The sequence below is a fragment of the Heterodontus francisci genome, chromosome 19 (assembly GCF_036365525.1).
Source record: "Heterodontus francisci isolate sHetFra1 chromosome 19, sHetFra1.hap1, whole genome shotgun sequence".
NCBI lineage: Eukaryota > Metazoa > Chordata > Chondrichthyes > Heterodontiformes > Heterodontidae > Heterodontus > Heterodontus francisci.
In genome coordinates this window covers 56,154,155-56,298,333 of record NC_090389.1, presented here as the reverse complement: position 1 = coordinate 56,298,333, position 144,179 = coordinate 56,154,155, and the positions used below count along the sequence as shown (strand labels likewise).

General features: G+C 42.1%; 2 protein-coding genes across 2 annotated transcripts in view; both read right to left on the bottom strand.

The window, feature by feature from the left end:
- arhgef3 (Rho guanine nucleotide exchange factor (GEF) 3) overlaps nt 1-4,471 on the bottom strand; it is a 371,767-nt gene extending 367,296 nt beyond the window's left edge. The window contains exon 1 of the mRNA XM_068051698.1: nt 4,233-4,471. Coding sequence (XP_067907799.1) covers nt 4,233-4,267 — 35 coding nt within the window. The 5' untranslated portion in view covers nt 4,268-4,471. The remainder of the gene's footprint in view (nt 1-4,232) is intronic.
- A 32,979-nt stretch (nt 4,472-37,450) lies between these two features.
- Nucleotides 37,451-138,650, bottom strand: il17rd (interleukin 17 receptor D). Its single transcript, XM_068052319.1, has 12 exons — nt 138,531-138,650; nt 97,484-97,520; nt 92,828-92,953; nt 82,465-82,589; nt 74,840-74,954; nt 72,561-72,718; nt 62,176-62,241; nt 60,345-60,399; nt 58,260-58,370; nt 51,621-51,781; nt 48,577-49,504; nt 37,451-41,014 (listed from the first exon to the last, which is right to left on the bottom strand). Exons 1-12 carry the CDS (start codon nt 138,648-138,650, stop codon nt 40,917-40,919), a joined length of 2,100 nt encoding a protein of 699 aa, XP_067908420.1. The 3' UTR covers nt 37,451-40,916.
- Nucleotides 138,651-144,179: the final 5,529 nt, after the last annotated feature.

The following is a 144,179-nucleotide window of genomic DNA, read 5'->3' as shown; positions in this document are numbered from 1 at the left end:
TATGTGCTTTCAATGTAATTGCAGAATTATTGGAACATAATCCAAAGCAGCTTTCAGTTATACTCCAGTCTGGTGGCAGACACCAGTAAACTGTACCAAATAAGTCAGTGATTGTACTAGACCTTGAGAGATGGATTTGAAAGTCATTACAAATCCCAAGGAGCTGTATTATTAAAATAATCAGGTACAGCAACAGTAGGTTTTACCAATGAGACAACTGTGGTTCTACTTTGTAAACTTCTGAATAAAATCCAGGAATTTTTCTTTTGACGGTTTGGGGGGGTGGGTGCTGCAGGTAGGGTGGGAAATAGGGCATTATAGCCTGTGAATTAATGTTTAGAATCTTGCACACGGTCATGTCCATGATCTTAACCATTCTTTTGAAATGAGATAAGAAAGGGAAGCCCCATGAGGAAAATGCAAGAGGAATGTATCAAACAGTCTAAACAATTACTTTCTATTCCACATTTTCACCCTCCAAATAATTCTGGTCCCATATATTATTGAGGTAGAAATATTTTACCATAAAATGTTGCATTTTAACTTGTTTTGATATATTGGTGGGTAAGTAATCCAGGAAGGCTGGACTAATAATCCAGGGCGTTCCAATCCCACCATGGCAGTTTGAGAATTTGAATTCAATAAAAAAAAAGGGAAAGAAAAGCTGATATCAGTAAAAGTGGCCAAGCTAAATCCAGACATGCACAAACTCAGCATCCATTCCGACCCAAAGCTAAGCTTTTCCACTTCCAAAAGCTTTATTGCTTATGTATCTACCACTTCCCACTCGGGCTGAGGCCCCAATCAACTTCATCACTCTAGACAGCCTCTCTACCTTCACCCGGCAGCATTACAGCTTTTTGAGAACTCCAAAGCCCCTGTCCTCTCCCATATGAAGTCCTGCATATAAGCCCCAAACCCCCTTTTTGATTTATTCATTCATGGGATGTGGGCATCGCTGGCTAGGGCAGCATTTATTACCCATCCCTAATTGCCCTTGAGAAGGTGGTAGCTGCCTTCTTGGACCGCTGCTGTCCATGTGGAATAGGTACACCCACAGTGCTGTTAGGAAGGGACTTCCAGGATTTTGACCCAGTGACAGTGAAGGAACTGTGATATAGTTCCAAGTCAGGATGGTGTGTGGCTTGGAGGGGAGCTTGCAGGTGGTGGTGTTCCCATGCATCTTGTCCTTCTAGGTAGTAAAGGTCGTGGGTTTGAAAGTGCTGTCTAAGGAGCCTTGGTACATTGCTGCAGTGCATCTTGTAGATGGTACACACTACTGCCACTGTGCATTGATGGTGGAGGGAGTGAATGTTGTGGATGGGGTGCCAATCAACGGGCTGCTTTGTCCTGGATGGTGTCGAGTTTCTTGTGTTGTTGGAGCTGCACCTTGCCAAGCTACACTGATTCTCTGTGCTCAGTGAATTGAGTTCAGAATCCAGGTACTCACTTTCAAATTCCTCCAAGATTTTGCTCTTCACTTTCCTCCAACCATACTTCACTGCCCACACTCTTCATTCCGCTGCCATCATTCCACCATCACATCTTCTTGCAGCCCCCTCCATATCTTTAGAAATCTCCTACAATGCCTTCCCTTTGGCTATGCCTTCCATCTCTCTCTTTTTTCTGCTCAGCATCCAGAATTCATCCTTTTTAGGCATTTTTGTTAACGTAAGAAGCATCTACATAAATGCAAATTGTTGTTGTAGAAGAAAAAAGGGCATTTCTTAAATTAAGCACTGGAGAATTTTTAAACCCAACCCAGGATATTAAATTCCTCACCATTTACCGCAAATAAAATACTTGGTTTCAACACTGACTGTACAGGTATATTCCAATAATTAAAAATGTGCCTGGAAGAATCTTTTAAAAACAATTTCAGAATTACAAAACTGACAGCCCATGGAAGGGCTTCCCTGCCAATCCTAGGAAATGAGAGTTTACGCCCAGCTATTGTTTAATAGCAAGGCCATGGCCAAAAGTTGATTTATTATACTATTGAATTTTGCCAAGAAAAATATATCAGCTATGCCTCCAGCCAGGCATATTAAGTGGTGCTCCAGAGTCACTGACACACTATTTTAAAGAAAACCCGATATTTGATGATTCAAGTAGAAAATACCCAATTCATTTTAATCCATTCATAATTTTGAAAAAGTCTGGACACAATGTTGTTTGACATTAATATTCAGTTTCCTTCTATTTTCTGGGGCTTAATTTTTAATTAAAATACTTTGTTTCCAACTGAAACAGTATCAGTAGCTGGATAAATAAGGGACTAGAATTAAACAACATTGAATATTATATTTATCCACTGAGCAAACTCAATTGAATAATGCACAGGTCTACTCAATAAACAACACTCCCAATGACTTTTGCTGTACATTTTAATTCTTAATTTAATTAAGAAATACGCTTTAATTTTAAATTAAAGAATTCTAACAGAAACTTGCAGGTTAATTCATTCCTTCTGCACAATTCGTTTTGATGATTCATGCTAAGGAATGTAGTTTTGCCCCCTAAGCAGATCCCACATTCCTTATGATTACTGTACCTTACTTCTCAACATCCGGTACTATGATTGTTGTAACCTTCAAGTTACACTATGGAAACACTGTTTTTGAAGTCTGCAGTATCTGCCCCACTACCATGTTGCACACCTCAGGTGCAAGGTCATGCCAGTAGGTGTGTGATTTTTACTACAACAACAATAACAACAACTTGTATTTATATAGCATCTTTAACATAATAAAATATCCCAAGGCGCTTCACAGGAGCATTATCAAACAAAATTTGACACCAAACCATATAAGGAGATATTAAGGCAGATGATCAAAAGCTTTCAAAGAGGTAGGTTTTAAAGAGCGTTGTAAAGGAGGAAAGTGAGGTTGAGAGGCAGAGAGGATTACGGAGGCAATTCCAAAGCCTGAGGCCTAGGCAGCTGAAGGTATGGCCACCCATGGTGGAGACACTAAAACTGGGGATGCTCAAGAGGCCAAAATTAGATGAGCACAGGTAACTAAGGGTTCCGGGGCTGGAGAGATTACAGATAGGGAGGGAAGAGGTCATGGAGGGATTTGAAAACAAGGAAGAGAATTTTAAAATCGATGTATTGCTTAACCGCAAACAACAGAGGTCAGCAAGCACAGGGGTAATAGGTGCCCGGGACTTGGCGGGGGATAGAATACCAGCAGCAAAGTTTTCGATGGCCTCAAGTTGATGGAGGGTAGAATGGGGTGGGAGGGAGGAGAGGCCAGCCAGAAGTGCGTTATGATAATCAAGTCTAGAAGGAACAAAGGCATGAATGAGGGTTGCAGCAGATGAGCGGAGGCAGGGCCTCACAGTAATATTACCCAAAGCAAGTGTGATTAAGATAAATCAACTTTAACTTGCAATAAACAGAATGCTTCCCTGATACAATTTCTGAAAATATTGCAAGCTTCTGTAGGACAACCTTGACATATTTACTTCCGCTGCTCCAGACTATACCCTCGATACACACTACAGTTTGCTTCTCTCAGTTAAAGTGTCACTAGTTCTACCCCTTCTGTGAACTGTTCTGCGTAACTGAGGCGTGAAAACAAACATCTGAGAGTCATCACAGCAAACACTGATGATCAACTCGGTCCCTTTAAAGCACAGGGAAAAAAGAACCCTTGTGTTTCGGGATGACAGACCGAGTACATGCCTCGAAACTAAAAGTTACAATTTAAACAGTTTGGTAAAATTCCACTTTGAGATAAGTACACACTGCTCGAATTACTTCCGTTGCTGGGTTTCCCAGTCAGAACTGATCTAATGCCGGATGGATAGTAACACAGAACATTCCCCCGGTCCAGGTAGAATCAGCAAATGACTGAATTACATTGGGAACGACCCCTAGTATTAACAGGCTCTGTTCAATAACGATTTTAAAATGTTGCTGGCAATGAACCCCCAGCTAATTCCAGGCTGAAGGCAGTCCCTCTTCTCAGCCAGTCATATGATCCAGGCTGGAGTGCAGCTGAGCACTGGTTCGAAGAGCAATGACAGAAAGACATCGCTGTAAGAGCAGCCTGTCCAACATGAGCGAGAATCCAACAAAAGTTGTGTTTAGGCAACATGTCATGATTATCACATTCAGTCCCAACGGATTTGGCAATGTTTGGCCTGAAAGCCAACTAGCAGGAATCAGACAGACTCGCTCAATTGTATTTCAGTAAGTGTCATTGAGACTGAAAGGAGGAAACTACCTGGCAACGTCATGCTTGGAGTTTACTGTTTGCATGTGATGGGTCACAGAGAGGGTCCCTCAGCGGCTTGGAGAAAAGCCAGGAGATTCCAGCAATCCCGGATTCGCTCTTCCTGCACCTTGGCCACTCGCTTCTATCTGGCCCTGCACAAAACTTCTGACAAGAACTTTACTTTCTCCTTCGACTCGAAACGACCGCCGCGCTTTAAGCAGCTTTCCTTCTCCCAAAGCTGGAGCTCGCCTGCGCCTCGGTATTGGTTTGACGCCCTGTCCATTTCCCGGAGCGCAATCCCCAACTCCGCCCATTGCCTCTAGAAGTGGCCCAGAGCAGCGTTAACAGCCTCTTCCCAGCAGAACGTGGAAAGAAACTTCATTCAAATTCGTCAAGTCTGAAAACCGATCCCACAAGGTTGCAACAGCGCAAATAAGATCTCTTGAATTTTGTACAGTCAGCACTTAGTTATTTCCGAATTCATAAAATGATTCAGTGCTGGTTCTTGTGTACAGAGAATGTTTTATTTTTTTACATCAGTACGGGTTACCCCAGATGAACCGAAAATGATGCACTGATAAGCAGCGCAAACTCTCCCAGACATTTCTACGTGATTTACAGCTACAAAAGTCTTTTTAAAAAAACATTTAAAATAGGGTCGAGCTGGGGCACGATGGTCCCCAGCTATTCATTTCCAAACTAGATTTGCTCGGCTGACCAGCCGGTCTCTGGCCAGTTTCACGGCAGCAGTTTTGTTACATCCTGAATTTTCAGTTACATAAGTGCATAGGACCAGGAGTGGGCCATTCAGCCCATCGAGCCTGCCCTGCCATTCAATAGGATCATAGCTGATCATCCACTCCAATGCCTTTTCCCCACACTATCCTCATATCCTCTTATGTCATTGGTATTTAGAAATCTGTCAATCTCTGCTTTAAACATACTCAATGACTGAGTTTCCACAGCCCTCTGGGGTAGAGAATTCCAAAGATTCACAACCCTCGGAATAAAGAAATTTCTCCTCATCTCTGACCTAAGTGGCTTTCCCCCTTATTTTGAAATTGTACCCCCTGGTTCTAGACTTCCCAACCGGAGGAAACATCTTGCCTGCATCTACCCTTTAAGTATTTTGTAAGTTTCAATGAGATCACAAACTCTAGAGAATACAGGCCCAGTTTCCCCAATCTCATCCCGGGAACAAGTCTGGTGAACCTTTGTTTCACTCCCTCTAAGGCAATAATATCCTTCCTAAGGTAAGGGGACCAAAACTGCAAACAGAACTCCAGGTGCTGTCTAACCAAGGTTCTAAACAATTGAAGCAAGACTTCACTACTCCTGTACTCAAATCCTCTTGCGATAAAGGCTAACATACCATTAGCCTTCTTAATTGCTTGCTGCACCTGCATGTTAGCTTTCAGTAACTTACTGATGAGGACACTCAGGTCCCTTTGTACATCTACACTTTCTAATCTCTTACCATTTAAGAAATACTCTGCATATCTATTCCTCCTACCAAACTGGATAACCTCACATTATTCCACATTATATTCCACCTGCCATGTTCTTGCCCACTCACTGTCTTTCCAAATCTCCTTGAAGCCGCTTTGCATCTTCATCACAACACACATTCCCACCTAATTTTATGTCATCTGCAAACTTGGAAATACTATATTTGGTCCCCACATCCAAATCATTGATTATATATTGTGAACAACTGGGGCCCAAGCACTGATCCCTGTGGTACCCCATTAGTCACAGCCTGCCAACGCAAGAATGACCCGTTGATTCCTGCTCTCTGCTTTCTGCCTGTTGAACAATCCTTAATCCATGTCAGTGTATCACCTCCTATCCCATGAGCTTTAATTTTGCTAACCAACCTCCTGTGGGGGACTTTATCAAAATCCTTCTGAAAATCCAAGTTTACCACATCCACTGACTCCCCTTTAACAATTCTATTAGCAAGTTCCTCAAAAAACTCTAACCGGTTCGTCAAACATGATTTCCCATTCATAAATCCATGTTGACTATGCCCAATCAGATCATTATTATCCAAGTGTCCACATCACATCCTTTAGATGCGGCACAGTGGCGCAGTCGGGTGGCACAGTGGCGTAGTGGTTAGCACCGCAGCCTCACAGCTCCAGTGACCCGGGTTCAATTCCGGGTACTGCCTGTGTGGAGTTTGCAAGTTCTCCCTGTGTCTGCGTGGGTTTCCTCCGGGTGCTCCAGTTTCCTCCCACATGCCAAAAAAAGACTTGCAGGTTGATAGGTTAATTGGCCATTATAAATTGCCACTAGTATAGATAGAATGTAGGGATAGGTGGGGATGTGGTAGGGATATGGAAATAGTGTAGGATTAGTATAAATGGGTGGTTGATGGTCGGCACAGACTCGGTGGGCCGAAGGGCCTGTTTCAGTGCTGTATCTCTAAAAAACTAAATAGATTCTAGGATTTTCCAACGATTGATGTAAGGCTAACAGGTCTGTAGTTCCCTGTATTCTCTCTCCCTCCCTTCTTAAATAGTGGGGTGGCATTTGCTACCTTCCAATCTGCAGGAACCACTCCAGAATCTATAGAATTTTGGAAGATGATTACCAATCCATCCACTATCTCCATAGCTACCTCTTTCAACACTCTGGGATGTAGAATATCAGGTCCTGGGGACTTATCAACCTTCAGACCCATTAATTTCTCCAATACAACCTCACTACTACTAATTTCCTTCAATTCCTCATTCTCCCTAATCCCTTGGATCTCTAATTCTGGGAGATTCCTTCTATCTTCCTCAGTGAAAACAGATACAAAGTAATGACACAAAGATTTTCTGCCATTTCTCTATTCCCCGTTATAAATTCTCCTGACTCTGCCTGTAATGGACCCAATATGTCTTAGCCAAACGTTTCCTTTTTATTTACCTATAGAAGCTTTTACAGTTCATTTTTATATTTTTTTGCTAGCTTACATTCATATTCTATGCTCCCTTTCTTTATCAGTTTCTTCGTCCTCCTCTGCTGTATTCTAAAATCCTCCCAATTTTCAGGTTTACTACAATTTCTGCCAACTTTATAGGCCTTTGCTTTTAATCTTATACAATCCTTAACTTCCTTTGTTATCCACAATTGACTGCCTTTACTTTTGGGGGTTTTGTGAATAAAGATGGAATCGGCGGCAGAACCGCATCCCTGTGTGCATACACATCGCTCATTGTTTTGGACTGGATTCCTCAGATTTACGAACTTATAATTATATACACCTTTAATACATTAAAGATACCAGCGGTGAAACAGAGTGAGCAATGGAAGGAGTGTTAGAGGAAACGAGAGAAAAGTAGCAAGGAGGAGGCGTTTACATAGGAAGTTTCAGAGACTGGTGAAGTGGCTGACTGCTGTGCTGAAAGGTAAAGATGGGACGAGGCCATGGAGGGATTTGGAAAGAAAAATAACAATTTGAATACATAGAATTGTGGACCAGGGAGCAAAGAGAGGTTGGCAAGGACAGGGCTGGTAGCTAAGTGGAACTTAATCTGGAGTTTTGGACAAATTGGAGGGCAACTCAAAAAGCCAGCAGAGGGCTTTAGAGAAGTAGAATCCCGAGGCAATAAAATCATGGTTAAGTGTTTCAATGACACTGAAGGTAAGGCAAGGGTGATGTTACAGAAATGGGCATAAGAATTCTTGGTAATGAGTTTACAACTCAGCCAAGGACCAAAAAAGACCATCTGGTTCAGCCAGAGTGAACAGTATTGCCAGGACCTAAATAAGATGGCTTCAGTCTTTTGATGTTCAACTGGAAGTATTTATAGCTCATTTGTGACTTGATTCTTGACTTGGTTTTGAGTGGCCTGACAATACAGAGTAGGTGATGATCAAACATGGTGGGGAGATGGAGCTAAGTGTGATCTGCAGATATCATAAAGGCTGAGGCAGGAGGAGTGCACTGTCTTTTCTAGTTCCACTTCTCCACAGGTCACAACATATAATTAAATGTTTACCCGGTTACTGATACAGCCAATCATATACTCTATTTTTTATCCCAGAATAAAATACATCAACCAGGTTTCTTCAATAAACAATAAAATTATCAGTTTGCTATAAAACAAGACATAACCAGTAACAAAGCAAAGCATTAACACACTGTTCGAAATATGAAAGTTCCCTTTTTAAATTTCCCAATTGCACTCACACACACTGGAAAGAAATACAGAAATTCTCCTCTGCAGAAGTCTGTTACAAAAAAAAAGACTATTTTGGCCAAATACTTGCTAATTGTTGATGAAAAAAAGAGAAGATATGGGAGAATGTCAGTTGTCTCTTTTTTTGGTCTGGCATCTGAATATACGCAGATAGGTCACTGGGATCTTTTCAATAGCAGTCCATTCTGGAGATGTTAAGAATTATTGTAGTAGACTTTCGAGGAAAATTGTGGCATCAGGGTTTTCTACTAGCACACACTTGAATCGCAGGATTTTTTTCAGCTTCTCAGCAGATATGCAGCACCAGCAATTTTAGCTCTCCCATACTGGATCTTTGCAGGTTTTCTTCAAAGAGGTAGAGAAGGAGGTGAGCTGGATGGTTTCTTTTTTTTTCCTGGCAGAAAAACACCAACTGTCTTCAAGCAGTTCACACCCAACTCACAACTGAAAACAATGTCCAACCCTCAATCTGAGAATCGACCCCTGACCTCCATAAACCTTGACATGTGGCTTCTCTGTAACCATTTTTCCCCAGGTCACCAAAAATTCTGTTGTTTACTGAGCCCAATGCACATGACTTCCAGCACAAGTGTTTTTCAAACAGCATCTCAAGTGTCCTTTTGGCGAAGTTGGTGGGAAAAAACACATCCATGGAATCTTTTCAGTTTTAACACCAGTCCTCAAAAATTCTTTTTTAAAGTAAGCACTTTCATAACAATATGCAGAAATAGACCCCATGTCTATGGTTATGTCATTGAACAACAATAAGTCAATGAGGAAAAGAAGGCAAAGGGAGGAGTCTGGGATACTCCAGAGTTGACTGCCTGTATGTTGTATTATTACACAATGATGTTATATTTTTAGTTAGAAGTGGAACAATTATACAGGCAGCTGAAATTGAACAAAATTGTCTTTAATTTAATTAAACTTGTTTTTTCCAAATAGAAACTCATTATCACAGAAAAATAGGGCCAATCCTATCTAAAATATTTCTACCTTGGGGGTGAGAGTCATGTCACAGCCATATAGCAATTTGATGAATAGGAATTCCATAGAGGAAAGGGGACAAAACAAGGGACACCCAATCAGTGGAACTGTCTGGGAGAGTCTTTGCTGTGTTATCAGATGTATCCGACCTAAGCTGTCAGCTTTGTTCTCCATGTTCAACATGAAGATGACTTCCATTCCAGATTATAAACAACATCTAGTGATCAAGGTTCACAATGGTAGCATTTGATATGATGACTGGAAGCATCTGAAGTAGATAAAGTAGCTTGGATAAAATATTTATTTCCATAAAATAAATATTGGGAAATGAACTCAATAATCCATATTCTTATGGACTGCCTTAAATTGGCAGTCTGTTTCCACTGTAGCAAAACATGGCGAAGCAGTCCCATCCAGACTTGGGCTGATAAGTGACAAGTAAGATTTGTACCACATAAGCGCCAGGCAATGACGATCTCCAACAAGACAGTTTAACCACCTCCTCTTGACATTTACTAGCACGACCAATGTTGAATTCACCACCATCAACATCCTGGGAATCACCATTGACCAGAAACTCAACTGGACCAACCACATAAATATTGTGGCTACAAGAGCAGGTCAAAGGGTGGGTATTCTGCAGGAAATGACTCACCTCCTAACTCCCCAAAGCCTTTCCACCACCTACAATGCATAAGTCAGGAGTGTGATAGAGTACTCTCCACTTGCCTGGATGAGTGCAGCTCCAAGCACACTCAAGAAATTCAACACCATCCAGGACAATGCAACCTGCTTGATTGGCACCTCGTCCATCAGCTTAATTATTCACTCATTCCACCACCAGTGCGCAGTGGCTGCAGTGTGTACCATCTAAAAGATGCACTGTAGCAACTCACCAAGGTTTCTTCGACAGCATCTCCCAAACCCATGACCTCTACCACCTAGAAGGACAAGGGCAGCAGGTGCATGGGAACACCACCACCTCCAAGATCACTTCCAAGTCACATAGCATGCTGATGCTATTCCTTCATTGTCACTGCGTCAAAATTCTGGAACTTCTTTGCTAACAGCCCTGCAGGAGTACCTTCACCACATGGACTGCAGCTATTCAAGAAGGTGTCTCACCACCACCTTCATATGTGCAAATGGGAACAGGTAGTAAATGCCAGTGATGGCCACATTCCAAGAATGAATAAACATTTTTTAATACACCTAACTGGTCCAACTAAAAGAAAAGGAATCACGAATTCCAAGAAGTAAAGGTTATTGCTAAGCCGTAGCCTCTAATTTGATATAGTTGATATTCTCGCCCATTGATGGCCGTGAATAGTGGTGGACAATTAAACAACTAACTGAAGGAGGTGGCTCCACTAATATCCCCATCCTCAATGATGGGGGAGCCCAGCACATCAGTGCGAAAGATAAGGCAGAAGCATTTGCAACAATCTTCAGCCAGAAGTGCTGAGTTGATGATCCATCTCGGTCCCCTCCTAGAGTCCCCAGCATTACAGATGCCAGACTTCAGCCAATTCGATTCACTGCACGTGATATCAAGAAATGACTCAAGGCACTGGATACTGCAAAGGCTATGGGTCCTGACAATATTCCGGCAATAGTGCTGAAGACCTGTGCTCCAGAACTTGCCGCACCCCTAGACAAGCTGTTCCAGTACAGCTACAACACTGGCATCTACCCGACAATGTGGAAAATTGCCCAGGTATGTCCTGTACACAAAAAGCAGGACAAGTCCAACCCGGCCAATTACCAGTCTACTCTCAATCATCAGTAAAGTGATGGAAGGTGTCATCAACAGTGCCATCAAGCAGCACTTGCTTAGCAATAACCTGCTCAGTGATGCTCAGTTTGGGTTCCGCCAGGGCAACTCAGCTCCTGACCTCATTACAGCCTTGGTTCAAACATGGACAAAAGAGCTGAACTCAAGAGGTGAGGTGAGAGTGACTGCCCTTGACATCAAGGCAACATTTGACCGAGTACGGCATCAAGGAGCCCTAGCAAAACTGGAGTCAATGGGAATCAGGGGGAAAACTCTCTTCTGGTTGGAGTCATACCTAGCGCAAAGGAAGATGGCTGTGGTTGTTGGAGGTCAATCATCTGAGCTCCAGGACATCACTGTAGGAGTTCCTCAGGGTAGTGTCCCAGGCCCAACCATCTTCAGCTACTTCATCAATGACCTTCCTCCAATCATAGGTCAGAAGTGGGGATGTTCACTGATGATTGCACAATGTTCAGCACCATTCGTGACTCCTCAAATACTGAAGCAGTCCGTGTAGAAATGCAGCAAGACCTGGACAATATCCAGGCTTGGGCTGATAAGCGGCAAGTAACATTTGCGCCACACAAGTGCCAGGCAATGACCATCTCCAACAAGAGAGAATCTAACCATCTCCCCTTGACATTCAATGGCATTACCATTGCTGAATCCCCCACTGTCAACATCCTAGGGGCTACCATTGACCAGAAACTGAACTGGAGTAGCCATATAAATACCGTGGCTACAAGAGCAGGTCAGAGGCTAGGAATCCTGTGGCGAGTAACTCACATCCTGACTCCCCAAAGCCTGTCCACCATCTACAAGGCACAAGTCAGGAGTGTGATGGAATACTCTCCACTTGCCTGGATGGTGCAGCTCCAACAACACTCAAGAAACTCGACACCATCCAGAACAAAGCAGCCGCTTGATTGGCACACCATCCACAAGCATTCACTCCCTCCACCACCGACGCACAGTGGCAGCAGTGTGTACCATCTACAAGATGCACTGCAGCAACACACCAAGGCTCCTTAGACAGCACCTTCCAAACCCACGACCTCTACCAACTCGAAGGACAAGAGCGGCAGATGCATGGGAACACCACCGCCTGCAATTCCCGTCCAAGTCACACACCATCCTGACTTGGATCTATATCGCTGTTTCTTCACTGTCGCTGGGTCAAAATCCTGGAACTCCCTTCCTAACAGCACTGTGGGTGTACCTACCTCACATGGACTGCAGTGGCTCAAGAAGGCAGCTCACCACCACCTTCTCAAGGGCAATTAGAGATGTGCAATAAATGCTGGCATAGCCAGTGATACCCACATCCCAATAAAAAAAAATTGCTGTACATAGTCCAAAACAATGAATGGAAAGCTGTAAGTGAGAGACAAATGACATATTGTTAGCCTATAGCAAGACTTAAGTTCTATGTTCAGCATACAACTATAACATGAACAGTGTTGCTGACAGTGGTCGCATACCATAAAACAGCTCAAAAGCGGCAGAACCTACTCTATTGGTAACGGATATTGACAAGGAATGAGTGTTTTAAGCGAGAAGACCCAACTGGTGAAGGTCTCCCAAATCTCATGACTTCCCATCCATTTGTCAGAAAAGACTACTGAACTCCTTTAATATGCTTCTCAATATCTAGGGAGAATACAAAACGAGATTAAATAAGATAATAGTTGCACAAATTACAGAGAGAAAATGTCACTAATACATGATCACCTTGGCTGATGAAAGTGGAATTTGAAAAAGAAAATATTAGGAGATTGTTTCAGGATAGGCAGATGCTAACAATAGACAATAGAGTGGGAACAGGAAGTTACATGGCTTTGATTTAAATTACAATTTCAAGAAAACCTGATTTAAAAATATCTTTCATCAAAAGTTTTTGACATGGATTAATCAGAAAATGTTCCTTTTGGACTTATTTTCCCAATTATCATGTCAAAAATATGAAACTTACATAAGAATTCATTGAGAAAGTTTTGAGTGGTATGGCACTGTGGGTTCAAGCCCTGCTCCAGAAAATGAGCATATAATCTTTACTGTCACTCCAGTGTAGAACTGAGAGACAACAACTGCTTCCATTTATATAACCCTTTTAACATAGGAAAAATTCGCAAGTCTCTTGACTAAGTGTAATCAGACAAAAATTGTATAACAAATCAAAGTAGGATAATATTAGATGGGTGAAAGAAATAGGTTTGAAGGAGGGTCTAAAAGTAGAATGAGGCGAAAAGTTTTTGGGGAGGGAATTCCAAGCTTCGGGCCCAGATGGCTGAAGACATGGCCACCAATGGTGGGACAAATGGAGTTAGGGATGCTTAAGAAGCCTGAGTTGGAGGAATGCAGAATTCTCAGAGGGTTGTAGGGCTGGAGGAGGAGTTTTAACAGAATGAGAATTTTAAATTTGAGGCGTTGGTGGATAATGAATCCAAATGTAAGTTAGCAGCAGCACATGGATGAGTGGAATTTGGTGTGGACTAGGATAGGAGCAGAGTTTTGATCCCTTACACTTAACCGATTAAGGCCAGTTAACTCGCAGCCCATTTGTAATGTCATTATCTAGTCACAGATTAATAATATTACAACTGAGGCAATTGTCTTTCCATAATGAGGATGTACTATTTAAATGATCATCAAAATCAATATGTATTGATCACGATAGAAAAATTGCAACAATTTAGGCTCAGGTTAATAAATGTTTTGGAAACTGGTGTTTTTTCAATCAATCTTAGTGACTGTTCACTACAAATGGTGATCAGTTTAGTGGGATTCCACCGACAGTCTTCAGAAAACCCAGAGAAAAAAAAAATCACCAAAAAGGCTAAAATAAACTTTTAGATGGTCTCAGTAGCTTGGCTACTCATTGATTCTCTCACTTCACCCCCACAGTCATTGTGTACCTTCTCCCTTTGAAAATAAGTGGAGAATACATCAAATCCACAGCTACTGGCCTATACAATAAATGAACATAGTGAACCACTGTGTGGCACAGTATCGTCATTTCGCAAAATACTAATGGATTAGGAAGCCCATCTTCTTCAGCTATCCAGAACAAGCCTACTCTTCCCCCATTGCTGTATCTAATGTTTCTTAAATGATTCCTCCACTTTACCTCCACTACTCTGCTTGGAAGTCCATTCCAAGTGCTGATCACTCTCTGTGTAAAGAAGAACCTCCTGATATCAGTTCCAAAATTATATTTTAGTAGTTTGGACCTGTATCCCCTTGTCCTACTCCCACTGTTTAATGTATTGCTAAGGGTTAATCTTTTACATACTACTGACTATTTGACACATCTCTATAAGATTACCTCTCAGATGCTTTCTTTCCATGCTGAAAAGCCCAAGTATCTCCAGGTTTTCCTCATAACAATGTCTCCTTTTGTGTCTCACACCAGAACTGGATACAATACTCGAGGGGTGGTTTAACCAGAGAACCGTGCAGTTTGATCACTTGCTCAGATTTGTATTCTATTGTTTTTCCTTTCTGGATCAACATTTTATTGGTTTTGCTGATGGTTAAACATGTTAAGCTTCAAGTCCAGTAAGACTCCTTCAACTTAATTCTTAGCCATTTTAACATAATTCTCCGATGTGCAATACTTGACATTTGCTTGCATTAAGTTTCATCTATCAGTGTAGACAGCCCACTCACATTTTGCTTAGATCATTCTGAAGTTTTTGGGCTACCTCCTTCAATTCCACTGCCCCATCTTTGGCATCATCTGCAAAATTAAACAATTTATACTGAGTTTCAGAATCCAAGCAATTGATGTAAATTAGAAGCTACCTGATCTCAGCACTAGCCCAGGGGTACCCAACATAATACTTACCCCACTCAGTACTTCCTCACTCTGACATTATTCCTCTAACCAGTACGTATTGTTTTCTACACTTCAGCTAGTTTCATATCCACATTCCTGTTTTTTGCAGAGTTCCCATAGCTTTGAAATTAATTAGTTTAGACTATTACTGTACATTATAGGAACTACCATTATAATTTTGCTGTTCCTAGTGCATTGAGCCAAAGATAAATGTTTCCTTTGTCTCAGGTCTTAGTTTGGACTGTGAGTTGCATGGAAAAGGACATTCTCTGAGTATCTCTCAACTGTTTGGGAGCACATTCAGGCTGGTTAGGAACGTCACAGTGATTTATAGCGAGCAGTAAAATAGAGTCATTGAGAACCACATGAGGCCACAATGGATCAGATGCTCAGGAAAGCAGAAAAAAAAACATATTGAAGAATTTCAGCTGGAGACATAAATAGATTTATGTTACTTGTTTTGGTTTTCAATTTGGACATTAGCTGACCATTGGCTAGATGGACAGTGGAAGTTTTCTATCTTACTTTGAATTCAGTATAAACAAATCATGGATATAGTAGCATCAATAAACAAGTAAGTTGCATGTAATTAAACCGAACTAAAAGATTTCTATATTACTACTGTCCTTAAGTCTGGCAATCTGTTCCTTGATGCAGAGCTCGATACACGCATAGGGAAAACAGCTATCACCTTTGGCGGACTTGCAAAACGCGCACTGAGTAACACCAATCTGACGCTTAGGACCAAGCTGATGGTTTATAACATCTGTGTTCTCAGCACCTTGCTGTATGGCAGTGAAATGTGGTGACTTACAGCTACCAGGAAAAGAAGCTCAATAATTTCTATCTTTGCTGTCTGTGGCGCATTATGAATACATCCTGGCAGGACAAAATCACAAATGCGGCAGTCCTCTCAAAGGCAGAACTCCCAAGTGTGTTGGCACTAATCAAACAGGGGTGGTTTCGGTGGATTGGACACATCCTCATGATGGAAGATGGTTGCACACCCAAATACCTTCGGTATGGTGAGGTAGCCAGGGCAAGACGACCAGTGGGGCGCCCAAAGCTCCATTTCAAGGATGCTTGCAAGCGTGACATAAAGGTCCTAAATGTCAACTATCGCACCTGGGAGACACTAGCTGGTGAAAGAGGGAATTGGCATCACATTGAGTGGACTGGAATTCATTACCACGATGACCAGTTGCTACAGCAGCTTGGCAACAGGCGCCAACATCAAAAACAACTCAGCGTCATTTGGCAGCTTCACATGTGGCACTTGTGGCAGAACCTGCCTCTCAAAGATTGGCCTTCCCAGCCATCAGCAAAGGTGCACCAAGAGAAGACAGCCCACCTAATTTTTTTTTATTTGTTCCTGGGATGTGGGCGTCGCTGGCTAGGCCAGCATTTATTGCCCATCCCTAATTGCCCTTGAGAAGGTGGTGGTGTGCTGCTTTCTTGAACTGCTGCAGTCCATGTGGAGTAGGTACACCTACAATGCTGTTAGGAAGTGAGTTCCAGGATTTTGACCCAGCGACAGTGAAGGAATGGCGATATAGTTCCAAATCAGGATGGTGTGTGACTTGGAGGGGAACTTGCAGGTGGTGATGTTCCCATGAATCTGCTGCTCTTGTCCTTCGAGATGGTAGAGGTCGCAGGTTTGGAAGGTGCTGTCTAAGGAGCCTTGGTGCATTGCTGCAGTGCATCTTGTAGATGGTACACACTGCTGCCACTGTGAATGTTTGTGGATGGTGTGCCAATCAAGCGGGCTGCTTTGTCCTGGATGGTGTTGGGCTTCTTGAGTGTTGTTGGAGTTGCACCCATCCAGGCAAGTGGAGAGTATTCCATCACACTCCTGACTTGTGCTTTGTAGATGGTGGACAGACTTTGGGGAATCAGGAGGTGAGTTAATCGCCACAGGATTCCTAGCCTCTGACCTACTCTTGTAGCCATGGTATTTATATGGCTACTGCCGTTCAGTTTCTGGTCAATGGTAGCCCCCAGGATATTGATAGTGGGGGATTCAGTGACCGTAATGCTATTGAATGTCAAGGGGAGATGGTTAGAATCTGTCTTGTTGGAGATGGTCATTGCCTGGCACGCATGTTACTTGCCACTTAACAGCCCAAGCCTGGATAATGTCCAGGTCTTGCTGCATTTCTACATGGATTGCTTCAGTATTGAGGAGTTGCGAATGTTTCTGAACATTGTGCAATCATCAGCGAACATCCCCACTTCTGACCTCTGATTGAAGAAAGGTCATTGATGAAGCAGCTGGAGATGGTTGGATCTAGGACACTACCCTGAGGAACTCCTACAGTGATGTCCTGGAGCTATGATTGACCTCCAACAACCCCAACCATCTTCCTTTGCACTAGGTACATCTCCAAACAGAAGAGAGTTTTCCCCTGATTCCCATTGACTCCAGTTTTGCTAGGGTTCCTTGATGCCATACTCAGTCAAATGCTGCCTTGCTGTCAATCTCACCTCACCTCTTGAGTTCAGCTCTTTTGTCCATGTTTGAACCAAGGCTGTAATGAGGTCAGGAGCTGAGTGGCCCTGGCAGAACCCAAACTGAGCGTCACTGAGCAGGTTATTGCTAAGTAAGTGCCGCTTGATAGCTCTGTCGATTACACCTTCCATCACTTTACTGATGATTGAGAGTAGTCTGATGGGACAGTAATTGGCTGGGTTGGACTTGTCCTGGTTTTTTTTTTACAGGACATACCTGGGCAACTTTCCACATTGCTGGGTAGATGCCAGTGTTGTAACTGTACTGACCTAAATGGATTGTTTGCTGCGTGTCCATCATCTTTCGTAGTTGGAATGATGCCAACCACATAAGCCTGGCATAAGAAATCATGTACAAATAGACAAAATGTTTGCACATTCACTTTAGAGGGACCAATTTACGAATACCATTCAATTTATCTGAGATTCTGGCCTTGGATTTTACTCCTGGGCCGGAACACAGGTAAGAGAGAGGTATGCCCATCAAGGAGTGGCCAAAGAAGGAGCCAGCCCATCTCAATGGCGGGGCATCATTTGCATGCAGCTTGCTGACCAAAATGGCTTGAAGCAGCTGGCCTGCTGTTAAAATCATGTAAACTGGAGTCAGCTGCCAGGGACACAAGGAAATGGTCCCTAGCAGATTGGTAAGTGAATAGGTAGGAAGGATGGGAATCTGGTCAGGGGTGTATTCTAGAGCAGGGGAGGCCGAAGGTTTCCCTGTGGGGTGCAGAGCAGTACTCCTGCTCCTCCCTGGTCCACAAGGAAACTTAAAAAAATAAATAACGCACATTATTGGGCCTCCTCTGGCCCTGGCCTAGGCTCCCAGCAGGTTTGATCTGGCAAGAAACCTGCCACTGCTTCCCTGCTCAGGCCTCAGGTTAAAGTTACAGAATGGACCCCCCTTCCACCGACAAACCCACGATGTCACCTGGCTTGGGATTGCTGTCCTTGCCACCTGTGATTTATAATTGCAGTTGTTTACATCTAGGTGGGAAAGGAGTGAGTAAGTCCTCCACTCTCTGGGTGGGATAGCAGTTATATATATATATATATATAGATGCTTTCCCCAGTTCCTTTCAGAAGTAGAAGATGCATATTGTATGGTTGTTACATTTTGGAATTTCTAAGAATAACCAAAAGATGTGTGCTGGCAACCATTACGAAGCACATGCCTAGTGCTGCATAGGTAAGTATCAAATTTTTGTTGAGCAGAACAGCCTGGTAGGAATTCCAATCTTGACTGACATTTATCTTACTGGGCATGTTTGCCAATTTCAAATATGAGTGGGGGTAGGAAGCAAATTATTGCCCAGGAAGTGACCTCTTTTCACTTACCCAAGCACACTCCCTTGAAGGTCAGAAAAGGAGGTGTAAAGATGTAGAAATCACAGGCTAATTTCTCCCCTTTCAGGCAAAGATAGCATGATTCATGGATAAGGAATGGTTCTATGTTTTTGTTGTTGTTGTATTTGGCTGCTTGGTAGGAAACAAAATGAATGAGCCTCACAGCCACCTGTAGTCAGGAACTTCCTGATGGAAACTAGTCAAGTTCCAGCAGGAAGGAGGAAGCAGTTATGTGGCTGAAAATAAAAATCTTGAAACTTCTGTTAATTATGTGCAAACAATTTCACAAATTTTCACAGTAAACTGACTTTATTTTGGCAATTTCTTTTCTCTGTTTCCTTCTGTGGATTCTCTCCGCACTATATGCATTCTACAATAAGGAGAATGGGCTAGAAAGCTGCTCTGCCAATATCACAGTGTAAGGCTTGTCCACAAGATTTAAAAGACCAACATGGCTTTACTCATTGTCAGATTTTCTCATCCACTCAACTCCTGTCTTCATTGTCCAACTTTATCAAGATTAGAAATATCTGAATCGGTATCCTGGCATGATACCAGGCAAACTTGAAAATATATTATTTAAATACTTTTAGTCTTGCCATCCTCCCATCTTCACTCCATCCTTGTTTAGTTTGCACAGATTGGATTATACATATATGCACAATCTTATTCTCAATTGCTAGGCAGGAAGCATGCACAACAGGCAAGAAAAATGAAGGGATTTGGCATCATAAGCAATTCCATCTAGTAGTCTGGTAAAGAACCAGTTAAACTCACATATTGAATATAATGATATTCATATGCCTGCTAATGTTGGAATCTGAATGGCAGTCAAACATTCCTTTGCCAGAGCTGAAAAGTTCACAAATATCACGTGATTAATCTATTCCTTCAACGTGCACATTTTCCTTTCACTATAATAATGAAATATTCCTATATTAAAAATTTTCAAGTGTCTGAATTCAACAAGTCTGAAACGCATGCTACACAATCGTTTTGGTTCGGTCCTCTCTATGAATCATGAAGACAGTGGCAAAGAGGCTGCATGCAGCTCATCAGACAGCAAAACTGATAGTTCCTCTTCAGTTCCTCTTGCCAACAAAAAAGATATCGACGGGCTTAACACTCATATTGGCTTGATTTCTCTTTGTAAGTCATGACAATTTTAATTTCATCTCTGCAATGTTGATTTGTTGGCATGAGCTGCTTAGATGAGCATTTACTAGCTCTACAGTCACAGTGTGTCCTCAGTACCTTGCTCTATGGCAGCGAGGCCTGGACAACGTATGTCAGCCAAAAGCGACGTCTCAATTCATTCCATCTTCGCTGCCTCCGGAGAATACTTGGCATCAGGTGGCAGGACCGTATCTCCAAGAACTCGAGGCGGCCAACATCCCCAGCTTATACACACTACTGAGTCAGCGGCGCTTGAGATGGCTTGGCCATGTGAGCCGCATGGAAGATGGCAGGATCCCCAAAGACACATTGTACAGCGAGCTCGCCACTGGTATCAGACCCACCGGCCGTCCATGTCTCCGCTTTAAAGACGTCTGCAAACGCGACATGAAGTCCTGTGACATTGATCACAAGTCGTGGGAGTCAGTTGCCAGCGTTCGCCAGAGCTGGCGGGCAGCCATAAAGGCGGGGCTAAAGTATGGCGAGTCAAAGAGACTTAGCAGTTGGCAGGAAAAAAGACAGAGGCACAAGGGGAGAGCCAACTGTGTAACAGCCCCAACAAACAAATTTTTCTGCAGCACCTGTGGAAGAGCCTGTCACTCTAGAATTGGCCTTTATAGCCACTCCAGGCGCTGCTCCACACACCACTGACCACCTCCAGGCGCTTACCCATTGTCTCTCGAGATAAGGAGGCCAAAGAAGAGTCACAGTGGAAAACAGTGACAATGATACCAATTGACTGCAACAGGACATAGATAGGCTAGCAGAATGGGCAGATAAGTGGCAAATGGAATTTAATACAGAGAAGAGAGAGGTGATGCATTTTGATAGAAGGGATAAGGGAGAGCCAATATGGATTTAATGGCATAGTTCTAAAGAATGTGAAGGTATAGAGGGATCTGGGGGTTCATGTGCATAGACCTTTGAAGGTGGCAGGACATTTTGAGAGAGTAGTTAGCAAAGCATCCGGGGTCTTGGGCTTCATAAATAGAGGTATTGTGTACAAAAGCAGTGAAGTTATGCTGAACCTTTATACAGCTCTGGTTATAACTATAGAGTACTGCCTCCAGTTCTGGTCACTACACTTTAGGAAGGATGTGAGAGTCCTTGAGAGAGTGCAGAGATTTACCAGAATGGTTCCAGGCATGAGGGAATTTAGCTACAAGGTTATGTTGGTGAAGCCGGGGTTGTTCTCCTTGGAACAAAGGAGGCTGAGGAGAGATCTGATAGAGGTGTACAAGATTATGACATGTTTAGATAATGTAGACAAAGAAATGCTGTTCCTATTAGCTGAGATATGGGGTTTAAGCAACAATTAGTAATGGCCTATGAGGGTGGTGGAAGCAGAGACGATCAATGATTTCTAAAGGAAATTGAATGGGCACTTGAGGGAAATAAACTTGCAGGGCTATAGGGATAGAACAGGGAATGGGACTGACTTGATTGTTCAGAGAGCTGGCATGGGTTTGATGGGCTGAATGGCCTCCTTCTGTGCCGTAATGACGCTCTAGATTCCCAAACAAGGCTGCTCTCCTTTTCCTCAGCAGCACTGCCACAACTTTCACTGAGGCCACACATGTTTGTGTTGTATGTGTACACCTTTAAGAGGTGTGGCTACAAAATCATGTTAGTCATGTAAGAGCTATGGTTTAACATACCACATGATTGAGTGTTAGGCAGTCTTGAAGATACACCTGAACATCTCAATGGAATTGCTGCTCTCTCAGTAATCAATAAAGAGCCTATAATATTGCGTTACTGATCCTATCTAGAGTGATCAGTAGTCTTTGTGTACTGTCTATACCAGCACAGAGGTTCAAGGAGCACACAATATGGTGGCAGCAGTGGGATTTCTGAAGACCCAAAGATGAAAACTGTGTTAAGCTTCTAAAGAGAGTATATTTCTTTTACTATTGGAAGATCAGACCACGTTGTAATCTGTTTTTTCTTTCAAATCTGCTCAGCAATGATCTGGATCTCCAACACCCCAACCCATCCAGCCTTCTTACCTTCGAATCAGTGCAGTCAGCGGCAACTGGGTAAGCTTCTTTTCACATCAGGCTGTGAGGCTGGGTGGCTGCAGACTCTAGTTGACTCAATTGAAGTGGGGATTCCCAGGTCAGTTTCTCACATCGGGAGCAATTTGAAGTCTGGGCGAGTGAGCGCTGTACGGGGGTTACAGACCCCGTTACTTTTGCAAAGCGCGTCGGATGTTTCAGCGCTTTCATGGCAGTGAGCTACCGGGTTGAGAACAAAATCAGCACATTTTTGGTACAAGGAACGCTCTGATCCGTCTGTGAACAGCAGAACAGCGATAGTCAAGATACAGAAAGGAGGAAAGTCCTCAGTTGTTGTTTCAGCAGGACAATCGCTATTGCTATTTTGAGGAAAAATTGCCATAACCATTTTGGGTCTTCAATTTTTCTTCACACCAAGACCACCCTTTGTGGGCATTGCTAAACCAAAAGTGCATGAATTCAGCAACAGCACCACAACCTCCAAGCCTGTCCATTAGTGGTATTGCAATAAGTCACCACAAGCACGTGACAGTGCCACAATATCCAAACTAGTTCACCAGTGAAACTGCAACTACTTTTTTGTTCCATTGCAGAAGACAGCACCACACCGTTCAAGTTTATTCAGAAGCGGTACTGCAAGTCTTCGTTATTTTCTTCTTTTGGTGCAATGTCACAGAGTTATTACAATCATGGCAACACCTTTCCCTTCCATTAATTGGAAAGCATCTGACTTGCTTTCAGAGTTTCTTCATTCCAAGCAGAGAGTCAAGCTTTGTTTCGATGAATTAGCCATTGCTGATCCACAGAAGTAAGAAATAAAGTTACACATTTGCAATAAAGGTCTATATCGTCTCAGCACATCTGGTCTTAGTGATGAAGAGCAGGAGGATCCCACAAAGGCTTGGTCCACTCTAAAAGACCATTTACGCCTCAAGCTCAATTTTCAAGTGCACCGACGCAAATTCATATCTTTCAGACACCAACCTAGTGAATCCATAGACCAGTTTGTCGTGCCAAAGGCAGAGTATGTGATTTTACTGACACCGAACTGGCAGATTGTATCATCGAGCTTGTGATTGCATCCACACCGATGAAACTCTACCAAAAGGATCTTTTGGACAACCCTAAAGATTACATAGTCGACACCTTAGTGAAGGATGGCCACAAATTTGAGTCCATCATCGCGGATCAGCAAAGCCTTCAATCTCAATGTTTTACAAAGACCATCAGTGCATTGAACAGGGTTTCCAAATCCAAGTCACCATTGTTATGAAAGTGATTCTGCTTTTTGTTAAAAAAATATTTTTTTAAAGGAATTTGTAGTTAAACTGAATAAATGTTGGACCAGTTTTTTAAAAAAAAGAAAGATATCAAGGGGGGCACTGAAGGAACTGGTGGCAACAATGTTACTGGTTGTCACATGACTCGAGTTAAAGATAGAACATAAACCCTGGCAACAGGGGCTGAGCAGTGGCAAGCGTTCCCTTGATTGGACAAGCCCAGTAGTAGCAGAGCACTCCTGGGATGGACAGAAAACTGACAAGCTTTATGGTTGTGGGTCAGTCAGTGTGTGTTTTTACCTACCGCAATGAGATAAAGTCAAGTTTGCTGCAGAAAAAGGAGAGAAGACACAACCCAGCTTAATTTTCCAGCAAAATTCTAAAGACCCTGAACAGTCCACTGTGTCAATTCATCTTGTTTCCTGTATTTGAAGAAAGCCTGCTAAAAATAATTCTCACCGCCGCCTGAAAAGAACTATTCCAAAGATCTCAGTGACCTATGTGTACTCAGAAGTTAGACTGTATGACAGTTTTAGAACAACATATCTCATCTGATATTTTCTTCAAAAGTGAGCAAGTAATCAACCCAAGTGCTTTTTGTCTGTAACCAAGCTCTGATCCAAAAAGAAAATCCCTTCTCAATTTTTTTCGGTTAACCGGCATATATATGGTGTGTGAGATTGTGACGAGGCTAAGGTAAAAAGGGACTTTAAAATTTGGTTAAGGTAAAAAGGGGACTTCTAAAATTTAATGTTGGAACTTTAAAAATTTTCATCTGTGTGTTTATGTTTTACTTCATTGCTAGTTAAGACTGGTTTTATAATAAACTGAGAATTTTGTTGTTCGTTAAAGAAACCTGGTTAGTTTGTTCTATTATGGGAAAAAGAGAGTGTATGATTGACTGTATCGATAAGTGAGAAAATTTAAAAATAATGTATTGTGACCTGTGGAGAAGTGGGACGAGAATAAACAGTGTTCTCCTCCCGCCTCAGTTGTAACATATTTAATTGAGGGCTCTTTTTTGCCGGGATAAATCCAATGCCGATGATGTACAATTGTAAGTGGGGTAATAATGATTGGAAAAAGGAAAAAAAGAATCAGGTTTCTTGTGCATTAGAGTAAAGTTTACACCACCGGAATGTCTTTAACAGTTGCTGTGACTTTTCTGGGGAAGGGGATGATTTGGCTGGAGCAAAAGTAGTAGCTTCGCCAGTAGTCACAGAAAAAACAAGTGAAGTTTAAAGAGACAGAACAGTTACAGGAAAAGGTTTCAGGAATTTTTCCTTCTTCTGTAGTAACCCGAGCAATGGCTAAACCAGTCCAATGTTGGAGACAAAATTGGCACCATAGACAGAGAGCCGAATATCTGAAACTTTCTTTGGGGATTTGGATAATCCACAGGAAATGTTTAATAAGTCTTCTCTGATCAATCTGATCTAGAGTTAAATAAAGTGGCACAATCAGCTCTAACGGAAGCTGAGGCAAAAGGAGTTGCAGAAGGCTATTATATAAAAGATGGGGTTCTGATGAGGAAGTAGAAACCTCCTCACAAACCTGCAGACAAAGACTGGAATGTTGTTTGTCAGATAGTGGTGCCGCCAGGAACTATTAAGGTTAGTGCATGAGATTCCTAAAGTGGAACATATGGGAATCCAGAAGACCAAGTCACGTATAAGTCAAAATTTTTTACTGGCCAGGTCTTTCTAAGTACATGGTGCAGTTTTGTAAAACATGCCATACATGCCAGATTGTGGGAAAACCACAACCAACCATAAAACAGGCACCTCTAATTCACATACCAGTTATTGGGGAACCATTTAGTAGGGTGTTAATAGACTGTGTAGGACCTTTAACCGATAAGAAAAGAGGAACACCAATATATAATCACTATCATGGATATGGCTACTCAGTTCCCAGAGGCCATTCCCTTGAGAACAATTTCTGCTAAAGTAGTGGCATAGAAGTTAACCCAGTTCTTTACTAGATATGGATTACCGATTGAGGTTCAGTCGGATCAAGGTTCCAATTTTATGTCTAAAATTTTTCAGGAAATTATAGGTAACTTAGGTAGAACACAGTTAATGTCTTCAGCATACCATCCACAAACACAAGGAGCTTTAGAACGGTACCGTCAGACCGCCAAACAATGATCGGGGTATATTGTCATGAATATCACCATGATTGGGATAAAGGGCTAAAATTTATTTTGTTTGCCACTAGGAATTCACCTAATGAACCTACAGGTTTTAGTCCTTTTGAATTAGTTTATGAACATGAGATAAGAGGTCCTTCAAAACTAATTAAAGAAAGGTTTTTAGAACAGAGGGATGAATCTTCTGTGCTGGATTATATATCGGTGTTCTGGGAACGGCTCACGAGAGCCGGCAAAGTGGCTCAGGAACACCTTAAAACTTCCCAAACAACAATGAAAAAATGGGCAGACAAGCATGTTAAGACCCGAACATTTTGGTCAGGGGATGAAGTGTTGATATTGATGCCTTTACTGGGTGAACCGTTGAAAGCATGGTTCAGTGGCCCATATCAAGTGGTCTAGAGAATTAATAAAGTAAATTATTTGATTGACGGTCCAGATTGCTGGAGAAAGAATCGGCTCTATCATATCAATATGATAAACAATATTATCGCAGAAGGAGGATAAGCAAGCACACATATGTCAGGTAGTAGGGACAGTGAAGGATGAAAGGGATAGTGAGGATGAGGCAGAAAGAGGCCTAGATAATTCTCAAATTGAACTTCCTACTATCCGGTTAGCTAATACTGAATTGCCAGGGAGATTGGACTATGCTTTCATATTTAGATGCAAACCAACGAGAAGACCTAACAAGGCTACTCCCAGCATTTAAAAGAGTCTGTAGGGATAAGCCAGGACATACAATCTTAGTCACAAATGATGTAGATGTAGGGGAATTTGTTCCTATAAAACAAAATCCTTACCATTTAAGTCGAAAGAAGCAGGCCCAGGTAAAAGCAGAAATCCAATACATGCTGGAGAACCATCTAATAGAACCCTGCCAAAGCAGCTGAAGTTCACCAGTTGTTCGTTAAAGAAACCTGGTTAGTTTGTTTTATTCTGGGAAAAATGATTGACCGTATCGATAGGTGGGAAAATTTAAAAATATGTTGTGACCTGTGGAGAAGTGGGACTAGAATAAACAGTACACTCCTCCCGCCTCAGTCTTAACCCCATGTACAAGATATTTGCATTCGCCTAAAGCCTATCAGCACTTAACTTCATATGCAGAGTATGCAGTGTCAGGGTCCACTGGAAGCAACAATGTCGCAAAGCCAAGACAGACACTATGGGGGAGTCCTGAACACAAATAGTCGAATCGCAGGACAGCTCCGCGCCCTGCTGAGCTTCGCAATTCTCCGCCATGACACAAACTGGTCATCCACAAAGTTTCAGTGTGTAAGCGCAAGTGAAACAGACATTCCATGTTGTCAATGTTCCCAAGCACATTGATTCGATTACTCTGATAGATGCATTTGCATCCATTAATTTTTCCTGTCCAGGAAAAGAGGGCACGCACTTGCTCTGCACAAAAGTGGATATGGGTGCCAGTGCAAGCATTTTACTCCAAGCATTTAAAATGCAAGGATCCAGGTAAATGGCATTCCAAGATAGCTGTGACCAACACTCAGCTAATTGCTTGCAATGGGTCCCCAATCCCCTGTCTCAGATCAAAGTGCTATTGTAATGATTCTGATTGGATACCTCAGCTTTTCTATGTTGTTCAAACAAATAGACCTGCAATTGCTGGGCAGCAAACATGCAGTGACCTAGCCTTGAATATCATCCATGGCATTGGGCAACACCATGCACTATATCCCTGCAGTTCTCAGACAATAACTGGAAGGCGCCTTGCAACAAAGGAGTGAAAAGCAGGCTGTGGTTTCCTTGATGATTTTCCAATTTTCCTGGATAGAGAATTTTCAGGCAGGATAGAAAGGGAGATAAAAATGGAGGCGGTGTAGCATTATTAGTTAAGGAATCAATAACAGCTGTGAGGAGGGATGATATGCTAAATGAATCATCAAATGAGGCCATATGGGTGGAGCTCAGAAATAAAAAAAGGGGCAGCCACACTACTAGGAGTGTACCACAGACCCCCAAATAGTGAAAGGGAGGTAGAAGAACAAATCTGCAGGCAAATTTCTGAGTGCAATAGGGCAATAATAATTGGGGATTTCAACTACCCCAATATCAACTGGGATACAAACCAAGAGAAGGACTTGGTGGATGATGAGCCGAGGGAAGGGAGTGTAGATAGTCTCAGTCATCTCATTATCAAAAAGGAGGAGGTGTTGGGTGTCTTGCAAAGCATTAAGGTAGATAAGTCCCCAGGGCCTGATGGGATCTACCCTAGAATACTAAGGGAGGCAAGGGAAGAAATTGCTGGGGCCTTGACAGAAATCTTTGCATCCTCATTGGCTACAGGTGAGGTCCCAGAGGACTGGAGAATAGCCAATGTTGTTCCTTTGTTTAAGAAGGGTGGCAAGGATAATCCAGGAAATTATAGGCCGGTGAGCCTTATGTATTGGTAGGGAAATTATTAGAGAGGATTCTTCGGGACAGGATTTACTCCCATTTGGAAACATACAAACTTATTAGCGAGAGGCAGCATAGTTTTGTGAAGGGGAGGTCGTATCTCACTAATTTGATGGAGTTTTTTGAGGAAGTGACAAAGGTGATTGATGAAGGAAGGGCAGTGGATGTTATCTATATGGACTTCAGTAAAGCCTTTGACAAGGTCCCTCATGGCAGACTGGTGCAAAAGGTGAAGTCACACGGGATCAGAGGTGAGCTGGCAAGATCGATACAGAACTGGCTTGGTCATAGAAGACAGAGGGTAGCAGTGGAAGGGTGCTTTTCTGAATGGAGGGATGTGACTAGTGGTGTTCTGCAGGGATCAGTGCTGGGAGCTTTGCTGTTTGTAGTATATATAAATGATTTGGAGGAAAATGTAGCTGGTCTGATTAGTAAGTTTGCGGACGACACAAAGGTTGGTGGAGTTGCGGACAGTGATGAGGATTGTCAAGAGGATACAGGTCGGTTGGAGACTTGGGCGGAGAAATGGCAGATGGAGTTTAATCCGGACAAATGTGAGGTAATGCATTTTGGAAGATCTAATGCAGGTGGGAAGTATACAGTCAATGGCAGAACCCTTAGGAGTATTGACAGGCAAAGAGATCTGGGCGTACAGGTTCACAGGTCACTGAAAGTGGCAACGCAGATGGATAAGGTAGTCAAGAAGGCATACAGCATGCTTGCCTTCATCGGTCGGGGCATAGAGTATATAAATTGGCAAATCATGCTGCAGCTGTACAGAACTTTAATCAGGCCACACTTAGAATATTGCGTGCAATTCTGGTCGCCACACTACCAGAAGGACGTGGAGGCTTTGGAGAGGGTACAGAAGAGGTTTACCAGGATGTTGCCTGGTCTGGAGGGCATTAGCTATGAGGAGACGTTGGATAAACTCGGATTGTTTTCACTGGAACGACGGAGGTGGAGGGGGTGACATGATAGAGGTTTACAAAGTTATGAGCAGCATGGACAGAGTGGATAGTCAGAAGCTTTTTCCCAGGGTGGAAGAGTCAGTTACTAGGGGACATGGGTTTAAGGTGAGAGGGGCAAAGTTTAGAGGGGATGTGTGAGGCAAGTTCTTTACACAGAGGGTGGTGAGTGCCTGGAACTTGCTGCCGGGGGAGATGGTGGAAGCAGGTACGATAATGACGTTTAAGAGGCATCTTGACAAATACATGAATAGGATGGGAATAGAGGGATATGGGGCCCGGAAGTGCAGAAGGTTTTAGTTTAGGCAGGCATCAAGATTGGCACAGGCTTGGAGGGCCGAATGGCCTGTTCCTGTGCTGTACTGTTCTTTGTTCAGTGTGAAGGGCACAGAGGGGACAAAAATCTTGAACTATGTTCAAGAGAACATTTTTAGCCAGCATGTAACAAGCCCAACGAGAGGGGGTGCAATTCTAGATTTAATCTTCAGTAATGAAGCTGAGCAAGTAGAGGAACTATTTTAGAGATAGTGACCATAATACAGTAAGTTTTAGCATAATCATGGAAAAAGACAAAGATAAAACAGGATCAAAGATCTAAATTGGGGGAAGGCAAGTTTTAAGAAACTGAGAGGTGACCTGGCAAAGGTGAACCAGATACAGCTTCTTGAAGGAAAATCAGTGGCAAACCAGCAGGAGGCATTCAAAAGCGAGATACTACAGGTACAGTGTAGGCATGTCACCACAAAGACAAAGGGTGGTACTGCCATATCTAGAGCCCCCTGGTTATCCAGAAGATTACAGGGTAAGTTAAAGCAGAAAAAGAAAGCTTATGACGATCACAAAAATCTTAATACTTTAGAAAGCCTAGAGGAGTATAGAAAGTGCAGGGTGAAGTAAAAAAGAAAATTAGAAAAGCAAAAGAGAAAAATTATTGGCAGGTAAAATCAAGGAAAACCCAAAGATGTTTTATCAGTACATGACGAGCAAGAGGATAACTAAGGAAAGGGTAGGGCCTATCAGAGATGTACAAGTGAACTTATGCGTGGATGCAGAAGATGTGGGCAGGATTCTTAATGAGTTTTTGTCTCTGTCTTCACAAAGGAGAGGGTTGATGTAGTCATTGTAGTTAAAGAGGCGTGTGAAATATTAGATATGATCAGCATAATGAGAGAGCATTTACTAGAGAGTCTGACATCCTTGAAAATGGATAAATCACCAGGGCCGCATGGATTGCATCCCAGGTTATTAAAGGAAGCCAGGGAGGAAATAGTGGATGCGTTGAGGATCATCTTCAAATCCTCACTAGATACAGGAGAGGTACCAGACGATTATAGATCTGCGAATGTGGTACCATTGTTTATAAAAGGGTGCGAGGGTAGGCCAAATAATTATAGGCTGGTCAGTCTGACCAAGGTGGTGGGTAAATTGTGAGAATCTATTCTGAGGGATAGGATAAACTGCCACTTAGAAAGGCACGGATTAATCAGGGATAGTCAGCATGGATTTGTTAAGGGAAGGTCATGTCTTATTAACTTAATTGAGTTTTACGAGGAAGTAACAAGAAGGATTGATGAGGGTAGTACAGTGGATGTAGTCTACATGGACTTCTGTAAGGCATTTGACAAGGTCCCACATGGCAGACTGGTCAGTAAAATGAAAGCCCATGGGATACAGGGGAATGTGGCAGGTTGGATCCAGAATTGGCTCAGGGCCAGGAAACAAAGGGTAGTAGTCGACAGATGTTTTTGTGAATGGAAAGCTGTTTCCAGTGGCGTTCCACAGGGCTGAGTGCTGCGTCCAGTGCCGTTTGTGGTATATACTAATGATTTGGTCTTAAATTTGGGAGGCATGATTGGGAAATTTGCTGATGACACAAAAATTGGCCATGTTATTGATAGTAAAGAGGATAGCTGTAGACTCCAAAATGATATCAATGGTAAGGTTGAGTGGGCAGAAAAGTGGCAAATGGAATTCAATCCAGAAAAGTGTGAGGTAATGCATTTGGGGAGGGCTGATAAAGTGAGGGAATACACAATAAACGGGAGGATACTGAGAGGGGTAGAAGAAGTGAGAGAACCTTGGAGTGCATGTCCACAGGTCCCTGAAGGTAGCAGAGCAGGTAGATAGAGTGATGAAGAAGGCATATGGAATGCTTTCCTGTATTTGTTGAGGTATAGAATTCAAAAGCAGGGATGTAATGCTGGAACTGTATAAAACGCTGGTTAGGCTGCAGCCGGAGTATTGCGTACAGTTCTGGTCACCACATTACAGGAAGGACATAATTGCTCTGGAGAGAGAACAGAGATTTACAAGAATGTTGTCAGGGCTCGAAAGTTGCAGCTATGAGGAAAGATTGGATAGGCTGGGGTTGTTTTCCTTAGAACAGAGGAGGCTGAGGGGGTGACTTAATTGAGGTGTACAAAATTATGAGGGCCTAGATAGAGTAGACAGGAAGGATCTGTTTCTCCTCGTGGAGAAGTCAATTATCCAGGGGCACAGATGTAAAGTGATGGGTACAAGGATTAGAGGGGACATGAGGAAAAGCTTTTTCACCCAGAAGGTGGTGGGTGTCTGGAATTCACTGCCAGGAATGGTGGTGGAGGCAGAGACCTGCAATTCTTTTAAAAGGCACCTGGACATGCGCCTGAAGTGCTGTAACCAACAAGGCTATGGACCAGGTGCTGGAAGGTAAGATTAGATTGGGCGGCTAGTTTTTCTTTCAGCTGGCAAGGACACGACAGGCTGAATGGCCTCCCTCTGTGCCCTAATTTTTTCTATAGTTCTGCCCATACTGTGGTCAAAGATAGAAGCTCTTTTCAAGTTCAACTTCTTGGGGTTTCAAGATTCCCAAGGGTGAGAACGAGGATGAGGCACAGCCTGTTACATCCAACACACAGCACCTCCATTCCGAACTGTATCCACTGCATGAAGTTAGAGATGTTCTTCTAGAACAAGGAAGGAAAATGAAAGAAATGCATGAAAATCACGCTGAGTGAACTTCCCAAATTAGCTATTGGTCAGCAAGTTACCATCCAAAATGCTATCACTGGTACATGGAATTCTGCAACAGTATCCAAAGTCTGACCAGAACCATGTTCTTATGAAGTAACTACACCTACTGGTGCTACACCTCGTTGTAACGGAGGTCAAATCAGAGCTGTTCATTACCCTAAGTACATGGAAGACTCCATTGCAAGTCACACAAGATCGAAGACTAGATCTCAGACAGAGTCTATACATTCTTCTTCCATGAAATCCAATTCACAATATCCGAGAACTGTCACCCTACTTCAAAATCTGGCAGTTATCAAACCACCTTTACGTTTTTGTGATTGCTGTTCTTGCATATTTGTATTATCTTTTTTGTATTATCTCCTAATACTTTTCTGTACGTGCATATAGTTAACTTCAACTTGCCTAAAGGAGATATTTACATGTGTAAATATGTTCCTCTTTTCCTTTTGAATAAAGGGGGATATTGTTTGTGTACACCTTTAAGAGGTGTAGCTGCAAAATCAATAGTCACGTAAGAGCTATGATTTAACACAGCATGTAATTCTGAGTGTTAGGAGAGTCTTGAAGATACAGCTGTACAGTAACCATCTCAATGTAATTGCTGCTCCCTCAGTAATTAATAAAGAACCCACAATATTGTGTTACTGATCCCACCTGGAGTGATCAGTCTTTGTCTACTGTCTATACAAACGCAAAGGTTCAAGGAATACGCAACAGTTTGGCCCCAGTGGAAGTTGTGGCAGTGCTGAAGAAAAGGCGAGCAGCCTTGTTGGGGAATCTGGTGACTGTAGAGCTAGTAAATACTCATCTAAGCAGCAGACCTAAATTCCATCTACTTACTTTGATGGAGTGGTATGACATAAGTTTGTAAGCTTTTATTTTAAAAAAAGTGAATTAAATTCTTATGACTATAAACAAATATTTAAAGTAATTTGTCCAGTCTCAAAGTTCACCATGCCAGCTTCTACCTTACCCTATGGATTGGGTATCGGTACAGATAACAACTAGGATTTATGTAGCATTTTTAATGTAGAACATCATCCCAAAAAGTGTGAGGAAAAAATGGACATTGAGCCAAAGGACAGAGTAGAAGTTTGGTCAAGGAGTTGGATTTTAAGAAGGGTGTTATAGGAGAAGAGAGAAGTAGACAGACAAGAGAGATTTAGGGAATGGGGCTTAGGTGGTTAATGTAATGCCAGTCAATTGTGAGAGAAAGGGAAGGGAATGCGCAAGAGGCCGAAGTCTGAGGAATGGTGTCTTAATTGCATCCACCCTTATACAGAAAGTTTTAAGCAGTGAAGATAAATGCTCAGGGAAGAAGTTTTTAACCCCCAATGGGGGCAAGTGCTGAGTTGGGTGGGCCAGCATGCCTGTTTGTTGGCTTCATCCCACTCCCACAGCATTTTCCCAAAGGCAGGATGGGGGCTCAGCAGGGCTACCCAACTGCAATCGGTGGATAGCCAATTGGCATGATTTAGGTGGAGGCACCCTCTCTCTCTCTTACCTGAAAAGGCAGCCTGCTGCTTCTTCAGTGCTGGAGTGACCCTCCAGCTTCAAGAGCCCACCCGCTGTCCTTAGTTGGACGGCAACCCGCCCTCTGGATACTAATTGGCCAATTTGGGGAAAATCAATGCCGGGTGACAGTTTCCCGACACAGTGCAGGGTTGTGATCCCCATTTGACCCCAATGTCTGGGTCCCGAAGCCCATGGGGAAAATCCTGCCCTTGGACTCAAGATTTTTATCCAATGGACTTATTGTCAAACTAATTTAGCATCCTGGTGTAGAAGATGATCCCAGATTGATCCAACTGTTTTCTAGTTTGAACCTGAACTTTCCAAGCACTTTGAGACACTGAACTGCCACCTAAGTGGGAAAGGATTTATTATCTTCCTTTGGTTTTTCTCCATAGCACATTCTTTAACTGGGGGACTGTTGGGGTGCTCAACATCCAGGTGTATATGCAGCATCAATGCTGCTCCAGAGCCAGCTGACAAGTCAAGTAATTTTTCCTAAAGCTGCAATGCTCCAAGTTTGCCTCTATAAGAGTCACTGTGCTTCTAAAGTAATTAATTGTCGAAAGCTTTTTGAGACTTGACATGATAAGACATTATGTATAAATACAAGCAAAGAAACTTTTAAATCTGACAAATGGATCACAAACAAGGAGAGCTCACCTGCTGACTAAAGCTAATTGAAGCAATAGCATATACTGAAAATTCTAACCCAGATTTTATAGTATCACTTTTATTAAGTGCTATTGTTTCCAGTATGGATTTATCCAAGGCCTTCCATAATGGAGAAAGGGTAAAGCCTAAACCTCTAGGTTACAGTTTAGCTATACTTATCTCCAGTAATCAACACCCAGCAGCTGCATCATTATGTTTATTACCTGGGCTTTCTATTTTCCTGCTGTTTAAACAGTCCACATTTTTTAACAGAAGTAACTAACTGCAGGGTTTTCATGTGTCAGATAGATCACCTTTTCCTTTTGAGCCCCACTAGGAATAGTGTCAACAATCTCAATATTAGACATACTTGAAATTTCAGGTTTTATAAAAAGAATTGCTTGTCCAAGAATGTGTCCATAGATGGCAGTCCTCAGCTTCCAGCAGAATTTTCTGTGAATAATATTTCTGGTTTAATACCTTATGTCCTTGGAATGGTCCTGTTTAGCACAATGTGTCCTGGCTAACTATAACTAGGTTCAGATATTCACAACCTTGCACTCAGAATATAAAGTGCCTGTAGTTCAAGGATACAATTATCTGAATCCAAATATAGTTAACTAGCACACATTCCAGCGAAGAGATCATTCCAAAAACATTAGATTGTTAGCTGTGGGATAACTGTTGGCCAGGACATCAGAACTCCTCTGCTCTTCAAAAAGTGTTATGGAACCTTGTATGTCCAACCGAACAGACAGACCATGCCTTATTGAACAAGTCATTTGAAAGGCAGCACCTCTGACAATGCAGTTCTCCCTCAGTACATCTTTGAAGTATTAGGCTAGATTATATGCTTGAGTCCTATTGTGTGGCGTGAATCCACAACCTTTTGACTCAGAGGTAAGAGTGCTACCGCCGAGACAAGAATTGGCAGTGGATGATGCAGTATCAAAGACAGCCATACATATACTAACAGTTAAATTAAAAGCAAAATACTGCGGATGCTGGAAATCTGAAATAAAAACAAGAAATGCTGGAATCACTCAGCAGGTCTGGCAGCATCTGTGGAAAGAGAAGCAGAGTTAACGTTTCGGGTCAGTGACCCTTCTTCGGAACTGACAAATATTAGAAAAGTCACAGATTATAAGCAAGTGAGGTGGGGGTGGGGCAAGAGATAACAAAGGAGAAGGTGTAGATTGGACCAGGCCACATAGCTGACCAAAAGGTCACGGAGCAAAGGCAAACAATATGTTAATGGTGTGTTGAAAGACAAAGCATTAGTACTGATTAGGTGTAAATACACTGAATATTGAACAGCAGCAAGTGCAAACCTGAAAAGAAACAGTGGGTAAACAAACTGAACAAACTAAGATGAAATGAAATAAATGCAAAAAAAAGATTGTAAAAAAAAAAGGAAGAAAAAATAACTAAAAATGAAAGTAAAATGGGGCGCTGTCATGCTCTGAAATTATTGAACTCAATGTTCAGTCCGGCAGGCTGTAGTGCGCCTAATCGGTAGATGAGATGCTGTTCCTCGAGCTTGCGTTGATGTTCACTGGAACACTGCAGCAATCCCAGGACAGAGATGTGAGCATGAGAGCAGGGGGGAGTGTTGAAATGGCAAGCAACCAGAAGCTCAGGGTCCTGCTTGCGGACTGAGCGGAGATGTTCCGCAAAGCGGTCACCCAGTCTGCGCTTGGTCTCCCCAATGTAGAGGAGACCACATATACTAACAGTTGCTATACTGGTAGGTACAGAGAATCTACTTACGTAAAACTCAGATAGAAGCAATATTAACCTTGATTCTATTTTACAAATCTTTACCATAAATCTCAGTATGATATTCAAAAATTATTTGTATGAAAATCCAGTGTATGCAAAAATGTTTAAAACTGTTTTTTTGGTGGTTATTTCCTGGTTTATGCTTCACTCTTTCTACTTATAAAATCAATTGCTAATTGACAGATCCCCCAACCACCCACCATAAATTGATGTTTAATTAAAATCAAATAACTCAGATCAAATATGAGATGTTCAGCAAGATTTTTTCTATAATTTGAATTTTGCATAAATACAGTGAATATATTAGTGACATAGACTTAATATTTAAGACTTGTTTTGGTGGCCACTCAATGGTACACACACCACTGTTTCCAGCATGAAAAGTGGAAAGGTTGCAAACACAGGCTTTAAGAGTTACCATTATTCCTTTTAGCATCAATCCTCCTCCTTCCTTGACCAGAGATGGAGTGTCTCCATTCTACAGGGTGTGCAACTTACCCACATGGCCCAAGACGTAGCTCTTATTCCAAGCCCAAGTTACAGGAGGTTTCATGCAAAACTGATGCTCTTCTGAACAGTGGTCAGATTATCAGCTGCTTGAGCTGCCACACTGTTCCCTATAAAGCGGAGAGATCCTTTCATACCAAATGCAGATCATATTTGTAGCAGATTTGCCCTCCCTTATCCCCTTCCTCCAATTGTCAACTATTCACCTCCATCAGCCTTAAACGTAGAACTATCCAACCTGCAGAGTCATTTTCTACAACTGCTGCCAAGATCATTTCACAATTGGCGACAGCAGCTACTCAGAATCAGGCAGAAATGCTGGGTTTTGTTGCATGTCCATCTCACTTGACTAGTGGCATGGATGCAATGCAACTGGCCTCACCCAGCCTGGTCAGTAAATTTGATTTGTAGAAAGCATGGCACTAGAATACATCTCCAGGAGAAGCAATTGTAAAACCAGAGCCACCATGACTAGGTTACTAGGCGCCCACCCAAGAGGGGAAAGAAAGTTGATAAATTCATCAGTGAGTTTTCCCCCCACAAGAGAACAGAGGGACAGGTGAGTGCAAGGATGATAAAGCAAAATAAAACTGTAGGCACATTATGTGTACAAGAGGGACAATTCTAGGAGCAGCATTGGTTATACGCTGGTAATATCATTGGGCTAATTATAGGCCAACATGGCTACAGTCTAAACCATTCAGACATTTTTATGTTAAATTCAGGTTAGTTATGACAACATGAGGTGCAGAAATCTTGAAAAATTAAAACTTAAGCTTCATAATTGAATATTGAAATTTTGTGAATCTGATCACAATATAAAACTGAGTTGAACTCCCTGCAATAGAATATCAGTTTGCCTTGTTGTTCAGTATTTGGAATCTCCCAGATCACAAGTATGCAACAATGCAAGAATATCAGGAAGCATTTAATAGTTTTGTTGTTTTTGTTTTTATTTAATTTTTAAAACACTGGTACAAAAAGACAAAACAGCAGAAAATGTTCTCAGTCAGCTTAATTTACAGCTTATATAAAACTTTAAAAAAAAGTATCAGGTATTTTGTAAAAATTTATAAAAGCACTCTACAAAATCTCACAATAACCAAACTGGCATTACAAATACAATAATTATTTGCAAAAACTAAATGTGAACACAGATATTAAATAATGCTGAGAGGACTGTAGGAAACTAATGAAAGATACCAGCTGCTTATTAATTTATGGAAATAATGATAGACACAATGTTCATAATCCATACAATATTCAAGATGATTATTTTGACACTACAGAAGTCACCTGAACACAAGTACAGTAGCGAACCCAACCCTCAGAATGTCAAATTAATGAAGGTGATAAAAAAAATTCAATTTCTATCAATTCTACTAGATTTACATGAAACCATTTACTACAAGGCTTTGGTCTTTAAAATTCCATTATCTGAAATCACATCTGAAAAATTCATATAATTTCCTTAGTAAACGTGGCACTACAATATCTCAAGTTTATCTGGCCAGCAAAGTACCAGGTTTGATCTCCAGTTTGTACTAAGTTGCTAATAACCAGGACTGGGGGGTGATGGGGTAAGGAGAAAGAAAATAACCAGCTGCTGCTCCCACTCCTGATCTCAATCTAGTGATCACTGTTGGATCAGCAAATGTGGGCAAGGTCAGGGGCAGGTAGGATGTCCCTATAGTGGAATAGCCCCACAGTTTCATACTATCAGTACAGGAATAGAAACAGGACCACAGGTTTGCACTGCACAAAATTGACACCAATAACTGTTAAAAGAGACACAAAATTCTTTTATGTAAAATAATATGGGTCTCAAACCAAATTGTTATTTTTAAAGACTATAAATTACTTTAAACAGATAACATCACAACAAAATTGCCTCCACATCAATAATTTATAATACCACAACTGTGATGAGTAATGTAGAATAAATCATTATTGTGTGAAATTCATTTGTCAACTGAAGTAACGCGCTGTGGATAAAGGGGAACCAGTGGATGTACTGTACTTAGATTTCTGGAAGGCATTTGATAAGTTGCCACATCAAAGGTTATTAAGGAAAATAAAAGCTCATGGTGTAGGGGGTAACATATTGGCATGGATAGAAGATTGGCTAGCTTACAGAAACAGAGAGTAAGCATTAATGGGTCGTTTTCTAGCTGGCAAGATGTGATGAGTGGTGTGCTGCAGGAATCAGTGCTGGGGCCTCAACTTTTTACAATTTATATAAATGTCTTGGATGAAGGGACTGAAGGCATGGATGCTAAATTTGCTAATTTCACAAAGATAGGTAGGAAAGTAAGTTCTGAAGAGGACATCCCTTTGTGGGGATATAGATAGGTTAAGTGAGTGGGCAAAGATCTGGTAAATGGAGTACAATGTGGGAAAATGTGCAACTGTCCATTTTGACAGGAAGAATAAAAAAGCATATTATCTAAATGGCGAGAGATTGCAGAGCTCTGAGATGCAGAGGGATCTGGGTGTCCAAGTGCATGAATCGCAAAAGGTTAATATGCAGGTTCAGCAAGTAATTCGGAAAGCTAATAGAATGTTATCGTTTATTGCGAGAGGAATTGAATACAAAAGTAGGGAGGTTATGCTTCAGTTATACAAGGAACTGGTGAGACCACATCTGGAGTACTGTGTGCAGTACTGGTCTCCTTATTTAAGGAAAGATGAAAATGCTTTGGAACCAGTTCAGAGAAGATTTACTAGACTAATAACTGGAATGGGTGGGGTTGTCGTATGAGGAAAGGTTGGACAGGTTAGGCTTGTATCCACTGGAGTTTGGGAGAGTAAGAGGTGACTTGATTGAAATATATAAGATCCTGAGGGGTTTTGACAGGGTGGACTGTGGAATGGATGTTTCCCTTTGTGGGAGAAACCAGAACTAGGGGTCTCTATTTAAAAATAAGGGGTTGCCTGTTTTTTTAAGACAGGGATGAAGTGAAATATTTTCTCTGAGGTCGTGAGTCTTTGGAACTCTCTTCCTCAAAAGGCAGTGGAAGCAGAGTCTTTAAATATTTTTAAGGCAGAGGTAGATAAATTCTTGATAAGTAAGGGGGTGAAAGGTTAACAGGAGTAGACAGGAATGTGGAATCGAGGTTACAATCTGATCAGTCATGATCTTATTGAATGGCGGAGCAGGCTCGAGGGGCTGAGTGGCCTACTCCTGCTCCTAATTCTTATGTTTGCATGTAATAGCATGGCAATTACAAAATCTATCCTTACTGAGAAAAGGAACTGTAAAGCAGCACACCAACAGGCTATGTTATGTTACAGAAACAGAATAAATCTGGTACAAAATTACCAACCTTTTGGAGTCTCAGGAACAGCCCTAAAATGAAAATGTGCACTTCCCAGCCCCTGGCATACATAACTCAATATACTGCACCTGATAATGTCACACAAGCTGCCATTGCCACCCACAGGTGCTCAGAAGGATGGAGTTATGTCTCAAGTTGGGGGAGCTGAGTTTATTTTTGCAGCAGCCACAGTGATAGTGATGTGGCTGAATTATAATGGAGATTGGATTCTAAATCAATACAACTGTTTGAGTGGATGAGAGCTGCAGTCTACCCATTTAACTGCATTTTGGGAGTTAATACATTACACATTTTGAAAACTATTCACACCTATTTGACTTTAAATTATACAATAAACACTCACTAAAAACTAAACTTCATTCTTTTAGCTGTATCCGACATTTTGAAAAAGTAGAATTGTTTTCTAGGCCGAAAGGTATTAAGTTTAAATGCTTCAAATCAGAATTCAGATTTGAGTGCAATACAAGATCAATGAATGTTAGTTGCGTTCTTTTCTTGAATTAGTATACAATTACCCCCTCCCCAGTGGGCACAGTAGTGCAATTACCTGCAATATGCATCAGTAAATATGTACAGGTCCAATGTTAATCTAAATCCAATAGTTAACTCTGGCCTCTACCACATGGAAATGGTCAGATAAATGATAAAAATTCTTACAAATAACTTCACCTATAATGTTATTTCCCAAGTTGTCATTTATTTTATCTTGAGAAACAGGTGTAAGTATTGGTAAATGAAATCTATTAAACACATCAGGTTTTCCAGTGATCGCAAAGATCAAGATATTAATTTCTAATCAGTAAGATGCACAAATGGTCCAAATCAATATATAAAATTAAATATCACACATTAAACAGTTAAAAGCATCAAATTAGTGTCATCAATACAATGATATAACTGTTATAATTAAACGCTGATCTCATTCAGATTGACTGGTCCCTGTATTAAAACAATGCCACTTTCTCAATGCCTGCCAACATGGCCTTTCAACCACAATAGTGGATTAAATACACAGAGGACTCAACTTTCTTCATGTATTGAGTGTAGTTAAAACAGTCACTATTGTAGGGGTTGTTAGTGAGTATAAAGCCTTTATAGCCACTCCAGGCGCTGCTTCACAAACCACTGACCACCTCCAGGCGCGTATCCATTGTCTCTCGAGATAAGGAGGCCCAAAAGAATAAAGCTGATAAGGTAAAGTGGCAATGCATACCCTACGATATAGAATATTATAGGGTTACTGCAGCGTGTATGTGTCTGTCTACTTCCACCTTACACCGTCCAGAAACTGATGATTTTGTTGTAAGAACTGGCGGTTCGTCCTCCCCTGTAGAGAAAAAAACATGTAAAAAAAACAATTAAATGATGAACTGAGAAAGTTAAATTATCAAAATTGAACACAAATCAAGCATTTGCCACATTTCGGTCTGGGGCCCAGCAGATAGTAGACCATTCTGATGAATTATTTGGCAAGTAATATACATACCGTTGAGGACATGTGGTGTGGTGGGGTGGTTTAGCAAAGTGAGGGCTCAGTACTGTCACTTGTTCAAATATTTTCACATTGCCTTATTTAAAAGAAACCAGTACAAGTGAGTAGAACGTCAGCCACCCCCCTCCCCACCCCACCCCACCCTTTGGTGGTACTTTTTCTAGGAATGGTGAGTGGAGATGAGGAGGAGTAGTTTTGCATTCAAGAAACTTGTGCAAGTCTGAAATTGTTCAGCAAGACAACCCAATATCTCCGCTGATCAGCAAAGAGATCGCTGAAGTGCAACTCTAACCTCTGTGTTCATATTGTAAACCTTAATTTGATTTCTGCAGACTCATATTCTACAATTTTGTCTAAATATCCCACCATTCAATTAGCTTGTTGTAGAATGCAATAACGTACCTTCCTCACCCCTCCCTAAAAAAGCATACCATAATATTAAGTTTTTGCATTGTTAAAAATATTAGTCGCTAGCATTCTTTGATTCAGCATGTATCAAATGAAATAAGACAATGTGGAAGTACATGAACCAGTATCATATGGAGAAAGAGCAGGGGAATGGGATTAAGTGGATAACTCTTTCAGAGGGCAGAGACAGTTGTGAAGGCTTTATTCAATGTTGTAAAGTCCTATGAAATAGAGAACAATCTTCATGTTTTCTCTCTCACTGCCAAGTTTCAGCTGATTAATAATTCACTAGTGGATTACCCCATGTCAGTTGCCTAGCAACAATACACAATTATGTAACGCTACCATTGAGAAGACATTACCTCATTTTATAACTGTGCAACATATTGAAATTGGTAGTTGTGAGGAAAGAGCAGCAGGAGATTTGCTAATGCGATCCCGCTAATGATTTGACTTTTTAACAACTTATATTTCTAGAACACCTTTCACATAATAAAATGCCCCTAGGTGCTTCACAGGAGAATAAAACAAAATATAACATCAAGCCACAAAAGGAGATATTGGGTCAGATAACCAAAATCTTTGTCAAAGAGGTAGGTTTTAAGGAACGTCTTGAAAGGAGGAAAGCGAGATGGAGAGGCGTAGGTAGGGTATTGCAGAGCTAGGCAACTGAAGCTGCAGTCACCAATGGTGGAGCAATTAAATTAGGGGATGCAAAAGAGGCCAGAATAAGAGGAGCACAGATATTTGAGGGTTGTGGTTCAGAAGAAGATCACAGAGAAAGGGAGGACTGAGGCCATGGACGGATTTGAAAACAATGGTGTGAGTTTTAAAATCAAAGTGTTGCTAGACTGGGAGCCAATGCAGGTCAGTAAACACAAGGGTAATAAATGAATGGGACTTGGTGCGAGTTAAGACATGGCAGCAGAGTTTTGGATGACTTCAAGGATACGGACAGTATAGTGTGGGAGACCAGCCAGGAGTGTACTGGAATAGTCAAGTCCAGAGGTAACAAAGGGTTTTCACAGCAGATGAGCTAAGACAGGGACTAAGTCGAGTGACGTGATAAGGAGGTGGAAATTTGCAGTCTTAGTGATGCCACGAATATGAAGTCGGAAGCTCATCTCAGGGTCAAATGTGACACCAAGATTGAAAACAGGATGGCTTCATCTCAGACTGTTGCCAGGGAGAGAGATGGAGTCAGTAGCTGGGGACCAGAATTTGGAGTGGGAAGCAAAAATGATGGCTTTGGTCTTCCCAATATTTAATTGTAAGAAATGTCTGCTCATCCAGTACTAGATGTAAGATAAGCAATCCGATAATTTAGCAACTGTGGAGGAGTTGTGAGAAGTGGTGATGAGGTAGAGCTGAGTTTTGTCAGCATACATGTGAAAACTAACGCCGTGCTTTTGAATGATGTTGCCAAGGGGCAGCACGTAGACGGGAAATAGGAGGGGACCAAGGACAAAGCCTTGGGGGACTTTAGAGGTAACGGTGCGGGAGCTACAATTAGATAAGAATGGAAGCAGGTGATAGCAGTACCACTCAGTTGGACAACAGTGGAGAGGTGTTGGAAGAGGATGGTAAGATCAACGGTATCAAAGGCTGCAGACAGATTGAGAAGGACGAGGAGGGAACGTTTGCCTTTGTCACCGCTGCATAGGATTTCATTTGTGACATTGATGACAGCTGTTTTGGTACTGTGGCAGGGGCAGAAACCTGATTGGAGTGATTCAAACATGGAGTTCTGGGAACGATGGGAACAGGATTTGGGAAGCGGCAACACGTTAAGGACTTGAGGGAAAAGAAGGTTTGAGATATGATGGTAGTTTGCAAGGAGGGTGGAGTCAAGGGTTGATTTTTGAGTGGGGTGATGACTGCAGATTTAAAGGAGGGACAACACCTGAACTGAGAGAACTGTTAATATCAGTTAACATGGGGACCAGGAGGGGAAGTTGGGTGATCAGCAGTTTAGTGGGAATCGGATCAAGGGAACAGGAGGTGGGTCTCATGGACAAGATGAGCTCAGGGAGGGCATGAGGGAAGATAGGAGAGAAACTAGAGAAAGATGCGAGTTCGGGGCTAGGGCAGGGGGAACATTAGCAGAAGTTTGACTTGGTGAACTAGCGGATGGGAGGGAAGTGGCAGAGGCAGCTGATTGGATGGTTTCAATCTTTGTGACAAAAAAGTCCATGAGCTCCTCACGCTTATCGTTGGAGGTGAGGGTGAAGGGGACAGGGGAAAGGAGTTTAGGACAACAGTCTGCAGTAGAGAAAAGAATCCAGGGGTTATCTTTGTATTTCAGAATGACTCTGGAACAGTGAGCAGTTTTAGCAGACGAGAGCAGGACCCGATAGTGTTTTAAGTGGTCCAGCCAGACCTGCAGTGGTCGGCTAAACCAATTGTCCACCATATCCTTTCAAGTCTGCATCCCATGGACTTAAGGGTGCACAGATGAGGGTCATACCAGGGGAATCGGCAGGGTGAGAGGGAGTAATGGTTTCACTGGGGACATGGGCATCAAACGTGGAGGTGAGGGTCCAGTTGACCAAAGCAGTAGCTGCATAAACTATATTGTAGATATTATATTTTATCCTTTTGTTTTATAAAGAGGGAAGAAAGATCCTTAAATTGTAATGTCTTAAAATAACAATTGATGCTACAATTGTATAGCTACACAGCAATTCGAAAATGGTGATCACGGAACTTTTAAGCTGAACCTGACCCTTGCAGCACCAGCTGCTTAATATGCTTGTATAAAGTAATCACCTGATAGAGAGATGTGTCTTAGTGAACTTTGCTAATTGAAGACATGCCAGTGTATATTAATCCCAAGCCTGAAGAAATATAACTACTGATAAGTATTGCAAGGAGGCTAGTTAGTCCTGCAGAAGATGATCTTTGTTAAACATGATCTTCTTAATTAAAGTTTATTTGTGCGATAAAATAACAAAAGTAAGCATCGTGTTAGCTCAATGGAAAGGAGTTTATTACTGAGCAACTCAGCTTATTAACTATTGATAAGGTATAGGTTCCTTATTAGTTTCTCCTTACATATCTTCTCATATAGACTTTAAAAAAAAAACATTTGGCACAACCATGTAAACGGAGAGACATGGATTGTCACATAGTAACAGCACCAACTTGCATACATACAGCATGTCCCAAGGTGCTCAACAAGAGTGTTCTCAATAAAAACATACGTGACACCAAGCCACAGGAGATATCACGGCAGATGACCAAAAGATTGGACAACAAGGAGGTTTTAGGGAGCACCTTAAAAGGAAAGGTAGTGAGGCAGAGAGGTTTAGGGAGGGAATTCCAGAGCTTAGGAACTCGGCAGCTGAAGGTGCGGTCACCAATAGTGGAGCGGTTAAAAGCGGGGATCTGGAAGAGGCCAGAATTGGAACAGCACAGATATCTCTAAAGCTTGTACGGATAATGGAGGTTACAGAAATAGGGAGGGACAAGGCTATGGAGGGATTTGAAAACAAGGATGAGGATTTTAAAATTGTCGCACCACGCGACAATGTAAGTCAGCGAGCACGGGCAATGGGTGAACGGGACAGGAATTGGTGCCAGTTAAAATACAGGCAGCAGTTTTGCACAAGTTTACGGAAGGTGAAAGATGGGAGACCAGCCAAGATAGCATTGGAATAGTCAAGTCTAGAGGTAACAAAAGGCATGGATAAGTGTTTAAGCAGATGAGCTGAGGCAGGGACTGAATCGGGTGATGTTACAGAGTCAGAAAAGGTATAAAATCAAATAACATTAATTTGGATTTGAAGATTTGATCAACTTGATTACGGAGTTCAAAATTATAATGTCAATCGTCATTGCTCGGAATGGTTGGTAAGTACAATTTAATTGTTTGCTTAACTTCTATTGCAAGTACTATATACATAATAAATCTATGAGGATCTGAACTTAACGTTTCAACAATCTTACTGATTATGAGGGATGGATAGAACACATAAATCATTAAAAAAAATGCCTCCTCTAATAGTCATGTAAAAATGTTGGTGGAAGGCCAAAGAGATAAACAATCAGCTCTGTTTCTCTTTGCACCAACCATATTAAACACTGGCTTTACTTAAAATGATAAGTATAGCAGTGCTTAAGGGGGGAGGCACCAAATGGATGTTAGGGACTTTCCCCACAGGACCAGATGAAAATGAGAGCGCAAACCATACAGGGACATTAAAATGATGAATCGAGGACTTAGGGATTTTTAAAACAATTTGTAATTAAAGCTATTTAAAGCTTGCTACAACTGTACAGGGCATTGGTGAGACCACATCTAGAGAACTGCATACAGCTTTGGTCGTCTTATTTAAGGAGGGATATACTTGTATTAGAGGCAGTTCAAAGACAGTAACTAAGGTGATTGCCTGGAATGAAGGGGTTGTCTTATGAGGAAAGGTTGAGCAGATTGGGCCTATACCCCTTGGAATTTAGAAGAATGAGAGATTATTGAAGCACATAAGATTCTGAGAGGGCTTGACAGGGTAGACGCTGAGAGGATGTTACCCCTCATAGGGGGAATCCAGAACTAGGGCACACAGGTTCAAAATAAGGGGCAAGATTTATCCTGCCCTTAAGAGACAGGAACAGAGGTAGTGGCACAACAAAATGGCAAGGGGTGCCATTCCCAACATTACCTGGACCCCTGCCATTTTGTCCGGGATGGGGAAGCTCCAGCCCAATTGAGGCCCTGAAGTGGCCAATTAATGGCCACTGGGCCGCTTCCCACCTCCACTCCAATTTTACGGAGGACTGAGGGGCCTGTCGCTGCATGGAGATGCCGCCAGGTAAAGTCTGGTGGCTTTCTAACGGGGTCAGGGGTGGGGTCCTGCCATTTGCGGGGCTTTGCAGAGCTATCTGCAGTACCAGCAGTGGCCACCACTCCCAGTGGCACTGGCGGAACTACAGAGCTGCCAGCCTACCAATTGGCCAGCAGTTCTGGAGGCAGTGGCTCGTCCCTTAAAGGAAAGGCATCCCCAACAGCAGGCAGTTAATTGGCTGTCCGCCAGGAGATAGCAACAGGGGCATGACAGAGGGCCCAAGGGGTCTCCTGTTTAAGAATGAGATGAGGAATTTCTTCACTGAGTTGTATTGGAGGCAGTTCAAAGATGGTACAGGTAAGATGATTTCCTGGAATGAAGGGGTTGTCTTATGAGGAAAGGTTGAGCTAATCGTTAGAATTCTCTACCCCATGGAGCAGTGGAGGCTGGGTCATAGAATATATTCAAGGCTGAGCTGCACAGATTTTTCATCTAGAACGGTATCAAAGGTTATGGGGGACAGGCAGGAAAGTACAGTTAAGGCCATAATCAGATCAGCCATGATCTTAGTGAATGATGGAGCAGGCTCAAGGGGCCAAATGGCTACTCCTGCTCCTATTTCATAGGTTATGTTCTTGTATTGAATCCAATGAAAAGCTGCATTTAAAAGAGCTGCATTAATAATTCATGATATCAAATTGATTAGCCTCAAGAATCTTTTTAAAGACAAATTTTGTGATTACTACTTTTAATTTTTATTCATCTATTTACATATTGCATCAACAGGAAAGATAATAGATTGCCTTCAATGCCCAATGCCAACTGACACGATAACTAATACTTGTAAGCAGACGCTTTTTAAAATTAAAGTTCTTTCTACTTGATTCACACCAGGGGTAAAGATTTCTGCTATTGGACACAAAGACAAAATTGTAAGCACATTCTTTATACACCTGGCATTAACGTTTTGATACAACAGCACCCTCATGAGGCTTCAGAGGTGGTTGCACCATTATACTCAAAATAGCTTTACTGACAGAAGAGGTGCTTTTAGCAGCAGGCATCAGACTAAAGGCCTGCTACCCGACGGGACCCAACAACATGTGTTGGGTTCGGTTGCTCTTCCAGGTCCGGGTTTGAGTCGGGTCGGGTCGGGCCGGGCCGGACACACACAGTAAGTATTGCATTTTACTCTGCTGCTAAGTGTCAAAAGTTGAAAAGCTTACCTGAGCCGGGAGTCCAGGAAATGAAGGAGGGAAACTCTGAGTCTGTGCAGTGAGCGTCTCTATGACATCATCAGGTTCATGCTGCAGCTTCCTGCTGATTCGGAGTTGGAAGGTAGGTAATGTGAACATTCCGGTGGTCGGGTCGGGTTGGGCGTGGGAAAAAATGGAGGGACTTGGGCCGGGTTGGGCTCGGGTCCAATGTGGTTCTGTCGGGTTCGGGTTGGGTTTTTTTTCCCCTGACCTGAGCAGGCCTTTACATCAGACTAAGAATCCCCACAAACTAGAGGCTGTATTCAGAGTTTTGCTTAAATTATCTGTGGTACTGAAGGAGAAATGATACACACACCATTTCATCTGAGAACGGGGTAGAGTCCAAGATAGATCAAGTTGCATGATGTTTGCAGAAGTAGTCTTATTAAATAGTATTTTCTCACATTGTACTTTTTGTACACTTTTAAAAGTGCAAACTATTGTATTTATGAATGTTTTAATTTGTTGGTATTATCTGATGATACATCAGAGTCTTCAGTGAGGTTTACATGACGGCAACAAGAAGGTTTATTTCTTGTTTTATTGATATTGTGTATGGGACATGATGACCGATATCAGTCAGTTCCTGGGAAATGGAACAGTTCACTCTGCAAATTAGAATAAAGGTTGCTCTCTACATTGAGTTCACAAATCGGTCTAAGACCTTTGTAAGAAATTTCTATTTCTTAACTGCTTTATTTTTATTATGTCCCTAAATAAGAATATCAGTTAGTTACAATGAGCACCAAATTGAAGATAGCTTTTTACTGTAACTTCCAATACAATAGGAAGTGGACTGGGTATCTAAAGTAATTTCACTCAGGACCACCTTCATCCATGTGAGGTGTATTCTAACACAAAACAGCGAGGTGCATTTGTGTACATTATAATACATACTGTTGTCTACAGCAAACTCATGGATACACTTGGTACCTGCAAGATATCTTACCTAATCCCGAGGATGAGGATGCACTGTCTGCAATGGAGCCAGTTTCTGTCTGGTCCGAAGATAGGCCATCCATTAAAGGCAGTGATAATTCTGATGAAGGAATAGAAGAGTCATATATCCCAGAGTCACGGGGCATTTCTGACAGGTTCACAGCTGCCACCATTCGTGGCAAAGGTCTCAGCAAAGAACTGGCATCTTGATGATCAGAAACATCTGCATCTCCAATAATGCTCAAGTGCTGAATTATGGAATAGGACACTGAATTAAGAGGGGTGACGTCTGCAATGGTTTTCAAGTGAAAATCGTGCTCAGTTATTGGCTGATTAAAAACCACCTCATTCAAGACAGTTCCAGAGTCAACTCTAACTGGTCCTTGATGTGAGAGTAGGGGAAGACCTGGTGTCAGCTGCTTCTCAAACCAGTCAGGCTCTTGCTCGATAAGTTGCTTCATATTAGAAATGGCTACGTACAAAGAACGTCCAGCTTTAGTTCTGAAGTAGTTGCTTTTGCGAATATTCACTTCACGTGGCTCCCGGTCTGGGTGGCTGTGGTCTCGAGCATGTAAATGAGAATACAGCTGAGGGAAATGATCCATCAGTTTGTATTTGCATGCCAAATCTAGGACACCAGGAATGTCTGCTTCACAGGAGTAGTCAAAGTAGACGGCGATGAACTTGGAGGGGTTGCCTGAATTTAGTCGTGCCTGGCGCAGCTTCTCTGCTATCATAGAAACAGCAACAATAAAAAGTTCTCTCTGCCCACCATCTCTAGAGCTACCTTTATGTTTACGATGCTTCTTTTCTACAAAGAACTTCATTCCCTTCGAACAAATAACAATGATATAATGGGACTCCATGATCTGCTGACTGAGCCAGTCCATTTGCCCCTCCTTACAGATTTCCAAATGTTCCCATAAATCCAAAGCAACCTGTTTAAAAACAAAACAAAAAAAACTCCAATATTCATTGCTGCTAGGACAGCCCTCTCATCAACAGTAGTTTTCTCAATCATGAGCAAAACCATGTAAAAATACTGGCTTTGTCCCTGCATAATAACAATGTTACAATGAGTTTAATGCAATTCCATTCTCTCCAAATAAAGCCAAATGAGTCAATTTCCCTTTACTCCTAATTACGGTTTACAGACCAGGATCAATGAGCTGGGAGCCATTGCTAGCTGCTTTAAGAACACAGAATGAAGGCAAATTACTTTGTCTAGCAGTGAGCTTGATTTACATACACAGGATAAAAGATACCCATGTGGGTGAACAGGCACACTACACAAGTGTGCTGTCTTGTAATGCTGATACATGCATAGCAAGAAAGACTGGAGTTTGGAAAACTGGAAATCAAACTAAAGGCTTCGTATTGAGAGATCAACACTTATGAAAATGTGTTAATTTCACTTCTTTATGGATTCATGTGATAGGATTCCCAGTTAGGCAGTTATGCCTTGGTTGTTGGGATACATGTGCAAAAAGACAGAAGTTCCTAACTGAGTGATAAAATAACCACTCAAGGCTAGATATATGGTGAGGCTGACAAGTAGCAGCAAACAAACCAGTATTATATCTATACTATTAACCTTGGAGACACAGAGACGGAGCATGAGATTGGATATAAATCAAAACATTGTGAAGAATAGTTTGTCTAGGGTTAGCTGCTTTCGGTTTTGTTGTGCAAAAGGTTAGATTTGTTCAGGTTTTGTTGAAATTGTAATGTGTTTTGTGCAGGTGAAAACAAGGTATAAGGACAGAAATCTCCAAATTTAAAAGTTAATTTAAAGTTGTTGAACTGCTAATATACTAAAATTAAATACTGCATGATAATCTCCTCTAAGATGGCTCCCCATAAGGCCCCTTATAATGGCAAAACTGAAAATAAATCTCATGCGGTATACATCAACTCAAATTCTGTTATTATGCATGTATTATGTCCCGAAGTAAACCAGGAGTACATTTTAAAAGGAACATTTTAACTGAGCCAGTGATCACCAGAACATCAAGCACTTCAACATTATTAACCTGCCTATGTAAGTTAAAGTGCATTAAAATTTTATTACAAATTTCCAATGGTGGTGCTTATGTTAGAGATGATGTCAGGAACATTATACCATGTAAGGTGCGTGTGCATATTGCTTTAAGGCCACAAGTCTAATTGCTATTCAGTAAACCATGGTTCACGTATTGGGGGAGTTGATGCAGATGTCAAACAGCAGCAACTTGCATTTATATAGTGCTTTTATTGTAGTAAAATGTAACAAGGTGCTTCACAGCAGCATTGTCAAACAAAATTGGACAATGAGCCACATAAGGAGATATCAGGATAGTTGATCAAAAGCTTGATCAAAGAGGTAAGTTTGAAGGAGCATCTTAAAGGAGGAAAGAGAGGTAGCAAGGCAGCGAGAGGAGAAAATTACAGAGCTTACAGCTTTTCCAGCTGAAGGCATGGCCACCAATGGTGCAGCAAAGAAAACAGATGTTGCAAGAGGCCAGAATTGAAGGGGTGCAGATATCTCAGAGGGTTTCAGGGCTGGAGGAAGTCAGAGATAGTGAGAGGTGAGGCCATGGATGGATTTAAAAACAATGAGAATTTTAAAATCGAGGCACTGCCAGACAGAGAGCCACTGCAGGTCACAGAGCACACAAGTGATGGATGAATGGGTCTTGGTGCTGGTTAGGATACAGGCAGCAGAGTTTTGGATGAGCTCAAGTTTACATAGGATGCCAGTTGAGGATAGGAGGTAACAAAAGGCATGGATGAGGATATCAGACAAGTCATCTAAAAATACATTCAAAGATCTCTTGCAAACCACAAATTCCTGTATAGAAAATTGGTACAAATCATTCAATAAAAGCAAAATTCCATAGCATGTTAAAAAATTTTCAACAGTTTCCAAAGATGCCAACTTCATAAAACAGGCACCACCTTTAAAATTGCTAAAACTTCTTCACAGTATAAACTTACAATGATTCTGGCACTTTCACTGACAGGAAATCTTGCCAATGCTTTTTCAAGTAATTTGCACAGAGAAAGCAAATTTACCTCGCAGCCACAGAAGTCCTGCAGGAAGAATGCAAAGCACTGAACGACACTGAGGTGTTTCTGACAGTCTTTACTGGAATAACAGATGAAAACTTTTGGCTTGGACCGAGGAGATGGAGATGATTCAGAATTCTCCTCATCCAGTTCTGAATATACCGGATCTATGAAGAAAAGAACAAAAGAGGAATCTTACTACGTGAGCAGGTCATTGCAAACACAATTCCTAAACCACACACACAAAAGTGTCCTTGTCCTGAACACCAATACAAGATTTGAAACTCAAATATGCAGGCTGATTTAGGGTTGTCAACACACAATAATACTCCAATCTATTAGAACGTGAACTAAATAATTCTGTCAGATGTTTTTGAAATAATCAATTCAAAGACTAAGGTTACAACAGGAGCTTTGCACAGGGAAAATGGCTACATTAATTGGAAAACAGATTGAATTCATGACACAACATAAGGGGTTTGATGAGTTAGAAATAGGTAAGCTTTTTTGCCGTATAGAATCCTAGAACCAAGGCACACAGACAAAATATATCAGTGTTTCACACATAAACTGATGCGTCAAGGACTACATTTCCTTTTTAAAATAACTTAAAAGCTTTGCTCATGCCGGTTTGGTTCTCATATTCCCCCTCATAAAAAAGGCAAGATACCACATCAATTGCACTTTTTATTTTAGAAAATTATATGCAAATGAAATTGAATATAGTCACATAACCCTCATATACTCCAAAGACTGTAGAAATTGTGATCAGTCACATGAAGGAAAGCATTGTTGAGAACCAGACCTGCAATTGTTGATCCACTACATCCATAATGAACCAGTCAGCAACAAAACGCGGACTTAATAAAAAATGTGCTTTGTCAAAAAAACATGCTATATCAAATGAGGATTTTTAATTCATTGTTTGGAAATCTACATTAAACTTTTAAAAAAAGAGCTGGGATCCTACAGTTAACTTTTAAAAAGCTGGCAGCCAAGATTGCCTCCACAATTTGCATTGAAATACCTCACATTCCAGGACATCAAACCAGAGAGACATGTCTAATGAGGCTGCATCCAGGACAATGCCTCATAAATTTGGAAACAGCCAACAGCTTCGCTTCTAATTGCAAAACATTCAAAGCCATCTTGGAACATTAACAGTGCAGTCATACCTCCAGGGGGTAAACATTGAAACAATGAGACGAGAGAGAGATTGAAAAATACCTAGACTCAAATCTAATTAAACAGCAAATGAGGATACCGTACAATCATGTGACTGCCTCCCTATCTGTGGAAAACTAGCAGTTCTTTGCAAAAGGACAAGTTCCTGAGACTTTGAAGCAGACAAGCTTTGAGTGCTAATCAGACAAGACCCCAGTGGGGATGTGTGTGTGTATGTGTGTATGTCTCTCTCTCCAGTTAATATCGCAAGTTTGAAACCTGTCTGTAATTGTGGAACACTCAATTCTACCACTGCTACAGACAGAGACTCCGGGGAGGAAAGCCATCTACAACTGTATCTCCAAGAAAAACCCTGAACCAGGTGGGACAGCCACAAAGTGCACTTCTACCAGCCAAAGACTTAAAGACCACAACTTCAGCCAGAAGACAACGGAATATAGTTTTATTATTTTATTTAGATCGGGGTTTTGATTATGTATAATAAACTCACCTCTTTCTTGTTTAAACTCAAGAAAACCTGTCTGATTGGTTCTTTAATGATCACAACAAAGATAAAAGGTAAAACACTCATTGAAGTGCGGCACAGTGGCGAGCACCGCAGCCTCACAGCTCCAGTGACCCAGGTTCAATTCTGGGTACTGCCTGTGTGGAGTTTGCAAGTTCTCCCTGTGTCTGCGTGGGTTTCCTCCGGGTGCTCCGGTTTCCTCCCACATGCCAAAGACTTGCAGGTTGATAGGTAAACTGGCTGTTATAAATTGCCCCTAGTATAGGTAGGTGGTAGGGAAATATAGGGACAGGTGGGGATGTGGTAGGAATATGGAATTAGTGTAGGATTAGTATAAATGGGTGGTTGATGGTCGGCACAGACTCGGTGGGCCGAAGGGCCTGTTTCAGTGCTGTATCTCTAAAAAAAAAAAAGTGGTTACCACATCCACTGTTAAAAAGAATAAACCCTGTTGCAGTCAAGAAGGAAGCCTCGAGACCCCACCTCACCTGATCGTAACTGCTTTTATTGGGAATTTGTAAATAAAATAATTTTTCTGTGGGTTTTGTCATGTTTTGAAAATTGATTTTTAAATTCAATTTTTCATCTTTTTTTTGTAGGTCATTCCCTACACTCATCATTCATCACTTAATTTCCAGGCCTCTGCCATTGTTACTCTGTAACATCCAGGAAACCATGAGAAATGCCAGGGTCACTTGCTCGCCAATGTTTCTCTCCCGCTGAGCAAAAATCAGGAACTTAACACATATAAAATTGCATGACACTATAGCAAAGCTAAATGACACATTAGATTGCTGTATCTGGCCTTCCATTGGCCAACATTCTTTAAACTTAATTCCATGTATTTTATTTCAGCCCAATTGAAAGTCTGCAGAATACAACTGTTATCTCTAATCAGAAGGAGTAAATTTATGGACTAGCTCCTATCTTATTTTCTGACAAACTTTTACTAGATGAAGACAGTAGGTTTTATTTACTTTTGGCAGATTCTCACTACAAAACCTAGAGAGGTTAGTTCAGTATATTCTGTAAAGCCCGTGATCTCATGTCCATTAAAAACATCTCATCTATTCAAAAGGTGGTGTGCTTGTGAAACACAGATGACTAACGAGAACACTGATGGTCACGAGGCTCGTGGCTTACCTTTCTTAGAAATCGAAGAGGATCTTAAGTAGAAGTTAACAGTTATACAGCCCTTTTTGGGAAATAAAGGGGACAAACTTACTTGCAGAAGAGGTAACACACCCTTATGTAAGAAATTAGTTGTGCAATTTGGAAACAGTATAAATACTGGAACCACACATTGGATTTTATAGATTTGTTGGACAGGCGCCAATGTCTCTCAAGGTAAAGGTACAACTATTGGAGTGCAGCGATGATAGTTCCCCCCTTACCTGGGACCGAAGTATCTCGCTAACTCTTTCGTCTTCTACTCGGGATTTTAAGGTAAATGTTACTTTAATAATTGATGGATATCCTTCTTAAATATTTTACTGTGACAATATTTAGATTTAAAAATTGGATTCTTTACTAGAAGCTGGATTGTACTTTCTTTCTTTTCCTAGAACCAATAGCATTGTGATTGATTGTCTCAACAACTGTGAATTGCATGTTCAGTTCTTTAATAAACTTTTTTATAATTTAGAAATTATACTGTTCCACAGTCGTCTGCATGGCTAGCTTGTGAACCCGTCTCTGAGGATGTACATTACTGAAGAGAGATTCCTGGATCTTTATAATACCCAGGTTATTATAATCTAGCTGAAACTTGTTAAAAAGGCTAACTGGAGGATGGCAATATTCTCTGCTGGTTCCTTTTCTTTAGGGAGAGTTAGATCAGTCCTTCAGACACATTCAAGTCTCTTTAAGATCTGTCTTTCTCAACCTTAAGTGAGGGTGATCACCTGAGAAGTATGCCGGATATGGGATAGCCCCGAAAAGAAGCTAGGATTATAATCCACTACATGCTCAAGTTTCACTCCAGGTCTTGAGCACAATTTATGTGGGCACTTAGTAGTGCAGCATTAAGGGAGTGCCATATTGTTGGAGGTGTCATAATTCAGAAGAGACATTAAGTCAAACCCACATCTGCCTGTTCATATGGATGCAAAAATCCCATTGCACTATTCAAACAGCAGGAAGTTCTCCTGCTGTACCAGCCAATATCCATCCCTCCACCAACGTTATTTAAAATGGATCAATTAGCTATTCATTTCATTTGCTGTTGCTAAGATCTTGCTGTGTGCAACATGACTGCTATGTTTGCCAATAATTTCTGCCCCAATTGTTGTTGGGTAAGGATTGGATTAGAACATGCCCTCCATAATTGAATAGCCTGTCAAATCCATCCAATATAGAATCATAGAAGCTTAGAATGGCCACAGGCCAGAACAAGGCCACTCAGCCTGTCGTATCCATGCTGGCCCTCTGCAACAGCAACTCAGTTAGCCCCACACCTCTGCCCTTTTCTTGTAGCCCCGCAATTTTTTTTCTGCAGGTGCTTACCTAATTCCCTGTTGAAAGCTATGACTGAATCCAACTCCACCACACTGTCAGGCAGTGCATTCCAGATCCTAACCACTCGCTGCCTAAAAAAAGCTTTTCCTCATCTCACCGTTGGCTCTTTTGCCATTCACCATATATTGATGTCCTCTGGTTCTCGACCCTTCAGCCAATGGGACCACAATAACATCAGGGTTCACACCAAAGTTAGATACCTTATCCATTAGACCATGCAGCTACTAAAATCTCAAACTCAGAAGTTATTTTTTATTAATCCATCTAAACAAACCATTTTACAGAGGCATTTGCTAACCAAATGATAGCACTGAATTAAATCAGGCTTCTTGCCAGAGGTGTTAGCATCATCTTCTAAGCCGCCCTGAATATTATGCTAACGGGATCAACTGAAAATTGAATTGTACAAGTAGACAATGTTATAAGACCATACCTAGAACACTGTGCATTGTTTTTGTCTCCATATTACAAAAATATTAAGGCACTGGAAGTGGTGCCAAAAAAAGATTTACAGGAGTCTAGGATTGAGGGGCATAGTCTAAAAATTAGAGCCAGACCTTTCAGGAGTGAAATTAGGAAACGCTTCTACACACAGAGTGGTAGAAGTTTGTAACTCTCTTCCGCAAACAGCAATTGATGCTAGATCAATTGTTAATTTTAAATGTGAGATGATCCAAAGGTACTAAGGGATATGGGGCAAAGGCAGGTAACATGGAGTTAAGTCACAGATCAGCCATGATCTCACTGAATGGTGGAACAGTTTTCAGTGACTAAATGGCCTTCACGTCCGCCTATGATATTAGAATTGAGAGGAGATAACCATTAGGAAAGACTGAACAGGCTGAGTCTCTTTTCTCTATATAAGTGAAGGCTTGGGGCAATCAAATGGAAGTTTTTAAAATTATGAAGGTGTTTTGATAATGTAGACATAGAGAAAATGTTTTCACTTGTGGGCAAGTACAAAACTAGGTGTCATAAATACAAGATGGTAACTAATAAATCTAAAAGAATTTAGAAAAAAATCAGAAGATTGGAGAAATTGTTAAAATAAGAATTGATGTTCATTCAAGGATTTAATTGCCAGCTGTAGATACTTTCTAGAGGGTGATGCTATCAATCATTATATTTTTTTAATGGGAGACAACTCATACTGTGTGTTAAACTCCAGAAAGCTTGTTATGGAAGGATAATGCTGGAGCCTATCTTTACTAAGTTTCACATTTATTGTAGAGAGTAAAAGGATTACAAACATGTAGCTCTGCACTCAAAACCCTCCACTAGTTTCTGTGAGTGTCTGTTAATAAGGGCTCAAGTAAGATCACAATTAACACCCTCCACCTGCATATAACCAAACAATTAATATACAGTTAACTGATTAACACCATGGTGTATGAGCATTACTCCAGGGGAGCAACAATAAAGTCCCATGTGACCATAACGAGATTTTTCATGTCTTTTCAGCTGTATTTCTTCAAATCCCTCCAAAAGCAGTCCAAGTTAGCATTATGTGATGTATGGTTTGTTATGATTCAGTAACTGCTTTATGGCTGTTCTTGCCACCACATGGCAAAGTGAACATGCAGAGTAACAATTATGATCAGATTCACTTAGTTCAATCAATACAACTTATCTTGTGTAAACAGTACAAAATAAAGAGCACCCCATGCTTCCCCACAAAGTTTACTTGACCTAAACAAGGGATGGGATGGGGTGTGGTGGCAGCGTGGGCCCTAATTGTCAATTTTGCCACCTGGGCAGTTATCTGGTAGAGTGATCTACAATCAGATGCCTTTTATAGGAGCCATCCTAATTTTGTTTCATTAATTTCAATGGGATAAAACTGGGCAGATTCAACAACAATCAGGTAATCCACTCCAAGAGACTGCTGCCTAGGCAGCAACGTTGAAAACTACCCCAAAGTCTTCTAGTTATGATCCAACATTATTCCTTTTCTAACCTCACTGTCAGCATGTAGGTTTGCTTCTTTCCTGTCCCCACAGGAAGTTGGAGTTTCAGACTTGGCCCTTCCCCCGTTTGGGAATTGGCCAGAAGGGCAACTATTCAAACCTACTCTCATGCCCCCTCACTCAGGTTCATACAAAGTGCAACAGGATGGGATATTCCAACCCCTAGGGAGTGAATATGTGTTGGGAGCACCCCCAGGATGGGATAATGACTCCCCTATTGTTCCCGACTGTCCTGAAAGACGGCATCAATGTCTGGGTTTGACCCATGTGCTCTTAAAAGCTGAAGCCCGTGGCCTTCCTTTATAAACCAGTGCAAATCCACGTAGTCTTAAAATCCAACATTTCAAAAGTAGCTCCCCCCACCCCCAAATCTTTTTCTGTGGACAAATAGTTTTTAAAAAATCCCGAAACATGACCAACAAAAAAAGTTCGAAATTACATCACGGAACAAAGCTGCAACATGTTTCTTACTTTGCTGTTTCTTACAGCAGACTACTGTGAAGAGAGTGATGATTGCAGACACAATCACCAACGGAACTGTAATGGCAATCGCTCGGATTGGACCAGCCCACGGATAATGCACTGATGGAAGAAAAGGAAAAAGAATGAAACAGGTTAGTTTGCTGAACATAAAACTAGGTACAGAAGCAATGTAGAGACGCCAAAGGATGTAGTACCACGTTTTCAAAAGTTAATAAGCTGATATCTTTGTTCTGTTGCCATCCATAAGATAAATTCAAAGTTACATTTTTCCACACCAAAGTTTAATGCTAATTAGGTAAGTTCTTAATTTTTGGCAAATAGCTTATGTTTCATAAATTAGATTTAGGCTCCTCGATAGTTCAACAGATTTTTTTCATGAGTAGCTCAGCCATATATGGGCGGCACAGTGGTTAGCACAGCAGCCTCACAGCTCCAGCGACCTGGGTTCAATTCTGGGTACTGCCTGTGTCTGTGTGGGTTTCCTCCGGGTAATCCAGTTTCCTCCCACATGCCAAAGACTTGTATAGGTTGATAGGTAAATTGGCCATTAGCAATTGCCCCTCGTATAGGTAGGTGGTAGGGAAATATAGAGACAGGTGGGTATGTGGTAGGAATATGGAATTAGTGTAGGATTAGTATAAATGGGTGGTTGATGGTCGGCACAGACTCGGTGGGCCGAAGGGCCTGTTTCAGTGCTGTATCTCTAAACTCTAAACTAAACTAAACATATAGGTCAGGTAGGTCCCAGGAACGATTCCCATTCTGTGCCAAATTGCTGATACCAGCAAGAACATCAGTAGAGGCGTTATAGTTGACCTTGGGTTAGGGAACAAGTTTTTTCTTAAATGATTCAGTGAATCCCCTCTTGATGACTATCCGGAGGCCCTTGTTGCAAGGAGAGAACGTAGGTCAGTGTTCGGAGAGGCCAAGATCGGCATCAGCTGTTATTCTCCTTGTTGTTAAGTAACCAGCTGGCATTCACTGTTTAGGCTTATATCTAAATAATGGTTGGTTACTTGGACAAAATAAAAGGGGGAGTCTGCATCCCTGAAGCTTTACTTCAAGTTAAGAGTGAGGTGGAGACGGCAAATGTTTCTCAATAAAACAACTATATGATATGTCACAACTGTGGATATCCCTAGTAATTGAAGCACTGTGCCATAAACTATCTACAGAGCTGATATTTGAGGAAGGGGACCTTTTATATATTAATTCTCCATCTTCTGCTTTTTAATCATAAGGCCATCACTTCAAAATTTTCTTCCTTACAAATCCAGAGTGTTGAAATGATTTCGTAGAGTCCACGAAAGACTTAACCACTCAGTTAAATTAACAGTCTTCAGCAAAAACTGCAACCCAGTGAAATAAGTGCAAAAGCTGCCAAGATTAACCCACAACTCACCTGGTGACTCAGTGGGTAAATGCATTACCCAGTATAGGACCGAGTGTCTCTAGCTCCACTACTGATTAGACTGGTTGGGGAGGGAACACAAGAAATAGGTGCAGGAGTAGACCATATGGCCCATCAAGCTTTCTCTGCCATTCAAAACGATCATGGCTGATCTTAGGATCCAATTTCACTTTCCCACCCGCTACCCATACCCCTAGATTCCCTGAGACACCAAAACTCTGTCTATCCCAGCCTTAAATGTATTCAAGATGGAGCATCCACAACCCTCTGGGGTAGAGAATTCCAAAGATTCACAACCCTTTGAGTGAAGTAATTTCTCCTCATCTCAGGTACTGTTTGACAGGATGGGGGAAGCAGATTCAGCAGTAGCTTTCAAAAGAGAATTGGACAAATAGTTGAAGGAGAAAATATTGCAGGGATATAGGAAAAGAGCCAGGCAGTGGAACAAACTGAATTGCTCTTCAAAAGGGCTGAGGCAGACTTGATGGGTCGAATGGCCTCCTCCTGTGTTAAACTCGTCTATGGTTCTTCCCTCAAGCTAGTTTCTTTTAGCCATGCAAACAAGTTATTTGTTAGCAATTTCTGAATGATTTGAGATTAAAGATGTAGGTGCTGTGATGTACCCAGTCTCCCCAAAATCCAGCCTGGAAAATAGACCCTACCTGGCCTCACTGTGAAATTGACCTGTTTCCCAGTGGTATTGCTAGAATCCGTCACCTGCAGAAAAAAGATTTTCAATTACATAATTTACAAAAATGTACAAGGTTACATCGAACAGTTAGAAGACGACGCTTGATATTGAAGTGACTAACTACTAATGAATTATAAAAAAGCTCAAGATGTTCTTTAAGGTCCTCTCTCTCAATATATAAAGGTTAATGTTGCAGTATTATTTGGGACTCCCTTTTGGGCCATATTGAACAAAGAATTCTGGAGAAAATGGAATAGAGACAGGCAAACAGCATTTTCCCAGCCAATCCAAGACCTTTATCAAGCGAGGAATAGAGAAAAAAAAAAGGTACTCCTGCATATCACCTGTATGTTTACTGTTGGTAGCCTGTGGATGGTACCGTTTCTGAAAAACCATTGGCCCAGATATTCCTGCAACGTACACCATAAATCTAATCATCTAGAACTCTGATCTCACTGTCAATAGCTTCCTCCATATTTTCCTGAACTACTAATTAGAATACGTTACAGTAAGCATGGAAGCAATTTGGAAGCAGGCGGCTTTTCTTTTTCAGCAATTCAATAAACACGTTAAGGAGGGTGAGAATGTAAAGACTTAAAACTGGCTTTTGTAGAAAGCCCAGGTATGGCATCCAAAACATGCCACTGCCAGAACACCTTTTAATTTAAGTAGCAGCAATGTGAAAGCTGGCAATGATCCAGCAAAATCGCAATTGCATCATTTTCATTAGGGGATTGAGACTATCAAAATTACCTTCCAACTGTTTTCAGTGAGGGTCAACAGTGTATCAGCACAAAAATTCTGGGAAAATATGGAGGACCATAAATGATAGCGTAAATCACTTACTCTTTAATTTCCTCTGTTTTTGGCATTGTACAAGGGCCTGCCGTGTAGATGTGCCAGTATAATAGTGCACATCCCCAGTAAACGTCTGGGCATTGAATCAGAAGTAGGTGGAACAGAATAACGTCAGCCACTGTGTTATACAACAGACACACAATGTTTTGCAGCACAAACTAATAATTGAGATGTAGTAAGGTAATCTCATGGAGCATATGCCCCAACTCACAGCTGCAACCTGTTTGCAAACAGATGGGAACAAACTGTACTAAAAAGGCTTTACACAGAAATCAAAGTCTCATTTGGAAGAATGAAATTTGAACCAAGTCCTTTCACCAAAAGAACTTTAGACCAAGGATAACAGAAAAAAATTAAAACAAGCAGCCAAAGCACAAAGCCAATAAATGCTCACTCGCATGGTTGGGAACCAATCTGATCCTTCTCCCCATGTGTGGTGCTATTTCAGCTGTCCCCTGCTGAGCTACAGCCAGAATCCTCGCTCTACCTCAGGAAAGCAGATACTCCAACAACCTCATGGAGAAAAGCCTCAGAGTCTCCCAGGTCAAGTTGAGACAACAATAGCTTGCATTTATATAGAGCCTTTAATTTAGTAAAGCATCTCAAGGCACGTCCCAGGAGCATTATCAAACAAAATTTGATACTAAGCCACATAAGGAGATATTTTAGGGCAAATGACCAAAAACTTAGTCAAAGAGGTAGATTTGAAGGAATAACAAAGGAGGAGAGGTGGAGAGATTTAGGGGAGAGAATTCCAGAGCGCAGCACCTAGGTAGCTAAAGGTACGGCAGCCAAGGATGGAGCAGAGAAAATCAGGTTTGCACAAGAGGCCAGAATTGGAGGAGCACAGGTATCGCGGAAGGTTGTAGGACTGGAAGTTTAACCTAATAGTCACTACATTGGAAACAGAACACGAAAAATGCCCTAATATAAAAGAACCATACCTCAACAGTGTAAGTGCCTGGGTAGAGATCATGAAAAACATAACTGACAACGGTCATATTATTGTCCTGTAGGAGGAAATTAAACATTTCTTAGAGAATATTTAAACAGTATAAATTTCATGAAAATTAAGGTTTGAACAATTACTTCCACAGTAGTAGTAATTTTTCTTAACTTATGAAAGTGGGCTTAAAAGATCGTTGACATCAATCCCATACAAATTCAGTCACCAACATGTGTTTGTTCATGCCTCATTTCAATACTTCGAACTTAGTATCCATCATAGATCCTGAAACCTTAAATGTGGGTTGTGTGTAGTCTTATCTAAAAGTTTAGGTAGGGTGACTATGTCATTTCCAACATCCACCCAGCAGCCAGCACAAAGGGCAGCCATCATTCCCTGCTGAGGAAATGCAGTGAAGTCGTTCCCAACAGGTGCTAATTATTAAAAGGTACGTAAAGCCACAAAAATAAAATTTCAAGGAGCTGTCATGGGGCATTATCATTTTTAAATATATTTTCCTTATTTTCTCAAATACAAACAGCAATACTTTTGGACATATATCAAGTAGTACTTCTCTATATTGCTTCCTTAATGGGGATGTTCAAAGCTTTTCATAAATTTCTATAGATAGTGATTTTCTTTAATTGTTAAAATTGGTTCCAACGTTAACCTTAGTAACAAGACCCAGTCAGATGGGAAAATGGTTCAGTGAAATCGAGAAAATGATTTACTGTCTTTAATTTACAGTAAGAGAGACTCCCAAACCATCATACCGGAGGGAAACAAAGCATTTTACAGGAAGAAAAACTTACAAAGCACAATTCAAGTCCAAATATATGCATCTCCTGTTACACAATAACTATAAAGAAGATTAAAGTTAAGGCCAATCACCTAGGTCTGCGGTAGGTGGTGAGGGAACCAACAAGAGGGGAAAACATACTTGACCTCGTCCTCACCAATCTTTTTTTTTCCAAAAATATCTTTTATTCATAAAAATTTGAAAAAAATACATCACAAAAGAGTTCAAATTTCACACTTTGGAAAGTATATTAGAGATCAGATTTTTTCGATACAGAAAACATGAAGTGCCTCACAACTCCTGCCATTCCATTTTAATTGCATTGTACATTGGCATTACATAGCAAAAAACATTTTGGTGCGTGCAGCCCAATGGGTTTTACATGGGTTCCAGCCCCTCAGTATACTATGGTGGGAGGACCTTACTCAGTGGTCTTTCGCCATTGAGCCTCTGCGGTGGCTGCCCCAAGCTTTAGTGCATCCCTCAGCACGTAGTCCTGGACCTTGGAATGTGCCAGTCTGCAAAACTCGGTCATGGACACCTCTTTGCGCTGGAAAACCATTAAGTTTCGGGCAGACCAAAGTGCGCATTTCACCAAGTTGATGGTCCTCCAGCAGCAGTTGATGTTTATCTCGGTGTGCGTCCCTGGGAACAGCCGGTAGAGCACAGTGTCCTGCGTTACCAAGCTGCTCGGTATGAATCTCGACAAAAACCACTGCATCTCTTTCCAGACCTGCTTAGCAAAGGCACATTCCAAAAGGTGGTGGGCAACAGTGTCCTCCCCACCACAGCCACCTCGAGGGCAGCGTGCGGAGACAGTGAGATTCTGGGCATGCAGGAAGGATCTGACAGGGAGGGCCCTTCTCACCATCAGCCAAGCTACATCTTGGTGCTTGTTGAAAGTTCTGGTGGTGAGGCATTCTGCCAAATAACTTTGGCAGTCTGCTCGGGGAACCATCCGACAGGATCCACCATCTCCTTTTCCTGTAGCGTCTTGAGGACATTCTGTGCAGACCACTTCCTGATGGATTGGTGGTCAAAGGTGTTTTTCTGCACAAACCTTTCTATGAAGGATAGGTGGTACGGCACGGTCCAACTGGATGGAGCGTTCCGCTGCAATGTGACCAGACCCATCCTTCGCAACACCAGGGACAGATAGAACCTCAGCAAGAAGTGACACTTGGTGTTTGCGTACTGGGGCTCTACGCACAGCCCGATGCAGCTGCACACAAAAGTGGCCATCAGGATGAGGGCAACGTTGGGTATGAATTTTCCCCCTTTATCTAGAGGTTTTAACATCGTGTCCCTGCGGACATGGTCCATTTTTCACCCCCAGATAAAGCAGAAGATTGCTCAGGTGACCGCCACGATGCAGGATTGGGGTATGGGCCAGACCTGCGCCATGTACAGCAACATGAGTGCCTCGCACCTGATGACCAGGTTCTTATCCACAATGGAGAGAGATCACTGCTCCTTCATGCTGAGTTTATGCTATACCATGGCTACTCGCTCCTTCCAGGTTTTGGCACACGCCCCGGCCCCTCCAAACCATATCCCCAGCACCTTCAGGTGGTCTGATCTGACGGTGAAGGGGACAAAGGATCGGTCGGTCCAGTTCCCAAAGAACATGGCCTCGCTTTTGCCGTGATTTACTTTGGCTCCCGAGGCCAGATGCACATCAGTCTACGAACGGACAGCAGATCTGAGCAGATGACGGTGACGTCGTCCATGTACAGGGAGGCTTTGACCTGAGTGCCTCCACTGCATGAGTTTGTCACCCCACTTATGCCCGCAACCTTCCTAATGGACTCAGCAAAAGGTTCGATACAGCAAACAAACAAGACAGGGGAGAGAGGACAGCCCTGTCTGACTCCAGATTGGATCGGGAAACTTTCTGATTCCCACCCATTGATTGAGACTGCGCTACTGATGTTTGTGTAGAGCAGTTTAATCCAATTGCAGATTCCCTCCCCAAACTCCATTTCGGAGATCACCTCCATCATGAAACTATGCAATATCCCATCAAAAGCCTTCTCCTGGTCCAAGCTGATGAGACAGGTGTCCACCCCCCTGTCCTGCACATAGGCGATGGTATTCCTGAATAGTGCAAGGCTGTCAGAGATCTTCCTGCCGGGTACAGTACAGGTCTGATCGGGGTGTATCACCAACTCCTGAGCAGACTTGACCCGACTGGCGATGACGTTGGACAGAATCTTGTAGCCTACATTAAGCATTGATATGGGCTGTCAATTTCTGATTTCCGCCATCTCCCCCTTCCGCTTGTAGATGAGGATGATGATGCCTTTCCTCATGGATTCTGACATGCTGCCAGCCAGAAATACACTCTCGTACACTTCCAGCAGGTCTCAGCCGATCCAGTCCCACAGAGTGGAATACAACTCAACTGACAAGCCGTCGCTTCCGGGAGTTATACTCATCTCGAAGAACCTGACGGCCTTTGTCAGCTCATCCAGAGTTAGCGGTTTGTCCAAACTCTCCTACGTTCTAAGACCTCCATGATAGATGACAGGAAGCAATGGGAGGCCATACTGTCCGTGGGTTTCACATCGTACAGCCCAGCATAAAAGGATTTGCTGATTCTTAGTATGTCAAGACTGCGATGACATTACCAAGCCATGTTCTTCCTTCAGGCTGCTGATCACTGAACTGTGTGTGTAACTTTTGGAAGTAGAAACGTGAGCACATCTCATCCTGCTCAACGGATCAGACTCTAGACTGGAAGATGATCTTGGAGGCCTCTGTGACAAAAAGCGAGGCCTACTGGCCTCCTTGACCTCAACCCCCACCAACTGCAGCAGGAGCAGATTCTGCATTCTTTTCTGGAGTCGGGATGTTTCCCTCTGTCTCTCTCTCACCCTCAACACCTTTGAGGATGAAGAACCTCTTGGATGTTCACCTTGATTGCTTCCCACCAGTGTGCAGGAGACTCAGAGGTTTTACAGTTCTCCAACCTTTGTAATCCCTTTTGAGTTCTTCAATGTTCTCTGGGATCAGCAGTGTTACATTCAGCTTCCATGTCCCCCTGCCAACCTGCTGGTTGTCCTGTAAGTGACAGTCAGCCAGCAGGAGGCAGTGGTCAGAGAATAACACCGGCTTGACTTCGGTGGATCTGACCGTGAATGCACGGGACACAAACAGGCAGTCAATCCTGGAACGAGCAGACTTGTCCGGTTTTGACCAGATGTATCTACGCTGTGCTCTGTCTGAAGGGTTGCTGAAGACGTTGTGCAGCTTGGCATCTTTCACTGTTTCCATTTGGAATCTGGACGTAGTGTTCAGTCTGTTGTCGTCAGTGCCGGATCGTCCAGCTGCACGTGGGAGCTGCTGGAGGACGGTCAGCCGTACGCTGTATTGGACCGGGGTGTACAAGTTGATTAACCAGAGGATTGTTGTACATTACATCTGTTATGAGGAGGTGGCTGCCCACCACCTCCTTAACTTCAGAGATGGTGAAGTTGCCTCTTCGCAGCAGAATACCCAGGCCAGAGGAACTGAAATCATTTCCCCCTGACCATGGTCTATGGGTCCACCATCTTGACCATTGCCTGCAAGTGTTGAGGTGTGGTATCGCACACTCCTGCAAAAATAGGTCAGCCTTGACATTGGCCAGGTAACTTAAGGTCACAACACATCGCGTAGTGGACTGAACGCTACTCACGTTAATAGAGGCAATTTTTAAACCCATTTTAAAGTGTATACAAGTTTCAGCTCATGGTTGTGCTGCTGCATACCTGGGGCATGTTTAAACTGTTCCACAGTCCTTGGGCTGAGAAAAGAGCCCTGCTCTATAACAGGGTGACCACGGGGGAGTTGTGAACTTGGGAGAGGTTTCCTTCTGCTGAGATGGAGTTTTGGTTTCGTTTTGCTCCTCAAGACTATTACTGCTCCCAGTTTCCCAGAGCTGGGGGGGTGCTAGTTGCATTGCTGCTTCTGACGTCCCGAAGCAGGTGTTCACTTGGCGCTTCACTGCTTCCAGTCTTTTCTGGCCCTGGGCCATTTGTCTCCTCTACCGCCTTGGTGTTTTGCCGTTTCTTTTATTGGTGGCGGCCCTCCTGCCCTTCCTCATCTGAGGAGAAGCAATCACTGGTGTCTGTCAAAGGCATCAACTGCTTCTTGGCACTACTTCGCAGGGCAGCTTTCCCTTTTTCTGTCTTCTTCCTTGCAACAATTTGCCACTCTCCTTCTGGTGCTGCCTCTTCTTCCATTGGATCTGCTTTCTCTGGAGGAGGTAGAGGGGTTTGGCCATCTCCAAAGCGTCGTTCACATTTTGTTTGGCTGTCATGCCCTCTTTCCCTTTTTCTTGTGAACGCTCAAATCCTCTTGCGATAAAGGCAAACTACCATTAGCCATCTTAATTGCTTGCTGTACCCTGCATGTTAGCTTTCAGTGACTCATTGACAAGGACATTCAGGTCTCTGTACATCTACACTTTCTAATCTCTTACCATTTAAGAAATATTCTGCACATCTGTTCCTCCTACCAAAGTGGATAACCTCACATTTTTCCACATTATATTCCATCTGCCACGTTCTTGCCCACTCACTAAGTCTGTCCAAATCCCCTTGAAGTCGCATTGCATCTTCCTCACAACACACATTCCCACCTAGTTTGTGTCATCGCGAACTTGGAAATACTATATTTGGTCCCCACATCCAAATCATAGATATATATTGTGAACAGCTAGGGCCCAAGCACTGGTCCCTGCGGTACCCCACTAGTCACAGCCTGCCAACTCAAGAATGACCTGTTTATTCCTACTCTCTGTTTTCTGCCTGTTAACTAATCCTTAATCCATGCCAGTATATCACCTCCTATCCCATGTGCTTTAATTTTGCTTACCAACCTCCCGTGGGGGACTTTATCAAAGGCCTTCTGAAAATGCAAGTATACCACGTCCACCGACTCCCCTTTATCAATTCTGTTCGTAACGTCCTCAAAAAACTCCAACAGGTTCATCAAACATAAATCCAAGTTGACTATGCCCAATCAGATCATTATCATTTATCACATCCTTTAGAATAGATTCTAGCATTTTCCCAATGACTGATGTAAGGCTATAAGGTCTGTACAAAGAACAAAGAACAGTACAGCACAGGAACAGGCCATTCGGCCCTCCAAGCCTGCACCGATCTTGATGCCTGCCGAAACTAACACATTCTGCACTTCTGGGGCCCATATCCCTCTATTCCCTTCCTATTCATATATTTGTCCAGATGTCTCTTAAACGTCGCTATCGTATCTGCTTCCACCACCTCCCCTGGCAGCAAGTTCCAGGCACTCACCACCCTCTGTGTAAAAAGCTTGCCTCGCACATCCCCTCTAAACTTTGCCCCTCACACCTTAAACCTATGTCCCCTAGTAACTGACTCTTCCACCCTGGGAAAAAGCTTCTGACTATCCACTCTGTCCATGCCGCTCATAACTTTGTAAACCTCTATCATGTCGCCCCTCCACCTCCGTCGTTCCAGTGAAAACAATCCGAGTTTTTCCAACCTCTCCTCATAGGTAATGCCCTCCAGACCAGGCAACATCCTGGTAAACCTCCTCTGTACCCTCTCCAAAGTCTCCACGTCCTTCTGGTAGTGTGGCGACCAGAATTGCACGAAATATTCTAAGTGTGGCCTAACTAAGGTTCTGTACAGCTGCAACATGACTTGCCAATTTTTATACTCTATGCCCCGACCGATGAAGGCAAGCATGCCGAATGCCTTCTTGACTACCTTATCCACCTGCGTAGCCACTTTCAGTGACCTGTGGACCTGTACGCTCAAAACTCTCTGCCTGTCAATACTCCTAAGGGTTCTGCCATTTACTGTATACCTCCCACCTGCATTACCTCACATTTGTCCGGATTAAACTCCATCTGCCATTTCTCCGCCCAAGTCTCCAACCGATCTATATCCTGCTGTATCCTCTGACAATCCTCATCATTATCCGCAACTCCACCAACCTTTGTGTCGCCCGCAAACTTACTAATCAGACCAACTACATTTTCCTCCAAATCATTTATATATACTACAAACAGCAAAGGTCCCAGCACTGATCCCTGCGGAACACCACTAGTCACATCCCTCCATTCAGAAAAACACCCATCCACTGTTACCTTCTGTCTTCTATGACCGAGCCAGTTCTGTATCCATCTTGCCAGCTCACCTCTGATCCTGTGTGACTTCACCTTTTGCACCAGTCTGCCATGCGGGACCCTGTAATTCCCTGTTTTTTCTCTCCCTCCCTTCTTAAATAGTGGGGTGACATTTGCGACCTTCCAATCTGCAGTAACCGCTCCAGAATCCATAGAATTTTGGAAGATGATCACCAATGCATCCACTATCTCCATATCTCTTTCAACACTCTGGGATGTAAAATATCAGCTCCTGGGGTCTTATCAACCTTCAGCCCCATTAATTTCTCCAGTACACCCTTCTTACTATTACTAATTTCCTTAAATTCCTCATTCCCCCAATCCCTTGGATCTCTAATTCTGGGAGATTTCTTGCATCTGCCTCAGTGAAGACAGACACAAAGTAATCATTTAGCTTTTCTGCCATTTCTCTATTCCCCATTATAAATTCTCATTCCTCTGCCTGTAATGGAACCACATTTGTCTTTGCCAAACGTTTCTTTTTTACGTACCTATATAAGCTTTTACAGTCCGTTTTTGGGAGTTTGATGCATCCCACAACATTTTTAAATGTCGCATCGACGTATCCAGTGCTGGGGAAATCCTGCAGACAGAAGGTGTGCGCCACTTCAAACCCACAGCACTCCAACAGGACCCGCTTTACAAAGAAGGTGAGGTCCACGGGGGCTCCTTGGGCCGAGGTCTTCACTGTGACCGACAGCGTTGCCCACCCCTTGACCCACAGCTTGATTACTGGCAGCAGCCATAGCTCATTAGTCGTTGTCGCTGCCACCGCCTTCAATCCGCTAATATCCACACTGGGCACTTACAATCAGCCCAGGAAGAATATCAAGACTTCTCCCCTGCCAGGTAAGTATCATCCTCAACAATTTACCTGTCACAGATGCATCTGCCCATGACAGTATAGGTAGAAGTGAGTACCTCACAGTACTTGTGGAGACAAAGTCCCGTCTTCACACTGAGGGTACCCACCATCGTGTTGTGTGGCACTACCACCGTGCTAAATGGGATAGAATTCAAACAGATCTAGCAACTCAAAACTGGGCATCCATGAGGTGCTGTGGGCCATCAGCAGCAGCAGAACTGTATTCAACCACAACCTGTAACCTCATGACCCGGCATATCCCCCATTGTACCATTGCCATCAAACCGTGGGACCAACCCTGGTTCAATGAAGAGTGCAGGAGGGCATGCCAGGAGCAGCACCAGGCATACCTAAAAATGAGGTGTCAGCCTGGTGAAGCTACAACACAGGACTACTTGCATGCTAAATAGAGGAAGCAGCATGCAACAGACAGGGCTAAGCGATCCCATAACCAACGGATCAAATCTAAGCTCTGCAGTCCTGCCACATCCAGTTGTGAATGGAGGAGGCTTCACAAACATCCCCATCCTCAATGACGGGGGAGCCCAGCATATCAGTACAAAAGACAAGGCTGAAGCATTTGCATCCATCTTCAGCCAGAAGTGCCGAGTGGATGATCCATCTTGGCCTCCTCCTGAGGTCCTAGCATCACAGATGCCAGTCTCCAGCCAACTGGATTCACTCCACATGATATCAAGAAATGGCTGAAGGCACTGGATACTGCAAAGGCACTGGACCCTGACAACATTCTGGCATTAGTACTGAAGACTTGTGCTCCAGAACTTGCCGCACCCGTAGCCAAGCTATTCAAGTACAGCTACAACATTGGCATTAACCCGGCAATGTGGAAAACTGCCCAGGTATGTCCTGTACACAAAAAGCAGGACAAATCCAACCCGACCAATTACTGCCCTATCAGTCTACTACTGATCATCAGCAAAGTGATCGAAGGGGTTGTAAACAGAGCTATCAAGTGACACTTGCTCAGCAATAACTTGCTCACAGATGCTTAGTTTGGGTACCGCCAGGGCCACACAGCTCCTGACCTTATTACAGCCTTGGTCCAAATACGAATGAACGAGCTGAATTCCAGAGGTGAGGTGAGAGTGACTGTCCTTGACACCAAGGCGGCATTTGATTGAGTACGGCATCAAGGAGCCCTAGAACAACTGGAGTCAATAGGAATCAGGGGAAAAACTCTCCGCTGGCTGGAGTCATACCTAGCACAAAGGAAGATGGCTGTGGTTGTGGGGTTCTTCTCAAGAGCAATTATTGATGGGCAATAAATGCTATCCTAGCCAGCGATGCCCACATGCCCTGAATGAATAAAAAAATCATCTGAGCTCCAGGACATTACTGCAGGAGTTCTTCAGGGTAGTGTCCGACACCCAACCATCTTCAGCTGCTTCATCAATGACCTTCCTTCAATCATAAGGTCAGAAGTGGGGATGTTCGCTGATGATTGCACAAAGTTCAGCACCATTCGCGACTCCTCAGATACTGAAGCAGCCCATATCCAGATGCAGCAAGACCTGGTCAACGTCCAGGCTTGGGCTGATAAGTGGGAAGTAACATTCGCACCACACAAGTGCCAGGCAATGACCATCTCAAACAGAAGAGAATCTAACCATCTCCCTTTGACATTAAATGGCATTATCATTGCTGAATCCCCCACTATCAACATCCTGTGGGTTACCATTGACCAGAAACTGAATTGGACCAGCCACACAAATGCTGTGGCTACACAGAGCAGGTCTGAGGCTGGGAATTCTATGGTGAGTAACTCACCTCCTGACTCCCCAGTGCCTGTCCACCATCTATAAGGTACAATCAGGAGTGTGATGGAATACTCCACTTGCCTGCATGGGTGCAGCTCCAACAACACTCAAGAAGCTTAACAACATCCAGGACAAAACAACTTGCTTGATTGGTATCCCATCCACCACGTTCAACATTCACTCCCATCACCACCAATGTACAGTGGCAGCAGTGTGTACCATCTACAAGATGCACTGCAACAACTCACCAAGGGTCCTTCGACAGCACCTTCCAAACCTGCGACCTCTACCAACTAGAAGGACAAGGGCAGCAGATGCATGGGAACACCATCATCTGCAAGTTACTCTCTAAGCCACACACCATCCTGACTTGGAACTATATCGCCGTTCCTCCACTGTTGCTGAATCAATATCTTGGAACTCCCTTCCTAACAGCACTGTGGGTGCATCTACACCCCAAGGACTGCAGTGGTTGAAGAAGGCAACTCACCACCACCTTCTCAAGGGCAATTAGGGATGGGCAATAAATGCTGGCTTAGTCAGCAACGCCCAGATCCCCCAAACAAATTTTTAAAAATACATTCCAGCTGAAGGAGGATAAGTGGCTTCAGGAATTGGGAAAGCTCTGCATATAGTAAATATCAAAAGGATCTGAATAAAACTGCCATTTTGGGACAGCTGGCATCAAAGGCCTGGGAATAGGTTGCCCATACTTCAACTTACCCAGCTTTATAATTATGGCACAGTACATCGTTACAAAGCTATCCAATTTGCTTACCACAAATATGTTTTTGTCCTTGTGGAAACCAGTGTTCACCATTTTACACCGTATGTGATAGGCCTTAAATCCAAAAATGGAAGGAGCCAAGTCAAAGGTCACATTTAAACTTGTAGACTGATATGGTTGGTTGATATCAAGATTCTTTGGAGACCAGTCTGTTGGCAAAAACACAAAGAATGAAAATTAGTAACTTATATAAAATACTCCATTGGAACAATATATTGCAATTCCATGAAATAGTCAAGCTCAAAATCCTTTTTTGCAAGTTATATTTGGTTTGGATTTTGTAGTCAGTGCAAATGAACAGCACCAGCCTTCTATCACATTAATACTTGCCCACCGACTTTCTATGGGCTTTTGCATTAGAATTTGCTTTGATTAGAGAGCTAAAAATGTGTGGCGCCCCCTATATGGGATCTGGTACCTGTGTGCATGGGGCAAGCAACTGTGTATCTTCTTAACCAATCAGATCGAATAATCCTTACTGAGGCAGGGTTGAAGCAAGGGAGTATAAGTTGAAATATTTAATTCAGTGCCAAAACATGTACAGAAAGCAAATAAAGGAATGGAAAGAAAGATGGGATTGAGAGAGAGAGAGAGAGAGAGAGAGAGAGAGAGAGAATGAGAATAGAGACACAATTAAAAAGTTTAAAAAAATCTCCAGCAATAATTAAAATCTGAAGGAATGAGACTCCACACTTGTAAAAGTAAACTTTCATTCCTAGAGAGGTTATTTGGCAGTACTTAAGACAAATGCTCCCTCTAATTTTTTCTTTGTCGTGCAGTCTGTTCATTTCATTGCGCAGTTCCTTTAAATATTTTCGTGCAGCCAATACTCACATTATCTTAAATTGGACAACTTGTGAGCGGCCTGTGCATACCCTTCAGGTTCCTAAGCATCCGCGCACGTGTGCAGCTTAGAAGGAAAGCTGACAAAGATTTATCACGCCATTATAAATTTACTTACACTGGAATGACCAAGCCCTAACCTTTTCTGGTGAGTTTAGTGTGCATCTACCACCCAAGTACAGAAACTTCATACCATTATAGTGAAGCTTCTGGAGGAGAAGAATAACTCAGACAGCAACTTTCGCGTTTAAGTGTGCATGTGCACGGAAGTTGCTATCCAATTTACAGCTTAATAATGGTTAGCACTGACTGTTATTTTTACTGCAAAATCTAGGCCATTATCTTTTTTCAAACAGGTTTTCACAAACTTTGTTGGAAGATAGGGAAATGATTTTTAAATCATGGGAATTATCCTGTCATTACGTACACAGTGTTTCATTCTCGCTCCCAACTAATAACTCTTAATTTAAAGCGAATGCAAAACACATTTAAAACCACAGCAACTGAAAGCTTTAACAGAAAGTAGATGATGTTGGGCCACATCATCCTAAAGTGACAAAAATGAAGAAAACTATAATTGCTATTTGTTTAAACATTCAGCGAGAAATGTTAACAGTTTGAACTAAATGTTAACAGTCTTGCCTCCCTCATCTTTTAACAGTTTCTGTTTAAATAATTATAAGTAATGTGTGCAGTTAACTAGCAGCAAGAACTCATGAAAAGCGCTCTGTTTTCCAGCAAGGTGACCCACAATCTGAGTAAGAATGATGGTATTGATTTTTCCTAGATTGTAAAGATTTTCTTAAAAACAGGAAATATCACAAACCTGTATTCTTGAACAACTGTTATTTTGTAATTGCTGGAGGTCATTCACTTTAAAGTGCTTTTTTAAAATAAATGTGAGACTTAAGATCTTTGTATTCTAATTATTTATGCTGCAATAGTATTTCTCTAATTAATATTAAATGCATTAACGAAGCTGTAAATACCAATTTCAGAATCAGTTATGAAATCTTTAACATCATTCTGACACTCAGTACTTATTGGTTATGCTAGGTGAATTCATTTATTTGTGTCTCCTGTTCATCACTAACCAGGTTAAACAAGGGTTGAGAGCAGCCAACTGGCCTGATGCCAACAATGCAACATCGAGATTTTAAAAAAATATATATATTGACAGCCCAGGGGTGTTCTTCTAGCTAAAAAAAAACAAATTACAATCAGAGTCATTTTTCCTAATACAGTGAGTGCAAGGATCAACTTACAATTTATGTGTTGTCATGTTGGACCATCTCAGGTTGATTAACCTATTACAACAGGCCTGCAATATTACTGCTGAAACGTTGCATCATTAATAAATGGAGATTTAATTCCAGACCCTGACTTGCAACAAGATATCATATCAGCTGCACTAAGTCAGTACTTACGTTCAACCTCAAACTGAAAGGTATTATTTTCTTCCACAAGGTTCGGAAATGGTAAAATCATCACATTGTACTGTGTCTTAAACTTCAAACTTCGAAACGGATGGGATTTCATAACCTGAAGAGAGAACCGAAGTTAGGTGGAATGCACATGGAAACACAAGACCATAGACCCATCTAGTTTACCCTCTCTGTACTAGGAGCTTTGGCTGACAGTTTTTCTTTCAAAGGTTCCTGTTCCATTTAACTTTGGAAGGATCTAAGTTTACTGATCCCTACAATGTTCCTAGTAAGTTTTTTGAAAACAGACAATCCATCACAACAAACAACTTGCATTTGTATAGCATCTTTAACATAGTTAAATGTCCCAAAGCACTCCACACAAGCATCACCAAACTAAATTTCACAATCATCCATCATATAACAAAATTTATAATTGATAAAGCAATGCTTAATCTGCACTTGCTTCAGAGGAAATGATTCCCCCTCCCACCCCATCCAAAAGATACCAACTCATATGAGGCTAAAATGCCATGGTCCTAGGGGTCCCCCGATAGCTCATCGGGTGTTTATTCCTCTGCAAAGTGGGAGCTGAAGCAGTGAGTGGCTGAAGGTTATTTGTCTATAGGAAGTATAATTAGCCAAGACAGATTGAGTTCTCACCCAATATCCATACACATGCACTTTCCAGCAGGAATTACTGAAACAATAACCAGGATCAGGAACCTCTGCTGATATTCTGCCTTTCATTGCACCAAAGATACTGAACCAATTAATCCGGCATCACAGCTGTAACTCAGAACTGACCAGGGATCAAGTAAGAGATCGGAGAGAAACGAGGAATATTTTGTCCTAAAGGCAGGTTATTACCAACAGTATTTGTACATAGGAACATAAACAAGAGCAGTGGGTCATTTGGCTCTTCAAACCTGTTCTGCCATTTAATAAGCTCATGGCTGATCCTCAACCTGAACTCCACTTTCCTGCCTGATCCCCATAGCCATTAGAGTCCATAAATTTATCAATCTCAGCCTTCAGTATATTCAACAACTGAGCATTTACAGCCCTCTGGGGTAGAGTGTACCAAAGATTCACAACCCTCTGAGTGAAGACATTTCCCCTCATCCCAGTCCTAAATGGACAACCCCTTATCCTGAGACTATGCTCCCTAGTTCCAGACTCTCTAGCTAAGGAAAACAACCTCTCCGTGTTTACCCTGTCAAGCCTGCTCAGAACTTCAATATGTTCCAATGAGATCACCTCTCATTCTTCTAAATGCAAGAGAATATAGGCCCCATTCTACTCAATCCCTCCTCATAGGACAACCCTCTTATTACAGGAATCAATCCAATGAATTTTAATTTCACCCCATCGAAGGCAAGTATATCCTCAGTTAAATATAGAGACCAAAACTAAAATTGCACACAGTACTCCAGCTGTGGTTTCACCAACGCCCTGTACAACTGCAGCAAGGCTTCCTTGCAATAAAGGCCAAAAACCATTTGTCTTCCTAATTGCTTGTTGTACCTGCATGTTAACTTTCTGTTTTGTACAAGGACACCGAGTTTCCTCTGAAAACCAACATTTAATAGTTTCCTCACTATTTAAAAAAATATTCATTTTTTTCTACTCTTCCTACCAAAAGTGAGTAACTTCACATTTTCCCACATTATACTCCATCTTCCACATCCTTGCCCATTCACTTCACCCACCTATATCTCTTTGCAGTTTCTGTTTACACTCGGTCCCTTCAGCGAAGTCATTAATCTAGATTGTAAATAGCTGAGGCTCACGACTAAGCCTTACAGCACTCCACTCGTAACAGCCTGCCAACCCTGTTTATTCCTACTCTGTTTTCTGTCCTTGAATCAATTCTCCAACAATACTAATACATTACATTCAAGTCCATGAGCCTTTATCTTGTGCAACAACTGTTTGTGTGGCACCTCCTCGATTGTCTTTTGAAAATCCAATATACTACATCTACTGGTTCCCCTTTATCCATACTGCTCAAAAAGCTCTAATGATTTCCCTTTTATAAAACCATGTTGACTCTGCCTAATCATATCATGATTAAGTGCCCTGTTACCACTTCCTTAACAATGAATTCCAGCATTTTCCCAACAGCTGATGTCAGACTAACGAGCCTGTAATTCTCTGTATTCTCTCCCCCTCCTTTCTTAAATAGCAGTATTTCATTTGCTACATTTTAATCCAATGGGACTGTTCCAAAGTCTAGGGAATTTTGGAAGATCACAGCCAGTGCCTTCATTATCTCTGCACTCACCTCTGAGAACTCTAAGTAGGCCAGGGAATTTATCAGCTTTCGGTCCCATTAATTTCCAGAGTACTTTTTCTTCACTAATTCTAATTATTTTAAGTTTCTCACTCTCATAGACCCTTGGTTCCCCACTATTACTGATATGCTTTTTGTCTCTTCTACTGCAAAGACAAATTATATATTTGTAACACCTCCTTATTCCCCATTATAATTTCTCCAGTCTCAGCCTCTAAGGGATCCACATTTACTCGTAGAAGCTCTTACAATCTGCTTTAATATTTCTGGTTAGTTTACTCTCATATTCTATTTTCAACTTCATCAATGTTTTGGTCATTCTTTGCTGATATCTAAAACTCGCCCAATCCTCAGGCTTACTCTTCCTCTTGGCAATATTACAAGCCTTTAAAATCAATACTCCCCTTAACCTCAAGTTAGCCACAGATAAATCCCTTTTCCCATGGTGTTTTACTTCTCAATGGAATGTAGATTCATTGAGCATTATGAAATATTTCTTTAAATGTTCACCATTGCTCATCTACCATGTTTTAATCTAATTTCCTAATTTGCCTTAGCCAATTCACCCTCACACCTATGTAACTGACTTTATTTAAGTTTAATACCTGAGGTTACAACTTATGTACATCACTCTCAAACTCAATGTGAAGTTCTATCACATGATCTCTCTTTTCCAGAGGATCCCTTACTGTGAGATTACAAATGAACCCTATCTCATTACACAAAACACGATCTAAAATAGCATCTGCCTTGGTTGACTCCATGACATCTTGTCCTGGGAAATATCTCAAATGCATTCCATGAACTTGTCCTCCAAACTACTTTTGCTGATTTGATTTGTCCAGTCTACATGAAGATTAAACTGCCCCACAATTATTGCATTGCTTTTGTTACAAGCACCTCATGTCTTGATTAGTACTTTGTCCAACAGTATTGCTCTTAGGTAGTCTACAAACTGCTCCCACCAGTGTTTTTTGACCATTGTTATTTCTTATCGCTACCTCTACTGATTCCACTTACTGCTCTTCCGAGCCAAGGTCCTTCCTTGCTATGGTTCTTACATCATACTTCATTATCAGGGCTACCCCCTTCCTTTTCCATTTTGCCTGACTTTTTGAAACACCAAATACCCTCGAATATTTAGCTCTAAATCTTGGTCACTATGCAACCATGTCTCTGTAACGACTATTGGATCAAACCCACTTATCTCTATTTGTCAATCTTGTTGAGAATATCCCTGATATGACCTTATTCATTGATGCAATATTACTGTTAAACTTTTTGTCCCTTCCTGTCATGCTTTTCTTCACCCAAAATGCTGCACTGCTTTGTGGCTTTGGCTTTTTTCTTTAGATTTATAAATTTCCCTTCACTTGAACCCTCCCCCACCACCCCACTTTTTTAGTTTAAAACCCAATCTACATTCCTACTTATACGATTCACTAGGACCCTGGCCCCAGCCTGGTTTAAGTGCAGCCTGCCCAATGGAACAGCTCATTCTTTCCCCAGTATCAGTGCCAGTGCCAGTGCCCCAGGAATCAAAACCCAAATCTCCCACAGCACTCATTGAACCATGGATTCAACTCTCTGATCTGCATGACTCTATGCCAGTTTGCATGTGGCTCAGGTGGTAATCTAGAGATTATTAGCTTTGAGGTTCTGCCTTTTAATTTGGACCCTAGCTCATCAAACACTCTCAGCAGAACCTCATTCCTCATACTCCACATGTCATTGGCTCCTACCTGGATCATGACAACTGGCTCGTTCCCCCTTCCTCTCCAGTTCTTCTTCACAAATGTTGTCTTTAACCCTGGCACCAAGGAGGCAACACAACGTATGGAACTCCCAGTCGCGGCTGCAGAGGGCAGCATCTATCCCTCTGACTATACGGTTCTCTACCACATTCTTTTTCATCCCTCCAGTGTGACTCAAAACTAGGCTGGCCAGTATATTTATTAAATGTGCTATCAAGGATATCTATTCCTATTTTTCCTATTTGTTCCTTTGTGGGAACTTAACTCAGAACCAGCAACCAAGTGACTTTAATGTAGTTGTAGTATTTTGCAACACATTTGTGGAGAGAGAAGGGCAGAAGGACTATAAAAATTTCTAGCTGGTAATAACAATGGGCATAAATTTCTGGACAGTAACAACTTTCACACATATGCTAACCACAAAAACAGAACCAAATCTGACCAAGCTAATCAACAGCTTCAAAAAAAGCTGGCACCGGCCCTAAACAGCCAACAATTGAAAATTGGTCCTTATTGTAAGTCTACAGTAAGTGAAAAGAAGTAATTACACAGATTTAGTAACTTTAAACTGTTGGTAAATCCAATTTTCCTCAATGATGGGAAAAAAAACAAGTACATGAAAGCCTGAAGGGGGAAAATATAAATTTTAAAGACAAAAACTGGGTGCTGGATTTTAAGGGGGGTTTTGGGTGAAATGCTCCACTGGAAAGTTTTCATTTTTTACATTGTAGGTGGTGCATTCTAGCTGATGTTAAACACAGATATTTTTAAATTGGTAGATTTTGAAAAGGAAGAACAAAAAGTGACAGGTGGATTTTCAACAGACCATTACTTGCCCACAAATTGCCTCAATAGTCACTCACCAACATCCCAGTCCCCTGTCCCAGTTCACAGAGACACTCTAACCCATTTGGAACTAGTCAGAAATATGCTGTAACCCATGCTACACATTTACAAAGTCACAATGCCTTTCCTCCAACAGTACATATCAGCACTTTTCTATCCCCTCCAATTTAACCTGGCACTCTTTACCCCTGCAGGGATTCCTGTTCTTGTAAGAAATCTCATGCACGTTGTGCAGCAGCCAGGATCACTTGAAATAGCAACAGGACTAGGGTAGGAGCAGCATTAAGGGGAGTGGTGCCTCCTCCACACTGAGTTCTGTCAGCAAATTCTGACACTTGGCATGTACAGCTTCAATGAGGAGGAAGTGGAGAGCAAAACTCACAGCTGGCTGGTAGTTTATCCGAAGCATTTGGAAACAAAAATTTTCCATGCAGAAATGTCTAAGTTTCAAAATGATTTGTTTTGCAATAACTTAGTTTAGGACCTGTAACGACAGCAATGGCTTTCTGCAGGAATTAAGCCCATCAAATTCAGTCATGAGTTGGTCAAGTTGGTTACATCTAAATTTTCATTATAATTTTTCATTAATAGATTTGGCAAAAGAGAGAAATTTAGTGCCATATGAATATATTCTTTGATTTTTTAAAGCAAACTGTAATCTATTAAAAAGCGTTTTCATCTATCACAAGTTTCATGCAATCTTCCCTAATCAAGGTGGCCGGTGAATTGGTTTCATACATAGCAAATTTTCAAAGTAAGATACAGATTGAGCTGTTGTATTTTCCAATAGTTTTTGTTTTCATTTTAGAGTCCCAGCAACTCAGTTTTTCTTCTTATTCTCTAGACATGGTCTCTGATTAAGATACAGCTGATTTCACAATAAACCTGCTGCATAAACTTTACAATTGGTGATCTTGCTGTGTTTGAACAGTGCCTACAAGAGCTTGGAGCACACCAACAACTGACATTGGCTATTGCTGGCATAAAAATAAATGCTAACTGAATTAATTCCCTACATATTAAAGAAATCTCTAGTTCAATTATGTCTTTTTTTTTATTCATTCATGTGGGCGTCACTGACAAGGCCAGCATTTATTGCCGATCCCGAATTGCCCGAGAAGGTGGTAGAGAATTGCCTTTTTAAACTGCTGCAGTCTGTGTGGTGAAGGTACTCCCACTGTAGGGAGTTCCAGGATTTTGACCCAGTAATGTTAAGGAATAGCGATATGTCCAAGTCCGGATGGGGTGACTTGGAGAGAAACTTGGAGGTGGTGGTGATCTCATGCAACTGCTGCCATTGTCCTTCTAGGTGGTAGAGGTTGCGGACTTGGGAAATGTTGTTGAAGTCTTTTGAGTTGCTGCAGTGCATCTTGTAGATGGTATACACCGGAGCCATGGTCTACTGGTAGTGATGCTTAAGGTGGATGAGGTGCCACTCAAACTGGTTGCTTTGTTCTGTATGGTGTCGAGCTACTTTAGTGTTGTTGGAGGTGCACTCATCCTGGAAATTGCCTTGTAGATGGCAGAAAGACCTCGAGTTGGGAGGTGAGTCACTTACCATAGAATACCCACATGATATTTGGATTTTCAACAGACCATCACTTGCCCAAAATTACCTCAACAGTCATTCTCACAGTAATTATATGCCCAAGCATGAAAGTCATGAGTAACTCTTGCTGCTTGTAGGCACGGACTGCTTCTTTATCTGAGGGATTGCGAATAAAATACCTGCCGAACATTGGAACTGCAAGATTTTCAGGCCAAGTGTCTCCCAACTGAATTAGCAATCATCAGTGAACATCCCCAATTCTGGCCATTGATGAAGCAGCTAAAGATGGACAACTTCCTCAGAAACTAAGTCAACGTTGAGTACTCCCTCCTGACTGTATACCACTGTGTTGCCACCCAGGACTAGTGGTGGAAGAGTCTGGGATGTTGGTTGGTATATTTCTGTGAGTATGTCTGTGGGACAGCTCTTTCAAGTTTGGCACAAGACCCCAGATGTTTGTGAGGCTGTCTTTGCAGGGTCAACTCGCTGGATGTACCTTTGTGGTATCCCAATCCAATGACTAGATTGAGACTGGTTGGTCCATTCAGTTTTTGTCCTACTGTGCTTTTCTCTATGATTTTGATAAACGGCTTGCTTGGCCATTTCAGTGAGCAGTCAAGATATTCCTGTGTGTCTAGAGTCACCTATAGGGCAGACCTGGTAAGGACGGCTGGTGTCCTTCCACTGAAGACCATTAGTAAACTAGTTGGGAGTTTTTCATGATAAACAATAGCTTCATGGTCACTGTTACTGTTAGAAGCTTTTTATTCTAAATTTATTTCATTAACTAAATTCAAATTCGCAAACCTCCATGGTGGGATTGGAACTCGCGTTGCCAGATTATTAGTCCAAACTCTGGATTAGAAATCAATTAACAACCACTATGCTACTGCACCCGTAGATTAAACAAATACCAGGGAGTAATTTTAAGGCCTTTCTCTCACCACTCAAAGCTTTACTTAGAAGACGACTTAGCATTTAACTACAAGCTTGCAGTCCAGCAACAAATGGAAAGTGGAAATGTTGAATCAATTTGGGAGATGGACCACAGATGGGAACCATTAAAAACTAATCAGATGTAATCAGAACATTTACTGGAAATTTCTAAAGCCACAGATAAACTTCAGGTTCAAAAGGTCTGAAAACATTTGTTCTAAATTGTAGGAAAGGTCAGTTTACTTACAAGTGTTTTATTGAAATATTTGAGTTGCTTTCGTTCTTCTAAAACCAATGCTTGACATAATTTTTCAGCACCAACTGCTTTAGCTTCTTGAAGAATTATTTTGAAGCCTCTGATGCTTTCAATACCTGAGGAAAATTTGCAACATAAGGAAAAAATATATAAACACAGCGTGTACAATGAAACAGCATTGACAAATAAATCGATGTATGTAGTAATTTATTTGCAGGTACAGGGAGAGAAACCATTTTCATAACTAGATATGTGAGCAAGACACCCAAATCCCACCAGTGGAAAGTGGTGGCAAGAAGGCTGTGTAATTCGTTTATAAAGAAGGAAAACTATCACCAGGAAGTACACACAAGTGACTATCATTGTAAAGTAAAATGCTGCAGATTTTTCACAACTTATACATGCAAATATAATTTCGACTACAAAAAAGCTTCTGCTATTTCATAAATGTGTGTTATACATAACCACCAACACTAGGAATACTTCATCATCTGAATATTTGTTCACTGGTGGATCTGTTTAAAAAGTACTTATCTGAAAACTGGTTGGACAACGGCCATTTCCTAGATGGGCTTGCTGCCACAGGTGCCATGTGCTGTCTGCCTGTGCGCGTCTGCATCTGCCTGCATGTGTCTCACACGCGTGAATGTTAGTGTGTGTCTACACTGCTGTTCTGTATTCTCAACTCCTCACAACTTGCAGTTTCAAGTGAACCCCCTTTTAATTTCTCTTTTATCTACCAAAACTCAGCTTTCCAATACAGATGTCAAAAAAGCAGACAAGGGTGTGAGTTAATCAACATCACTAGTCAAAGTCATATCAGTAACTCCTTGCTGTACTTTCAGAGCTAGAATTTTACTCTAATTTTAAAGCTGTATCTTAGAAATGAGTTTTTTCACTTTGGACACTGCAATCTGAAAAATATTCAGCCATTTGTTTCATCGTCTCACACTCCTCTAGGAGGTCAGCAGGTGTCACAATTCAATGAAGCCATTGTTCTGTAGCAAAGTTTATTGCATCATTCTCATGAATGCTACTAAGGTGGATGATTTCAGTCTGAATTGCATTTTGAGGGCCCAGACAATAGAATAAAAAGAAATCATTGGCCAAGACCAATACAGAAAATAGATCACAACTATCTGAACTATCACAGATAGCTTAGCACTTTCTTTTACATGAGGAAATAGACCTACTTTTAAAAAAAAGAGACAATCAAATGGCTGCCAAGACAATCAAATCTTTGGTAACAACAAACTGCCTGTGTGGAGTTTGCAAGTTCTCCCTGTGTCTGCGTGGGTTTTCTCCGGGTGCTCCGGTTTCCTCCCACAAGCCAAAAGACTTGCAGGTTGATAGGTAAATTGGCCATTATAAATTGTCACTAGTATAGGTAGGTGGTAGGGAAATATAGGGACAGGTGGGGATGTTTGGGGGGATGTTTGGTAGGAATATGGGATTAGTGTAGGATTAGTATAAATGGGTGGTTGATGGTCGGCACAGACTCGGTGGGCCGAAGGGCCTGTTTCAGTGCTGTATCTCTAATCTAATCTAATCTAAAATCTAATCTGCCCAAAAATAAATGGATGTCAAGTTACTTTCATTTCTTTTAACTCAAAATGGATCAACTATACATCACCCTTCTAGGATAAATCTGTACCAAGACGGATCTTCCTGAATTAAAAGAATCAATCACATTGCCCTTAAACATGGGAAAAAAGTTGAAAAGGAGTCACTAATGTGTGGCACCAAAGCCTAGGAGTTTCAGGGATAAAACTGCCACCTGGCAAGGTGCTTGATTGAAAAGGCTGATCACAAAATAAGGGTGTTGCTCTAACCATTGTGCATTTATCAATAGAGGGGAAGGAATGGGGCATTTCTAGTATTTTTTTTTTCATTTGTGGGATGTGGGCGTCACTGGCTAGGCCAGCATTTATTGCCCATCCCTAATTGCCCTTGAGAAGGTGGTGGTGAGCCATCTTCTTGAACCACTGCAGTCCATGTGGGGTAGGTACACCCACAGTGCTGTTAGGAAGGGAGTTCCAGGATTTTGACCAGTGACAGTGAAGGAACAGTGATTTAGTTCCAAGTCAGAATGGTGTGTGGCTTGGAGAGAAACTTGCAGCTGGTGGTGTTCCCATGCATCTGCTGCCCTTGTCCTTCTAGGTGGTAGATGTCGCGGGTTTGGAAGGTGCTGTCAAAGGAGCCTTGGTGTATTGCTGCAGTGTATCTTGTAGATGGTATACATTGCTGCCACTGTGCATTGGTGGTGGAGGGAGTGAATCTTTGTGGATGGGGTGCCAATCAGGCAGGCTGCTTTGTCCTGGATGGTGTTGAGTTTCTTAAGTGTTGTTGGAGCTGCACCCAGCCAGGCAAGTGGAGAGTATTCCATCACATTCCTGACTTACGCTTTGTAGATAGAGGACAGACCTTAGGGAGACAGAAGGTGAGTTACTCACCACAGGATTCCTGGCCTCTGACTTGCTTTTGTAGCCATTGTATTTATATGGCTACTCCAGTCCAGTTTTTGGTCAATGATGTTGATAGTGGGGGATTCAGTGATTGTAATGCCATTAAAGGTCATGGGGAGATGGTTAGGTTCTCTCTTGTTTGAGATAGTCATTGCCTGGCACTTGTGTGGTACGAATGTTACTTGCCACTTATCAACCCAAGCCTGGATATTGGCCTGGTCTTGCTGCATTTCTACATGGACTGCTTCAATATCTGAGGAGTCATGAATGGTGCTGAATATTGTGCAATCATCAGTGAACATCCCCACTTCTGAACTTATGATTGAAAGATGATCATTGATGAAGCAGCTGAAGATGGTTGGGCACTACCCTGAGGAACTCCTGCAGTGATGTCCTGGAGCTGAGATAATTGACCTCTAATAACCACAACCATCTTCCTTTATGCTAAGTATGACTCCAAGCAGTGGAGAGTTTTCCCCGATTCCCATTGACTCCAGTTTTGCTTGGGCTCCTTGATGCCATACTCGGTCAAATGCTACCTTGATGTCAAGTGCCATCTCCTTAGTTTTGTGGTCTGCTATAGTTATTAAGTAACAGCCAAAAAACATCGGTACATTTTATATGCCATGTGATGTTACATACTTTGTGCATTTTTAAAAATCATGCATTATGTTACGCAAGGCTACTCTTTTGTAATTATGTCTCAAAAATAATTAAAAATGTATTAAAATATGCCACAATATACTAAAGCAGCTGAAAGGTGATCAGCAGACACCTCCTCATATAGAGGAAGCAATACCATGCCAGCTTGTATTTAAGGATTTCAAGGGGAAAAAAAACTCTTGCACAAATGTCTAGCGTAAGAAAGAAAGACAGCCACTCAAGAGACCTGAAGTATACTGCAGCATTGTATCACTGCCCTCATATACCCACTGATATTTGAGAAATTAGGAATGAGCTGCAGGGATAGATGATGGCAAGGAGGCAATGTGACTGTTCCGTTCCTCTTCGTCTCTCATGCTGGCTCAAGGTCACTCACAAGATGATTTGGGTCTCAGCATTTTCTGAGAATTATGAATGCAAGTAGCTCTTTGGTTACTTTTGTTTCTAAATCGATACTTACATAGAAACATAAAAAATAGGAGCAGGAGTAGGCCATTCGGCCTTTCGAGCCTGCTCCGCCATTCAAAAAAGATCACGGCTGATCATCTCATTCAGTACCCTGTTCCCGCTTTCTCCCCACGTCCCTTTGGCACTAAGAAACATATCTATCTCCTCTTGAATATATTTAATGACTTGGCCTCCACAGCCTTCTGCGGTAGAAAATTCCACAGGTTCATCGCCCTCTGAGTGAAGAAATTTCTCCTCATCTTGGTTCTAAATGGCATACCCCATATCCTGAGTCTGTGACCCCTGGTTCTGGACTCCCCGGCCATCGGGAACATCCTCACTGCATCTAGTCTGTCTAGTCCTGTTCGAATTTTATAGGTTTTTATGTGATCCCCTCTCATTCTTCTAAACTCTAGTGAATATAGGCCTAGTTGACCCAGTCTCTTCTCATAGGTCAATCCTGCCATCCCAGGAATCAGCCTAGTAAATCTTCTTTGCACTCCCTCCATGGCAAGAACATCCTTCCTCAGATAAGGAGACCAAAACTGCACACAATACTCCAGATGTGGTCTCATCAAGGCCCTGTATAACTGCAGTAATAGATCCTTGCTCCTGTACTCAAATCCTCTTGCAATGAAGGCCAACATACCATTTGCCTTCCTAACTGCTTGCTGCACTTGAATGCTTGCTTTCAGTGACTGGTGTACAATGACACCCAGGTCTGGTTGCACCTCCCCCTTTCCCAATCTATCACCATTCAGATAATAAGTTGCCTTTCTGTTTTTACAACCAAAGTGGATAACCTCACATTTATCCACGTTATACTGTATCTGCCATGCATCTGCCCACTCACCCAACTTGTCCAAATCACATTGGAGCCTCTCTGCATCCTCCTCAGAGCTCACATTCCCCCCAGCTTTGTGTAGTCTGCAAACTTGGAAATGTTACATTTAGTTCCCTCACCCAAGTCATTGATATATATTGTCAATAGCTGGGGCCCAAGCACTAATCCCTGCAGTACCCCACTAGTCACTGCCTGCCACCCGGAAGAAGACCCGTTTATTCCTACTCTGTGTTTCCTGTCTGTCAACCAATTCTCAAACCATGCCAGTATATTACCCCCAATCCCATGTGATTTAATTTTGCACACTAACCTCTTATGTGGGACCTTATCAAAAGCCTTCTGAAAATCCAAATAAACCACATCCTCTGATTCTCCCTCATCTATTCTACTTGTTCCATCCTCAAGAAACTCCAGTAGATTTGTTAAGCATGATTTCCCTTTCGTAAACCCATGCTGACTTTGTCCAATCCCATTTATGCTTTCCAGGTGTTCTGCTATCACATCCTTTATAATAGACTCTAGCATTTTCCCCACTACTGCTGTAAGGCTAACTGATCTGTAATTCCCTGTTTGTTCTTTCCTCCTTTTTTAAATAGTGGGGTCGCATTTGCCACCCTCCAATCTGTAGGAACTGCTCCAGAGTCTATAGAATTTTGGAAGATGACCACCAATGCATCCACTATTTCCAGGGCCATTTCCTTTAGTACTCTGGGATGTAGATTATCAGGCCCTGGGGATTTGTTAGCCTTTAACCCCAGTAATTTCCCGAGCACTTTTTTTTTTACTAATACTGATTTCCTTCAGTTCCTCCCTCTCATTAAACGCCTGGTTCCCTAACATTTCTGGGGAATACTTCTAAGGAATTCATAAATCTGAGTAATTTATTCCAAAAGTACAAGGGACAAAATTAAAATGGATTGTCATTTCTGCCTTTATTTATTAACAGGTAAATTGAGAAACTTAGCATGAAATACTGCAGAACTGTGTTCTAAATAATTTAAAGTTGCTACTTTAAATTTTAAAAAATGTGTTTCATTATGGCTTCTTGTAAACAGAGACCTTTTATTCGCCCTTTGTTTAATGATATTCTACCTGCAGCTTCAAATGAAGACATTCTAATCGGTTCATATTCCAAACAAAGCAGAGGCCTGAAAGACTTTTCATTCAAGTACATGTAACCCCACACGGTCTCTAACAGATCCTATCTCAACAGCATGGGGAAGGTTTCAAGCTGCTGAACTAGTTTTGCACGTTCCACTACACAGAACCTCACTTATAATGGCGTGCGAGCCACAAAGGGAAGAGTTTGGACCTGTTATCACCTGAGCCCTCCAGCTACATTCCAACTTGCTGCAGTCAAAAGGATCGCCCTCTGAGGTGCATGCCTGAATTTGTCTCATTTATTGCTTATGGGTTTGGTGTGCTTCTTTCAGGCATCAGATTACCAAGTCCAATACCCGAGCATCAAATGAACCAAAGTAGATCTGTTCCACATTCTTTATTTAAGACCACAAGACAAATGTATGTTGATTTATATTTTCTTTAAAGGGGAAACAAGATTGAGGTTTGATGAAACAGTTGCATTTCTTTCCAAAACAAAAGCTCAATGCAATGAAATACCTCACCTAGGATAAAAGTCAAGTTACAATATTGATTTTAGAAGATGCACCAATCTTGTTCCAGTTCTAGTCACAACACTTTTGGAAGGATGTGACGGTCTTTGAGAGGGTGCAGAGGAGATTTCCCAGAATGGTTCTGGGGATGAAGGAAATTAGCTACAAGGTTAGGTTGGAGAAGCTAGTGTTCTCCTTGGAGCAAAGGAGTTGAGGGGAGATATGATAGAAGTGTGCAAAATTATGATAGGTTTAGATAAGGCAGATAAAGAAAAGCTATTCCCATTAGTGGATGCTAGAAGGACTAGGGGTCGCAGATTTAAGGTTTTGGATAAGAGATGCAGGGGAGATGTTAGGAAGAATTTTTTTTAATGCGACTGGTAATGACCTAGAACTTGCTGCTTATGATGGTGGTGGAAGTTCAATGATTTCTAAAGGAAACTGGATAGTCACATGAGGGAAATAAGTTTGCAGGGCTACAGGGATAGAGCAGGTGAATTTGACTGGCTGGACTGCTCTACAGAGAGTTGGCACGGACCCGAATGACTACTTTCTGTGCCGCAATGACTATGACTCTAGGACTGATTGAAGCAGATACACCATGACTGGTAATTAAGCTGTGATTACAGTGGATTGAAGATCACAACATTTTATATCAACTATCCTGTATTTATTGCAAAGTTGATAATATTCCTTCTTTCAAATTATAGTTAGCTGTAATTAGAATAAATTGTGTAAACTGGCTTTGAAGTCCGATCTTTTAAATAAGTTTTATAATTGAATCCTAAAAGCTAGATTGCTTCGTTGCTACACTGCTGTGCCTTTGCTCCACTGAACCCTGAATTCACCATGAACAACATTTGTGTTAACACCCTTTCCTAAAGCATTATCTTTTCTAACTGCACATAAGGACTTCAAGGAAAAAAAACTGGTCCAGTGGAAATTCCTTTTGAAGCCTCTCTTTTAACCTACTTTTTTGGCCAAGCTTTTGGTCCAGTGTCAAAATATTTGTTTGACGATGGCCCTATAAGGCACAATGGGATGTTTTATTACATTAAAAGCACTGTATAAATGCAAGTATTTGATGTAGTGTAGGAAAGAAAGGTAATTCAGCAAATCAGGGATCAATCTTGAGACCTTCTGGTCTATATGATACTCACTATCAATGAAGGAGCCATTATATGTTATTTTAATTTGAGTGATTGAAGCCATACACTTCAGAAACTATACAATCTTTTACAAAATCCATATTCTCCAAATTTAAGATGTTGAGAAATACCAAGCAATAATCAAGTAAAAAATTTGTTCCTATCTTTCATTTCTCTTGGATCTCTCCATTACTTGCACCATTCAACGCTGAGGGAGGCGGGGGTGACCTGCTCCCAAGTCTGTTATGCTACTCTGATGCTGGATACTTAAAAATGCTCTACATCACCCTACATCACTCAGGTAGAATGCCTGAGATCAATAGCTGTTGAAGATAGACTCATAGAATAGAATCATAGAATGGTTACAGCACAGGAGACAGCTATTCGGCCCATCGTGTCCATGCCAGCTCTCTGCAAGAGCAACTCTGCTAGTTCCACTCCCCTGCCCTTCCCCTGTAGCCCTGCAGTTTATTTTTTTTTCAGGTGCTTGTCCAATTCCCTTTTGAAAGTCATGATTGAATTTGGCTCCACCACGCTCTCAGTCAGTGCATTCCAGATCCTAATCACTTGCTGCGTATACAAAAAAAAGGTTTCCTCATGTTGCTGTTCACCTTATATCGGTGTCCTCTAGTTCTCAACCCTTCAGCCAATGGGAACAATATAACATCAGGATTCGGACAGATGTCAGATGCCTTATCCATTAGGCCATGCGGCCACTAAAATCTCAAAAATTCAGAGGTTACCTTTATTAATTTATCTATAGAGACCAGTTTACTGAGGCATTTGATACCCAAATAATAGCATTGAATCAAATCAGGCTTCTTACCAGAGGTGTTACATCATCTTGTAAGCCTTCCTGAATATTATGCTAGCGAGATCAACTAAATATTAGATTATACAAGTAGATAACGTAATAAGGTCATACTTAGAACACTGTGCACAATTTCAGTCTCCATATTACAAAAAGAATATAAAGGCACTGGAAGAGGTGCAAAAAAGTTTTACAGGAGTCTAGGACTAGGGGGCATAATCCAAAAATTATAGTCAGACCTTTCAGGAGTAATATTAGGAAACAGTTAAAAATTAGTTTGTAACTGTCTTCCACAAGCAATTCCGGCTAATTGTTCATTTTAAATCAGAGATTGATAGATTTTTATTAACGAAAGGTATCAAGGGATACAGGGTAAAGGCGGGTAATATGGAGTTACGTCACAGATCACCCATGATCTCACTGAAAGGTGGAACAAGTTCAAGGGACTAAATGGCCTACATATGTTCCTATCTTCCTATGGATACCAGAATTGAGAGGTCATATTCATTAGGAAAGAGTGAACAGGCAGAGGCTCTTTTCTCTATAAGAGAGAAGGCTCGGGGTGACCAAATAGAAGTCTTGAAAATTATGAAGGTGTTTTAATAGGGTAGATGTACAGAAGATGTTTCCACTTGTGGGGAAGTACAAAACTAGGAGTCATAAATACAAGACAGTCACTAACAAATCGAATAAAGAATTCAGAAAAACCTCTTTAGCCAAAGAGCAATTAAAATGTGGGAACTAGCTACCACATGGAGTAGTTGAAGCAAACAGCATTGATGTATTTAAAGGGAAGCTAGGTAAGCACATGAGGGAGAAAAGATAGATGAATATACTGATAGGGTTAGATAAAGTATGGTGGGAGGAGACTCATGTGGAGCATAAACACCATCACAGACTAGTAGGGTCAAATGGTCTATTTCTATGCTGTAAGTTCGATGTGATTTTATGCAAGGCAGAACCAGATGGGCCATTGTGCAGACATGCAAAATAGGGCAGAAGAGGGAGAGAAATACGATACAGTGCCAGAAAGCTCCTAACATCCAGTGAACCATCCTTTCACGGCTTGGCAAACTATTCTGTGGCTATACTGTGCTCACAGAAAAAAAGACCTACATGGAAGATAATTGAGAAACTAAAAAGACAAAATTTTCATCATCTTCGATATACAATAGATATCATACATATTACAATGGAATAAATCCCTGGAGTCTTTCCAAACAAGCCACATGATGCATTCATCAAGTATAACCTCCTGTACAGACAAAAAGTTCAAATTTAATGTGCTACTAAACTGGGGCCCAGTTTCCAGCACACTTTGATCTACTACAAAAAAAGTGCTTTGTTACAGCCAACCCTCATCACTAAAAATCCATAGGAACCAGCAATAGCTATTTTTAAAATCAAAATCTATTTGACTGAGGTTTTAGCTCCTATCTAAGCTTCTCCCAGGATAAAGGGGAGTGATTGGGGTGTAGGAGAAAGAGAAAAACTACAAATAGTTTTTGCAATAGAATTTTAATGATAAACCAAGTTTTCATTTTCCAAGCTGCCAGCAGAAAAACTCTGGCTTGTATTTCCTCCCCAAAGACATGCTACGTCAAGGCCAAGTGCTATACCAATGCCCCAGTGGATATCTATTAAACCATACATCGGGAATTGTTGGAACTTTCCTGGGCTGTTTGACTCAACATACCAGGAGAGACGTTTACACAAGGAGCCACAGAGAAGTCCTGGAATCACTCAGCATAGGAATGGTCTTGGATTTGACCATTAGCACTTAAAGGCACTTAGAAAGATAATATAATTCACAGCCTTACATCAACTTGACCAAACACATCTAGTTTACTGATGTTTTTAGAGCAAATACTTTCCATGTCCTTATCTTCAACTGACCTTTGCTTTCAGCATAAGGACATTTAGTTTAATTGCCCAACAAAGAACTGATGAGCACAAAAATTGGTTGTGGTCAACATTTATTAATAGCATCTTTAGAATAGTGACAAATAAGTCACAATGTGAGGCAGATTAGCATCAATAACAGTACTGTATCTAATGCTTTTTCTATATACACATTCAGCTTCAGATTGATGGCTGCTCAGTTCACAGCGCTAAGATCTGCCCATTGGCAACAGTGAGAGTTGCCAGAACAGTGGCGTGGGTCGAGGCTGTTATGTTACGCAAACAGAAAGAAAATATCTTAGGAAATTTCTGGAGCGCAGCGATTGCCAAAAGTTTCACATCTTCAAGTACTAATTTTTTACAACACTTGTCTAAAATGTTCCTGGTACATCACTAACCTAACACAGATTTGACATCACTTCTGAAGCGACTGTTTGGAATCAATTCAGACCTTTACTTACCCAATGGGCTTGGATTCCATTGAAATCTCACTGCAACCAGGTCATCCTGTACAGACTGGCTGAAGCAAAAGTTTCGAACTCTATCAATTGCGTGCTCCCCCTTCAGATTCCCAATCGATGAACAATCTGGAGAAAATGTAACTGAATTTAAGTGTTAGCTCCTCGAAAGCTGCTTAAACTACTCATGTGATGTGCACTGTTCAGTCAAAGGTCCAATAAATCACAGGTCTAGTTAAACTTGGCCTTTACTCTAAAGTGAACTCAGAGCAAGAAAAACACTGAAAATAGAACAATGACTTAAAAAAATACAAAAATAGTAATGAATATATTTTTGGCACTGATAATTGTGAATAACCAACACAATTCACATTTTCATGCTATTCATTATGATTCTCTCCTTTCGAATTCTCAAGCAGGATTTTACCAGAAACATACAGTAATAAGTGATGAGATGTTCATTTTTGAGTGTGTGGGTGGGGGTGGGGTGGAGCGGGGGGAGGAAAAGAACAGCACTTGTGATGCTGCCAAATAACTCATCTGCAAAATCTGCCAACAATGGGCTCCCTTGTATTTTATAGTGTAAATATAATTTAATAAACTCCAACAGTAAAGGGAATATTTTAGTAATTAGGATAAAAGTTTTAATTAATACTCTTTGCCACCGAAATAAAAGGAAATGTGGTTTAAATAAGAAGACCTGTTTGCCTTATGTAGATGTGAAACAGCAGGTCACCTTGGAAGCAGATGCCTTAACTCTAACTTGGAACAGCTGAACACAGCTAAATACAAGTCTCCTCAAACAGATGTAGATTAGCAGTCAGCGTAAAGGAAACCTCGGCTCTTAATTTCTATTTACTATGGACAAATTTCAGCTTTACATCATGTAACTAAATATTCGAATGCTTTTGGGAATTTGTTTACCTGATCTTAGCAACAGTACAAGCCTGTACTCAGCCCACAACATACCAGAGATCTCGGAGAAAAATTGCAAAATGAGAGGGGGAAAAAAAATCACTAAATGGGAGGGGGATTAACTGTTCCTCTGCATGGCGTGGTTTCAGTTAAACCCAGTGTGAATATTCCTGCATCATGGAGAGTGTAATGGGAAACAGGACAAACCCTGTGGGCAAAGCCCATCTTTACATCCTATGCTGGTTTAGTGGGAATTTGTAGTTTTTATTTGCAACTAACTGTGCCACAAACTCCACAGACTTTAAAACTACAGTTTGGCCATGTTTTCATTCTTCCCTAGTTATGGTTAATGCTGTGCTACATACTGACCAACAGGACTTTGGGGATCACTGGTCTCAACAGCTTCTCCTCACTCTTTCTGTGCATACAATTGGCTATTAAACAATCCCACTTAAGAACTTGCTCAATGAAGATGTCTAAGTTTGACTATTGGTTGATGACATTATGATCTACTGTAAGAACTAGTTGAATACCCACCACCTTTTTCTTTAAAAAATGAATGTCATTGTGCATTATTGCTATAGTAGGCCCAATAATGGGGTCCAGAGACAATGTTGAGGGCTCCCAGGGCCACTCTCTGGTACTGGTGGGCCGATTAGGGACCACAAAGATCTGCTGGTGGAGACAGAAGGCATGGTTAAGACAATAAATGAGTACTTTGCAGCAATGTTTACCAAGGAAAAGGACTTTGCCAAAGATATCACAAAAGCATCACAAAAACTAGGAGGCTTTTGAGAACTGGATAAGATCAAAATAGATAAACAGGAGGTATTAGAAAGGCTGGCAGTACTTAAAGTGGAGAAGTCACCCAGTCTGGATGGGATGCATCCTAGGTTGCTGAGGGAAGGGTAGAAATTGCGCAGATGCTGGCCATAATCTTCCAACCTTCCTTAGATACAGGGTAGTGCCAGAGGACTGGAGAATTACAAATGTTACAAAAAAGGAGAGAAGACTAAACCTGGCACCTAATTGTAGGCCAATAAGTTTATCAGTGGGAAGCTTTTACAACAATAATCCGGGTGAAAATTAACAGCCACTTGGACAAATGTGGAGTATTATCAGAGAGCCAGCATGGATTTGTAAAAGGCAAATCACGTTTGAGTATCTTGATTAAATTTTGACGAGGTAGGTGGGTGGGTAGGTGAGTGAGTGAGTGGGTGGGTGGGTGAATGAATCAGTTGATTTTGTGTATTTGGGCTTTCAAAAGGTATTCAATAATATTTCAGGCTCGTTAGTAAAATTGAGACCCATGGGATAAAAGGGACAGTAGCAGCATAAATACAAAATTGGCTATGGATAGAAGAAAAAAGAAAGTGGTGAACAGCTGTTTTTCAGACTCAAGGGTACTCCCCAGGGCTCGGTATTAGCATCATTGCTTTTTTTGTTGTACCCGAGTAATTTGGACAGGGGCACAATGTCGAAGGAGAGAGAGAGACAGACCTGGGTATTTGCGCACAAATCTTTGAAGATGACAGGATAGATTAAAAAAGCATTTAATAAAGCATCTAGGACCCTTATCTACATTATATATAGAAGTATGCAAGAGGCATAGAGTACAAAAGGCTGAAAGTTGTGCTAAACCTACATAAAACACTAGTTCAGCCCAGTTGGAACATTGCGTCCAATTCTGGGCACCACGCTTTAGGAGGGATGTGAAGCCTTTGGAGAGGGTACAGAAGAGATTTACTAGAATGATTACAGTTCCGTGGATAGACAGGAGAAGCTGGGGTTGTTCATCCTAGAGCAAAGGTAGCTAAGATGTGATTTAGTAGAGTTGTTTAAAATCATGAAAGGTTTAAAGAGAGTAAATAAAGAGAAATTGTTTCCAATGGCTGAAGGATCGATAACTGGAGGACACAGATTTAAGGTGATCGGAGAAAGAACCAAAGGTGACATGAAGAAAAAGCTTTTTGCACAATAAGTGATTAAGGACATAGAATCCAATGCCTGACAGGGTGGTGGAAATGACTTCAAAAGTAACTTTCAAAAGGGAATTGTATGAATACTTGAAAGAGAAAAACAATACAGAACTCTGGGGCAAGAGCAGGTGAGTGGGAATAACTGGATTGGTCTTAAAGAGCCAGCGCAGATTCGATGCACTAATTGGCCTCCTTCTGTGCTGTACTATTTTACTTTATGAAATCAGATCTATTCTTATATATACATACAACAGGTAACCTTATTGGATAGGGAGATTAATGACATACTTAAGGAGCTAACTGGGATGCTATTTCTGCAAAACAAAAAAATTATACATCCATAATGAACATTTTTGTAACCTATGCTAATAATATTTCATATGTTACTACTGTGCAAAATATTTCATAGAGCAGAGACTCAGTATCTGGCTCCATATCAGCACTTCTGCAGCCCCAGCTTCTGCATTCACGCTGAAGCATTATTGTTAATAACGTTGAAGCTCAGAAAATATACTGAAGTCATCTGATAAATCTTTGAGATAGCAGACTTTGGAGCCTTGTTAGCCTGTATGACGTTTAAAAATATTTTTCCACCATTCCTTTGTGAACTCTCCTTGTGCAATGCACCTCGTCAACTACTAGGAGAGGGCAGAGACTTATTCCTAGGCCTCTGCCAATACTCTGCTATTGCAAAGAGATGCATGAGAACATCCCAAAGTATTTGTTCTTTTGTCAAAAATGTGATAAACAAACTTGTTTTTAATATTATAACATCCCATCCCATACTTGCAGGGGAATGTAGGGGAAAGAAAGTTATCGTGGGTGAGCACTGCTAAGAGAAAATAAGGGTTGTTAAGCTGGAATTTTTAGGGATTGGACACATTTCAGAGAGTGTTTTTCTAGTTTGAAACCCAGATCTGAAAATACTTGGGAAAACACACCATTTCCCAGCAGTTTTGATATCAATGATACAGAAATGCAACATTTAAAAGTGCACACAATCCTACTCTTAAATATTAGGCCACAATTCAACAGAATTAAGTTAATGTATGTGGAAAAAAACTAAACCATTTGTTCTAATTCAAGCCTAGGCCATACCAGATCACGAAAGTACATAGGTAAAAGCAAAACAAGTTCAATGCAAATTTCCATGGTGAATCGCAGCAATGTCAGCACAGTACATTGATCAGTGTGTTGCACAATAGCATTGCTTGTAAATATCAGACTGGGTGAGAGGTTTTAAACTGCTTCAGAAAATCAGAAACATTTGTGTTTTCTTTGGTCATATCATTACAATTCCAACAATCAACATTTACTTTAAAGCTTTATGCTTTGAATTTTAACAATTTTTATTTCAAAAAGTAGAGCACTGTGCTAAGTCAGCAGTTTTCAACTCGGGCAGCGGTAAGAGTGTCACAATTGGCCACAGTGTCCATGTGTTAGGGAAAGGAGGGAGAGTGGAAAATAGGTGGGGGTTACAGCCCCTGATCTCTATTCTCTGACCCCCTGGTTGAACAACTTGTGAATGGACATTTAGTTAAAGACAGAAATGAGACTTGACTAATTAGCCTGCTGACATATATCATCAGTGTTCACGCATGAAGAATAACCATAGTGTAGGGTACCAGAGGCTGCCCTGTGCACACTGAACAACCGCACAGAAAGGAGCAAACACCAAGGAGAAGAATATCGTCAGGAAAAATTAAATAAAAAGAGCATTTTTAAGAAAAGTAATAAAACAAATTTTAGTTATGAATAGCCTTACCTTCATATTGGAAGCCAGATAGTGTTCTACCATTATCCTGGAAGAGAAGAAATACGTTTACTGTGAGGCCTACCAAAAATGTATATCCTTGAAATCATTTGATAGTTTAATTTGAAGATTGTACTGTGCTCTTAGGCCTGCCAGCATTTTGATTCTGGCAGCAAGTTAGGCTCAATTTAGCTATTGGAATGTCTATCTCATGATTACAACGCCCTTTGAGGTAACAGAAATCCAACTGTCCTATTTGCTCTACCAAAAAATTCTTCAGTTTAGTTCTTCAACCAGTGAAATGCAGTATCCTATAGATCTAGTCATTTGGGTCCATACTAGCTACATGCTGCTATTACATGTACAGCCCAAAACACAATCCCTCAACCAGGTCCAATTTAAATCCTTGCCTCAATGGAAATTCAAATTCCGATATTCTCAGTGGTACTGTTTCATCACCTTTAGATCAGACACTATATGGGATTTGTGTTCAATTCTACCCAGAAATGTACAAATGCAATGTATCCAACACCATCTTCTTACCTGAAGGGGTAACAGCAGTTGTGAGCAACGAATGTAGAAAAGGAAATTGATTTGTTTAAATTTAGATAATATATTGCTCAACTAAAGATGTAATGCCATGCTAACCATTTTAAAATTGTAAAATAACACAGCAAGGCAAAATATAAAGGATGCAGTTCAAGAGTTAGCCACACAATAAATGAATTCCCCCACCCCTAGTAGTTAACATTCCTGCTCCAAGGAAATGAGTTTATGACATTCATAAGAATTGAGGAAAACCTTCAAATCGGGGGTCACTTGCACCGCGTGAGATAAGAAAGTCTGCACTAGACAAACTGGAAGGGAAGCTGTGTCTGCTCAAGAGTACCACATAGCACGCAACCTTCACTCTAATGAAGTCAGTACAATTAAAGGTTTTTTTTTCTCTGTACACCCAGATGCAAGCTGTGAGGATCAACATAACCTTCTCATCTACTATATGCTTTTAATTAGAAGACATCTGTTCCCAATCTGATTTTACACAAGGAAAGTTTTTACATTCATTTACACTCAGACGATGGTAATGCAGTCTATTTCTATTAGCAACTAACTTATATGAAATAATGACGCTTCAAGCTATCACACTATTTTTGGCTTAAATTAAAATTCTGAGAGCAGAAGCCAATGCTCTGTGTAAAAGTTGGGAAGTGGCCAACGACTGCGTTATGCCGACACTCAGTATCCATCATCCCAAAAGTACTACAGTTCCACCAATCTCTTGCAGAAAAACCTCTTGAAGGTGGTGTTGTAGGATTTCCTTTAAGATTGACGTCCCTTTACGATCTCAGTATGCTAATGAGCTAAGTACCAGGATGTAGTCATGTGACTACAAGCCTTAGTCACTCTGCAACTGTAACACCTAGAGTAAGGTTCTGTAAATAGTTTGCTCTGTACTGTACATAATAGTTTAGCTGTAATAAACCTGTTTGAGATCTGCAACCAACTGGACTCCACACATCTTATTTATGTTGCATCAGACAACATAAACAGAAGTACACCTCCCCCAACAAGTCCTCGAACCTAAGCCCCAGGCCTTCAGACGCGGAGGCTGAGGAGATGGGAAGGACACGCAATGTCCTGAGGAGGCAGAGGAGGAGTGAGCTGAAGCATTGTCTGTTGGCTCTTTGAGATGAGGTGCCGGAACTTTCCAAGAATGAAAAGACGTTAAAAGTGGTCATCCTGAGAAAAGCAACAGAGTATCTGAGTAGGCTGAAGGCAGAGCAACAGAAACTGAATACTGAGGGGGAGAAACTTCAGAAAAAACAGCAACAGCTTAGACGCAAATTTTCCGACACACCACTGAAATGATATATGGACTCTTAAGTTTCTATACTTATAAATTTCACAATCCCTATTCTTATACCTATAAATTTCATAATTTATATTTCGTGTAATTAGTTTTGATGTTATCTAATTTTGTGTTTTTGCTTGTAGCATACAAGACTTATGTTTGAAAAGAAAGAGGATGTTGTATGATTGCCTTTAAGAGTGATGTCCCTTTAAGATCTTAGTATGCTAACGAGCTAAGTACCAGGATGTAGTCATGTGACTATAAGCAGTAGTCACTCCAACTGTAACACCCAGAGTAAGGTTCTGTAAATAGTTTGCTCTGGTACTTTACATAATAGTTTAGCTGTAATAAACCTGTTTGAGATCTTCAACCAACTGGACTCCGCACATCTTACTTATGCTGCATCAGACAACATAAAGAACTCATTACAGGTGGCACTTCTAATCACAAGGCAAGAATTATACATTAAGTTTCAAATGCCATTTCTATAGATTTCCCGAATATTAGAAAATCTGTCTTAATTGTCCAGTTAATTTGGCTAAAGTTCTATGAACATACGAATGATTTGTAATTCTAAAAGCTCCAAAATATACAATGAAGGGTTGGAAACCATTTATTCATTGATTTGAATTCTTGCCACTGCATCAACATGTATTTTAAAATATTAATTTCGTTTTTCTTCCACTGGTCTCATGTACCGGGTTATGAATTGTTCAAGTAGATTGGCATAATTAATGTGTCAGCATGTGCTGTGCAGCGAATGGCAAAACAGTTCACTTCCAGGTTTAATAAACTCTTGAAACAATAGGCCCAGGATTTCCTTAAAAATTTCTGTGTAACTGTGCCACAAAAGCAGAGTTGCACCATTTTTCATTCCAAGGAGGCATCATCCGAAAATACATCAGATTCCAGGTGTATGCTGACAACATCCAGCTTTATATGAACACTACTTCTCTCAACAACAACTTGTATTTATATAGCACCTTTAACATAGTAAAACATCCCAAGACACTTCAAGGGAGCATTATCAAACAAAATTTGACACCAAGACACATAAGGAGATATTGGGGCTGATGACCAAAAGCCTGGACAAAGCGATAACTTTTAAGGAATGTCTTAAAGGAAGAAAGAGAGGCAGAGAGGTAAGGGAGGGAATGCCACAGTTTAGGGCCTTGGCAGCTGAAGGCATGGCCACCAATGGTGGAGTGATTGAAATTAGGAATGCTGAGAGGCCAGAATTGAAGGAACGCAGATATCTTATAAGAACATAAGAAATAGGAGCAGGAGTAGGCCACTCAGTCCCTCGAGCCTGCTCCGCCATTCAATAAGGTCATGGCTGATCTGACTGTGGCCATAACTCCACTTTCCTGCCTGCCCCCCATAACCCTCGACTCCATTGTCAATCAAAAATCTGTCTTGAATACATTCAATGACTCAGCCTCCACTGCTCACTGCAGAAGAGAATTCCAAACACTAATGACCCTCAGAGAAGAAATTCCTCCTCATCTCTGTCTTAAATGGGAAACCCCTTGATTTGAAATGGTGCCCCCTTGTTCTAGATTGCCCCATGAGGGTAAACATCCTCTCAGCATCTACCCAGTCAAGCCCCCTCTTAATCTTATCAGTTTCAATAAGATCACCTTAGATCTCATAGAAACCTTTAAAATTCTAACAGGACTCGAGAGGGTAGATACAGGAAGGATGTTCCCGATGGTGGGGGAGCCCAGAACCAGGGGTCATAGTCTAAGGATACAGGGTAAACCTTTCAGGACTGAGATGAGGAGAAATTTCTTCACCCAGAGAGTAGTGAGCCTGTGGAATTTGCTACCACAGAAAGCAGTTGAGGTCAAAACATTGTATGTTTTCAAGAAGGAGTTATATATAGCTCTTGGGTCTAAAGGGATCAAAGGGTATAGGGCAAAAGCGGGAACAGGTTACTGAGTTGGATGATCAGCCAAAATCATAATGAATGGTGGAGCAAGCTCAAAGGGCCGAATGGCCTACTCCTGCTCCTATTTTCTATGTTTCACCTTTCAATCTTCTAAAGTCCAATTAGTATAGGCCCAACCTGCGCAACCTTTCCTCATAAGACAAACCCCTCATCCCAGGAATCAGCCAGTGAACCTTCTCTGAACTGCTTCCAATGCAACTATATCCCTCCTTAAATAAGATGGCCAAAACTGTACACATTACTCTAAGTGCAGTTTCACCAATGTTTTGTACAATTGTAGCAGGTCTTCCCTACTTTATGCTCCATCCCCCTTGCAATAAAGGGCAACATTCCATATGCCTTCCTAATCACTTGCTGTAACTGTAAGCTGACATTTTGCAATTCATGTACAAGGATACCCAGGTCCCTCTGCATCGCAGCATTTTTTTATTTCCAAAATATACTTTATTCATAAAAATCTGTAAAAAATACATTACAAAACAGTTCAAATCAGCACCCAGTCGACAATACAAAGAGTGCAAAGGAGATCAGTTTCCTTCATACAGGAGTGAGTTGCCTCACAACCCTTCCATTTCATTTTACATGCCATGTACATTTTGCAGCAAACACATATTTGCTGGATACAACCAGAGGGGTTTTCCATGGATCCAGCCCCAGTTCACCTTGGTGGGGGGACCTTACACAGTGGCCTTTCTCCATTGAGCCTTTGCCGAGGCTGCCCCAAGTTTTAGTGCGTCTCTCAGCACGTAGTCCTGGACATCGGAATGTGCCAGTCTGCAACACTCGGTCGTGGACAACTCTTTGCGCTGGAAGACCAGCAAGTTTTGGGCAGACCAAAGGGCATCTTTCACCGAACTGATAGTCCTCCAGCCACAGTTGATAGTTATCGCGGTGTGCTTCCCTGCGAACAGCCCGTAGAGCAATGACTCCTGTGTTACAGCTGCTTGGGATGAACCTAGACAAAAATCACTGCACCTCTTTTCACACCTGCTTTGCAAAGACACATTCCAGAAGGAGATGGGCAACTGTCTCTTCCCCACCACAGCCACTTTGAGGGCATTGTGCGGAGGGGGTGAGACTTCGGGCATGCAGGAAGGATCTGACGGGGAGGGCTCTTCTCACCACCAGCCAAGCTACATCTTGGTGCTTGTTTGAAAGTTCTGGTGATGAGGCATTCTGCCAAATGACTTTGGTAGTCTGTTCAGGGAATCATCCGACAGGATCCACCATCTCCTTTTCCCGTAGGGCCTTGAGGACATTCCGTGCAGACCACTGCCTGATGGATTTGTGGTCAAAGGTGTTTTTCTGCAGAAACTTTTCCACGAAGGATAGGTGGTATGGCACGGTCCAACTGGATGGAGCGCTCTGCAGCAATGTGACCAGGCCCATCCTTCACAACACTGGGGACAGGTAGAACCTCAGCACGTAGTGACACTTGGTGTTTGTGTACTGGGGATCTATGCACAGCTTGATGCAACAGCACACGAAGGTGGTCATCAGAATGAGGGCGACGTTGGGTACAACGCAGCATTGTGCAGTCTCCATTTAAATAATATTATGCTTTTTCATTCTTCCTGCCAAAGTGAACAACCTCGCATTTTCCCCACATTATACTCCATCTGCCAAAATTTTTGCCTACTCAACCTATCTAAATCCCTTTGCAGACGCTTTGGATCCTCCTCACAACTTGCTTTCCTACCTATCTTTGTATCATCAGTAAATTCGGCTACAATATAGTCAGTCCCTTCATTCAAGTCATTAATATAGATCGTAAATAGTTGAGGTCCCAGCACTGATCCCTGTGGCTACAGTTTGCCATCTTGAAAATGACCCATTTATCCAGACTGTTTCCTGTTAGCCAGTCCTCTATCTATGCTAATATATTACCCCCAACACCATCAGCTCTCGTGTAGTAACCTTTTATGTGGCACCTTGTCGAATTCCTCTTGGAAGATTGCTGGGCTGGAGAAGATTACCAAGATAGGGAGGGATGAGACCATGGAGGGATTTGAAAACAAGGATTAAGAATTTTATTAAAAATTTATATTAAAAATATAATAAATAAAAAAGATTTTTTTTTTTTTAAATCGAGGAATTGCTTAACTGGGAGCCAAAGTACATTAGAAAGCACAGTGGTGATGGGTGAGCGGGCCTTTTTGCAAGTAAGACACAGGCAGCAAAGCTTTAGATGACCAAATTAACAAAGGGTAGACTGTGGGAGGGGCCAAGAGCATGTTTAGGAGGTAATAAAGGCATGGCTGAGGGTTTCAGCAGCTGATGACTTGAAGCAGGGACAGAGTTGGGTGATGTTATGGAGGTCAAAATAGGCAGTCTTAGTGATGGTGCGGATTTGTGGTTGGAAACTTATCTTGGGTCAAATATGACAATAAGGTTACAAACAGTTTGGTTCAGCCTCAGACAGTTGCAAGGAAGAGGAATCGAGTCAGTGGCTAGGGAACATAGTTTGTAGCAGGTACTTACGACAGTGACTTAGGTTTTACCAACATTTAGTTAGATTAAATTTCTACTCATCCGCTACTGGATGTCGGACAAGCAGTCTGTCAAATTTAGAGACAGCGGAGGAGCTAAGAGAGGTGGTGGTGGTGAGGGTAGAACTGGGCGTCGTCAGCGTATATGTGGATAGTGATATTATGTTTTCGGATTATGTCGCTGAGGGGCAGCATTAGGTGAGAAATAAGAGGGTACCAAGGTTAGATACTTGGGGAAACCAGAGGTAGTGGTGCAGGAACAGGAAGAGATGCCATTGCAGGAGATTCTCTGGCTACGATTGGATAGATAAGGATGCTGTTCGGAGGATTTCAAACATGGAGTTCCGAGCAAGATGGGCACAAATCTGGCAGATGGCAATATGTTCAAGGACTTGAGGGGAAAGGGGAGGTTGGAAATGGGATGATAGTTTGTAAGGACAGTGAGGTCAAGGGTTGATTTTTTGAGGAGAGGCGTGATGGCAGCAGATTGAAAGGAGAGTGAGACAGTATCTGGGGACAGAAAACCCTCCATTGCCTATAATTTGTCAAGCTGCTTGTCTGACAATGCAGTACTGGATGGACAGCAATTTCCTCCAAATAAACACTAGGAAGACTGAAGCCATTGCCATTCCCTAACCACTTATTCCATCCCCCTCCCTAGCCCCTGCCCAAGGCTGATCCAGACAGTTTGCAACCTTCGAGTTCCATTTGACCCTAACCTGAGCTTGAGACCCCATATCCTCTCCATCACCAAGATTACCTACTTCCACCTCCATATCACCTGTCTCTGCCCCTGCCTCAGGCATCTACTTCTGAAACTCTCATCATGCCTTTATTACCTTCAGACTCAACCATTCCAATGCGCAACTAGATAGCCTCCCATCTTCCACCCTCCATAAACTTGAGCTCATCCAAAATTCGAGACAATGACCATCTCCGAAGGGAAAAGCTGCAACCACCACAACTTTCAATTACACCACCATTACCGAGTGCCGCACCACCAATATCCTTGGGAGTCATTACTGACTAGAAGCTAAACTGGACCAGCTATATCAGTAACATGGCTGAAAGAGTATGGCCAAAACTGAATACTCTGTGATGAGTGCTTCATCTCCTGACCCTTGAAACCGTTTCCACCGTCTACAAGGTTCAAGTCAGAACTGGGATAACTGACCACTTGCCTGGATTGATGCAGTTGTAACAAATATACTTGCATAGAGCCTTTAATGGAATAAAATGTCCCAAGGCGCTTCAAAGGAGGATTATAAAACAAATTAGATGAATACAAATATCTCTGAGGGTTGTGGAACTGGAGATTAAAGAGCTAGGGAGGAGCAAGGCCATTTGGGATTTGAAATCAAGGATGAGCATTTTAATCATTAAAATATTGCTTGATGAGGAGCCAATATAGGTCAGTGAGCACAGGGGTGATAGGTGAACAGGACTTGGTGCGAGTTAAGACACAGGCAGCAGAGTTTTGGATGACCTCTAATTTACAGAGGGCAGGATGTGGGAGACTGACCAGGAGTGCATTGGAATAGTCAAGTCTAAAACAAAGGCACGGATGAGGATTTCAGCAGCAGATGAGCTGAGACAGAGGTGAAGTTGGGCGATGTTACAGAGGTGGAAATAGGCAGTCTTAGTCATGGTACTATTATGTGGCTGGAAGCTCATCTCGGGATCAAATATGACCATGGTTGTAAACAGACTGGTTTAATCTCAGACTGTTGCCAGGGAGAGGGATGGAGTCAGTAGCGAGGGAAAGGAGTTTGGAGCAGGGACTGAAAATAATGACTTCAGTCTTCCCAATAGTTAATTGGAGGAAGTTTCTGCTCATCCAATACAACACCCAAGTGGTTTGCAACCTCACAAGTAATTATGAAATAAGATAGAAGTCAGAAAATTAAATAGGCGCTGTGAACTTAGTTTCAGAACCAGCACATCACATTTTGAATTTGTCAATATTTTTATTGGCAAATCTGCAGAACTCCCACCGAAAACAATGAGTCCTTTGAATCTTGATGCAGCACAATCACTGGTTATCAACTGTAGACATGGGAAAAATTCCAGTACATTATATAGCCCTACCTCCATAAATAGGGTTATATTTCATAATCATCACAATAGCTATTATGTTGGATCCTTATGACAGATTTTCTCACACTGTTGTATCACTCTTGATAAACACAAAACAAAACCCTGCCTTCTTCCAGTGACTCCTTGAATAATCCTCACCGGTTGGTAAGACACAGCTGTACGCAGATCTACATCAGCTGGACAATATCACAGAGGATTCAGGTAGCTTTGTGACATACAATTATGCATCACATTTTAATGATTTAATTCAGGAACCATAAAACTCCAGATAGCAGTGGGTAAAATCTGCAATTCCTCCCAGAAAATTGACTTTTTTTTTTTAAAAAGCTCACTTTTAAAGCCAAAGCATGCTGGAAAATCCTCAGGTGTCAAAATCCAGAGTTCAAATGTGTCTGTTGTAAAGTCCTGCACAGCAGCTGCTTCAGTCCCTTCACCAGCCACACAGCTTACAAATTGCTCTTAACTTCTAGTGTTGCAAAAGCGACAAGGTCCTTTCAGTCACTGGCAGCTGAGTTATTGCTTAATGTGGGGCAGATTTCAAAAGGGCATGTAGCCTTCCATTATCTGCCTAACAGTCTCTGCTTCCAGAAGCTTTGTTAGATTTCAGAATCAACACAATAGCATCTTTCTTGCTATTGTGTTGTGGTCTGATGAGTGGTTTTTCTCACACTGCTGTGACACCCATACTATAGAGAAGGGGGAAAAAACACAGATTTCCTTCAGGGAGAATACTCATTATTTGATGACATACTGAAACACATAAGCCACGAGGTCAACTTGAGATCAACCACCTCAGAAAGGGCACAAGGGCAGGGAAGGAATGCTAAAATAGATCTCAAATTATTATCCAAGAACTGGAAATGGGCATGAGTGTACAGGGGGTAAAGGCAGGAGTGAGTTCAGCTGTGACACACTCCAGTTCACTGATCTGGTATCAGTCCCCATCCTGGTTCAAGCAAAAAGAGTCACCATTTAGGAAAGATATTGCAAGTACCTGTGAGGCCATACCCCACATGCTCTTGTCCCCAGCAATCTTTACTATCCCAGTTGTTCCCCATCTTCTACAGACTGGTCACAACTTCAGTACCCTATTCAACAGTGAGCTGAGGCTCCAAACATATAATCATCTCCATCACAATGACTACCTACTCCCACCTTGATCACACCAGCCACTTCCACTGCTACCTCAGCCCATCTGCTGCTGAAACCCTCACCCGTGCCTTTGTCACCTCCAGATTTGGTTATTTCAAAGCTCCACTCTCTGTAAATTTCAGCTCATCTAAAACTCTGCTGCCCGTATCCTATCCCACACTGTCCCACTCATTCATTTCACCTGTCCTACTAACCTAATCCCATGTTTAAATCCTTTCATAGCCTTGCCTCTCCCTATCACTAAATTCCTCCAGCATACAATCCCTGAACTTTTCAATGCTGACATTTTGTGCATTCCCTCCTCCCTATGCCTCACCACTGATGGCCACGCCTTCAGCTAACTATACGCCCCATGCTTGCAATTCCCCCATTAAACCCTTTCTTCGCCTCCTTTAAGGCCCACCTTAAAACGCACCTCTTTGACCAAGCTTTTGGTTGTCCATCATCTCCCAATATCCCCGTTATTGTTTTGATGCCCATTTTCTGATTATGCACTTGTGAAGCATCTTGGGACATTTTCCTACATTAAAAGGTGCTATATAAATGAAAGCTGCTACTGTTGACAATTAGAAGGGGTGGGGAAGAAGAAAAGTGATTTCCACCACCACAGGCATCCTCCAGGCCCTTCTTTAACTGATCATGATTCAACCTAGTGGTAGCAAGCTATTCAATCATGGGGGTGGGTCATCACAGCCAAGACTAATCCTGCCCTCACTTCACATCCAAACACATGCATTTTCAAGAAGGACTACTGAAATGCAATCAGGAGTGTGAACCTTTCAGTTTTTCCTCCTCCTTCCCAATCCAGTGTGACTGAGGTCAACTGAGATGCCCTTCCTGCTGTCCCAATTTAGATCAGTTAGCTCAGTAGAAATAAGGGATTGAATCTATGACCTTCTTAATCTGTACGATCCAGCTACTTACTGAATCAGAGGAACCTGGGACTAAGTTTCTAAATAGAGTACATAAAGAACATTCTAGAAATCATCAAGCAATATTTCAACTTAAGGATTCTCTAGTTAACTCTTGTCCTTCAAAGTCAAATCTTTTTCCATGCTGAAAGGATTAACCAGTATAAAAGGGGCCTCAAGTTTTCTGAAATTATGTATTTCACTAGTTTAGTCATACATAAAATCCTGCCTTGCACTATGGAGAATCCAATTTATATTGCTGATTATTTTCAGGAAGTTGGTGTTCATAACTTGCTTTCTGACTTCCATGAAAGTAGACCCAGAAGGGACAGATTATCTAAAGTACGCAATTGGATTTTCCAGCCTGTGCTGTGGATAATGTATCCCATCTGAGACCATTTTAACTAAGAATACCATCTACAACAAAGGCAGCAGGGAATCAGAAAACATTGTCAAACATTGAGTGTTACAAACTGGATTGCGCACAGCAGAACTGCACACTGGACAGAGGATCTGGCTTAGGAACAACTACTGAAATGTAGTTATTTTAAAACATAGTGAAGCCTTTAAGCAGGTTAATATATTGAGGATAGCTTTGAAATTTTGCATCTCCTTTCATAAAACACCTGCATCAAATTTTCTGCAGGAAATAAAACTGGAAGAATTTGTAAAAATCAAAAGAACATCTTTTCTTCGATTCCCTCATCCTCGGCTAAAGGTGTGAGCCTTTGCTACTTTAAGGTTCTGCAGGCTAGTTTAACATTTGACCAGAGGGCATTCTTCATTTGTAAACACAGTGGTGTTAAAATGGGCTATCTCACTGCCATGTACCTCACAGCTAAATGAGCCCAAACCTGTTTTCACTCAGCATACAATTTCAAGTGTAGTCGAATGGATGGAACTCGGAGCAAGATATCTAGCCTATTTTTCTTTCCTAGTCAAGGGATACCGAGGCCTATTATAGAACTTTTTACTCCTGTTAAACAAAAATCAGTAAGAACATGATGTATATTTAGAGTATTCTCAGAATTGTTATATTACTTTTAAAAATAACTTAAAAGTTCTCCATATCTAAAGACCAAGATGATCTCAAGTTTAATTTCTGGTTTACGCTGAATTGTGTAAACTGGGGTGTCAGAACAGGCACTACAATTGGCTCGAGTGCGATGGACTTGGTAGGTTGGGGCCAAACAACAAAGGCTCCTACTCCTGGTTACTGCTGGAAAATTTACATGAAGATGTCGGATGAGGACAGGAAAAGGCGCAGCTGTCATGTAACAATACTTGAACAACCTGCAGACACCCATACATGAAGAATGAGGTACTGATAGGTAGTCACTACCCATGAACTGTACATGTCACAAGCCAGTATCTTCTAGGAGGAGAGAAAATTGGGCGTTGGGAAAAAGGACTCTGCATTTTGGTGACAATGTTTCTGCAGTCCTCACATTGTACAGAGGTAGAAAGATACAAGGTTCAATCTGTGTTCTTTGCTATGTCAGCTGATTGTAATCAGATATGACAATTGGTCTCAGTGACATTGTTTTAGGGAGCAAAACTGAAAGAGAGAAATAAGATGAATGAAAGTGGTGTGCGTGCAAGTTTCAGTGAATGGGAATACCTGCTCCATCCAAGTTTTCGTCCCTCCTGGTTCTTATTTTTCACAGATACAAGGCTCCTACTGGCACCTCAACTAAAGCCTGGCTACCCGGCCCGAACCCAACTAGACCCGACTACACATGTCCGGTTCGGGTCGGGTCGAAATTCCGAGTCCAGCATTCAGGCTCAGGTCGGGATGGGCTGGACACTGCTTCCGGGAAGTCACGGGATCAGGCTTACCTGTGATTCCCCACAACTCCAGCTGCAGGAATAGCCTGCTGCCGGAATGGATGAAGGAGATTTGTGTCAGGTCGGGTCGAGATGGCTGTGGTCGAGTTGGGCCCAGGTCGGGTTTTAATTTTATACCTGAGCCAGGCTTTAACCTCAACCACTTACTTATCTTGAAAATGAATGTCATCATTCCATTCAATCTAAGACTAACTGCCAAACCGGATTCTATCTTCAGCTAAAGCCCACACATACACATTTCCAGCAGATCAGAACTCAGAACCCAAGTAAATTGTAGTGTGTCAGCTGTGATCCTTTGGTAGTAATCTTACCTACGAGTCAGACAGTGTGGGATCAGACTCTAGTTAGGACTTGAACATATTCTTGAAGCAAATATGCACCCCTAGCCAAGCTGTTCCAGTACAGCTACAACACTGGCAACTACCCAGCAATGTAGAAAATTTCCTAGTTATGTCCTGTACACAAAAAGCGGGACAAATCTGACCTGGCCAGTTACCGCCCTATCTGTCTATTCCCGATCATCAGCAAAGTGATGGAAGAGGTAGTCGACAGTGCTATCAAGCTGCACTTGCTCAGCAAAAACCCACTTGGTGATGCTCAGTTTGGGTTCCGCCGGGGCCACTCAGCTCCTGACCTCATTACAGCCTTAGTTCAAACATGGACAAAAGAGCTGAACTCAAGATTTGAGGAGAGATTGACTGCCCTCGACATCAAGGCAGCATTTGACCAAGTCTGGCATCAAGGAGTCCTAGCAAAACTGGAGTCAATGGGAATCAGAGGGAACATTCTCCGCTGGTTGGAGTCATACCTAGCACAAAGGAAGATGGTTGGGGTTGTTGGAGGTCAATCATCTGAGCTCCAGGACATCACTGCAGGAGTTCCTCAGGGTAGTGTCCTAGGCCCAACCATCTTCAGCTGCTTCATCAATGATCTTCCTTCAATACTGCAGCGAGTAACTCAATACCTGACTCCCCAAAGCCTGTCCACCATCTACAAGGCACAAGTCAGGAGTGTGATGGAATACTTGCCACATTAGTGTTGCTGGAGTTGTGCTCATCCAGGCAAGAAGCTCAACACCATCCAGGACAAAGCAGTCCGCTTGATTGGCACCCCATCCACCACCTCCAACATTCACTCCCTCCACCACCGACACACAGTGGCAGCAGTATACATCATCTAAAGACGCACTGCAGCCTCCTTCGACAGCATTTTCCAAAATCGTGACCTCTACCACCTAGAAAGACAAGGACAGCAGATGCATGGGAACACCACCACCTGCAAGTTCCTTTCCAAGCCACACACCATCCTGACTTGGAACTATATCGCCGTTCCTTCACTGTCACTGGGTCACAATCCTGGAACTCCCTTCCTAACAGCACTGCTGCTGTACCTACACCCCAAGTACTGCAGCGGTTCAAGAAGGCAGCTCACCACCAACTTCTCAAGGGCAATTATACATGGGCAATAAATGCTGGCATAACCAGCAATGCCCACATCCTCCAAACGAATAAAGAAAAACTTGAGTGCAGCATCTTATGAGGGCTGAAATTTCAGATGAAATGTTCAAGTGAAGTCCCTTCCACTTATAGCACTGCTCAAGAGCAATGCACAGATCCCATAGAACAAATTGAAGATACTTCCTTCAAACACAACCAAAAACAGATGTATTGTTTATTTATCTCATTGCTGCTTTTGGGATCTTGAGGTGTACAAAATGATTATCACATTTGCCTCCAAAGCAACTATTGCATTATATAGCACCTTTAAAGTAGTAAGACTTTCTAGGGCACTTCACAGGAGTGTTGTTACGACCAAGGCGGGAGTAATGCACTGTTGATTCAGTCCCACTACTCCAGAGATCATAGCATATCAAAAATGTTTCCTACCTACCGAAGAATAGCCAAATTAAACACTTTATTTTTTCCCCCCCAGCATAAAGCATACCAAAACAGGTTTCTTTAAACAACAACATTAACTATTTATTAGAAAAGAAATAATAGGTCAACTACTGAGATAAATCTATATATGAAAAAAATCCTTATTTCCTTAACCCTCATGCACACACACATACATTCAAAAAAAAGTGGTTAACCAGGGAAAAAGGATTTTTAGTTTACAGCTGTTCCTTAGGAATAATAATAAAAATCATTGAGTTGATCACATTCTGGTAGGATGTTTTCAGTAGTGAGGTGTCCCAGCATCGAATAGTTGGATGTCACTCGAAGTCTCTCCAGGCGAGGTTGATGAACAGTCTTTGATAGGTAGGTGTTCATGGCAATTGATCTGCAGCAGGTGTCACACAGGTCTTTCAGCAGGGGTGCAGCAACCAGTCCGCTTGGGTTTTTAAAAACAGCAGTCTAGCAGTAGAAGCTTTCTTGAGATTTTAGGATCTCCCAAAACACAGGAGCCAACAGGAACCACTCTGGATGTAGGAATTCTTCAGAGACTAGGAAAAAAAGTACTGAGTACTGAGCAAACTATTGGGATTGAAGGCAGACAAATCCCCAGGGCCTGATGGCCTACATCCTAGGGTCTTAAAGGAAGTGGCAGCGGAGATAGTGTATCCATTGGTTATAATATTCCAAAATTCCTTGGATGCGGGATTGGTTCCAGTGGATTGGAAAAAAGCTAATTTAACGCCCTTATTCAAAAAGGGAGGGAGGCAGAAAGTAGGAAACTATAGACCATTTAGTTTAACATCAGTCGTTGGGAATTTGTTAGAATCCATTATTAAGGAAGTAATAACAGGACATTTAGAAAGTCAAAACACAATCCATCAGAGTCAGCATGGTTTTATGAAGGGTAAATCATGTTTGACTAATTTGCTAGAGCTCTTCAAAGATGTAACAAGCAAAATGGATAATGGGGATCCTGTAGATGTAGTATATCTGGACTTCCAGAAGGCATTTGATAAGGTGCCGCACAAAAGGTTAATACACAAGGTAAGATCACATGGGGTTAGGGGCAATTTATTAGCTTGGATAGAGGATTGGCTAACCAACAGAAAACAGAGAGTCAGGATAAATGGGTCCTTTTCTGGTTGGCAAGATATAAAAGGGTTCGGTCCTCGGGCCCCAACTATTTACAATCTATATTAATGACTTGGATGCAGGGATAGAAGGTACTACAGCCAAATTTGCAGATGACACTAAAATAGGTGGGATAGTAAGTTGCAATAAAGAAATTTACAATTAGATAAGGATAGGTTAGGTGAATGGGCCAAAATTTGGCAGGTGGAGTTTAACGTGGATAAGTGTGAGGTCATCCATTTTGGTCAGAAGAATAGAAAGGCAAATTATCTAAATGGAAAGAAACTTCAGAGTGCTTCGGTGCAGAGGGATCTGGGCGTCCTCGTGCATGAATTGCAGAAAACTAGTATGCAGGTAACAAGGAAGGCAAATGGAATGTTGGCATTTATTGCTGAAGGAATAGAGTATAAAAGTAGGGAAATGTTGTTGCAACTGTACAAGGCACTTGGAGTACTGCACACAGTTTTGGTCCCCTTACTTGAGGAGGGATGTAGTTGCATTGGAGGCAGTTCAGAGGACGATCACTAGATTGATTCCAGGGATGAGGGGTTTGTCTTTAGAGTTTAGATGAATGAGAGGAGATCTAATTGAGGTATATAAGTTGATTAAGGGGATTGACAAAGTAGGCGTAGAGAGAATGTTTCCTCTGTTGGACAATCTAGAACAAGAGGTCATAGTTTTAAGATAAGGGGTAGAAGATTTAAAACAGAGGTGAGGAGAAATTACTTCTCTCAAAAGGTCGTGAGTCTGTGGAATTCACTACCCCAGAGTGCGGTGGTTACTGGGACATTGAGTAAATTTGAGGAGATAGACAGATTTTTAATTAGTAATGGGTTGAAGGGTTATGGAGAACGGGCAGGAAAGTGGAGGTGAGGCCAAGATGAGATCAGCCATGATCGTATTGAATGGTGGAGCAGGCTCGAGGAGCTGAATTGCCTACTCCTAGTTCTTATGTTATGTTCTTAATAGGAATCTGCCACTTTTCAAATGCAGGATTCCTTTTCAAGAGATGAAAGTCTCCTTTACAGAGGGAGGTAACACTTTTCTGGGTCTTCATCCCTTGCTCCAGGCAGGTCAAAGCAAGATTTCAAAATCTTGTCCAATTTGTCCCTTTGTCCAATTCACGGCTTTTTAAAGGGTCCAAGATGATAAAAGAACCTTCCTGAGCATGGTCACATGTCCAACACAGTGTCTCCCCGTCACTCCAAAGCTGCTCTTAGGAAAGGTCAAACCCGGTGGTTTCCTTGAAATTGCTGGCTTTCCTGTCCTTGTACAAGTTCAACTTCCTTTCAAAAGCACCCATAAAGTTCATCCGGTGCATTAACAAAGAACTTTTTTTCTTCCTTTCCGGTGTTAAGGAACTTAAGCTCCAGCAGCTGATGAGGACTAATGTCCCTCCAGATCCTTCTTCCCCTTCATTTCACTCTGACCCCATCCCTTCTGATCTGACCCATTGCTGTGTATTCACTATACCCTCTGACCTTCCCCTCTCTGATGCTGAACAATCCGTACTCAGCAAAGGACTCCGTTTTATCCTCTTATGCCCCCACCTGAATGAATTTTGCACTCGGCATTACGTTGAGCTCTTCCTTCGTTGCCTTCGCCTCCGCGCTCACTTCTTTGACCAGGAGTCCTCCTCCCCCCCGACCAGCAGACCCATTCACCCGCCTCTAGTATTCTCCCTCCACCTGGATCCCTCCCTCTGGCCTCTTACCTACTCTTCATCTTTTCATCAAGAACGGTCGGCAAGACATCGGCCGTCTCAATTTCTCTGCTCCCCTCACTCACTCTAACCTGTCTCCCACTGAACTTACTGCACTCTGTTCTCTCAGGTCTAACCTCAACATTGCGATCAAACCTGCAGACAAGGGTGGTGCTGTTGTTATCTGGCATACTGACCTCTATCTTGCAGAGGCTGAGCTCCAACTCTCAGACACTTCTTCCTACCTCCCCCTGGACCATGACTGCACCACCGAACATCAAGCTACTGTCCACAGGACTGTCACTAACCTCACCTCCTCCAGAGATCTTTCCTCTACAGCTTCCAACGTCATAGTAAAGGCCTGCTCGAGTATAAAATTGAAACCCGACCCGTGCCCATATCCTTTAATTTTTTTTCACGCCCAACCTGACCTAAATAGCGCAATAAATTTAATGATATCAAACTTGTTACAATGCTCTACCTTGTCCAAATGGTAATACTTGTGATCCTGTGCATCCGTTCCGGAAGCAGGCTACTCCTGCAGACGGAGTTGTGGAGAATGATATGTGAGCTTGATCCCGTGAGTTCCCGGAGGCACCACGGCACAGCCCGACCCCGAATGCTGGACTCGGAATACTGACCCGATCCCGACACATGTAGTCGGGTCTAGGTCGAGTAGACAGGCTTTACATCATACTCCCGCAACCCCAGACAGCTCACATCTACCTCCTTCCTAAAATCCACAAACAGGACTGTCCTGGCAGACCCATCGTTTCAGCCCGTTCCTGCCCCACTGAACTTATTTCTTCCTATCTTGACTCTACCTTTTCTCCGTTGATCCAGTCTCTTCCCAGCTACATCTGTGACTCTTCTGGCACCCTACGCCATTTTGACAATTTCCAGTTTTGTGGCCCTTACCATCTCCTCTCCACTATGGACGTCCAATCTCTCTACACCTCCATCCCCCACCAGGACGGTTTGAGGGCTTTCCACTTCTTCCTTGAACAAAGGCCCAACCACCACACTCTTCCGCCTGGCTGAACTTGTTCTCACGTTGAACAATTTCTCCTTCAACTCCACTCACTTCCTTCAAGTAAAAGGGGCTGCTATGGGTACCTGCATGGGTCCTAGTTATGCCTGTCTTTTTGTGGGATATGTCAAACATTCCTTGTTCCAGTACTAGTCAGGCCCCCTCCCCCCAACTCTTCTTCCGGTACATTGATAACTGTATCGGTGCCGTTTCCTGCTCCCGCCTCGAACTGGAAAACTTGATCAACTTTGCTTCCAATTTCCACCCTTCTCTCACCTTTACATGGTCCATCTCTGACACTTCCCTTCCCTTCCTCGACTTCTCTGTCTCCATCTCTGGGGATAGATTGTCTACTAATATTCATTATAAGTCCACCGACTCACACAGTTACCTCCAATACACTTCTTCACACCCTGCCTCCTGTAAGGACACCATTCCATTCTCCCAGTTTCTCCGTCTGTGGGACATCTGTTCTGATGATGTAACCTTCCACAACAGCACTTCGGATATGTCTTCCTTTTTCCTTAACCGAGGACTCCCCCTCACTGTGGTTGACAGGGCCTTCAACCCTGTCCAGCCCATTTCCTGCACTTCTACCCTCACCCCTTCCCCTCCTTCCCAGACCGCGACAGGGTTCCCCTTGTCGTCACTTTCCACCCCACCAGCCTCCATATCCAGATGATCATCCTCTGCCATTTCCACCACCTCCAGCGTGATGCCCACCACCAAATGCATCTGCCCCTCTCCTCCCAGCATTCCGAAAGGATCGTTCCTTTGCGACAGCCTGGTCCACTCTTCCATTACGTCCAACACCTCGTCCCCTTCCCACGGCACCTTCCCCTGCAATTGCAGGAGGTGTAATACCTGCCCTTTTACCTCCTCTCTCCTCACTATCCAAGGCTCCAAACACTCCTTTCAGGTGAAGCAGCGATTTACTTGTACTTTCAGTTTAGTATACTGTATTCGCTGCTCACAATATGGTCTCCTCTACATTGGGGAGACAAAACACAGACTGGGTGACTGCTGAGCGGAACACCTCCGCTCAGTCTGAAAGCATGACCCCGAGCTTCCAGTTGCTTGCCATTTCAACACAACCCCCTGCTCTCATGCCAACATTTCTGTCGTTGGCCTGCTCCAGTGTTCCAGTGAACATCAACGCAAACTCGAGGAGCAGCAACTGTTCTTTTGATTAGGCATGTTACAGCCTTGTGGACTAAACACGGAGTCCAATAACTTCAGACTGGCCTTTTTTTAATATATTTTATTTTCAACCATGTGCCTGCTTTTCATGTAGTCAGAGCTGCTCATTATTCTGCTATTAACACACTCTCTGGACTAATGCTTTGTCTTTCACCACAAGCATTAACACATTCTTTGCCTTTGTCCCAGAACAGCTTTGTTATTTAATCTCTCCTGACCTCTGCCCTATCAGACATCTTCCCCTTTGTTCTCTTCCCCCACTCCCCTCTCCTTCACTTGCTTAAAACCTAATTCTTTTCTAATATTTGCCAGTTCTGATGAAAGGTCACAGACCTGAAACATTAACTTTGCTTCTCTCTCCACAGATGCTGCCAGACCTGCTGAGTATTTCCAGCACTTTTGGTTTTTATTTCAGATTTCCAGCATCTACGGTATTTTGCCTTAATTTACATAAACTTCATCTTTTTTTCTGAGCATCCTTTCAAAACATTGCAGGAATTCCAACTATTTGCAGGCTTCCTAGTAGAGCATGGCTACCCGACCTGAACCCGACAGGACCTGATGACCTGTCGGGTTCGGGTCAGGTTGCACTTCCGGGTCTGGCATTCAGACTTGGGTCGACACGTTCCGTCACCACCTCTGGTAAGTGGCTCCAATGTTAATGTACTTTTTGGACAGGAAAGATGGTTTTGTTCGTTATTTTAAGCTTGTGCAAATAAGCAACCAAGTGAAAAACAGAAGGTAGATTAACTGATGGATGGGTCAGGTGCAGGAAAAAATGAAAGGGCTTGTGCCGGGTCGGACGTGGTTCTGTCAGGCTCCGGTTGAGTTTCATTTGTAGATCCGAGCCAGCCTTTACGTCCTAGTCTGCTGAAAATCCTTTTTTTCAGTTTCTTTTAAAACACACAGAAGTCCAAGATTTTAGTACAAAAATAAAACCTTATGTAACAGTGTGAGCAAATAGAATTACAAGAGTCATTGCAATCTAACAGATTGAAAATTCTTAGAACGATCAGGTGCTAAATGCATACAAGTTTTTTTTAAACTGAGCCATCATGGGACTTAATAGATTGAATTTGAACATAAAAATTACCTATGAAACTATTCTCATTTGTAGTATCTGCAGGTTTGGGCTGGAACAGAGAACACAGAACTAAAATTCTCACATGTGCTCATAATTTCTATCAAGCCTCAAAGATTTACTACTGCATAAACTTGAGATCATCCAAAACTCTGCTGCCCATGTCCTAACTCACCTCCAACAATAAGAGTGAGGAGTTCATGGACGTCTTTGTCACAAGGATAGAGACTGTCCGATCAGCTGCCTCTGATGCATCCCTCCCTTCCACTAGCCTAACTGTCCAAAATTCCTCTAATGCTGCCCATACCCTAGCTCTGAACTCCATCTTTCTCTACTTTCTCTCCTAGCTCCACTCATGCCCTCTTTGAGTTCATCTTGTCCATGAGACCCACCTCCCGCTCCCTCGACCCTATTCCCACTAAACTGTTGACCATCCAATGTCCCCTCCTGGTCCCCATATCAGCAATAGTGTGAACAGGACTCTCTTCAGGTATTGTCCCTCTCTGCTTGAAATCTGCCAACATCATCCCTCTCTTCAAAACACCAACCTCTTGACCCCACTGTCCTTGCAAACTACCGTCCCACCTCCAACTTTCCTTTCCTCTCCAAAGTCCTTGAATGTGTTGTTGCCTCCCAAATCCACACCCATCTTGCCCAAAACTCCATGTTTGAATCCCTCCAATCAGGTTATGACCCCTGCCATAGTACCAAAACAGCTCGTATCAAAGTCGCAAATAACATCCTATGTGACTGTGACAAATGTAAACTTTCCCTCCACGTCCTTCTTGACCCGTCTGCAGCCTTTGCTATGGTTGATCTAACCATCCTGCTCCAACACCTCTCCATTGTTGTCCAAGATAGAAACATAGAAAAATAGGAGCAGGAGTAGGCCATTCGGCCCTGCTCTGCCATTCAAAAAAGATCATGGTTGATCGTCTAATTCAGTACCCTGTTCCCGCTTTCACCCCATATCCCTTTGGCATTAAGCTGGGTGGGACTGCTCTCACCTGGTTCCATTCTTATCTATCTAATCACAGCCAGAGGATCACTTGGAATGGCTTCTCTTCCTGCTCCCACACCATTACCTCTGGTGTCCGCCAAGGATCTATCCTTGGCCTCCTCCTATTTCTCTCCTACAGGCTGTCACTCGGCGACATTATCCAAAAGTACAGCGTTAGATTTCACACGTATGCTGATGACACACAGCTCTACCTCACCAACATCTCTCTCGACTCTTCCACCATTGCTGAACTATCAGATTGTCGATCTTACATTCAGTACTGGATGAGCAGAAATTTCCTCCAACTAAATATTGGGAAGATTGAGGCTATTGTTTTCGGTCCCCGCTCCAAACTCGGTTTCCTGGCTACCGACTCCATCTCTCTCCTTGCCAACAGTCTGAGATTAAACCAGTCTGTTCACAACCTTGGTGCCACATTTGACCCCGAGATGAGTTTCTGACCTCATATTCGCACCATCACTACGACCATCTATTGTCACCTCCGTAACATCGCCCGACTGCGTCTTAGTCTCAGCTCATCCGCTGCTGAAACCCTCATTGATACCTTCGTTACCTCTGGACTTTACTATTCCAATGCACTCCTGGCTGATGTCCTGTATTCTCCCCTCCGTAAACTTGAGGTCATCCAAAAATATGCTGCCCATGTCTTAGCTCCACCAAGTCCCATTCGCCTATCACCCCTGTGCTCACTGACCTAAGCTGGCTCCCGGTCAGGCAACGTGTTGATTTTAAAATTCTCAACCTTGTTTTCAAATCCCTCCGTGGCCTCATGCCTCACTATCTCTGTAATCTCCTCCAGCCCAACAACCCACCAAGAAATCTGCACACTCTAATTCTGGCCTCTTGAGCATCCTCCAATTTAATAGCTCTACCATTGGTGGCCGCACCTTCAGTTACCCAAGTCCTAATGTTTGGAATACTCTCCCTACACTTCTCTGCCTCGCTTTCCTCCTTTAAGACACTCCTTAGAACCTACTCTTTGACCAAGCTTTTGGTCATCTGACCCAATATCTCGTTATGTGGCTCAGTGTTCTATTTTGTTTTCTACTGCTCCTGTGTAGCACCTTGGGATGTTTTATTATGTTAAAAGGTGCTATATAAATATAAGTAGTGTTGTAACTCACACCAAATCCCATTCACCAATCAGCACTGTGCTCGCTGACCTACATTGGCTCCCGGTTCCCAATTAAGCAACTCCGCGATTTTAAAATTTTCATCCTTGTTTTCAAACCCTTCCATGGCCTCATCCCTCCCTATCTTAGTAATCTCCTCCAGCCCCACAACCCTTAGCAATATCTGCGCTCCTCTGATTCTGTACTCGAGTGTCCCCTATTTTAATCGCTCCACCACTGGTGGCCACGCCTTCTGCTGCTGAGGCCCCAAGTTCTGGAATACCCTCCCTATACCTCTCTGCCTTCCTTTCCTCCTTCAAGACACACCTTAAAACCTACTCATTCCCCAATATCTTCAAACATTGCTCAGTGTTCTACTTTGTTTTATAATGCCCCTATTAGGAGTCTTGGAACTTTATGTTATAGGCACTATATTCCCGTAAGAAGTTGTCCTGTTTTGCATTCTATGAAATTTAAGAGAAATAAATTTTAAAACTTGAAATCACAGCAAAATCAGACAGCTTCAATATGCACTCAGTCGCTATTCCAGAACCTGTTGAGCTATTGTAATTGCTAACCACAGAAAGATCAACTTCAAATGTTAAAAACTACAAAAAAAGGTCTGATGGCTGGGTTGCCCAAGACAAACCTCTGAAGTTTTAATCATGCGTGAAGGATGTTTGTCTAACCACAAATATCTGATTCATGTAATTACTACCCTGACACTTCAACCAGCAATACTTTGACTACAAATAGTCCAAGTGAAAATCATTTTAATATTTCTTTTTATCTTCAAGGGATGCAAAGCAGGAGTGAATGTTTGATATTTGATCATTCTTTTCAGACAGAAATTCCACTTAGTCTCAGATTTCTTCCATAATTATCTTTTAGATCTTTTAACACAGCTGGAGATGTTCACTACTGAGGATAGGTAACCCCAGCAGGAAGGAGGACTAAGTTTAAGGTTTACAGTGTTTTTTTTTTAATGGGTGTCATCTTAAAAATGAATGACACAATTAATTTCATTACAAATAAGAATCTTTTATTCTTTCCTCCAGTTCTCTGTACTTACCTGTCCTTTCTTGAAGACAACGGTCAGGCTGACATAACCAGATACAAGCAGCCATCTGATACTTTGCCCAAGTGCCAATTCTTTGTGGGTGAATCTGGGCAGTGTTGGCAGGCTATGCAGCCATATCACAGATCAGCCTGTCCTCACACATGTTTAGTCATTATCAGGCGTCACTGCTTAATGCCCAAGCGTAGGAACCTGAACTACTTTTATTTGGTAGGAGGGGGAGCTGTGGTTAAGATGAACCTTTTAAAAGCAATGAAAAAAAGTATTATCCAACAGAAAGTAGCATCCATTCTGCATTGTGAACCAGATGTACAAAACATGGCATCTCGGCAGTAGCATAATCAGAACAGACTGTCACGTGTGCTGCCCATGCATTTACAGCAATTCAATTAACAATTCTTGGACTTTGTTTTTATTGAATCAGGTCCAACCAACCAGCCATGGCAAGCTATGGGAGTAGTGCACAGCAGATGTAACCCAACTAGTGGAATGGACAGTCACCATTTTTTCTAAATCATGCCGAATTCAAAAGTCAAAATCACTTAATGGTCAACAAAATACCAAAATTCCTTAAAGAAATTGGACTGTGCTTGTTTACAACTGAATGTGCTGTCTGTGGTCTGACTCCATGAAGAACAGCAGGGGAGTCATCCCCAGTGTCCAGGCCAATATTTATCCCTCAGTCAACATCACAAAAAAAACTATCTGGTCATTATCACATTGCTGTTTTGGGGGAAGCTTGCACTGTGCAAATTGACTACCACATTTCCGTCATTACAACAGTGACTACACTTCAAAAGTATTTCATTGGCTGAAAAGTGCTTTGAGACATCCTGTGGTCATGAAAGGCACTATATTCTTTCTGAGGAAGGCAAGTCTTTCTTTTGATGCCATTTCAGAATATGAAAACTGGGACACTAAGGTCTAAAGCTCATGTTCTACTGCATTTACTTAACATTAAGCTTGGAAAAGTAAATGAGCTGCTCCAAAAACTCCCGAGGTTTATTTAAAATGTAGTTTACCTTGGTGGTTCCAAGATTATGGTTCCCTGGAATCAATGTAAATAATGGTGCTGGAGGTGATTGTTTTCTGCTTACTAATAGACAGATTGTGGAGCACAGTGTGATCAGGGAATACAGTGCTTCATAAACCAAATGCTAAAGCCAGGAATTTGGAGAGAGAATGCAGTGTGGGGGAAAGAGGTGCTTTTTTTTATTCTTTTGTTTTACCTCCAGTAGCTGGTGAGTGTTCTTTGTTTCATTTCTAAGCTAGGAGACTGTAACGTGCCATAACTTTACTAAATTAATAACTAGTTAACTAAGCAAATAAATAAGGTTAGAAACACATGGCAGGACAGATGGTATACCGTGATTGCAACAGGTAGAAGTTTGTGGAAAGCACTGCAATCCCGGACAACCACATCTGCGATAAGTGTCTGCAGCTTGAGCAACTTCGACTCAGAGTTGTTGAGCTGGAGTCTGAGCTGCAGACGTTGTGGGGCATCAGGGTGCAGGAGGGTTACCTAGACACTTTATTTCAGGAGGTGGTCACACCTCTTAGGTTAAGCATAGGTCTAATGCAATAGCTTTTAATAATGGAGTGCCCAATGAGAGAATATAGCATGAAATCACTTTACACCTGCTTATGTACAAACTTGTTCAAGAACTACGATTTTGAAAAATGTAGATGAGCAGAGACACATGCTGTCCATTGGTTAAAAAAGCATATGGACTACTTGGGTTTATAAATAGAATAGAATATTAAAACAGAGATATCATGCTAAAATTTTATAAATCACTGGTTCGGCCTCAGCTGGAGCATTGTGAACAATTTTGAGCACCACATTTCAGGAAAGACCTTAGAAAGGGTACAGAGGATTTTTACTAGGATGTTTCCAGGGATGTGGGACTTCAGTTATAAGCAGTCTGGAAAAGTTAGGACTATTCTCCTTGGAATAGAAAAAAATTAAGAGGTGACCTGATAGATGAGAGGTTTTGATAGAGTGGTTAGAGAAAATCTATTCCCTCCGGCGAGCGGGTCAATAACCAGAGGTTATAAATTCATAGATTCAAAATCATCGGCAAAAGATCGGGAGAAAAGATGAAGGAGAAATGTTTTTAATCAGAGCTGTCGAGAACTGGAACACTGTAACTGAAAGGGTGATGGAAACCCATTCCATAAATAATTTAAAAGGGAATTGGACAGGCACTTGAGGAACTTGCAGGGTTATGGACAAAAAGTGGGGATGTAGGACTAAGAATGACTTATCTAAGAGCCAGCATAGGGACAATGGGCCAAATGTCCCCCTTATGCGCTGTAAGCTTCTATGAACCAGGTCTCAGGTTTCTAGACCTGTGGTTCTTGCTTCTGTAAAATCATATTGGATTTTTTATATTGGTGCTTGTTTAGTTCAGATGATGGGAGAGCATTTAATAAGCAGGAGCTTCCTTATCCTGGTGCCATATTAAAATTCCTAACTCTTCACAGAGTGCTTCTCCTATCTCTGTGAACTTTGTAAGTGTATGTGCAGCACAGTACACATGCATAGCTGCTACCCTTATCTGTCTGCATCAGCACCATATTTCAATTGTCAGATCACGTATAAAAAGTTTCCAGTGCAATGCGAAAGCTACAGGGAAGGATAGGCTGCACAGCATGCTGATCTGAAATCCAGAATGCATTTACATATTGCACCTGTGAGCATAAAACTTTACATTCAGTTTTTCCACAGTGCTATCATAGGAATGCAGGTATATTGAGCAGCACAACATAACAATAACGGCATTTCAAAAATAATTCAAAGCTCATACATTGAAGTGAAAAGACATTATATATAATTTTTCTTAATTTCAATTTTATTAATTGGTGCTAGTTTCTGGGTTTAGATTACCAATTCAAATTCTGTATGAAATCAGCGTAAACAAAATGTTTTAGTTGGTATTATTCTTGTCTGTGTCAGAAAGTTCAAGTCTTAATGCAGGGCTTGATGCTCAAAATCACTCAGGAGTACTTTAAAGATTACATAACACGATTCCAAGAGGAACATGGAGTTCCTCCCAGTATTAGAGCCCAACATTATTCTATCAACACTATCAGAAATAGACTTAACTGGTTATACAAAAGCAAAATACTGGAAATACTCAGCATGTGTGGAGAGAAAAAAAAGTCAACACCTATCTTGACTCTTAATTTTTCCTCCCTTGTCCAGTTTCTTCCCATCTACATTCATGACTCTTTCGATGCCCTCTGTCACTTCAGCAGTTTCCAGTTTCCTAGCCCTCACCATCTCCTATTCACTATAGATGTGTCCAATCCCTCTACACCTCCAACCCCCACTAGCATGGTCTGAGAGCTCTCTGCTTCTTCCTTGAGCAGAAGCTCAACCAGTCCCCATCCACCACCACCCTCCTCTGCCAGGCTAAACTTGTTCTTACATTGAACAACTTCCCCTTCAACTCCACTCACTTACTCCAAATAAAAGGTGTTGCTATGGATACTTGCTTGGGTCCTAGCTATGCCTGTCCTTTTGTGGGATATGTGGAATATTGCTTGTTCCAGTCCTCCTTAGTCCCCCTCCCTCACCTCTTCTTCCAGTACATTGATAACTGTATCAAATGCGGCCTCCTGCTCTTGCTCTGGACTGGAAAATGTCATCGACTTTGTTTCCCATTTCCACTCTTCTCTCACCTCCACATGGTCCATCTCCCACTCCCCCTTTCTTCCTTGACTTCTGTCTCCATTTCTGGGAATAGACTATCAAGCAATATTCGTATAACCCCACAGACTCCCACAGCTACCTGGACTACATTTCCTCACACCCCACTTCCTAATTGGGCTCCATTCCATTCTCCCAGTTTCCTTCCATATTATCGCCTCCAATATGTATTAATTTTTCCTCATCCAAGGAATCTCCCCCTCTATCCCCCACCATGGTTGACAGGGCCCTTGGCCATGTCCGATCTATTTCACGCATTTCTGGTCTCACCCCTTCCCCTCACTCCCAGAATCATGATCGAGTTCCCCTTGTCCCCACCTTCCATCCTCTGTATTCAACGGATCATCCTCCACCATTTCCGCCACCTCTAACGTGATGCCACCACCAAACCATCTCCCCCTCCCTATTCTGCACTCCGAAGGAACCTCTCCCTCCGCAACACCCTGTTCCACTCCTCAGTCACCCCCAACACCTCGTCCTTTTCCTAAGGCACCTTTCCATGCAAGCACAGGAGATGTAACACCTGCCTTTTTACCTCTTCCCTTCTCGCCCCAAACACTCCTTCAAAGTGAAACAGTGCTTTACGTGTACTTCTTTCAATTTAGTATACTGCATTTGCTGCTCACGATCTGGTCTCCTCTACACTGGGGAGACCAAATGCAGACTGGGTGAGCGCTTTGTGGAACACCTCTGTTTAATCTACAAATGTGACCCGAGCTTCTTGTCGCTTGTCATTCCAATCCTCTTCTTCGCTCACACTCTGACCTTTCTGTCCTTGGCCTTCTACAGTGTTCCAATAAAACTCAACGCAACTCATCTTTCGATTAGGCACTTTACAGCCCTCCGGACTCAGCATTGTGTTCAATAATTTTAGATCATAACCTGTGGCCCCTTTTTTCTCGCTGGTTCTTTTTCTTTCCCCACCCCACCCCGTTTCTTTCCTAATGCCTTTAACTCGTGGTTGGACAGCTGTTTATCCTGCCATTCACACCTCATGCAGACACATCTTTTGTTTCTTTACTTGTCCCATTAGCACTCCCTTTGGTATTATACCATGAAACATTTTGTTATTTAATCTCTCCTGCACTCCCCCCAATCACAGAGCTCCCATTTTTTCCTTCATCCCATCTCCACACAACCCCCCCCCCCCCGCCCACAACAATTTCACTTAGTCAAAACCTATTACATTTCTAACTTTCCCAGTCTGATGAAAGGTCACTGACCTGAAACGTTAACTCTTTTTCTCTCACAGATGCTGCCTGACGTGCTGAGTATTTACAGCATTTTCTGTTTTTGTAACTGGTTATATATTCCAGTCCTCTTACTGCAGACAGAAAGTACAACATTTCAAAGTCATTCATTGCACACAAAGCACTTGGAGATGTTTACCGAGATATAATAAAGCAGCAGAGCTTTTCTCTTCCTTTAAAACACAAAGTAAAACAGTTCTATTTCAGTATTCTTCCCTTTTGGGAAGGTGTCGAGTCATGCTAGGGTAAAGATTTACAATTGGCAGCAATCCTCCAGTACTTTGCCCAATTTAAGAAATAATTTGCATTTATATGGTGCTTATGTCTTCCAGATTTCCTAAAGTACTTTACAATTAATGGATTACTTTTGAAACACGGGCACTGTTGTTATGTAGGCAAATGCACAGCTCAATGAACAGCAAATGAAGCAATGACTGGATAATCTAATTTGTTACTTTGTGAGGCTAGCTAATCCTTTGTCGGCAGGCTATTTAAATATTGGGGCATCAGAGCTGAGCGCCATTGTTTCCTAACCCAACTTCCACTCGATTATTTCAGCAGAGGTCACTGCAGAGTGATCTGGAGCACAAAGCCGGTCTGATTTTCCCTTTCGCTAACCCAAAAGCACTTACAAGCATTGTACAGTTACTACCACCAGGACTGCACCCTACTCCTTTTCCCAATTATGGAATGGTCTGGATTCATTCTTGAGGATTTCTTGGAGTAAGCAAGCAGACGAGCAATTACATTGCCTGCTCGCATCACTCAAATGGGGAAAGTGAATCTCTGGAAGCACATGTTCACAACACGTGCAGACTGCTTTGCTCACCAGTCTCTACCTGATAGTAAAATTTCTTTAGTTGGCAAAACGACCTGTCATATCTGTCTTTTAAGCCAGATTTGAGGAGCCCGGGGTTCCAGCGTTTTTGCTATTTAATCCAGTTCCCATCAGCAAGTAGCAAACTAGACCCAGCTTTTAGCCGAATGTCACATCAGCTTTACTATTCTTAGAAATTTAAAGGTAGTTACTAATACAAGTCACAAGTAGTTTGAATTGAATTTAAGTCAGTGCTGCAGCATGACCTCTTTCAAGTGGTCTCACTGCTGATGTCAAGCTCTCTCTGAAATCAGTAGCGTTTTATTGCCCATGTGGTATTAATGTTGTTCAAAAGATCACGCAGGATCTTTGGGACATTGCATCCTCCATTACAAAGCCTAATATAGAAAGTAAATTGCTATTATGATACTGGTTACTTTGAATGAGTACTTGTTACCAACTTGCCTCTGAGACAAAAAGTTTTGGGCTCAAGCTCCATTCCAGGACTTGAGCACATAACCTGGCTGACAATACAATAACTATTAGATGGGATGTGATGGCTCGTGTTGCATGTTCTGATGGTCATGAAAAATCAAATTGATTATTTGATGCACAGCAGACTGATGTCCTGGCAAAAAAAAACCACCACCACCAAATTACATTCAATGGACAATAATCTCATTGCTGTTTGTGGGTCTTAATATGGACCAAATGGGTGCTGCATTAGTCCACATAAAATCACTGTACAGTATGTTGAAGTCATTCATTACACATGATGCACTTGATGTGTTGAAGTGTGATAAGGCAGTATAATAATCTAGGTCTTTCTTTTCCTTGCCATTTCAGTTCAAATTCAAAGGCAGATCTGCTAAGTACAAAGAAAATAAGAAAATCCTGTAAATACTCAGAAGTTCAGGCAGCATCTGTGGAGACAGAAACAAGATTAACGTTTTAGGTTGATGACCTTTCATCAGAATGGAAGTTGTTAAAGCTGTAACAAATTTTAAACAAGCGCAGAGCCAGGGAAAGTCAGGTGGGTGCACGAACGAAAGGGACGGTCTCCAATAGGGTGGAAGGCAGGAGGGATTAGATGACAAAAAGGGATGATTGTGCAAGGCGAAAGAAGAAAAACAAGTAAAAGTAAAGAAACAAAAGATGGGTCTAGAGGAGGTGTAAATAGGAATAGCAGAGTAATCAACAACAGCTCATCACAAAAAAGAGGGCAGAGGATATGATCAGAAACTGATGAACTCGCTGTTGAGTTTGAAAGATTGTGAAGTGCCCAGTCAAAAAATGAGGTGCTGTTCCTCGAGCTTCATTGGAATAGTATAGGAGGCTGAGTCAGTGTGGGAGTGGAGCAGAGAATTAAAATGACAGGTGACTGGAAACTCAGCGTCACTCTTACGGATTGAATAGAGCTGCTCTGCAAAGTGGTCACTCAATCTGCTTTGGTCTCCCAATATAGAGGGGACCACATCGTGAACAGTGAACTCAATTGAAAATGTAAAAGTTAATTGCAGTTTCACCTGGAAGGAATGTTTGAGGGCCTAGACAGTGGGAAAGGATGAAGTAAAAGAATAGGTGTTACACGTCCTGTGCTTGCATGAGAAGGTGCCGTGGGAATGGGAGGGAGTGTTTGGGGTAATTGAGGAAACTGTCCGTTTGGAATGCTGAATGGAGAGGGGAGTGGAAGGTATGTTTTCTGGTGGCATCACACAGAAAGATGATCCATTGAATGCGGAGGCTGGTAGTCTGGAAGGTGTGGATAAGCAGAACCCGATGATGGTGCTGGGGAGAGCAGAAGTTTGGGAAATGGAACAAACACAGTTGAGGGCATGGTGAACCATGGTGCAGGGGAATCCTCAGTTGAGGAAAAAGGAAGACATATCAGAAGCACTGGCATGAAAGGTAGCATTATCAGATCAGATGCAATGGAGAAACTGGGAGAATGGAACAGAACATAAACATTCGTTCTGCCCCTCAAATATCAGCCCAAGTTATCTCGGATCACTACTTTCACTCTCCGCCCATTCTCACTCTGACTTGTCACTGGCTTCATACATGACACTTAATACAAGCTTCAGGAACAGTATCTCATCTTTCTCCTAGATGTGTTGCAATCCTCTGGTCAGAACTTTGACTTCAATAACTTAAGAATTAGCTTTATTCAAAATAGTGTGAAGCCCAAATTTGACTTCCAGGGTTTCCATCTCTCCCATTTCCCCAGGCTTCCTGGTTCCTTGGTTAGTTACTCACCCTTTGGTCTTTTCATGTCTTAATATTGCCGTCCATTACTTGATTGAGGTTTCATCATTCCAATCATAATCTCTGGGTTTTTTTAAAAATTCCACCCACCTCCCACAACCACCACACCCCCACAACCAAACCCTCTTCTCTGATTGTATTATTACATATGTCCAGCTCTTATTTTTTAGCTTCAAAGTAAAGTCTGTGTCGTAAATGTTAACTTGTCTGTTCTCTTCTGTGACCTGTGGGTTTCCGACATTTTCTGTTTTTGTTTCTGCTGTTGCACAATCTTACTTATGCTGCAACTCCTCTTACATTTGATTTTGACAATGTTCTAAAGAATTATTTCTTCCTGGCTTTGCAGTACAGTACATGCTCTGGAACCACATCTGGGGATCTTTAATTATGTTCAGCCCTCTTTGCGGGTGCGCAAACAGTTACAGCTGTGTACATTTATTACAGCAGGGTTGACCGTCATTAGGGACAGGCTGCAGGTCCCAATAAACTGGTATGTAGTAATGGGTGCGACACAGCAGAAACACAATTTTAAAAATCTGCTTTATGATTTTTAAAAAAAGAATGTATTTTACAAATAGTTGAAGAAACTATTTACTTGATTTAATACCTGGAAATTCTCTAATTCTTTTTGGGAGTTCTTTTGTCTGAATTTGTCATTACTGGATTTCAAAACATTTTTTGCTACACAAGCCCATGTCTGTTAACAGCACGCTGATGTGAAAATTATCAGAGTACAGACAAATAAACTGTACCTGCCCCGAGGACCATTGGAAGAGGCTGAAATCTGCAGCTGCTTAGAAATATTTTAATTGTCAGGAAGATGGGGAGAGATATTGTAATGCACCATGCAAAACAACCGTTACGTTTATATTTACAGATGTGCAGTGCTGCTGCCGTCAATGGCTCTCTGTAATGTAAAGTTGGCAACCTCCAGTCACCCATACTGGCCTCCACTTACTTCCAAATGAACAGAGCCAGATGTTGTTGCCAGGCTCTGCTTCTTTGGATCATAACACATGAAAATGAACTTTGTCATTACTACTTAGATGAGAATTGTGCAGGAGATGCGCCTTGAGCTATACTGGACAGTGTCACCACAACTCATTTCAAATGCTTTGTAAATGTTACTGCATTCATAGATGTGCAGTTGTGAAAAATCAAAGCAAAGAAGGAGCCCCCTGATTAGGATTGGCAGCACTAAAGTAAGAGCAGTGTATGAAGGCCACCGGTCCTCAAAAAAGGTGCCACTATCATCGGACTGCTATTTAAATATAAAACAGGCTCATTGCAGAGTAATGTGATATCAGTGATATCAAGGAACGGCTGAAGGCACTGGATACTGCAAAGACTATGGGCCTTGATAACATTCCAGCAATAGTACTGAAGACTTGTGCTCCAGAACTAGCTGCACCCCTAGCCAAGCTGTTCCAGTACAGCTACAACACTGGCATCTACCCAGTAATGTGGAAAATTGCCCAGGTTTGTCCTGTACACCAAAAGCAGGACAAATCTAACCTGGCCAATTACCGCCCGATCAGTCTAATCCCGATAATCAGTAAAGTGATGTAAGGGATCATCGACAGTGCTATCAAGCAGCATTGCTCAGCAATAACCTGCTCATTGATGCTCAGTTTGGGTTCCGCCAGGACCATTCAGCTCCTGACCTCTTTACAGCCTTGGTCCAAACACGGACAAAAGAGCTGAACCCCCGAGGTGAGGTGAGAGGGACTGCCCTTGGCATCAAGGCAGCATTTGACAGAGTATGGAATCAAGAAGCCCGAGAGAAACTGGAGTCAATGGGAATCAGGGGGAAAACTCTCGGTTGGTTGAAGTCATATCTAGCACAAAGGAAAGTGGTTGTAGTTGTGGAGGTCAATCATCTCAGCCCCAGGACATTACTGCAGGAGTTCCTCAGGGTAGTGTCCTAGGTCCAACCATCTTCAGCTGCTTCATCAATGACCTTTCCTCCATCATAAGGTCAGAAGTGGGGATGTTCGCTGATGATTGCACCGTTCGTGACTCCTCTGATACTGAAGCAGACCATGTCCAAATGCAGCAAGACCTAGATAACATCTAGATGTGGGCTGATAAGTGGCAAGTAACATTCGCACCACACAAGTGCCAGGCAATGACCATCTCAAATGAGATTCTAACCACCTCCCCTTGACATTCAATGGCATTACCATCTCTGAATCCACCATATCAACATCCTGGGGGTTACCATTGACCCGAAACTGAACTGGACCAGCTACATAAATGCTGTGGCTACAAGAGCAGGTCAGAGGCTGGGAATTCTGCGGTGATTAACTCACTTCCTGTCTCCTCAATGCCTGTGCAATATCTACAAGGCACAATTCAGGAACGTGATGGAATACTCTCCACTTGCCTGGATGGGCGTAGGTCCAACAACACTCAAGAAGCTCGACACCATCCAGGACAAAGCAGTCCGCTTGATTGACAACCCACCCACCACCTTCAACATTCACTCCCTTCACCGCCAACACACTGTGGCAGCAGTGTGCACCATCTACAAGATGCACTACAGCAACTCACCAGGGCTCCTTTGACAGCACCTTCCAAACCTGTGACCTCTACCACCTAGAAGGACAAGGGCAGCAGTTGCATGGGACCACCATCGCCTGCAAGTTTCTTTCCAAGCCACAACCATCCTGACTTGGAACTATATCGCCATTCCTTCATTGTCACTGGGTCAAAATCCTGGAACTCCCTTCCTAACAGCACTGTGGGTGTACCTACACCCCAAGGGCAGCAGCGGTTCAAGAAGGCAGTTCATCACCACTTTCTCAAGGGTCAATAAATGCTGGCCTAGCCAGCAATGCCCACATCCCATGAACGAATTTTTTAAAATGCATCAGATGCAAAAATCACTAAAGTACATTAATGCAGCAGCTGGATTTATTTGCCCAATGAATAGAATGGGGTTGACTGGGTTGCTCTACAGGGAGCCAACATGGACTCAATGGGCCTCCTTTTGTGCCATTATGGCTTTATGAATACTTTACCCCTTACCTTCCCTTGAAACACTGATCTTTTGCATGCACGAGACCTTGTGGGTGCCAGCTGTCGTCAATGCCTCAGCCAGGTGGCCACTCTTCAATCATGCTCTTGGGGGACATTAAATCTTGGCCCTGCCAACTCACAGTTCAGCATTCTGGACTTAGGTTGGTGGGTTGTGTCTATGTTTGGAGAGAGTCTGCACATTGGATAAACAGCAATTTCTCAGTAGCTTGATTTGGAGACTCAAAACATGGCGATCAGTTTCCATGCCCTTTTCCCCACCCCATCCCCACCAAAAAAAATTGTTTTAATTAAATATATTAAACAAAAAGCCTGTCCTTGTGTAACTCAGTGTTATTGTGGCAACCTGTCTCAGATAATGACAGTTGTCACTTGGAAATCAGTGCTTCCATGCCAAGATCACTACTTGATGAATTCTGACTGTCTAATTTAACCTGTCATTACCATGGAGATTGTTGGTAAAGGGATACTACTCTTCAAAAAGTGATGAAGTTACATACACACAAACTTTGAGAACTGAGGAAGAAACAGCAGCTGTCAGTAATTTGTGCCAGAAATCAGATGCATGTAGCATTCACCACAAGCTTGAACTGATTTTATATGGAAGTATTTCCTGCTCAGTCTGCACCAGCTTATGCTGCTGGAGTGATATAGCAGATGACATCCAGTACAACAAATTCTATTATTTTCCTCCCCTCCAAAAAAAAATCTAAAAATGCTTTAGGGACTTTGTCTTCAGTTTCCTGTTCCGAGAGGGTAATGACAATTACAGACAGGAGTGAACAAAACCAGCAGTCACAGCTGAAATGCAAGACATTTTATCCTCAGAAGGATTCGAACTACTACTGGAAATCACAATCGCAGTTCTGGAAGAAAAAATGACTTTATACAAACGCGAGGCCAGTAATTCAGAACTTAAATACCCCAGATCACTCCCAATTAACATGATGAGCCACAGAGCTTTCTCTGATTTCTGTCAGATTTTAACAGCTCACCATGCTAAAACAGGTTGCCAGTTTTACACATTGCCCACAAGCGCCATGCTATCATGGATAACTTTTGTTCAGTTCAATTTCAGTTATAGCACAAACAATTGTGACTGCTACAAATATATACAATAAGAAAGGGTTTTATCAAAATCCTGACCCAACCATAAAATGCTATTATGCATTTTGTACTCCAGCTAATACAATCTGAAGTCTTGCTGAAAATTCACGCCCTTCTGCCCCTTGCTTACAATAACAAGCAAATCATTAGAATCAGGATGGGGAAAGTTCAAAGATAGTGAGCACAGAAAACAATTAAACATTTCACTGCAGCCAACACTTCACTAACACCAGAAAGCTACCTTCAAGCAAGGATTTTTCCCCACTTCCTTCAGTGATTTCATCACCACGCTGCAGCTAACCAGGACCAGGTCCCCATTGATTTTAATAGAAAACAGAAACCCTCCACAATTGTGCTGCTGCTTATTTTCAGGGGCTGCTTTTGCTATCTCATCTCCAGAATGTCTACACAACAGAACTCGACTGAAAGGATATAAGCAGTTAATTTCAAACATATTCTAGATCTAATCATTTCTTTTCACATTAAATATAATTAAGGCATAATCTGCATATTGCAGATTAGATTTCAAAATTCTGATAGATCTTTAACCAAAATATTAACCTATTTTCTTATTTTCACATGCTGGGAGATTTAATGCATTCCCACCACATTTTATGTAATCTTAATTTATAATAAAAACACATCAGTGTCTGCATGCAGTCACAAAATATTTCTCAAAGCACCCATTTTCACCAGCCTATGCAACCAGTAGTTTGTATAAAATGGTTAAGGCTGCAATTCTCTAGAAATACTTGGATGCTAATGTAAAGGTTAGAAGCATAATGCTTCAGGGCACCTTACTGATGGATGAAGTTGATAAATGCTTTACATGGTGCAGCTGAGTAAAACAGCCAAGTTATGTTCCTAGGTTCAATTGTTGATTTGTTCCAATTAGCTGACCTCAGTCAGAGCATAGCCGAGGACACCAGAACTCAGTCTCTGCAAGCTGGGGGAAGGGAGGAAAAGGATTCATACTATTGATCGGAGACCCTTCTAGAAAGTGCACATTTGTGAGCATTGGGTGCAAACACCATTGAATTTAGCTGTGATGCTGCTTTCTCTACAGACGAATGGCATAATCCAACCACATTGCCTGGGCTTCTACACAAAGGTCATTTGGACAAGTTATCTCAAGTCAACACAAATACATGCAAGACTGTATCCTTGTGTACGTTACTGCCTCCAGTAAAAGGAGAAATTAGAAAGAAAAACTGGTTCAATCACGAAAATCACATTTACAAGGAAATATTTGGGCAACTTCCAGGGCAGAGCATGAAGTTTTGAAAACTGCACTGCCAAACAAGTTTATTTTGCCCAAGCTCAGGCTGACATGATCAGGATATGGGTGATAAACATGTCTTGATTTTATAAGTATGTGAAGATTTTTTTTAAAAAGTCAAAAACAGTGGAAACATTGACTAAACAAAAAGAATCTAAGTATTCCTTGAAAAAAATTTACAAAAAATAAAACAATGTAAATTTTCCCAAAGTCTAAAATGGAATACACAGATATTTTCTGTTTTTAACTATTCTGGAATCTGCACACTATGATGTGGAGTGAAGGATTTCAAATATATTTTAAAGATATCACCTCTATATGACAGGTAATTTAAAAAAACTAGTGATGTGGGGAGAGCAAGATGATGGTGCATATAGTTAGGCTGCTTTTGCTGACAATGCAACCACTAGGTGGCACTCAACTGGCATATGCAAATGCAGCCTCATCAACTGAAACATTACTGTTTACGACATCTCAGGCAGCTGCCAGTAATAAGGCTGCAATTGCTGACAATGCAACCACTAGGTGGTGCTGTACTGGCACATGCACAAATGCAACCTGTTCCACTTAAACATCACAGTATGCGACGTTAAGGAAGCTGCCAGGACTAAAGATTGCGCTGCTCACATAATCACAGAATGGCAAAGTAAACCTATGGCAGCACGCAATGGAAATTGATAGTACAGCACCTCTGACAGTGCTGCATAATTCTAATTCTTTTCAGTGCCATTCCACTCTGGCCGCTTGCTCCCTGCCTCCTTCCCGCACCGCGCCACCCTAAGAAGCAAAGTGATGTAGGAGCACGTGGCAGAGAGGAGGGAAGCGGCACCGTCTCAAGCTAGCGTCTGGAGGGATGGGGGAAGAGAGCGGGTAGTGGGGTAGGGGATGGAGCGGAGCGGCCAGAGAGAGTGGCGGGGTAGGGGATGGAGCGGAGCGGCCGGAGGGGTAGGGGATGGAGCGGAGCGGCCGGAGGGGTAGGGGATGGAGCGGAGCGGCCGGAGGGGTAGGGGATGGAGCGGAGCGGCCGGAGGGGTAGGGGATGGAGCGGAGCGGCCGGAGGGAGCAGGGTTGGAGAGTGGAGCCATTGCACAAAGATGTACATGTTACGTGGTGACATTGTCAGCGCGTGCACTAACCAGTCCTGGCAAGTCGGAACACCGTGCAAACACAGAGAGCAGGAGCCCGTCTGCGCATGTGCGCATGTTGGCGCAGCCTGATGACATCAGTGTGGTCAGGAATCACTTTGCCAGTAATAAAGATGGCACTGCTCAATTTGAGACAAAAAAACGAATTGAACACAAACCCCCCTCAATGGCCATGACCACCGCCTCCACAGCCCCTGCCAACAGTACCCTGCTCCCTCCTGCAATCGCCACCTCAATTGCCACATTCAGTTTCCCGCTCACCCTCCCGCGCCTGCCTGCTTGCCGTTCCCTCCCGCCTCTCGCTTCCCACCCAGAGAACCAGAGGGGAAGGGAGTGGAGGAGCAAGTGGGGTGCAAGCGGCAAGCAGTCGGAAGCAGCGATCGCGGGAGGGAGCAGGGTAATGTTGGAGGGCATGGAGGCAGCGATCGCAGCCATTGAGGGGTGAGGCAACACTCGGACGTCATTATGTGGTGGTGTCGCCCCGCACATGCACAGATTCATACTGCAAACTGGCAAATATTCAGACGCACAGATGATTTTGGCAATCACTCTGCATTGTCAGGAGACACTCCACAAATTTAATATTCAGTGTACAGCAAAATGATAACTATCAGTTCTAAACTCTTTCAGAATTCTGGTACATTGTACTATCTGCTTTATGCATTCTTTAAATGTGTGCTCTTTTTTAAAAATGTTATTAAATAATTCCAATGTCTACCTTGAAACACTGACAATCATTGAATATATTACACTTCTTTAATTAAAGTTTACATTTTCTACATTCACTTGAACTGTTCATTACTAGCCTTTCAACGAAATGTCCCACATTTTGTTACAAATGCAGTGCTCATGTTATTAGCTTGTAATCAACAGCACAACAAAGGAGTACGTTTGCAAATACAACATCTGATGTGGAACTGAGCCATGCACAAACAGGAACGCAGCAGGCTTAATTTTTGGCGCTCACCAAGTTAACTGAACTCATACAAGGCAGCTGTAAGTCCACAGCTAGACTTTGGCTATGAAGAGCAAGAAAATCAGCCAGAGTTCCCTTTACCATGCTAGAAATATAAATTATTGCATACTTGGCTGTGATGCCCTACACAGCCAAATAACCACAGCCACTTGGCATAGTACAAAGAACTGTCAACAACGTTAGACTTACATTCCAACACCCTTCAAGGGAAATGGGGAAAAGCATCACACAGCTCCTTACTGAACTAAATCAAATACATTTCTTAACAATTCAGCTTCCTTGAGGCTTATTGTGCGGGAAGCTCCCTAACTTCCATCCACTAGCAGCTCACTGGTGGTTCCTATATGAAGTGATGATAGAGAAACTTTATCAGAATTTCTGATGAAATATCATCGATCTGAAGCGTTAACTCTGCTTCTCTCGCCACAGATGCTGCTTGACCTGCTGAGTATTTCCAGCACTTTCTGTTTTTATTTCAGATTTCCAGCATCTGCAGTATTTTGCTTTTAAGTTTCTTTTAAGGTCTGGTCCCCTTTCTTGAGGTACTGCCAAAATCAGGCAACCACATCACAAACATCCCCAACTTAGAAAAAAAAACTGCCATCAGAAAGCACAAAGCAACCGACCAACCTAACAAGTTACAAGAACATAGAAGGGTAACATGGCTCATTTAAAACAAACTTGGGGGGGGGGGGGGGGGGGGGGGAAGCAGGACAAATGGCCCCAGGGGTAAACACAGTGAAGCACCATCTGGGAACCAGAGACCATAAACCGCCTGGGATGTCCACCAGCTATTCTGAATTGTATATCATTTGTAGCGTGTTACCAACTACAATGCAGCACAGCAATGTAACACATTCCAAAACACTAACCATAAGCAAACGGCAAAAAGTTGTTTAAATATATATATTTTTTATTTACATCTCAATCCTGCAGAAACCACCACGATTTAGGAATTTGCCAACCGATAACTTTAAAAAAAAATCTAGAAAGTAAGCATCCAAGTGATTAAAGAGTTCTGCTCTGTTTGGAGACTCGAAAGTTACAACCAGCCAGCTGGTCTGTATGCGAAGTGGCCTGCGGTTAAAAGGAGGAAATGCCAAGGAATTTAATGTAGTCGCAAATGGGCCACTTTACTTCCGACTGAGGTCTCAGTTCAAAGGCAATCCTGCCCCACAAACAATGCTTTCGGGGGCATTCGGTCATTCATCACTACACCAACTCTGCCTTTAAATAAAGGCTCCCCGCAGATTTCTCCTTTTACTTGAAACAATAAAGAAAATGCTACCGCAATCTTGCAGTCGGAATCTCTCCAGATTACACGAGGTGCAATGGGAAATGAAACTGGCGAAGGAAAGCGGTTACACTTGTTGCTAACACTTTGATCAATCGAAGGTAAAAAGGTCGAGCTTTTATTCATTAAAATAACAAAAGGCACCGTATCACTCAACAGGACAGGTCAGGTCAAATAACCCTCTGGAGATAAAGGAAACCTCCTGATGACTGACTGGGCCGTTAGCAGCAAATCCGTCTTTAATGCAAAACAGTTCACTGACTGGCAGTTCAGCCGCTGCTAAACCACAAACACAAATTACACACTCCTCATTTTGCCGCTAATGCACCGCTTTGTTTTCAATCAATTAAAGTTCTCATAATCGCTTCACTTCCTTCAGTAAATCAAACTCACGCCACTGAAAGCTGCCCTCGCATTTACTGATTTATCTACTAAATATCGGCATCCAAAATAAAGTAGCCTGACAAGCCAAAATGCAAAGAAAATACAAACCCTTTTCCAATCCGCCGCCGCCGCCGCTCTTTCGCAGTTTTCCGCCGTCTGCAGCCCGCTGCTCCTCAGCAGAACCAGATCAGAACTTTTAACTATTCGCCTCTACACAAGAAACCGCTTTCCTTACCTTTGAAAGGCACACCAGTGAGCCCCGCTGCTTGGACCTGGCAGCAACAACCTTGCTCCCGTGCTCGAAAATCAAGCAGAAACTCAGGAGTAAAACACAAAGTTTCCGCCAAGCTGCCATCGTCCCGATCCCAGCGGCAGCCCCCCACTGCGCATGCGCACTCGCCGCCTGGTCCTGAAGTCAGTCCCTGGGCTTCCCACCTGGGCAGCCTCTGCGCGCAGCCAGTCAAACCTCTCTCCCTTGTCCACCACTGCCAAGCACTTTTCCTCTTTCACGCCTACTGCGTGTTTCCAGCATTTCATATTTTTGTTTCAAATTCCCAGCATTTGTTCAAAAAAACCCTCTGGTCCCACATATTCGTATATCTATCCGGCTCCAGCATTGCAACTTCCTCATTAATCTCTGTACCCAGTCACCCTCAGTTATTCCCACTACTTCCTCGCCCCAGTTTACACCACTCATCAGCTAATTTTTTTTATCTCCCCTTCCTCAGATTTTTTTTTATCATTGTTTACCCCAGTATCATTAACATTACTTGTGATTCACATATCTCAATTGCCCCCACAACACTAGCATGACATGTTATTTCTGATTCCCAAATATTCCCAATCTCACCAAGATAGCCTATTTGTATCCCTACTGTCCTGAATATGAACAAGATAATACATGTATAATGCTTTTAAAGTAGAGTAACATCCCTTGGTGAAGGATAGAATGGGAATGATTGAGTCCTGCATGAGCTTGTCTTAGATGGAGTTTGGAAGACCACTGAGGAGGGCAACGGTCAAATCTAGCCTGGGGATGTTGACGGCACAGATGAGGATTGCCACCTCTGTCTCTGCCAACTTTCATCAACTCTCAGTCTCTCCTTGCAAGCCTCATTGTGATCTGCCTGCTGATTCTCCACTTAAATATATTTAAGTGAGAGCCTATGGCATTGGTGTGTGAAAGTCCCAGCAGTAATAATTGCAGCAGGAGTAACTTTAAATATGATGCCCTCCACAGTTGAACAGCATGCTGGTATTCAATATCTAGGCTCATGCATGTCAGATGGCCATCTTTGTGAGAACCACTGTCACCTATGGAATTGCATCCTTGGATGAAGTCTTGTCTTTCCACAGAGGAGGGATAAAACAAGTTCGTCAGAGGAAAAAGAAAGACTTGCATTTATATAGCCCCTTTCATAACCACAGGATGACTCAAAGTGCTTTACAGCTAATTAAGCACTTTTTTAAAAAGTGTAGTCACTGTTGTAATGTAGGAAAAGTGACAGCCAATTTGTGCACAGCAAGCTCCCACAAACAGCAATGTGATAATGACCAGATACTCTGGTTTTGTGATGTTAATTGAAGGATAAGTATTGGCTAGGACACCAGGAATAACTCCCATGCTCCTCTTTGAAATAGTACCATGGAATCTTTTACAACCATCTGAGAGAGCAGACAGGGCATCAGTTTAATCTTTCATCTGAAAGATGGCACCTCCAAAAGTACAACACTCCCTCAGTACTGCACTGGTGTCAGCCTTGATTTTTATGCTCAAGTCTTAGAGTGGGATTTAAACCTACAACCTTCTAACTTAGAGGCAAGAGTGCTACCAACTGAGCCATGCTTCAAAGCTCATCACACATCTCCACCTTCATGCTCTTGTCCTCAGTAAAACCCTTACATATCATCCACCCATCTTCACCACTGGCTTCAGCCCATCTGTGCTGAAACTCTCATCCATGCGATTGCATGGGATGGTGCTGTGGGAAGGGGACGAGGTGTTGGGGGTAATGAAGGAGTGGACCGGGGTGTCGCGGAGGGAATAATCCTTTCGGAATGCTGACAGGGGAGGGGAGGGGAAGATGCGCTTGGTGGTGGTATCACGCTGGAGGTGGCGGAAATGGCGGGAGATGATTCTTTGGATGTGTAGGCTGGTGGGGTGGAAAGTGAGGACAAGGGGAACCCTGTCGTGGTGCTGGGAGGGAGAGGAAGGGGTGGGAGCAGAAGTGCTGGAAATGGGTCGGACATGGTTCAGGGCTGTGACCACAGTGGGGGGAATCCTCGGTTGAAGAAAAAGGAAGACATATCAGAGCAGATGCGTCGGAGACGGAGAATTGGGAGAATGGAATGGAGTCTTTACAGGAAACAGGGTGTGAGGAAGTGTATTCGAGGTAGCTGTGGGAGTCGGTGGGCTTATAACAAATATTAATAGACAGTCTATCCCCAGAGATGGAGATAGAGAAGTCGAGGAAGGGAAGTGTCGGAGATGGACCATGTAAAGGTGAGAGAAAGGTGACTATTCCACTGCTGTCTTGGTCAGCCTCCTGTTTTCCACCTTCCCTATACTTAAGTTCATGCAAAACTCTTAAGGTCATATCTTAATTCACACAAGTTCCATACGCCCATCACCCCTGAGCTCACTGACTACACTGGTTCCCAGTTCACCTGTGAATTTTAAACATCAAATCCTCATTTTCAAAACCCTCTATGCCTTTGCCCAATCCTATCTCTGTAACCTCCTCCAGCCCTACAACACACTGAGAACTCTGCATTCATCCAACTCTAGCCTGTTATGCATCCCCACCTTTGATAACTGAGCCTCCAGCGGTCTAGGCACTGTAATTCCCTCTGTAATCCTTTCCACCTCTCCACTTAGCTCTCTTTCTTTAAGAGACTCCTTTAAACCAACCTGCCCTAGTTTTTCTTTCTTTGGCTCAGTGTCAAGTTTTGTTGGATTACACATCTATTAAATGCCTTGGGGCATTTTACTACATTAAAGACACTGTATAAATGTAAATTATTGTTGTAAACCCCTTGGATTCTATTTATATCATAAGTTAATGTTTTAACTTCAACAAAGATGCATCTTTAAATTAATTTTCTTTGTGATTAGAAACAGGAGTGTTAAAGTCTAAGAATTAACCACTGCTATATATGAATGCCCAGCATTTAACTGTTGAACTTTAATATACATTTTAATTCAATACATTTAAAACAAAAATACATATTGTATTGACTTTGTACTCACATTGTGGTACAACTACAGTAAACACATAAAATCCAACATGAAGATGAATATTAGGTATGTGCAAGGGGAAGCAAACACCTATAATCCAATTGAATTAATTAAATTAGCAACGAGGGCAAAGTTCAGGCACTTTGTGAATGTCACCTGAACCCTAAAATTGGATTACATCTTTTAACTCCCTCCCAATGATTTGTATTTTTGGCTCATACAGTGCCTGCCTTTAAGCATTTCTTTTTTTTAAGACATCATGCAGCAGATGCACTGACCATGGCTAGAAGTAGTGTAACAGAAGAGAAAAACGGTATAGAATGACTCGTAGTCAAATATGATTTTTGTTTCCACAAGTAAGGCAGACAGCAGCTCTCATGAAAAGAATTGCAAGGGAGTTCGGACAAACACCATTAGTGGAAGTAAAGTCAGTAAGGTGACTACTAAAAAGATAACAAGCATGTCTATTTGTTGCAGAGGACATTGTGGATTCTGATAACTTCTGTGATACGATGAAAGCTGGAGCTTCTGCGCAAGCCACTTTAATAGTATAGCTTCTGCCTGGTGTTCACAGCAGGGAGCATTTGCAACATTGCTCTTTGTAAAGGAAATGGTTGTTTGCTTTGGGAGTTGAAGAGGGTATTCTTAGAAATATATTAAATTGATGGGGCCAGAAACATACAGGCCATTCATCCCAATCTAAGTACCAGGGATTGCCAGCCTGTGACTCGGGGTTAATGAATTTGCTGCCATTCTGCCACACTTCCACCAGACCTAGAGCAGGAGTGCATCGGAAGCTTTGCAAATTCTCAAACCTGGTGTGTCAGTGAGTGTAAATATCAAACTGAAGATGTACATTTTGTAATAGAAGTCAAATAATTTTTATGTATTTCTGAACTGGAGCCTGAAACTGTCAAGCACATTGTAGTTTTGCAAAGATTCCCAGTCAATAAACAATTAAACTCGAAATGAGCTGAAATTTTATTTACTTGACAATTCTGTTTTATGGTCTTAAAAAGATATGTCTATCTTAGCAGCAAGAAAATACATTATGCATTAAATAGTGTAATATTCCAGTGCAGATAATACAATGTTTGGTTTGACTTTTCATGAACAATTCAATAACATTTTTGAGCTTGGATGGAAATGTAACCTGACTCTTCAACAATAATTTGAAGGTGAATGTAAAAAATCCCCACAGCACTTTTCGAAGAAGAGCATGGGAGTTCTCATGGTGTCATGGACAACATTTATCCTTGAACCAACAGCACCAAAAACAGATTATCTGGTCATTTATCTCACTGCTGTTGAGGGAGCTTGTTGTGTGCAATCTGGCTGCTGTATTTCCAACATTACAACAGTGACTACACTTCAAAATAACTCCATTGGCTGTAAAATTCTTTGGGATGTCCTGAGATCATGAAAGGCACTACATAATGTAAGTATATCTTTCTTGTTATTTGTATGGTGACTGTAATTTTAAAAATTCACACATGGCAAAAGGGAAGGAAAATAGATGTTACTTCAAGGAGGGAGAGATTAGGAGAGGTGACCAAGAGCTTGTTGAAATAGATAGGTAATGTGGTTTCCCAAGCTCTGGAATTCCTTCTCTAAATCTTTCTGCCTCTCTATCTTCTTTAATATGCTCCTTCCTAATATCTCCTTATGTAGCGTGGTGCCAAATTTTCTTTGATTACGGTCCGGTGAAGCACTGTAGGAAGTTTTACTATGTTAAAGCTGTCATATAAATGAAAATTGTTGTTGGTGAGAGAAAGGTTTAGGGAAGGAATTCCAATGGGTTGGGCCCAAGTGGCTGAAGGCTATCAACGGTAGGGCAAAGGAAGAGGTGATGCACTAAAGGTGAGAGACAGTGGACCAAAAGGTGTGAGGAGGATATAAACATCTGGATAAGATGGCACACAGAGTGGGGTGAGTCCATGGAGGGATTTAAAGAGCAAGACATGAAGCTTAAATTTTATGTACTGGGGAACAGAGATCAACGTATATCAGTGAGAACAGCTATAATGGATTATTGGGACTTGTGTGGAACAGGATATGTGGCTTCATTTTGGCCAAGTTGGAGTTTATGCAGGTGGTGGGGAAGAGGCCACCAAAGAAGGCATTGGAAATGACAAAACATGGATAAGGAATTTTAGCACCAGAGGAGCTGATCTGATGGGAAATCTTGGCAATTGGTGAAATATGATCTTAGTAATGGATAGAATGTCAGGTTAGAAGCTGAGTTATGGGTTGATGAAGCCACCAACAGCTTGCACAGTTTGGGTCAGCCTATGTGAGCAGCTGGGGAGAGTATGGAGTCGGTGACAAGAGAATGGATTTCATGGAGGAGTCCGCAAATGATGCTTCAGTGTTGTTGTGCATAGTGAACTGTACTGATGTATAATTGCATCTTATATTTTACATTATACTTCATATCATCTAAAGCAATGCTTTTGATATCAGTCATATTACATAAAGCTAGTTACAAACTGTGAGAAAAAAAGCAATTGTAGAACAAATGCAAATACAAGAACAAGGAATTGTGGGACCAATGCCTGTGTTCTGTGCTTACCATTCATAATAGGATGACTTAAAAAACATATGAATAATACATTTTGAACTATCAGACAAGATAGCCCGATTTAA

Coding starts and splice junctions, on each gene's coding strand:
- il17rd (XM_068052319.1), bottom strand. CDS start 138,650: ATGGCAGCTTGGCGGAAACTTTGTGTTTTACTCCTGAGTTTCTGCTTG. Junction 92,954..97,483: donor ATCTGGCTTCCAATATGAAG/GTAAGGCTATTC, acceptor CATTTTCTCCAG/ATTGTTCATCGATTGGGAAT. Junction 51,782..58,259: donor CTGCTGTAAGAAACAGCAAA/GTAAGAAACATG, acceptor TTTTCTTCATAG/ATCCGGTATATTCAGAACTG.